The 144,179-nt window shown below is 41.5% G+C and overlaps 1 protein-coding gene across 1 annotated transcript; it reads left to right on the forward strand.

Moving 5' to 3' along the window:
• Positions 1 to 4,426: 4,426 nt before the first annotated feature.
• Positions 4,427 to 105,370, forward strand: fat4 (FAT atypical cadherin 4). The gene is made up of 17 exons (XM_085374726.1): positions 4,427 to 9,940; positions 55,160 to 55,291; positions 60,754 to 61,015; positions 61,639 to 61,989; positions 64,406 to 65,328; positions 67,406 to 67,580; positions 80,626 to 80,806; positions 82,608 to 82,858; positions 83,083 to 87,432; positions 89,013 to 89,117; positions 89,538 to 89,845; positions 94,134 to 94,219; positions 95,826 to 96,005; positions 96,463 to 96,587; positions 98,585 to 98,802; positions 100,420 to 100,681; positions 103,461 to 105,370. The coding sequence occupies exons 1-17, from the start codon at positions 4,838 to 4,840 to the stop codon at positions 105,368 to 105,370; spliced, it is 14,922 nt and encodes a 4,973-aa protein (XP_085230852.1). The 5' UTR covers positions 4,427 to 4,837.
• Positions 105,371 to 144,179: the final 38,809 nt, after the last annotated feature.

The following is a 144,179-nucleotide window of genomic DNA, read 5'->3' on the forward strand; positions in this document are numbered from 1 at the left end:
AACCAGTTTTGTTATTTATGGTTTACTTTACTCAAGCATAATTAACATTTCACATATCATTGACTAAAAATTCCAATATTGGAAGAGGGATAGATTTATCTCATATAAGGTAATATATACTCATTGCCTTTAATATTCCAGTTGGCCCATTGTAAGCATTGGAAAAACCCTAGGTGGCGTACCCCAGATGTTGGATTCAAACCCAGGACTTTCTTGCTTTAAACTGGACGGATGGATCAATGGATGGATAGATGAAAAATGGTCAGATTTATTAAAACTAGGCACATGTATGTGTTGGTTTTGGATAAAAAAAGTATGTAATTAATTTCTGCTGCCCTTTTTTTCCCCCTTACGGCGCCACCACATCAGATTAATCTGCATATTAGAGCCCAATGCTCTTCCTGACACAACTGTCCCCATTTATGATGACTTGAGACTGACACTTGAGAAGACTAGCTCACTTGTTTTGGTTAAAATATTAATACATACTGCAGTTTAACCATGTCTGACAAATTCATGCAAATGGATCTTTCATTTGACCAAAGCAGCTGACAGCCACAAGGCAAAAACCTTAAGATAAATAACATAAGCAGATGAGTGTGCTGGCATAAAGAAAATTCGGAGAATATCTTCAAAAGAACCCAGTCATATCTTCTTTTTAATCTTAATATGATATGATGGCAGGATACAAAGTTAAGCAGCCAGCTTTAGAGAATGTTGAACAGGCCGCTACAGAAGTCACCTCAGCTTTCACTTTGCTACTGTATTTGCATGTGGTTCACTTTAACGTCAAAATTAGGCCTCGGATCAGTGACGGCGCATAAGAAACCCATCAGTCAGTATAAGGGAATTAGCTCAAACATAACAACAACTTGATATTTCTATCAAAAGCATCCTGCAAGCTCCTGGCTTAGCTGGTGTAATCAGGTTAGCTAAACATCTCCCGTGAGGAAGTAATCTACTTTGATGCTGCCCGTCTGCTACCGAAACATTAAATTTCTGTCAGGCTATACAGTCTGAGCAGCAACCGCCAGTCCAGCCCACTCTGTAATTCAATTACATATGTTGACTCATGTCCTACTTAGCGTCCAGGCAGTCAACGGCCTGATTACGGAAGCCACAAATTGTCAAATACCAAACCTGAATAAACATTTATGTCTCTCAAAACCAGGAGGGTTGTAATTATGCTCTGTAACGTTATTTCAGAGGACATATGAAGTGTGGTGCAAGAGTTCAGCAACAAACTTCATTTCTCAGATCATCTGCATGGAAATTTGAACAGCTGCTGCAGTTCCAATTCTCAGTGAACTCATGGACCCTGAACTCTTCCCAGAAGCTATAAACATTTAGGAAATAGAACAACATCAATCCCTGCAAACACAGTGTTTGTTTGTAGGATTGGTTACAAAAATTATTTTGTATTTTTTTTAAAGTATCTGGAATAAGCTGGATTTTTTTTTCAATTTCAACTGAGATTTTCTACCATCTATGTCATGCAGTTACTGAATGTACAGTGTGAACACCGATAGATATCCGAAGTGACCATAAAACTTTTATATACAGCACAGCACATGTGATGTATGCAAGTTAGCCACAATATTAGAACCGCTAACTGAAGTATAGGAAATCATTTAATTACAGTTTATCAGCGCAATCCCACCAAAGCTGGAGCGACCAAATCCCAACAAACTAAATATAGAGCAGAGTATCTTTTTGTGGAAGAATATGGGAAATTCCTTATGATGACAGGTAAACACACACAAACTATTTAGACAGATCAATCATGCTTTATTCCATCAGAATATTTTTTTTTCTTAATTGTTCCCTAAATAACTGCAATTAGTATTAGTGGAGGTTAGACTTTTTTTGATTGTCTTAAGCAATAGTCTTTGTACACGTGTGTGCTCCCTTTTTCTATAACAGTAATTGTTAAACTGCTAACTGTTACTACTAATGTTAAAGGATTCACTCGGCTTCAACATCACTCTGGGTTCTTGGCTAGCTGTCGGTGCAGATGCTTACAAAGAATTGAAGTTGCGTTAGCAGCATAATGCAATTGTTTCTATCCAGGATGCAGTTTGCACTTCACAATCGGGCTCTCATCTTTTTGTGCAATAAAAATAAAGTAACACTAGCGTCTATGTCCCCGCTGTAGACTGTTACACTATTTCCTCCTCTGGCACAGGGACTGGACAAGCTGATTGCAGAGCAAAGGCAAGCAGACTAACTATTCCAAGAGAACTTAATCAGTTCCCGATTCCCATCCGTAGGCCCCACCCCACAACCCACGGCAAAGTCCCCACTTACACAGGTGCTGTTTCCATGCTTGTGAGCCATTTTGGTAGCAACTAGTGTACCTGTTCACAGTAATGGTTGCTTTTAATGTTGAGATTGCTCAGTGTATATACATTGGTGGCAATCTTCTTCTCTTAAACTATGCATACGGGCCACATAAATTGACTGATTTTTATATAGTGCTTTTCTACTTTAACTGAGCACTCAAAAGGCTTTAAATTACATGTCTCATTCATCCAGTCATACAAACACTAAGTGCTTTCTAACATCGGAGAACAACTAGGGGTTCAGGATCTTCCCCAGGGATGCTTTACAATGCAGACTGGAGCAGCCAGGAATCAAACCACCAGCCTTCCAATTAATAGATGATCTGCTCTGGACTCCTGAGCTACAGCCAGTCCCAGTACAGGGAGACATACATGCGAGTTTGGTCTGAAGGGAAATAGACCATAAAAATAAGAAATAAAAATAAGAAATGCAATTTCAATATTTTGCCTCACTGTTTCTCCATTCAGTCTGTCAACTCTGCTCCCTCTAACCAGGAAAACACAAGGGTTTGTCTCCTTGGTGTAACCATGTTACTTTTGTGCGCTGACATTAATGGTTTGGAAAACCACTCTCATGACACAATTCATTCTTAAAAACTTCAAAAATTGTGCTCTCCTTCTCTGCAGTTTTCACACTTTGAAAAGCAAACCACTGAGCCAGACAGGATGGCTCACTGGCGCCTTTGGCGAGCTGGTTCTGACCCGTGGGCCGTATGTTTGACACCCACCAGACTGATGGAGCAATTATGGCGTGACTGAATGTAATGTAACATAAACTTACACAGCAAAAACTCTATTTGTGCAGTTTTTATACAAACAGCAACAGCCTGCCTCCTGAATGACCACATTTCCAGTCATGTATCTGCCAGTAATTACAAAATAAGTATTAATGTTCTGGTTCATGAATGTAAAATAATATGCTGTTCATGTTGTCATTAATTTACTTATTTATAACCCTTAATTTATCCAAATGCTGTTTAACCATTCTATAATTATTACCAGTCTATAATATCTGAATTATATTTCTCTAAACAGAGTCATTGAAGATGGAAAATTTTGCTTTAATATTCTTATTTTTGGAGCATTTTTGATGTATTGGTTTCCACAGTGAATTAATTCAAGTGTTGCAACCCTCTTTCTGAAATATTAAAATCAATTTGTGTACTTATTTTATATATTTTTCAGGAGTGGCTTTGTCCCGTATTCACTATAGTGTTACAGTTTGTTCGGAAGTACCATAATCTGGCCACTAGATGGAGCGACTCACCTATGACTTGGACGCTCGCTGTACCTTACATTATATGCAAATATCTTACTTGATCGTATGATTCAGTGAAGAAAAAAACTTACTAATAAAGCTCTAATAAACTCTTAATTATAACATCTTTCGAAAGAACGTGGCCTTAATATATATAATATAAATAAGAATTCTTTTTTGTATGTTAATAGTTCTTCTGCAGTTCAAACGCAATATGTTATTTAATAATGATTCATCTGAATTGTCATTTTAATTCAAGCAGCTACTTCCAAAGCAGCTTGTGAAATTTCGACATTTCTTTAAGTTCGTGCAGACTTTATTGTGTTTTGTTCACCATCTTTATATTTGAAATCGTTTATACATTCTGAAAATGTGGTCTGGCATGTCAAAGAGGACTTTACAGCGCCCTGAATGGTTTTAAAATGATTATTTTGAAGAATTTCACCTCGTTTTATGCAAAGAATTTGTTAAACTATGCCTTTACTGTATACATTTATATTCTATATAAATAGTTTCTGTGGTGATCACTGTCTCCTTTTTTCTGCAGAAAAGATAATATGTCTCATATTATTTGACAATTAAGATCTCTTGGGGCATCCTTACCTGTCGTGTTTGACTGACGTCCTCTTCCACAAGCGGGGATAGCGAGCTGTACTCCACAATAGAGGAGGAAAGGCTGTGGGCGGGCAGGCAGGAGCACCGCTATCCAATGGGACTGGGGATGGGAGGGAGTTTGGCGAACTCCGGCTTTGTTCTAACTTACTGGGACTCCAGCACAATATGACTGAAGCGTCTGCACCGTTATTCTACGGGACGGTGCGTAGGCTCGCTCGCCTGCATACACTTAACACCGCTGACTTGCGCTCCAACTTTGGATAAACTTTTTTTTACGCATCTCCAAGGAGTCGGGAACTTTTATTTTCTTTTGTCTTTCATCGGATTGTCTGATTTCTTCTTGAAAATGCTATTTAAAGAGTTGAAATGAGACTTTCCTGAGCTGCAGGAATCATTCTCTCCGTTTAGAGGATCTTTTTGCAATTAAACGGCGCGGTGCGCAGGATAAAATAACACTTCTGGAGCACTTTGGTACACTGACTAAGCGTGGAAAGAGTTTCTCGTTGAGTTTTGTCTGCACATTTTCTGGAATACAATGATTTAGTGACTCGTCCAAACTCAGTAAAGTTGATGCATCATAGGCATGAACTCTGTCTGAGAAAGGTGGACTGGCTAACTGACCATGGCGCTCACAGGTATGGGCTCAGGCCGGCTTCATTTGATTCTACTGATGTTATGGACTCTGTCGCGGTACTCAGCATCCAGCCAAGTCCGTCAAGAGTTTCAAGTCCTAGAGGAACAGCCCATTGGCACCTATGTGGGCACGATAGGGACCAAGCCCAGCTTCACGTACCGCTTCAGCGAAAATCACAAACTTTTTGCAATTAACGCCACCACGGGAGTCATTTCCACTTCATCTGTGATTGACAGAGAGGTTTTGCAAAGTGATGTCATCAACGTTGTGGTGCTGTCCAGCCATCCCACCTACCCTACTGAGGTCAGGATAGTAGTTTTGGATATTAACGATAACTCCCCGGTGTTTCCAGACGCGTCAATTGTCGTGTCTTTTAAGGAGGACGCCAGCAGCGGCAGGCAAGTGATCCTGGACACTGCTACAGATTCCGACATAGGAAGTAACGGAGTCGATCACACCACGTACAGAATAGTGAAAGGCGACGAGCAGAGGAAATTCCGCTTGGATATTACAGTCAATCCTAGTGGAGAGGGGGCATTCTTGCACCTTGTTTCAACCGGAGGCTTGGACAGGGAAGTTACTCCCTTCTACCAGCTCCTGATTGAAGTCGAGGACAAAGGAGAGCCGAAAAAGTTTGGCTACATGCAAGTAAACGTCACTATTCAAGACATAAATGACAACCCCCCGATTTTTGAGCAGGACCAGTATCAAACCAGTGTTTTTGAGGATGCAGCTGTAGGTTCAAGCATCCTGCAGATTACAGCATCAGATCAGGATGAGGGAGCAAATGCCGAGATCAGGTACTTTTTAGATGATGGGACACCTTTCCAAATTGACCCCAAAGCAGGTACTATTATAATAAAAGAAGGTTTGGATTATGAGAGTAAAAAAGAATATTCTCTGACTATTCATGCTGTAGATAATGGGGTGCCCTCTCTGTCAGGCAGAACAGAAGCCACTATCAAACTTTTAGATGTGAATGATAATGACCCTGTCGTGAAATTCCGTTATTTTCCCACTACTTCTAAATTTGCCTCTGTAGATGAAAACGCACAGATTGGCACAGTTGTGGCTTTGCTTACCGTTTCAGATGCAGACTCCTCTACAGCTAATGGTAACATATCTGTTTCAATCTTAGGAGGCAACGAGCAGAGGCACTTTGAAGTGCACAAATCTCCTGTGCCCAATTTAAGTCTGATCAAAGTGGCCAGTGTGTTAGACAGAGAGAGAATTTCCTCATACAACTTGACTGTGTCTGTGTCAGACAACGGTAAACCGATGGCTAGGTCTTCTTTTGCTAGTCTGGTTATTTTTGTGAATGATATCAATGATCACCCACCCATATTTCAGGAGACGGTGTACAGAGTAGATATCAGTGAAGATATACCAAAAGGCAGCTACATTAAAGGGGTTTCTGCAACAGATGGTGACTCTGGGCAGAATGCCAACCTGCGCTACTCCCTTGTGTCTGGAAATGCTTTGGGCTGGTTCTCCATCAGTGAAAACAGTGGTCTGGTAACCAGTGCTGCTTTGCTGGATAGAGAAATAGCATCTGAAATTGTGCTCAATATTAGTGCCAAAGACCAGGGGCTGCAGCCCAAAATGTCTTACACTAAACTGATAGTCAACATCACAGATGTGAATGACCAAGTGCCTACATTTACACAGAGCACCTATCATGTTTCACTGGTGGAGCACGCTCCGGCCGGCACAGAACTGGTGGTGCTGTCTGCCTCAGATGACGACCTTGGGGCCAATGGAACTATCCGGTTTTCATTTGATGCAGAGACGCCAGCCAGCGTCCAGGAGCTGTTTCGCCTGGATGTCGTGTCAGGGCGATTAAGCACAGGCGTGGAGCTTGACAGGGAGGATCAGGCCTCCTACTTACTCCACATCCAGGCAGCAGATGCAGGCAGCCCCCCTTTGCACTCTGTAGGAAAAGTCAATATCACCCTTTGGGATATCAATGACAATAGGCCAGTTTTCTATCCTGTACAGTATTTTGCAAATGTGAAAGAGAACGAGCCCTCTGGTTCTTATGTAACCACGGTTTCAGCCACAGACCCCGATTTGGGTAGGAACGGCACAGTCAAATATATAATTACAGCTGGAGACTCTTCCAAATTCCGCATTAATAGCAATACAGGCAAAATTACCACACTGGTGCCCCTGGATAGAGAGGAGAAAACTGCTTACCAGTTGCAGGTGACAGCAGCAGATGGTAGTGGCCTGCGCTCACACACACCGGCCATTGTGACTGTAACTGTAATAGACACACAGGATAATCCACCAGTGTTCAGCCAGAAAGTGTACAGCTTTGTCATGTTTGAAAATGTAGGTGTTGGGACAGTTATAGGGACAGTGTCAGCAACCACAGTTGATTTAAATACAAACATTTCATATCTGATCACCTCAGGAGACCAGAGAGGGCTTTTTGCTGTCAACAGTGCAGGTCAGATCACAGCATCAAGCCAGATAGACAGAGAGGAGCAGGGCTTTTATCAACTCAAAGTTGTAGCCAGAGCTGGGGAGATCACAGGAGAGGCCTTTGTTAACATAACTGTAAAGGACTTAAATGATAATGCTCCTCATTTTATTCACGCTGTGGAGCATGTGAGCGCAGTGGAAAACTGGAGCACAGGTCATGTAATATTCCAGGCCAAAGCTTCAGATCCTGATGAAGGTGCAAATGGCATGGTGGTCTACAGCCTCAAACAAAACCCCAAAGGACTGTTTCATATTCATGAGAAGCATGGCCTCATCACGCTGACCGGGCCGCTGGAGATCACGACAAGTTCCTATGAGATTGAAGTCATTGCATCAGACACGGGAGTCCCTCAGCACACCTCCAGCCTCATCCTCATCGTCAGCGTATACGACGTCAACGACAACTCACCTGTATTTGACCAGCTCTCATACGAGGTCATCATCCTGGAATCTGAGCCTGTCAACAGCCGTTTTTTTAAAGTGGAGGCCACTGACAAAGACTCCGGTCTCAATGGCGAGATTATGTATGACATCGCTGGTGGGAACACAGGTGATGTGTTTGGCATTTTTCCAGACGGGCAGTTGTACATCAAAGCGGAGCTGGACAGAGAAATCCAGGACAGATATAACTTGGTGGTTACAGCCAAAGACAGGGCTGTGGAGCCGCTGAGTGCCACTGTAAATGTAACAGTGATTCTAGATGACGTAAATGATAATCGTCCTCTCTTTAACAGCACCAATTATGTGTTTCATTTTGAGGAAGAACAGAAGAGAGGGTCGCTTGTTGGGCAGGTTTTTGCTGAGGATAAGGACTTTGGCCCAAACAGTGAGGTCAGATACACATTTGAGACTCCACAGCCCAACTTTGAGCTGAATGCCATCACAGGGGAGTTGACGAGCACTTTGCAGTTGGACCGGGAGTCACTCATGAGACAAAGAGGCGCCGCTGTGTTCAGTTTTGTGGTTGTCTCGTCAGACCAGGGTCTCCCCAAACCCCTTAGAGACCAGGCCAAAGTGCAAGTTTACATACAAGACATCAACGACAACCCGCCCAAGTTCACCAAAGACATATTCCAGGCCTCCATCTCTGAATCAGCTCAAAACATGACACAGCTGCTACGGGTCTCTGCCTCAGATGTGGATGAGAACAAAAATGGACTGGTCCGCTATCACATCGCTGAAGGCAACGAGGAAGGCCAGTTCACAATCGATAGTAGCTCTGGACAGGTGACTTTGGTTGGAAAACTTGACTATGAATCCACATCTTCATATTCACTAAAAATCATAGCTGTTGATGCTGGGGCTGTGCCCTTATCCTCCTCTTGTATGCTTAGCATTAGCATCTTGGATGAAAATGATAACTCTCCCATCTTCCCTAAATCCTCACTGTCGGTTGACGTCCTGGAGAACATGAGGCTAGGGGAACTGGTGGCCTCTGTGACCGGCACCGATGCAGATTCGGGTCAGAATGCAGACATAACGTACAGCATCACAGCCACAAACAACCATGGCACTTTCAGCATCAGCCCTAACACTGGCAGCATTTTTTTGGTTAAAAAGCTGGATTTTGAAACGCAGTCATTTTACAAACTCAACATCACTGCAAAGGACAATGGCAGAACTCCCCGCTCCTCATCCATTCCTGTGGTTATTCGTGTCAGGGACTTTAATGACAACCCTCCCATATTTACCGCTGGAGACATTTTCAAATCCATCCCTGAAAATCTTCCTATCTCTGCCTCAGTTATGACCATTACAGCTCAGGACACAGATGCAGACATAAACGGCCAGCTGCAGTACTCGATTATTCAGCAGATTCCACGGGGAAACCACTTCAGCATTGACCCAAGCACTGGGCTTATATACACCAGCAAGGAAATTGACAGAGAGTTCTCAAATCTCTTTGAGTTGACAATCAAAGCCACTGACCAAGCAGTTCCAGTTGAATTTCGTCGCTATGCCCTGAAAAATGTAACAATATGGGTCACGGACATTAATGATAATGTTCCCACTTTTGTGTCCCAGAATGCACTTGTGGCTGAGCCTAACATAGTCATCGGCTCCATCTTGACCACAGTGGTGGCCTTTGACCCGGACGATGGTGCGAATGGGGAGGTGGAGTATGAGCTTGTGGAAGGTGACTCGGACACTTTCATCATGGACAGGTACAGTGGGGATATTCGCCTGGCGTCCCAGCTGGTTCCATCCCGACTCATGTACACCCTCACAGTGTCAGCCACGGACCACGGCACTGACCGCAAGACCTCCAGAACTGAGCTGACCATCATCCTTCAAGGAGTGGATGGACCTGTTTTCTCCCAGCCCAAATACATCACCATCCTCAAAGAGGGCCAGCCACCGGGCACCAACGTCATCTCCCTGGATGCCTCGAGTCCTAGAGGCTCTGCAACCAAAGTGGAGTATTTCATTGTGGCGGTGCGCAGCGGCGGAAAAGCTGTGGGTCGCCTTTTCACCATCGGCCGACACACAGGAGTGATACAGACAGCTGCAGAGCTGGATCGAGAACAGGGGTCTGACCTCTACCTGGTGGATGTGTACGCCATTGAGGCAGACGCCAGCCAGCCGAGAACACAGCGTGCTGAGGTAAGGACACTGCTGACTTTTCTATTCTCTGCAGGTACTGGAAAGCCACCTTATATTTTGCACTATTGGTCTACTTGATCTGTTTGGCAGGAAAAGGGCATGAACTCACCCACTGGCACTTGTTAGAGACATTTGGATTAAATAAATGTAATAAGCAAAGTTGGAGGGTGGGTGACTGTCCAAGTCACACATAAAACAGAGCCACCAATTGCATTTGGGTGTGCATTCATTTTCTTTTTTTTTTACACACACACTTTGCATTATATTAAATCATAATTTTGTTGGACACGACTAAGAAAACCTTGTTCTTTGGCGTGATAATTTTATTGTTCTCGTTTCCAAAGCATTCTAGCATAACAATTCATCTTGAGTGTGGCTCCTCTAATATTTGAGTCTCGGAAAGGAAATGAGCATTGCATGTCTTCTGCGGAAGCTCCTCTAGCGCTTTCCTGAACTGAAATATTCTTATCAGCAGGTTATGAACTGCACAAATCAAAGAAAGACCACTTTTTAATTTCCCTACAGTTGACATAATTCATTCAAGGCTGCTCAATTTCAAGACCCACAATGGTTTCTTTTGTGTGTGAAGCAGAAATGAAAAGGAGAGCCATTCATACGGTGTTCCAGTACAGGTATGCATCATCAGCGCTGGTATTACTTTGAGCCTTAGGGCCTAAGGCTGTTTTGGCACTGGGGTGGTCTTTGGGTGCCTTTATACCACCAGGAACTGCTCCATAGGCAATAAGTGACCATTAAAATTAGTTGACCTCTTAAGACTTTGTAAAAGGATCAGGACAGAGAGAATGAAATTTAAGCTGTCCATTGAGTTTCTTCGCATTATGCGATGCACTGTTTTTAGGTTTTCTCTGAAGGAGATGGAGTTAATTCTCTCAAGTGTCATGTGGAAACCCTAAGGCCAGTTTGGTTGACTAATACCTAGCCGCTAGTCAAATTAAAAGCAAATGTGATTCTATATATGTTTTTGAAATTTTAGCCAGGGCTTAAAATACCATGTTGTTACAGACTCGATGACACACATACCTCATATATTTAAAGAAAAAATGTGTTTCGTGTTAGTGCATTTCTGAGGATGCCTGATGCAAAATGATTTAGGAGTTTAGGATTAGCAGTTCAAGCTTGATGCCTTTTCAACCAAGACGCATATTGAAACTGAAATCCAATACAGCAATCTGTTATTTGGAGACAAACTCACATATTATTGAAATCAAGGATTACTTGGCAAAATCGTGTTAGCAGAGTTAACTTAAAAGTTTGCCCAGGCCAAATGGGAATATCAAATGTTCTCTCACTTTGCCTGCAGCAAAGATGGCAAACTACTTTCCTGCAGACTCTGCTGTCGGGCTAATGAGAGAATATAGTGCTTCACTGCTTCATTCCCAAACGTTAAACTCTAGATTGGTTTCATGCTAAGTTTGAACTTTCTCACCCCTTGGAGAGATGACTTTACCATACCACCTGGCCGAGTAGTCAATCTCTCCCGTTTGAGAAGCGTGAGATCTAATAACGTAGTGGAATTCAAATGACCGTCCACATTTGGATACACGGGCTGGTTTTTGTGCTGCAAGGCAATAAGCAGTCGGTTTTATGACCACATTTTTTTAACAGCACAGATGAACAGGTTCTGTTCAGACTGTTTGGGTCTCCTCTGTCAATGGGACCTCAATGCACAGTGTGGTACAACAATGTAAACCTTCTGACTTAGACTAATGTTTTTCCAGTGCAGTGTTTATACACCAGATACCCGGTAGCAACTTGGGGAGTATTTCCATCCAAGAGGTTATGACCCTTTCACATTCTCCATTTCCCATTTTCCCCATTGATTGGATGCATGAGAGAAAGCTGGCATTTTCTCCTGCACTGTGCACCACGTGTGATGTTTTGGAAACACTTAAACACAGAGAATCTAGTTGGACATGCTTTATCAGTGGCTGCAATCTCAAACAGCTCGGGATGTTTGTCAGTAATTGTTGGTTGGTGCCTTCTGGCAAACATCTGGGTCATATGTAATATCCAGTGAGGTCTTCATTTAACCAAACAGCGATTCTACTTAAAGTTTGTTAATCGTATTTTTGCTGTTGTCATTTTGCATTTGGAAATGTTTTTCCTATGACTTCATTACCCAGAGATCTGAGTTTCTTTCTCCTGTTTCCTACTTTGGGTAAATATGCTGGGGAAAACATGTCTTGGCGGCAGCTTTATCTATTGTTGATGAATTCATTGAGTGTTTAGAAGGATGTTTTTCATTTGAGTCAAAGTTTTGATTCATCACATCCTGGAATGTACGTGTTTACAGGCGAAGAAATATGTTGGTTCCACTTTGGGCCATCGGCAACATGACAGGAGGTGTTTATAAGCTAGACGAAACACCTGCAATTAGGGTTTATATGTTAACCGCCAAAAGTAAAATGGCCATTACATGCAAATGTCACCTGCCATGTGACAGTGGGGCTGCAGCAGACTATTGTTTATTATTGTTCTTTAGAATGGCAAAAGCATCCATCAAAATGACCCAGAAACCGTGTCTTGTATATTAAAATCATATTTCGGCATTACTCAGAGTCATAGCCTTTGATCAGTAAACGCTAAGTGACTGAACAGTTTGCTGGTTCTTAGAGGAGAAATGAAACTGTAGTTGCAAAAGCAACTCTGTCTATCTCCACTGTCTGTATTGTACTTTCTGGGTAAAATATGTCTTTGTACCCTTTAAATGAACTTAAGCATCCTAGACATGTCACACAGCTTCCATTTGTGTTGGCAGTTTTTGCAGACTTTTCATTGCCACCTTTCAAAATCTATTTTTTCTTCTTTTTCAAGTTGCATATTTGGTTGGAGCATTCCTTTGCATAAAGGAGTGAATGCTGTTGTAGAAACCAGAGGTCTTACTGGTCTCTGTTTCTTATCCTCTCTGCACACTCTCCCTTCATCAGCCTCCTCCTCACATTCAGATGCATCAGCCCCTATACAATGTAGTGCTACAACTGTTTTCTTAACTCACTGTGAATCAAAATGAAGTGCTGTTTTTTGGACAGACCCTCAAGTGCCACGTCAGGCCTTGCCCCCTCCTCCTAAAGGCATTGTTCCCCCCTTAAAAGTAAACACAGTCGCAGTGTTGAACAGGCCTTCCTTTGTTTTACTTTCGCGGATAAAGTGTTGCGCTGCCCCGGCCGCGATTTGAGAGGCTTTTATTATTTTTTTGTCTGTGCCAGCGTCTTTCTTTGGCAGATTTAGGCATGTGTATGGATGCCCCTGTCAGCCAGCTTTCCTCCCCTGTCTGCACCACTGAGCGACGCACAGTCAATCTGTTTGGGCTCATGAAACTGAGGAAAGAAAAGAGTGTTTTGGGAGGGTTGTGGACATGTCAGACGGTATTATTGGGAGTTGTGGGAATAAAGGAAGAGGTGGGGTGACGGGAAGCGTTATTAGGAGGGTGTTCGAAGTGCCAGACACAGGGACCCTTGCAAGGACATGGGAAGTGAGAGGCACAGTTGTGGTCCAGGATCATGTTCCAAGCAGGTTCAAGAAAGAGGGATCAGTCTGCTAGCAGGTTTTGGACATCATAGTCGGGGAATGCAGTCAGATACTAGGCTCAAATTAGTGTTGGTCTATTGTTATGGATAGTTTGAACTCCATTACTGTAGATTCATCATCCCCTCCTCGTTAAAGCTGTATATCTTCATGTCTTTACATCTCATTTGTATCTGCGTGCCTGTTTTGTGTCTCTGAGAAACTGCTTGTAGTCTCACTGTCAGATTCATAAATCTCAATGGTAGCAAAATGTCAAAGTCCTTTCGCTTTCTCCATATTTCATGATGCTGAAGCTCCTCTAATGTGAATTCTGAGGGAAATGTGATCAGAGGCATCGTTGGGGTTGTAGAGAAGACAAAAAAAGCCTCCCTGAAATACAAAACCTGTAAAGCCATCCAGGTCAGCGAGGCAGGAGAACAAGGTCACGTACATGATGATGTGATATGCATGCTGGTTCTTCTTTGTGCATTCGTGTCGTTTTGTGAGTGTAATAAAGGATGAAATATTGATGACTACAGTTTCCACAGAAAAGAGGGAATATTATTACCGATAACTCCAGCTGTGCATTTAAATTTCCTGCATCAAAAAAATAGGAAAAAATGCTTTCATTAGATTTGAGTCATATGCAAGTTTAGTATGAAAATTTCATGTTTCTCAGAAGGCACATTTTACAAGAACTGGATGAAAAATGATGCAGAACAAACTGCATCCTTGTGTATTGTAATTCATGCTTTAATTGCGATATTTTGCTTGTGCACATGTGCTTGAGAGAGGGTGGTAATACACTATTCTAGCCATTACCCGGGTTGTAATTCACCCCGTAATCTGGCTGGACAAGCGATTTAAAATGGTGACCGAAGAGGTGACGCATCTGCTCAGCTCTCCTGGTAGGTGGTCTCTTCGGGTTTTGGGTGAACCTGTGAGTGAACTGGTGTTGGGGAGTGCCGGTTGTCTCAGAGCGTCTATTCGTTTTAACGAGACGCAATCGCTATAAAAGCTGAATAAACATTCACTCATGCGTAGACGCCTGCAAGCAAATGCTGCCAGAAACACACACACACACACACACACACACACACACACACACACACACACACACACACAATCTCACACAGACTCATGAGCAGAAATATGAAATGGTAGCAACAGTCAAAATAATTGTTTAATTTTAATTAGTATGATTATGTTACTGTCAAATAAGATCATTGAGAGCTCTTTTCTGCGGATTCAAAGTCAAACTTATGTCGGCCTTTTATTGTATTGAACTGTCTGTTTGCGTTTGCCTTTTATTTTGTGCTTTGCTGAAATTTTGCTTGTTTTACGTTCTTACAGATGCTTGTATTAGTGATGAAGATCAAAAATACTGTGCTATACATTTTTTTCTGAAGAGCTCTTGTACGCTAGAGTAGTTGCTACAGCAGGCCTCCTCAACATATGACTTTTTTCTCATAACACACACTTATGAAACTCGGGCCTGAAAGGTCAAGACCTGGATCATATTGTTCTGCTGTGCCATGTTCTATAAAGTTAAGCCAACCATCGCATTAGTAATGAAACGGCTAAAGTAACCCTTTTTTTGGCACAGAAACTGGTAAATCCCACAACTCACTTTCAGTTTTTCACCTGTTAAAATGAATAAGGAGTCAGATTCTTTAATCATGGTATAATCATAAATGAATCTCCATGTGTTGTGTAGCAGTTAGGCTTGAAACTTTCCTTTATGTTATAGTTGAATAGTTAGAGTTAGAGCTGGATCAGGTAACTCTGAACCATCCATTAGAAAGGCGGCTGTGGGTTCAGGCTCCTGGGGGACGTCCCATGATGCACTGAGCATTTATTCTCCACTTTGTCTTTTCACTCACGTTGTGTATGTATGCCACTACTGCAGCGGTCCCCAACCCCCGGGCCTCGGACCGGTACCGGTCTGTGAGTTGTTTGGTACCGGCCGCGAGAGTTGAGGCTCAGGTGTGAAATGTGTGGTTTTCAGGGTTTTTATCGGTTTTCAGCGTTATTTTGTTATCGTTTTTATCGCTAACTCGGTTTTCCTGGGTCTCTTCACGTGTGTTATGAATAACTCTTCTTTTTTTCAGTTTCACTAGTTTTATTTTGTTGTATTTTTCCGCGACACCTTAAAGGCCAGTCCGTAAAAATATTGTCGGGCATAAACCGGTCCGTGGCGCAAAAAAGGTTGGGGACCGCTGCACTACTGCATGTCATTACCTTTTTTTAAAAAATTAATAGTTGTGTTTTGTCCTTGTCTCTCTACGCTTGTATTTTTTTCACTTTGTCCTTCCCCTCACCTTCCAACCATTAAGAGGAGATGGCTGCCACTCCCTGAACAGGGTTGTGATCTCTTCCTGTTAAAAGGGAGTTTTTCGTCCCTACCATGCCAAGTGCTTTCACATAGGGGAATGTTTGATTGTCTCTAATATTTTAAGGTTTTCCTTGGAATATAAAGTGCTTTTCCTAGCTCATAAAAGTTCTTAAATGTTAAATATTGTGCAAAAACAGATAATTAAAATAAAGTTCAATCAAGAAGTCAGGAACAGAGTCATATTATGTATCTGACCTGCAGTTCAACTCAGTCTTTTGGTATTTGGGAATTTGCAATGGTGCTTTGGACACATGTCGAATCCAGTAAAATAAACTGACATCCAAGTAAACGACATCACTGTTAAGATTTCACTGGCATTGTCTGAACTTTCTAACACTCATTGTATTGTCTTCTGCGGGAAACTGAATTGTGCTGGTGTGGTAACCCTGCCCTGTTCTACTCTAAACAGGTTAAAACAAAAATTATTTACATATTCTATTTAAAAGTAAAAATGGCTAACCGCTAAATTATGTTCGTGAAAGGAATGTACGTGTGTATTAAAAGAAAAATCTTTAACTCTGCAGTTGACTGTCCGCAACTTAAAAAAACAAAACAAAATAAGTTTTTCCCCCTGCTCTGCCTCATGAAAAGTCAATGCAGGACCTTCGGTTAGAATAATAAATGAATGCGGCCAGAGCTGTGCATGCTCTGCAGAGTTTTGCATCATTGCGTTTATTTTCACTTCAGAGATTCATTTCTCTTGTTGTGTGACTTTGATTGTCATGCCTCATTTGGGAGGGGGTCATTCCTCTGTCTTAAGCACACATGCTCGGACCAAATGTGCGACTGAAATAGTATTAATCTCCGCTGGGAATGCCTTTCTCCTTTGGTCTGCAGGATCTGGCGTGATCAAAAGGGAGACCTTTATTGTTTGGTACTGTAGCAGGTGGGATTTCTTCAAGTGCAATCAGAAAGGTCGATGTGAAGCTGTGATCTAAAGTTTCCAACCTTTCCAGTCACTCAACCGCAAAAAAGTTAGATTGGGAGTAGCTGAAGTGGGAATGATCAGGTAGAGCTATGATTTGGTTTGTACATTTTGCCTGAGCAAGTGCTACATAAGGATATAAATCTTTGAGAGTATGACTACATCCCTGTGATTTCTTCATCACTCCTCTCTGCTCTGCTCTGACTGTGAAGGGACCATAAAATATACCCAAGTCTCTCCAGCTGAAAAAAAAATGTTCCACTACTTTCACTTGTAAAACGAATGGAGTTTGAGAGAGAGAGAGAGAGAGAGAGGCAGAGTGGTGGGTTGATTTTGGCACATATTCTCAGTGGTAATAATGGATCCCAGCTACAGAATGATTTGTTCTTCCACGTGACTTACCGAGCTCTCTAGCATCAACAAACACTCCACATGCAGAAATACACACAGCAAATTTCCATTGTTTTCAGAGCTCAGACTTGACTGTGGTGCCTGGTTGACCTGTTCGTCTGCTTTGTGTCCCAGAAAAAACAAAAAAGAGCTACTTGCTGCTCTTTTTGCTCATCTCACTTCCCTCTCCCTCACGTCCATCAGTGGCACCCCTTGAGTGACATTTGGTGCTTTTGGCTCACTCACAGATCCTCACATCTTCAGGGACATCAAACAAAAAGGACACAGAGAAGACTTCTGCTGTGCATGCAGAGTTCTCACGTGCACAGCAGAAATGCATAGCCCTCATCTCCCCTGCTTGCGGTAAGATGAGTGACCCGCAGGCAGGAAGGGGTATCTCCCACAGCCTGGGCAGATAATTTAGGATCTAGAGATGGAGGGAGGTGAAAGGAGGAGGGGTAAGGGGAGTTAAGGTTGGAGCTGGGAGAAAGGGAGGGAGGAGTGGAGTAGGACTTTAGTGTCAGGAGAAGGAGACAAGCAAAAGATAGACTGGCACCAGAGAGCAAGAGCTTGTGTTATTGTTATCTCCCATCTTATTTTACGAGTTTTCCATCAAGAGAGTCACTGTAGCTCATGCTCTGCGTGCGCCACACTTTTAACTTTATTAAGAGGTTAACCATACCGTGATTTAGAGTCTAAGCAGAACTTATTTTTTTATGTTTTGTAGCTGTGTTGTTGTGATAATATTACTTTTCAAGCTTGCAAAATCTTTGCAAGCTTTGTCTTGCTCAGTCTGCTGTGCAGGTCTTAACTCAAAAAATAAGCCAAGCTGCGGTTGATTTGCAGCTGTTTTCAATTTTAGAATTGAAATATTTCAGCTCTCAAAATGTCCCTGCATGACTTTTCCGGCACTCAATTTCTGTGCAAGTTGTTAGATTTTTAGAATCATGCAATGGAGTGTTAGTCGTAATTCTGTTCGTGCTCTTCATTTGACAGCTTTTTGGACGTTTCTTGGACTTTGAAAATCCGCTGACCAATCTAATGTGATCTAATGGGTTTTCCCCCCATATTATAGCTGATTTTAATGTTTTGTTTCTTTTTGTTTTCTAATCCTTTCTTTTTCTCCTCTTAGAATTGTGTACTGTGAATATTATGGAGTGCTACTGAGGTCATTACAGACTCACGCTGTGCAGCCAGACATTGTTTAAAACCACATCATAAATCAATATATCAGCCTTAATTTGATAGAAATGTGTACAATGTATTTTTTTTTAATAGCTTCAGCTGAGGAACCGAAAGAACAGCCTATGGCTGAGTGTTTAAAGGGTTGGTTCACCTAAAAAACAGAAATGTTATCGTTATTTGATGAACAAGTTAAAATAAGCCTAGAGAGAGATTAAAAAGATATTTATGTTTAAGGTTCTACTTAACTGACAGGTGCCTCTTATCGGGTGTTTCTGGGCAGATTGATTGCTTCTGAACCACCTTACAAACAATCAGAAAACTCAAGCTGCTTAAATTCCCCATATACATCCTCCTCCACTGGGTTGTTTTGCTCAAACGCTGTGGTTGTTTGAGCACGTAGTCGAGTGCAACGACCCGGGAAAATTGCTCGTGGTCACCAGGACAATAACTGGAGAGTATGAGCTTCACTTTGTAGGATTATTATCTCATTGAAGGAGATTCTTGGATCCGAGTTGTCTCCGTGCTGGCGCTGGTGCGCTGTATTTCCAAAGCAATAATCTTAAAGCATCTTTGATGGTGAAATCTCACAGAGTATGCTGGGTGCACGCTTCGCCTTCAAACGTTTCCGTCTTGCACGGCATACTGTGTGGCTCTGCATGGCAGCTAGCAAATGCTGGCCCTCGATAGCAAACAAAACAGTGTTTACACAAATTTCGAACAACTGATCTGCTGTCAGAAACAGAGCAGCAAGAACTCCTGGCTTGAAATAGCTAACCATTTTGGTGAGCGCGGCCCTGCTCTCCCCTCCTTGGTTGGTCAGTTTAATTGAAACCAGCTGGTGAGGGTTCTGGGTAGCGATGCGCGGGGGTCGACTCAGCGTGACTCAGGCTTTTACCTGAGCTGCCCCCCTTTTGCTTTGTTGTCAGACAAAAGTTATGTTTTAAGTTTGTGATATCTCATGCAGCAGACTAAAGGAAAGTCTGACTGTTTTCAGCTCCTAAACGAGAGGGAAAAAGCTGTGGTTCTGGTTTCGATTACATTCGTTGACATTGTGCTATTTTCGCTTTTTTTTTTTTTTTTTTTTTTTGCCCACTCTGTGATTTTCCTATGCAAATGGATGAAGTGGCCTAATTTCAGCAGGTTCTTTTGTGTCGAGGTGTAATTTAACAAACTGCTGCTCTCAAAGTTGACTTTATGGTCTTTCCTTTCAAACACTGTTGTTGACTTTGTATACATTTCTTAGTTATATGTGTGTTAAAGTGCAGATACGTGCCTGATTGCTCACATGCACGCGTCCGTATGCATGCCTTTAACCTACTGTTCTTGCATACTTTTTACCAAATTTTTCTGAAGTTATCCTGCTCGCTGTCTCTGGCACTGACATGTAGTTCACTGAGATGGGAAAAAAAAACTAAACAGCCCACTGAACAATGAATCATCCGAAACATCGTCTAAACTTGGCTGGCCGGCTGTTGACAGACAGATCATAATGAAGTTTCCCTCCCACGACACTAAGATCTAACGGTATTACATAGAGGGTGATCAGATATTACATTATGTTTCTATCTGCTCCGGGGGTCTTCTGCTATTGAGGGCTTCACTTACAGTGAGGCGTGCAGACTGAGCGCAGATGCCTGTGGGTGTATGAGAGCAAAATAGCAACAACTCAACACTTACAATTCAAGCAAATCGAAATCTGCTCACGTTCTTCTTAAATAGCCAAAAAGATCTATTATTCTTCTCATTGAGTCTTTTTTTTTTTTTTTAAATATTTGAGTCTCTTTGTAATCATTGTAAATGCCATACTGAGGTAATCAAAACAAATATTTATTCTAGGAAAATGTGAAGCAACTGAAGTGAGCTGAAAACAGTGCCAGCTTGCTCTCTGCGTTGTCAGTTTCGTTTCACTAGATGAAGGACTTTAAAAAGAACTGCACCTTTTTTGCACGTTAGCATTTTGGCGCACGTTTTCATGCATCTAACTGATGAATTATCAAATTATCAAGGCTATGAATAAGCTTGGACTTGACTCCTGGAGTGTTTGTTTAATGATCAGTCATACTAGAGTACCAGCGTCTCACCTGGAAATACCATCAACGACCTGCCCAGCACCCTGCTTCACACCCAGTGTCAGCTGACATTGGCTCCGGGGCCCTGGTTGGATAAGCTGTTAAGAAAACAGATTGATGGAATTAATGTAAAAGTATAATTGAATCAAGGAAACTGACATTTCTGAGAGCATCAATATATCCAGTGTGTGCCTGACGGCTTACTTAATGAACTCTGAAATCACATAACTGAGCTGTTCAAAGGTGCAGTGCTTTTTTAGAGATATCTACTATTAAAGACACTTACATTAGTTTGCATTTTATTGAAATATGTCTCTTGTCAGATATTAAAGTTTATTGAAATGCAATATACAAGTGATGTCTGCATTCTTCAGGCGCGCCAGCTAGCTCAGTGCTAATCCGTCCTCCTGCAGATTTACACATGATCCTGCACAGGTTTCGTGCCATTCGATGCAGCTATTTGATAAAGACTCAGTGATCCGATGAAATGCGACACTCTCAGGATCCTTCCCAGTCACTCTTGTGACCTTTGACCCCACTTGGCAGAACTGGAACGGAAGCACAGCAACATCTCTTGGCAGCTAAACAGCCAGCTATGTGTCTGTCACAGTGTCTGTGTGAGTGGATATACTCTTATAGAAAGTGCGATTGTGTTTCATCAGGCCGAAAAAACACTTGTGCGTATGTGTGTGAGAGCATGTTAACATGTGACAGAGTCCTGCAGCGTGGTAGACTGGCAGCCTGAGCGTGAACTCTGCATGCTTTCTTTATGTCTCTGACGTCTGACAAGGCTGAGGCGCTGTTGGTAATGATGTGGTTATTACTTCCCATCATGCCTCACTGCAGGCCGGGCCGTAAAACAGTGCGGTATATTCACTGTGTCCCTCACCGACTGCCTACTGTGGCCAGCACTTTGTGGCTGTTTTATGAAGCGTTTTCCACTTAGGGATACACTCATGGGACCTCGTTCACCAAACTGCTCTTCAATGTGATATCATCATGTTGTGTAAAAGATACAATTATAATTTTATTTGCTTTTGTCATGTCTTTGAGACAGTATTTTAAAATTTGATAGCTGGGAGATATTCTACATTAATAATAAAAAAGATACATTTCACATATGAAAAGTTTGAATATTTTGTTGATGTGTTGTCTAAAGTCAAATGGCAATGCAGTCTTCAAAGGCTATTTGCTAACAAATATATAATATAAATGGTTGCTTATAATAGGGAACAGACACCCGACAAAGAACTGTCAACTGATTTTGCATTTTTCCTCACTTATGTCCCTCAGTTTTATAAATCCATAATCAATAATGAGAAAGAGAAGTATCACAGGAAAAGTCTAATTTTCAGGGCTTCCGTTACCTTTTTTCCACCTGCGTAGTGCCCAATCTTGAAACTTTTCCACAGGTTTTGACAAAAAACAAAAGACTGGTGCCAGTGCCAGAAAACTAGCACTCGGCATGCCACCACGGCAATTACTGGGCCCAAAGTTGTAACCACTTACATTAGTGGCTCTGGGAGGGGCTACTGCAAGAATTTAAACAGTAATTCATAGATGTAGACTCCAGATATCCATCTTCTGTGACTTTATTCCCACAAAAACTACTCCAATTTCTCCCATATAACACTACATAACATTAGGTGCTTAAATCGGACAAAATGTGGGCTTGTCTAAGGTAGAGCTGGCACCACCACTGGTGGAAATTAGGCGTATTGTTAAATTGACTTACATGTGGTCATATCAAGGGATACACTATGGAGGACAGCTTCAAGAGCTGAGTGCAACTAGAGCAACTTATTCACTGAAGCTAGGATTATCTTGTTATTCTTATGACAACATATTCATGCCTTAAGAAATGTTCAAAGAAGATTGTAATGACACATTTTTTTATATTTAATGGCTTTATAGTTTTTACAGTGTTTTCTTTGTCTCGCTTGAATTCAGGGTATTCTCTTTTGGGAATTATACTCTCGCCGTGGAATGCAATCAGTAAAAGGGGCTGGGCATCAGATTTCAAATTGTCTTTGAAACTCAAGATTTATTCACAGGCTGCATACATAACCCCCGCTGCTGAGTTGCACGAGCTCTCTACTTAGGCTGTGAGGAAACCGTGGTTGCCCCGGGCCTGGAGAAATGCCAGCTGTGGTCATATGGAACCAGTTTGAATCTCTAACTGTCAAATTCTCTGCGTTTCCCCCAGCATATAACTTCATATAGAGGATGCATGGACATGGTGCTGTTTGGCATTAACAAAACAACGACGTCAGTTTCTCACGAGAGTTAAGATTGTATCCAGCTTACCTTAATGATGTATGGGGTGCATTTGAGAGTGATAACATGATCATTTTAATTTTTTTAAACCTTAAACTCACTGCACATTGCTCGGGATAATCTTCGGAATGAAATAAATTTTAGAGTTCACAGTGGTGAAATCCGTTAAATTTGCACAATCTTGAGTTCAGTATCCTAAATTTATGCTAAAAAAAAAGGCAAAAGAAGGACCAGCATCCCTTCTGCGCCATTTAAAATCTTCTTCAAAAAAGTATTTGTGTCTCCCTCATTAATCTTCCTCGTCTCGCAAAATTAAATTCATATCATTATGACACAAATTAGCCCCCTACAATGATTACCCTATTGTTGTGTTGTTTACATTGTTATTTTTCCGCTGCTCTGCATACATCAGTTCGCTCCGGTTTTAATTAATTCTTGCACAGAAATGAACATGGGAGCAGTCCCGGGGTGATTCATTTAGGATGTATATGATTAGGACCGACCTCGAAGATCAGAGGTTCTTTTTATTCTGTGGCATTGATGCTAATTCATTTACCAAAACCCCCACAAGTCTCCTCCTTCTCGCAATCCTTTCCTGTCGTGTTGAGGTTTTATTCTTTCCGATCATAAGAGTCCCAATTCCACTGCGCTGTTTGTGTTGGATGGAAATGAGGTCTGTCCATTTCTTTAGGGATGGGTAGATCAATGGATGGGGGTGGAGGGTAGAGAAGCTAGTGTGCAAGCTGTCTCTCCAGGTCTCCATTGAGATGAGATTACATCGTTGGTTGGTGGCTGCAAAATGCAGCACTCTGCTGGCAGACACCAAGCAGGACTCACAGGAGTCTTTTCAAATCTCACCATTGTTAGCGAGGGATTATTCTTTGGGTTGTTATCCCATTATGCTGTAATGGTAGCAATTTTCTGCTTAGGAATTTGGCTTTTTCTAGGGGGAAATACATGCCAGAATGTTTTTAAATCAAACATTTATCATGTGCAATTTGTAAAACCTGTTAAATTGTATTTCCACAAAGAGTGACATTTTAGACAACTCTGAGTTCTCTGCTGGATTTATTGGGGAAATATTTGTTTACACTGATATCCTGATATCTTGCATTTCAGCATTTTCTTTTAGTTTAGCTGAAACCTTATATTGTCTTACAGAAATACTGTAAAACGGGACAACGGTCAGGTTGTTTTTAAAGTTCCTCTCTGCACAATGCTGAAGTCAAATTCTTGAAATATTTTGGGTATTAATTTTTTTCCTGACGTTAGGGAATTGTCCTTTCTTTAATATGGGATGGGACATCAACAAGGCTTTTCAAAGTAATGCTCTTAACAGGTCATTAAGCTTTTTTTGAGTTTTTCTGTAAGTTTGCCCAAACACTAAAACCTTGTGTCTTTCACGTCTGATTAGTGACACTTTAATAAAGTCGTTTAAAGTTCAGCGGACTGAATTTTCCACCTTTTCTAGTGTTTCTATGGTCACAGGGAAACGACCTGCATTCAGGCCTGTACGCAATCTTTTAAATGCAAATCCTTTAAAAGTAACTGTGTAATTCTGTCTATGGGGACTCTCCCAACTTGGCTGTGAGAGAAAGTGTTCTTTTTATATAAGGCAACCACGGCTGTTTTTCTTTCTGTCTTCTTGATCTGACAGCAATTGACTAAGCCAGTCCTTAAGGCATGACAAAAGCTTGGCAAAATCTTTACATTTCTTTTCCTCCTCTCTCCCCCCTCTCTCCCTCGCTCTCTCTTTTCTAACTTTTCGTGGATGGGCCAAGGTAGACAAAGCCTGTCTTCTCTTCCACTTGATTGGGTCAGAAGGCTGAGGTTAAATGTTTGGTTCAAAATTGTCTTAGCATTCCCAGCGTCATGTTTTTTCTTTCCTCTTTTTTAATGGCGCTCGAGGAAGCTCGGAATACTATGTCGAATCGGCCACAATCAAATCATTTACGGTGAGCTCACAACGAAGGAATTAATGCATTTTATATGAGGATGCCGAGTCTGAGGTGAAGTCCCCTCAGCAACATGTGAGAAAACGCTCTCTGTTTTACTTATTGAAATTATAGCTGTCACCCATTTCACAAGGAGGAGAGCTAAGGGGAAGCAGGTCATTGACTTGATTTTCATGGGAAGGCTGATTCGGCCATTCAGGGTCTGATAGGTCCAGTATTGACAGCCCTTTGCGCGAGGGGAGGGGAGCATGCCGCCTTCATTGTACCCACGGTTTGCTGAGGAAAAACAAGAGAACGCCTGGGAGACAAAGACCTCAATGGGAACAGTAGCCCCTGTGTCCCCTTGCTTCTGACTGCTGCTGCTGGGAGGCTTGTGTCTTCCATTCTGGCCTCAAGTGCTACTCCCACCCTCTCTCAAACACCCCGCCACCCACTTCTCCCGCTCTTTTTTTCATCCTGTCAAGTGGCTGCAGAGGTGTTGCCGTTTTATCCTCTGACCCTTGACACCCTCCCTCTGAGTCGTATCGTCTCTGGGTGCAGAGGTTGTTTGTCATCTTCATTGGACGAAGAGTACTCTTCAGATCTATTTGTTGCCGACCGTGCTAGGAGCATTACTAGGGTTCTCAAGTGGGGCTTTTGCTGTAACTGGTCACAGGTGTAGGCCCAAAAAAACGAGACCATATCTCACCCTTATTACTTCAAATGTTGTACTGCACTTTCTCAGATCCTCAGTACTGCACCAAGTTTGTGGTGCACCAGAGGAATGATTGTCGATATAGCAAAGAACACAAATACATGCAGAGGTTTTGTGTCACTCCTTCTTGCTTCTTACCTTTCATTAACCTATTTCTTTTCTCAATAATGTATGCAGTCAGTGGGTGTTGGCAGCAGTTGTCCAGCTGCTGTCATTTGTATTCACTTCAAATCCTGCTCTCAAGCCCTTGCTCTTGTATTAACAAGTTTGTGTCAACCAGAGAGCCTTGGCCAGCCATCAGAGTGTAGTACATTGGTCTAGGTTTAAGGTTATCGGGTCAGTCTTATCGAGCCCTCTCTTTGAAGTAATCCCTGGCTCTGCTTCCCTTCTGATAAATACTGTATGTGGGCTTTGTCTGGGCAGGCGTCCAGCATGTGTGAAGGATGGAATATTTGCTGGTAGTGCTTACTTAGAAGTGTTCCAAAGCCCCAGCTAATATATTACCAAGGTTTGCCAGATATAATTTTAAACCTGACTTGGAGCTTAAGAACGCAGTTGTTGGGTGAAAACACATTTGAGCTCCTCTGAGTTGTTTCTACAGATGCAGAACTCAAGCTAATCAAAACAGTTTTTATTTTCCTTCAGTCTGATATGATCCTAGGTTTCGTCATTGTCACTCATGCTTACTTATCTCATGCTTTTTCACAGCTAAATCTGTAATCTCTCACACCAATTAAAAGAACACACTCAACAGAAGGTGTTATGCGATTACAGAAAAAGATGTGGGTCAGAAGCTAGCTTTTACCAGGGTTTCATGAGCAGGGAAATGAAATACGATTGCACTTTAACCCTTCCCGACTTGGCATCCAACCTTTAGAGCACTTTCTGACCTCTAACCTTTGGGCTAACCCAGGAAATTGTCCCGACTCCCTTTGACAGCGAGTAAGTACCATCTTTCCGACGTTTGAATTTCGAGAACACACACATCTTGGCTCCCTTCAGATTTTTCCTTTCTTTTGGTTACCGCAGTGGATCGGCATGGTAGACTTTGTAGGGGGACTCTATCTTCCACACATCCCACACACCCTCCTGCTCCCTTTCCCCCTCAATCTAATACTGGCTTCTTTTGAAGTGAGGATTTTCTGGAGAAGTGCTTCAAAGCCCCTCCCCGCCACCCCACACCCAAATCTGTCTATTGAAGTATGAGGGCCCCAGCTTTCATATGGGGATATGGTCCTTCGATTTTGGGTCGTGAGCTCTTTATCGTAATTTACTGTATCAGGGAGTGCTTCTCTCCTGGTATGTGGAGATTGAAAGGAATGGTCATGTGCTGAACTGATTAAGAAGTTAGCAGTGACCCGAGGTTAAACCCTTTGAGTGGAAGGGGGGCTGGGGGTGAGAATACAAAAGACGAGTTGGAGTGGGCATAGTGGGTGGAAAGAGGTGGTAAAAGATGGAAAAATTATCCCAGTTCCAACTATACCACTCAAGAAGTGAAACTTTGCAGGAACTAAGGTCAAGGATTCTTTTCACTCGCTACTCCCAGTGCCTACACCCTTAAAGAATTTGAGATAATGCCATTAAAACTAACCTTTCTATTGTCACAGTGACTTGTTTTGGTAAGGACACATTTTCCTTATCATGTTCCATTAACTTGACATTACCTCACTCTTGTCTCTCCCCTCTCTGTAGCCTCACTCCTTTTCACGATTCAAGGCACCACCAGACTGTTTTTGTAGCTGGCTTGTCTCTTTGGAGGACCGGAGTAAACTGAATGGTGACAGCTTTGCCTGCCAGGCGAGTTGTGTGGCGCAGTGTCTGTATTGAGTCTAGGCTTGAGTTTTTTTTCTTCTCCCTCTGCCTCTCCCCTTTCTGTGTTTGATGAGAATCAGACAGATTTAGCCGAGGTTTGAGCAAGCACAGAGGCCGGCCGGCTCTCCGCGCACCACTGCTGCCATGCTAATAGTGGCACAGCCTGGGACCGCAGAGATTATCTGTTACCAGGCAGAGATGTCACAAACCCAGGGGGTATTTGTTGCCTTCAAAGAGACGCCTGGTCAATCTTTCCCCTCGTTAGTTATCACACTGATTCAAATGAAAACAAAAAAGGGCAAAAACAGGGGAAAGAAGTTGTGAACTGTGACACATCTCATCAGCCAGCATTTCTAGTCTTTCTTTTTCCATCCCATTATACAGTCTATTGACTATCCTAGAAGTTTTTATTGCAGGATTTCCGCTTTTCACTTTGACAAATAATTGAGGGCTGATGTCCTTCCTGGCAACGGATTTAAATTAAAATGCTCTGACCCGTTTTGATGGTTAACTTAACCCAGCTGAGCAAAGCTCGCTCCAGCAATCAGATGTAACGGCATATTGCGTTTAATTTGGAAAAAGTGTGTTAAGGAATCTTTTCTTTGAGCCTAAGTTGCCTTAAAGGGAGGGCGGATCGGAAACTTTCTATGCCAAATCGGTGGTCAAAGTCACAGTTTCTCTGCTTCAGCAGCGTGACAGTAGCCTTATCGAACTTTAACAGCTCTCCCACAGAAGTGAAGATGTCTCAATGCTGTCTTTGTAGCAAACTCTGTCAGTCAGTGCTCAGTGAAGACCGTGCAAAATTGAGCTAAGTGGAATTAATGAGCGAATTTTACCCTGGAGACCTGAGCTGCCATTGTCTTTGTTTGTTAAAATGAACGTTTTCACTGCAGTCCTCTCACCCTTGCATTGGACTTGCCAGGATTGCTTGGGTCCAACAGGTAATTCCCAGACATTTCCCCTTGTTTGGCTAAGGGAAAAAAAGGAGCATCCACCCGTACTACCCATCCATGTATGTAAAAGTCATTAGCCATCGGGAGAGGAAAAAAATAGAGAAGAATTGAGGTTGATGTGTGCAAGAGTGTCCTTAATGCTCATTACTTCATTCAGAAAAGATTTGTCACATCTTGGGAAATGTTTTAAAAATGGAGACATTAAGAAAAAAGGAGAGAAGTGGCTTGTCAAGTTAGGGTACATTTTCTACATTTGTCTCAATGCATTTAGCTTTCAGTAATGGAACAAAGTTTACTCAAATATTAGATGTCAGTTGCCAGGATTTCCATTTAACTCTGCATATGTCTGAAAAAGAAGCAGTACTTTTAATTCTGCTAAAACGTGAACTTCCTTAAATGAAGCCGTCTTGAAGTTTGGTTTACATAAAGCTTTGACAGTTTGGCATAATGGAAAGTTCAGTATGTCTCATTGGGTTCATGTCCATGATACTCATATCTCATATCTCTATTCTTTTTTTTTCAGCATGCACTATACATACTCATTTTTGATGATGCAACATGTGTGTGTGGCAGTTTCAAAGCAAACTAATTGAGCTATCGGGACAACAAAAGTGACAAAGAAGGACAAAAAAGCCTGATTTCCAAAGATTTGTTCTGGCCAGATCTTCCTGTAGTAGTAAATCACATCCTCGTTTTCTTCTGGGTTGCATTATGGTGTGTAATTTAATGAATTCTTACAGTATCTGATAATTTCTGTGTCTATAAGGAGATAGCCATGTCATGCATCACTACTACAAAGCATTTTCTCTACAAGAAGAAATTAAAAATCCAAAGATATCTGCTTTATTTTCACCTAACATAAAGAAAAGCAATAAACTGTAACAATTTCAAAGCTGTAAGTAAAAGACATTCTGAATTTTTGCAGTAAAATTGGTGATTAATTGGTAATAATTGAATTTCTATGAATGTGTAAGTATTTGTGAATGTGTATTGGCGAGGGGCTTTGTGGGTCTTAGTGGGGATCCTCTCGGGCCCCATGGGAAAATGATAAAAGCCTTGTGGGCACTGAATCACCGGCCTTTGAGGATTTCCACAGGCCTGAAAGGCAACTGTGATAATTCAGGGACAATCCTATCCCGGTGGTCTTCCCACTGGCATCCCTTAATAACTATATTAGCAATTAAGAGAGGACGCTGAGCCGCACTCGGAGCCTATAGATTGTCCCGTTTTCCCTCATCTCGGTCAGCTGTGGCAAGGCTTAATGGGCTGTGAGAAGACATCATCCATGTACTCTTTAACCCTCATCCATTATGGTCTCACCATAATAGATAACAGACTTAAGATAATGTCACTTGACGATATAACACTATATGCGGTGTTTATTTTCAGTTGCCGTCCCTCGACGGTTGCTCAACATTATAAATGAGCAGATTGTAGAGCAGCTGAGGGTGACTTAAATTTAGAGTTTGAGGTTACAGATATGGGAATTTCTCCCCTGATTTCAACACCTTCAAGGAGGGTGAGTGATGTGGGGCCCAGGCAGGATCTCATGACGGATTCTGGGTAGCATTCTTCTAGACAGGCATTAATGTAATGTAATGTAATTTTACCTAATTCACCAAGAGGATAACCCAGCTTTCATTCCATAATCATAGTAAACCTCACATGTGCACATTTCTCGGGGATGATTTGCAAACCTCCCCTCACAGCCCAGTGATCTGTCAGCTTACCTCTTTATGAATCTCCCCTGAGGGTTCATAGCATGTTTGCATAGAGCTGTTGTTGGATGAAGCCCACATGTAAGATACATAACTGGGCGCTATCATATTCAGTGCATACTTAAAATTTGAGCAAGCCTTAAAATGTTACAAATGTTTCCTAATAAATCTGTATTATATGTCTTATGTGAGAGACCAGTGATTTATGCCCCACTATTACCTTACTGGTTTGTGTCATTTAGCTAATTTTTTAGTCTTTGGTTTAGTTTCCAAAATTGTGCTTGTCACTACCGTTTATTTTTGGGTCGATGTACATCTGTAGGTAATATTTTGGTACTTCATTATGTTACCCACCCACCACAGAAATGAGGCTTTAAATATTGTTACATACTTTGTTTTTTTTTAAATTTAGGTTCATTTTGATGGTAGTGTCTTTTCTTGCAGGTTTTGTTAATCTAAGGGAAACTACAAGACAAGCTCAAGCATTTTTCTGTCCAAACTACTGACTCAACTTCATAATTGTGGCAAACTATAAATAATCCATAAACTGCAGTACTTACCAGTATATACATTGCCTCATACAGAATTGTTGTACTGTATTTGAAAAAGAGTTATCTTGTAAAACAACAAAGGAAAAACTCAAAAAATACAAACATAATTTTATCTAACGAGAAGTTATTCTACATTTTGCATGCTCTGAGATTTACTGATCGGGTCCAGACCCTAAGGCTTGGAAACAGTTTTGAGTTGATTATTTACGGCATTTTATCGTATTAAATTTCTTTCCTTCCTTTATCTTTCAGTCCATCTAGATAAAATATGTGTGTTTTATATTCCTAAATCAATACTATGACTTTAATTTTAATTGCAAAATGGCCAACAATAATAAGTAAGCACATTTCTCAGCTGATGGATCCGTGTGAGTCACAACCATTTCTGTGTGAAGAACTAAAGAGCTTGTGTGTAGAGCTCAGGTTGTATCATAGCGCCTGGAAGAGAATAGATGCTGTGAATTATTTGCTGACAAAAAAAGCTAAATTTGCCATCAAAGTTTAAATAAGTTTCTGTGTAAGCAATTCTTTTTTGGTTTTTATTAATTCTTTTTTCTGGCATTTGCTACCTCGATTTGCCTCCTCTTACCGCACAGCGTTTCTGAAACCCTGTGGTCAGCGAACGTTAAGAAGTTATGGATAAGCATACTGATTCTGCTGATGAGCAACACTACCCCCCCAGCCCCCCCCATCCTTCCTCTATTCTGTCCTAATAGGAAACAGGGGAGATTCATCCTCCAATCTGCTGTCCACCCTCGGAGGCCCATGATTGGGGATGTGTATGGTGGGGAGAAACCAGGGATGACAAATAAAGGCTGAACTCTTGAATGGCAAGGTTCTGCTTCCCGTGGCTCTGTTTGCAGCGTGGACCCCGGAGGCCATAGCCCCTCCACCCGGGGGGTTGTCAGTTACTGATGGCACTGTTGTTGGTTCCAGTGTGAAGGGGGCCGAAGAAGCCCCACCACAATCCCACTTGTTAAATAGCATGAATTAATGAAGTGGCAGAGCTGGGAACTTCCTACCCCTGAGCGACTTGGGGAAAAAAAGAGGGCCACTTCCTTAGCATTTCTATGGGCCCCCAACTTCTTTTCATCCTGTCGGCTTTTTTCCTCCCCAAAACCCTCACCCCCACCCCACCCTTCTACACCCTCAAAAAGTTTTTTTTTTTTGAAGTCCTTTAATCCTCGGGATTTATTCCGGGTTGGTAACAGCAACTGATAAGCAGCTTCAATAAGCAAAAAATAAAATGGCTTTTGCAGAGTCGTATATGTAAATGCAAATGTGAACAGTGGTCATGGCTAACGGCACGGAAAGTCGAGATGAAAGAAAGTTGCAAATGTGAATGTTTGTGTTTCTGCTTCTTCTTTTTTTTTAACTCCCTGACTGAAACGCATCCTGCAACTATTTTTTCTTGTAGCTCATTTTACAGTTCATGTTCCAACTTTGTCTCAAACTTTGTCTCTTCTCACACCAACTGCGCTTCTTTAAATATCCTTTCATAAGACTGCAAAGAATAGAAATTGCCTCAGCAGCAGGACACCATTCCCATGGAGCACCGGTCTCTATTTTTATTGCCAGCCTGCCTTCTTAATATATGTAATTTATGAAAGTTTCTCAGACTTAGTTTCTGGTTTATTAGCCTTGTGTTACTTGTGATGTCAGTTTCTACACACCTGATTTACAGACAGGCAAAGACAGAGTAACACTTTTATAGAACTGTAAACTGCTCTGGTGATGCTGATGAATAGCAGTACTACAGTGCCTTTAGTGTTGTGCATGACCACAGGGGCAAAATCCCCTACAATTACAGATTCAGAACAATATTTATCAACTCTTAAGTAGAAAACTCCAAAGAAAAATCCCACCTTTTTAGATATGCGTCAGGCTGTTCTAGATGAGACTGCTATTCTTAATGGTCCGTGAGGCTCATACTTGTTGATTTAATGCACACTTGAACTGTAAAGGTTCACACAGAGCAAGTGTAGGATTGCTTTGAGAGGCGACACACATGGATCCAAACACGCGGACATCTCTTGTTCTTTCATTTTGAGAGTCAATTTTATGGAGATAGATTGGCCTTTAGGCCACGGCTGCACTGAGACCTGGCTCGTCTCAACGTTCTCTCCGGCAGTCCCCAGTGAATCACTCGGACTCAGGCCGAGGCTGCTTTGCAGATAACACAGATCACTTTGAGGTAAAGGTTGGTTGGCCGCCAGTTCCCTAATGGGAGCATGTTTATACTTTGAGTTTTTATCTGCTGTTAAGAGTGCTCTGCCATACAAAGGCTGGAATTCCTCTCATAAATGCTTGGTACCGCAGCGCAAATCATGTGAATAAAAAAATGAAAGGGCTCATTCGTCAAGGTGGGTGGAAAGGTAGATGGATGCCTATTGTTCACATAATGAAGGGGCTTCGATGTGCGATGATATCTCCTCCTCTGCCCAGACATTTACGGAGGGTCCACAGCCTCAGAGCCTTGGTTTGTTTCCTTTTTTAGGGGCAAAATACTTTAAAAACTGTGATCCTGAGCTTTGATAGGGAGTTTTCCACAATACCTTTCTTCCAAGTGAGCACCACTTTGGGACGGCAGCTGCTGCAGGCAGAGTAACTGATGTAGACATGTCTGGCTGCACCAATTTCGAAGGCGGCCATTTAGTGTTGTTATTATTGAGTGATTATAGTTGGCTGTTTTGGTAATACACAATTATTGTTAATTCATTGAATGTTATTTCAAGCGTATTCAGTCTATTTTCAGCTTCATGTAGAAGAAACAACTTCCATGGTTGGCAAATAAACATTAACACTCTTGTGCACAAAGCCAAATGACTCTTGTGTGAACAAAATGCAGTTCGGCCAAAATTAGAATCTAAGTCACTTCACTTACTAAATGAAATAAGCACAAGAGAAATTTGTTCTGGCAACACTGGTGCATGAACACATAGCCATGAATATAATTCCCTGGACTGGACTCCACTACTTATTTATAAGTCCAAAGTTTTAGGATATGAAGGAGCTTTAGTACTAGTGCTAGTTAGCTTTACCGGCTAGTTTAGGTAGCTTTTAAATGTAGCCATTAAAATTCAGAATAGACTTAAAAAAAGAGCTGGCAGTGTATTCAGTGGATTGTTTTATACACAGAAGAAATAGTTTTTAGTTGTACTTGGTAGATATGTAGTGCTAAAATATCAGATTTAAGTGAGCCTAGTAGTAGTTAGCCTATATTTATTAGCATAAATATATTAGCATCTCTTTTTGAAAGTTTCTCTTGCTGTAGCAGTCATGTGTCAAGCTAACATTAGCGTGTTAGTTAAGCTTCTTTAACTATGTAAGGTGACAAGTACTGGGTGTGACTAATTTATCTCAAAAACTTTCTCTACAACCAATTTAAATGTAACATTTGAGTTAATTAAGTAGTTTTGAAGCACTAATGCACCAGGCTTCCTAAATTCTATTCCTATAAAACAAAACGCAGGCAGTGTTCTGTTCAAATAAACCTTGCCAGGCACGACACCAAATGTGCTCAATTCCCTGACCGGCTTGTTAGCTATGATATCACGACAGCACCCCAGGTTGAAATAATGAGCAGGTCATAGACTTTTTACCATAGACAAAACACTGAGAAGTGACCAGCTTCGCTCTGGGCTCAAAGGTCTCCCCGTCTGGTCCGCGCAATGTGCCCATTATCTCCGTGCTGTAGTTCCCTGTGAAGGAACCCCCTGCAGTCGCTGTCTGACTCTCATCCCCCACCGCCACAAAGACGCGAGGATCTGCAGGTAGCGATGCTGAACTGGCTCCTGTTTTTTCAATTAGGGCCTCTGTGTGCACCCCTTTGAGAAGTTTATGAAATTAACCAATTAGGACCTGCAGGGTAGTGAGATAGAGACAAGAAAAGAGAAAGAAAGAACCTTCTCTTTTGCTCCCTCTCTCTTTTCTCACACACACTGCCCACTCTCCCAAAGCCCAGCATGGATTAATCACTCTGTCTGGGCGAATGAATGGCCGTTCACATCGCCGAGGCCTGTTATTTACAATTAAGTAGTTAGACAATAAAAATTACGCCACAGAGTCTGCTCAGTCCTCAATGGCTTGCTGTGAAGTACTTTGTCATTTTATTTTTTTACCCTTTCTCATAGTTTTCTCAACTGTTCACACCCCCTTTATCATCTCTGATTGGTTCTGTTTTTCTGCTACTTTCTTTTTTACTCTTTCCTCTCTCCATCTACATTTTGCTATTTTTAATTCTTTTTCTTTGTTCTCTCCTATTTTTCTGAGAAGAAGCAGAACCAGATAATGAGGCGAGGAAGGGTCCCGGCCCATTAGTTTCCGATGGAGGATAGCATCAGATTTGTATGCCTCTCATGTTTTTATGGAGTCGAATCACTTGAGTCAAATCGCTCAGAAGTAAACATATTGATATGCTGACTCATGTAACCGTAGACACGTCAGAACATATCTGCACCGCAAATACTCGGCATGTGTTTACTTCTCTGTACCCCTGTGTATATATTACCAGCAATTGTGCAGTGCTGGCTGCATATTTTTAAACAAAGTTTCAAGTAATTTCTTTCACTGAGAAATAAATACAGATAAATTGCTACTTCTGAGTGTAAAGGAAACAAGAAAGAAAAGCAAGGATGTTGGGAGCTTCAGATGAGTGGAAACAAATTCAAAGCGCTGCACTTATCCACAAATTCTTCAGAATGGGTTCAATACCGCAGAAAATGTGAATTTTTTTGGATATTTTAATGTCTATTATACGACGGATTTTGTTAGTGTTTGAATTTCTGAAAGGCAAAAAAGAGATTAATGAGAGATTTTATTGTTCATCCTGGCTGCTGTGCCATCATTACTTCTATTGTATGCATGTGTTTTTGGTAGATCTGCATCCATTTGCAGCACTGCTCTTCACTAAAATTTTCTGAATTCCATACAAGCAAATGACCATATAAAAGTCATTAATAATGCATATGCAAGTTGACATTCATTGAAAAATGTGAAGCAAAAACAATAAGCTGACTCAGAAACAGCGAGTCACGGCACATTCAATTCTACCCGTGCATTCACATACATACGACCATATGTCTACTCACACGGAGTTATGCAGACAACAGTGGCGGTCAGAAGACAAACGGCGACTTGTGTCCAGCATTACGGTCACTCATATCCCCCCAGAGAGTCAGCGTTTACTACAAAACAAATAACAGGAAGCGGCGCTGGCAGTGCTCCGAGAATTCCAACAATCCCCACCCTTGTGTTTCGTTCCTTCCCTTCTGCTGCTGACTTAACTTTATGACCTCCTTCAGCCTCGTGTCACCTCGGTCAAATCTGGCCCAGAGTGGTTTGACACTAGGCAGTGGCACTGGGTATTGTTTCAGTCACATTGTGACTCAGAGGCTGTTTGTTTGTCCAGTCACAGTATAATTTAGAAGCAATGACCAAAAATGGAAAAGAAGTGGACGGAGTGTGTTTACGTGTACATACATTGTTCTTCATAGAAATGGCGCTTAAAAAAAAAACAAAGCAAAACAAAAAAGAGAAACTATCTGAACTCTGGCTTGTTGCAAGCTTTGTGTGTTTCGGGCTCAGCTGCTCTTCGTCAGGGTATCGTTTTCCTCTACTATGCTGTATTTATTCTAACTGCAGAAGTAGAGTTTAACTTGGATATGCTCACTTCCATCTTAGATCTTGCTCACTTGAGGCAACTTTTTTCCCCCATGTAGTGTTCCTCCAAGTAATTTGTAAAAGTAGTCCACTAAAAGCTTTTCTGCCTTTGAAGCTCATGTTCTGAAATGGATAAAGACGCCATTTGAAAACTGTCACATTTCCTCTGATTAAATTACTCCTGAGATCACAGTAAATGGATGAGTTAGTGGTTACTCTGTCTACTATAAACAGCCCTGTGATTGATAACTGAGCCAGCTGTTGTCCCAAAACTTTCAAATAATATTTTCTTAGAAAGTAAGTGCAGCATTTAAGCTGTTATTCTGCGCTGTTAATCTTCACACGTATAGTATGTCGTATATGAGCATATAGCTTCCAGTGGCGAATACAGTGGGCTAGGTTGTAAATCCCACATACTTGTAGTCAAGCTGATTAAGAGACATAGGAGCCACAGTTGGTTACATTTTGAATTAAATCTGGCTCAGCCCTGTTTATCTTCTAAATCTGGATGCTGGAGAACCTTTAATTACTGTCAGTAGTGGTTTAATTATTCCATTTGTTCTCATGTCTTATGTCATGGGCAGCATATATACATTTGTGTCACTCTTGTGGAACACATGAAAAATGATCTTGATGTAGTACCCATAAATTTGACATCCCCCCTTACTCACCAAATAGAGCCTGATCATCCTCAGAAAAGCTAATCATTATTTACTCCGTATTTATCCTGCTTTGTATTTCATTTGAACAAAAAACAGGCCTTTTCTGCCAGAGTTTTTAATCATAATGTAAGAGTATGGGTTTGAGAGTCTTGATGTTTCATCCTTAAGCATGAACCAACTTTGGACAATGTCATCAAGATAGAAATAAACAGCCTGGCCGAGTGAAGGCGGGGAGGTTTGGAAAACTGATTACAGGCCTTCGATTTCTAACCCACATTTGCCCAAAGAATCAACATATTTACTGTATAGCATTTCAGGAATAGATGAGAAGAGAGAGCAAACACACACACACACACACACACACACACACACACACACACACACACAATAAAAATAAAACGAAAGAGTGTTTAACAGAAAATAGCATCACTCGATAGGATTGCCAGCTACAGAGCATTTGCCAATAACAACATTGAGGGGAGTCTGTTGCAAAAAGGAGTGCACTCCTTTTGGGATAGATTACATTTACAACCTCTGTTGTAAGAAAGAAGAAAGGAAAAATATAACCACTGTCAGTCTTTTGGAAGCTATGGCAGCATGTTGCAAACACTCTGCTTTTATCTGCTCCTGAAAGCAGCGATACCACATTTAGAGTGTTTGGGGGTACGTTTTACCCTCTGTGCATTCGCTTTACTTTTGCCTTGGTTTGACTTATTGGGGATATATGACGTCTGTAATCGCTGTTTGTTTTCATGCGTGTGTGTGCGTGCCTGCTGGTGTGTGAGTGTAGGTGAGATAATGCGGCATACATCAGCTGGGGCTTAGATTAAGTTTAGAGCATGTTGAATGATTCACTTCTGGGTTATCTTAATTCTTTAAGATAATGTGGACAGTTCTCAGACTCCCACACTCTCGCTGCTCCACTGTCCCCGCTGCCTTGGATCCTACCTGTAATGCAAATTAATGGGAGCAATGGGAATTTGCCATTTATGCAGATAATTGGGCTCAGAAAGCAGCAACATTTGGACAGCAACTTGATCCGTTCAATCAATTAAATTTTCCAGATTGAGCCAGAAAGCTCACATATTACGCAGCACTCACCAGGCAAGAATTACGTTCACATTTGGGTTTGATTCCCATGCATATGCTACATTGGCCTCAAATGGCTCCTAGTCAGGGCTCCAGCCAATGATCTATTCTCCAAAGACAAATGGCAAAACTGTATACCACTTATTTTCTTAACCCTAGCCAAAGTATAATGAACATCTGCAAAAATTACACATCTTAATAAGATTTTCCAAACAGTTCTCCATGGTTTGTTTGACGTCACTTCACCTCGTTTTCATCCCGTTTTTACCTCGAAATTCACAGTTCCTTTAAGAAGCAGGCGTTCCCACTCTCAGTGACAGACACCATTCATTAGTCGCCCATATTTGTCCATGCTGTTCAGCCTTCTCTAAACAAAGGAATTGAAGCAAACACCCAGGAGTGTCTAATGGTCTCTCCAGCTGTTGATACACTAATTGCGGAGGCCTCAGCTCTCAGCGTATCTATCTTAGAGGCTGTGATGGATCTTTGAGAACAGTTGCAGATCAAATTGGTCGGCAATGAGACGACGCATGCAGGGTTAGCATATATCGCTCCCCATTTTTGATAAATCATTTCCTTTCAAAAACACAGCTGCCTAGTCAAATTTGGGCCCGTTTTTTCCCCTTTTGCGCTGACGCCCCAAGAATAATGAAGAGGTTTTTATAAATGTTACTGTCCAGCACACCTGAAATTGCTCACAAGCGCTGTATGGGATGGATTATCCATGTGTGACTCTGCAAGACCGTTTGACCATTCTCAACCATAACTCATCAAGAAGTTGACATGCCCTGAAACCCTAAAATTATTTTGTAATAGAGATGTGAAAATGTGCAGAAATGTGTCAGAAAATGACTTGTTTTGTTGTTGTTTTTTTAATTATTGAACACTACACTTACAAAAGATGAGAAAATACAGGATAGCAAGTATAAGTATGTTGAAAAATCATACATTTGGGGATCTTTGACTCTTTGTTTCTTTGTCCTCGTACTTGAATTCCCACATACTTGGTCCCCTCTGGTATGCAGTAATAGCCACAGAGTGTAAAGCACAGCACTTGATGCCATTCGTCATTGTTTGAGAGGTTAATCCCAAGCACCTCACAGTGCCACGAGACCTTTATAAACTTGGCAGTGTGCATGATATACTCTAATCTCACAGTTATGTCTGACCACAGTTACAGAGTGATACAGTGAGGCTGGAACCCATGCTTATTCATCAACACTGGCAGGCATCAGGCATTCCACACTGAAATATTGTGTAGTGGGCAAAATAGGAACCAAAGCAGAAAATAATCCAGAAGGGTGGAGCAAGAAGATGTAATGATATTCCATGACTGTGGTCCCAGCCTCGACAACCAGCCTCTGCAATACTGGATGGCAAGAAGCAACCTTTTAAAAGCAACCATGCTACATCACTGGTGGTAGAGTAAGTCGCAAGTTTGTCAACCAGCAGAAAGTGGTTTGTGGCTTCTTTGTAAGCTTTCTCACCACGTTGTTTTCATTCGCTGTTTTGTTTCTTTTTCATTGTACTTTTTCGCTGCTTGGCTTGGTTTAGGCACCCAAAAGTTCTTCATTAGATTAAGGCAATACAATCCATTGGTTGTGTTTGGAAAAAGATTCTGATCTGGGTTAAATCATGACACCTTACACCATAAACATGTTGAAAAATGATGCTCGCAAGTGCTTTTGAGTCTAATGCAAAGGGGTCCTTTATATTCGGAGCGAGACCCATCTCACTATCTCCAAAAACTTAGTGCTTCGTGTCACTGACACCAAAGGACATCTTGTGTGCATCTGTTTAGTCCCAAATGCCCTGGGGTTAGGAACAGGCTGGCTTTACACATGAGTGGGTATCCTACTGAGTGTATAGAATAGTCCAGCTATATTATAGCTTTCACTCTTCTATACTTTCACACATTCAGAATTCAGTGAGGGGTGGATGAATCTCCTGCTGTTTCATTGATGTGAAAAAAAGACAAAAACATTCAATATATTCTGTAGGTGGTGCTGTTGCTGGAGTAACAGAAAACTATTTAGGATTTTGCCTGTCAACAGTACACTCACGAAGAGATGTTGTGGCTCTTACATTTATCTGTTGAGTGAAGATGGGATGGATGTGAAATGCAGATAAAACTGGGAGAAGTGTGTCTGTAAAAGAAACGTACTGAGTGAGAAAGTCTGTTTGTCTACGGTCAGCAGATAAGTAGAGGGTGAATTAGACACAGTTTTGCTATGAAACCGATAGGCGTGCACTTCGCATCTGCTAATGCTATCAAATAACCCTTCGTCTGCTCGCTGCTCACACCTAACAATTCTCTCGTTAAATTTCCATTCCTGGATCAGTCCAAACAGACATTTCTCACAGTGATCTTTGTCCGGTTTGGAGCCTTAGTTTAGCAGAAAACAAACAAACCAGTAAGTTGTTGGTGTGAGATTATGTCAAAATCTTCTCACGGTGCGACAAAACCCTGAGTCCATTTGGTGTTTGTTTCACGTGAGCATGTTTGGCTTTCAAGTAATGAGCCCGATCTTTAAAGGTACTCAGCAGGCTGGGGAGTGCCTTTGACAATTCCATTCCCCGCCTGGCTGACCTTAATCTGGATTAGTTGATTTTCTTTCCTTGGATTAACAGCTTGTGGTTCAATTAAACATCACGCAGCCCAATGAGTTTGAATCATGGCTTTACACAGTGCTGCAGGGAGCTTTAAGCGTAACTGAAAAAGCTCCAAGCTCAGTGTTTCCTCCGTGGGAATCCAGACCTCCACTGTCCGGCCAAACCATCTGGCTTGGAGAGGTTTTTTTGGTCTACCAAGTCTAAGGGATGCAGTGCTATGTAAAGGCATTCCTAGACAACGTGGAGACATACAGAGCAGCAGTAGCTAAAGAGTTAGAAGGACTAGTTAGAAAGGGAGTTAATGAGAACATACCTTAGAAGTATTATTGCTTGAGTTGAACCATTATGGACAAAGACTTCTTTTTTTTTAGCAAGCTTTAGGTTCAACCAAACCATGTTAGCCTACAGAACACTGTGTAGAGTTTGCATGTTCTTCCTGTGGTTGTGTAGGTTTTCTAACTTCCTCCCACAGCTAGGACATTTATGGTAAGGCTTGAATAAGAAACACTTGCTCAATGTCAAGCCTTTAAGTGTCCTTGAGAAATCAACTCATTCAAGCTACATCAACTTCAATAAAACTTCCTAGGTACCAACAGTAGATGGCTGTGTTAGCACTGAGCAGCTGAATGTGTGTAGATTTATGAGCGTGAAGCAGACTGTACTTCAACGTCTGCACAGCAAAGCCTCCCTGGGTAGAAAGATGAGAATTCAATGGTCCACTGATGAACCAAGCTTGGTGTCAGATGGAAATTATATCACGCTAATAGAAAATAAACCTCTTGCTGTGTGACAGTCTGGTGTGCTGAATTTCACACAGTGAAGCCATACAGTAGTGTTTATTGTCTTAGAAGTATTCTTAGAAGTATTGTTCTCAACTTTTGAGCTATTGTTCTGTCAGGTAGGAATAAACAGTTGGGGTTCAGAGCTGGATTTACTTGAAACCTTAGCTGCGTGTCAGAGGAACCTCAAATGCAAGAGGAGCTCTCGTGTGCTGTGAAAAAATAGAAAGTGGAATCAAGAATAGAGTGATGTGCATGTGAGCATAGTGGATGGTTTGGAGATACACAGTAAGACTTAGTTTGACTGATAGTGGACGTGGTTAATATATCTTCTGGCATTTTCACAATAGCTTACAACAGCTGAGATTTTCTGCCTTACTTTGGATGTCAGATCCTATTTATGGTTTAGTTTACAATTAAATTATTTTTCAAATGCCAAAATAATCAGCTTAAGAATTATTTGCACATCTGTAACAGGACATGTACTAAAAAATTAACTTTTATTAGGGAAACTTGGCTTAAAGTCTACGCTGTTTAGGAAAAGACTCCTCCAATAAATTAAGCATATATAGTTTAGAGGTGCTGATTTACCCTTAATGTCTTTATAAATGCTGTTGTTTGCATACACCCACTCTTGTATACAAATGGATGTTTCTGTTATTGAGCCTACCCTAATTAGATGGACAAAATAATCAAGATTAGCCAATTTAAAGGTCGCATGAGAAGGTATTACTTCCTCAATTTGGTCTTTTTCCTGTTCAAACAGGATGCGCAGGCAGTATATAGCACAATGAAGGATCAATCTTGAGTCCAAAACAGTCTAAAATGGGAGGTTATGATGTTTTAGCGTATGTCTAGAAGTGGAGGATGAGATCACCGCTATAGAGTAAGTGGTTACTTTTATTCGAGGCGCCGAAAGGTCATAGCAGTGTTATTGCAGAACGGTTTGTACTCTAATAATGTCTGCAACTTTTTTTGAGGAAGAACATCCCCCATATCCGGATATTTAGTGCATCGCCTCAGCTTATTGGTATAACACTACGCTGTAGAACAAACCCTGCAGGACAGCTGAGAGACAGACTGAAATAAAGTGTGTATATGTGTGTGTGTGTGAAGAAGAGGCTAAGAGGAGGGGAGCGTAAAGGGAAAAAAGGCGCAGAGAGGGGAAACAAGAGGCCCGATTGACTTTAGGGCCTCACTTGTCTTTTTCTGCCTTCTCAATTGCTGCCCTCATTCTCTTTTTCCACTTTCTAAGCCCCCCCTTTTCTCTCAGTCCCGTCAAGCCAAGTGGCTGATTTCATCCATGCATGCCATGCCACGGCTATGGAGGGGGTTGGATGGGTGGAGGTGGAGGTGGTGACTGCAACTGTCGGTGACTAGATCATATGTGACACGGTAAGCCTTTTTACCCCGCCTCGGCCCTTCTTAAATCCTCTTCTCTGCACTGAGTGACAACAACCAGACGTTCTCCGGCTTAGACGTTAGGAGCTCTTTTCCCTTCTGCGTTTCATGACGTGCAACTGTCAGTCCGGCATTTCGACTTTTTGACATGCACCGCCTGTTGCATGGTAGTGATACTGGCGCAGTTTCCAATCACACGCTTTTCCCAAATCCGCAATGAAGTCATGAAAGGGGTACTGACAGTTTGTGGGTAAACTCTGGCTTCGTTATGGGCTCATCTGTGACATCCCGTTCGAGTTTCCCAAACAAAAAAAAACCCATATCTGATGTATAACATTGTACATGCCCAGGATCAAATCTTGCCCACTGTGTATTTGTGTTTTCCAAAGCCACTCAGTCTAAACATATCTCATAAAGATTATGGTTCCGAGGGCAATCCGCCTTTCCCTTTGTTTAAAATGTTGTATAAATGTTGAATTAATATGCCACTTCTCAGGCTCTGTTTGTGTGCTTGCCTGGGTGAGGAGTGAGTTCTGGACACGCTGTATATGTTATGTTTCATCTCCACATTGCTTGCCACAGATATTGATAATGACATTTGAATTTTGTTGTTGCTGTCTTTGCTAGACTAAACAATTTCCCCACTAGTAAACATCAACGTTTTTTTTCTTGTTCACCGTTGTATGAAGTCCTTTGTTTGAATGCTTGCTGATTGCTGGTTTCACTTCCCAAGTAAAAAGAAGAGAAGAACAGCATTGCTCTTTTGTTGTCTGAGTATTTATTTCTGTAAAATTCCCAAATACCCACAAGTCCTGTTGTCTGGGCAGTCTGTCTCTTTTTTGAGGTAAAAGTCTGGAGGATTTATTTAAAGCAGCAAGTGATAGAAATGAACAACAGAAGTCATGCGCTCTCCCTATCCTTTTTGTCTTTCCCCCGATCGACAAAATGCTTGTCAGAGCCGCAAGAAAGGTCAACTAACAAATGACACCCTTGTACTAAACTGAGCTTTTGACCCCAGAGTAACCAAGAGCTCCCACAATGCAACTTCTCAGAGGAATTAATAATAACCTCCTGACCTCGTGCTCTGACCCTCTAAACCCTAGAGAAAACCTAAAGGTGTTATGGATAATAGTAGAGACAGCTAAAACTGACGAGGAGATTGAGAAAAAGAGTCCCAGAGTATGAGGTGCTTCCTCTCACATGGGGCGTGTATGGGGCCTTTATGAGTTGACAATTAATAGCCTCTGTAGGCGTCCTGAAAGCAGAATTGAGACGAATTGTCTCTTGGCTATTCAGCTGCGTTCAAGCGTGCCGCCAGACAAAGAAAAAGAAAGAAAAAGAAAAGAAGAAAGCAATGGCTGTGAAGGCAGATTACCCATAAGGCTGTTTTTGAGACATTTCCTTTTTGTTTTCCAGACATAGGCCCTATGGGAAGACCCCATGCACTCAGACGCACACACCACCCAGAAAAGTGACCATTTCGAAAGCCAGGCATCTGCTAAAAAGGCGCCACTTTAACATAGTGATCTTTCAGCGGCTCTTCTTATTGCGAGCCGTAGCTTCAGAACTGGTGAGAGAAAACAGATCATATCGAGGCTGACGTTTGTTTGTTCGTGCCTGACGTCTAAAGGCAGAAATTATATTCACTCGTTTCGGTAGCCGCAGAGCGACATGCTATACGTCAGTTGCTTTAACTTTACAGACGGCGAAGGCAGTGATGTTAAGGCCGGGCTGTAAATCAAGAGGAGAGTGCCTCAAATTATGTTGAACTTTAAAGGAATGAGAAGCAAGGCTCTCGCTGCATGGAGAAAGTTTTGGAGCTCATTGGTTAAAAAAGCCCCAAAAACCCAGAGGATGAAACTGGGAATTGCCACAAACAGTGGGAGATAATGAAATATGCAGGCAACATGGGAAGGCCGTTAAAGGCTTTCTTTTTTTTTGTTTTTTAATCCACTAATGATGTCTTAGAGCTCTAGAATTCGTCTTTGGCCACAGGATTTCTTCCCATGCTGCTTTGTCGTGGGGGCTGAAGCGCATACAAATGGCTTGTTAATTAAGATGGATGGTATTTCTAAAAGGCCCATCTTCATCATAATAATAGGGAGTTAAACATGTGAGGCCTTGTAAGACCTCTATAATGTGGAAGCGGAGGTATGTGTCCGGAATAAAGGGGGGAAGGGTGGCCATCACGCATGTATGAATGAGCATGTCACGGCCTCCTGTGTGATCGGTGCAGAGTCTGCATTTTCATCCGTGATTGTATCTGTGAGTGAGAAGAAGAAAAGAGAGGCAGAGCTGTCTCCAGGCCCTCCAGCCCGTTTCCATGAATGACTTCAGCAGGGGAAACTGTCCCTCATTGTCAAGTTATTTGGCAGAAGACTTTTTTTACACCACCTCATGTTAAATTCATCAACATTTCTCCGTCAATTTTTTTCCTTTTACCCCTCAGAATGTCTTCAGATCAGGTTTTCTTGCCAAGCTGTTTCCTGCTGAGGCCTAAATGACCGAGGCAGATGTATAATACACCAAAATTACATTTCATGGCAGTGAAGCAGGAATAGGAATAAGGTATTTATAGGATCAGGAATAACACGGTCAAATATGTGACGTGGAGCTGTGATTTTAAGAGCTTTATTAGTGTGGTCACTGGGCAACTGGTGGTCACTATTTTTTTAATGTTATTACATGATCTGGTCAGTAGAATCAGAATAGAGGGCAAAGGGGCCACTGTTATGGCTTTTAGCAGTCGATTATACAGTGAGGCTGAGGCTTAAGTGGGATGAGTTACTGTGTGATATTTTTGTGTTGAAATTGTGCCTTTTTTTACAATAATCGACAGGACATGATACATTTAGCTTAATTTGGTATACAGATGACTTTTCCAGGAATTTGCGTACTTTAGCTTTAAGACCGAGAGCAGGTGGAAACACTGATATAATCAACGTATATACATTAAGAAAGGTGTTTGTTTTTTTTTAGGTCGTTTCCCGTTTTTTGGTGTTTTTTGATAGAATGCAGATGTTATGCAGCTAACAGAAGTCCTAGGTGGATGGATAAACTTGCTTGTAGTTACAATACGTAACTCCCCATAAAACCACAAATTGCCGTTTTTACATTTCAGTTTGTGTTTCCATTTTATGGTCAGCTCAGCTAACCGCTGCCCGGTTCAGGCTCCATGCATAACACACAGACGTGAGAGCGGTGTGTATCTTATCCAATGCTCGGTAAGAAGGAAAATCAGATTTCCCGGAGCGTTATACACTGAAAATTCCCCATATTTATCTTCAACGTACTAAATGGCGTTACATTTAAGCATCACACAAGAATAGAAACATCTAAGACCATCAAAATGTGAAACCTAAACGTCCGCCCATTGTTCCAAATTATCACTTAAGCTACCATGTTATTTTTCATTTAATCAGCAGGACCTTGGGTGGCAGTCAGGCTTCCTCCTGGAGCACAGGTCAGCCACAAGTTGACTACTAGAGCTCCCCCACATTCACACACACACACAAATATATCCACTCTACCTACCCCCACTCTGCTGCTCCTCTGCACTAATGTTTTCAGGGCTTTTTCACATAAACAGGGGCTGCAGGGGGTGCCTGCAGCTTTTCACACAACAATCCAAGTCCTGTTTTGGATTAAAGCCGGTTTCTACACCACCGCTCACATAGACACGCACAAAACCATATGTGTACTTATATTCCTGACCCTTCCACTCATGCACTTTTTTGTGTTTCGTTCAGTTGATTTCTTTTTATCTTTTGTAACTTTACTTGCAAAGCAGTTATTAAATATAGACCCTCTAAGTCAGTGGAGGGATACATGCTCTGTTACTAACAAACAGGTAGATGAAACGTCTGGGAGGGAAATTTCCTTTCATCTTCTTCCAACACGTCACCATGATGGAAGTCAGATCTAATGGACAGATAATCTGATCAGTCCTAAACATCATTAGCATAGGCTAATTGTTTAATTATCCTCAGAAGTAGCAGACTGCATTGGGGATGAAGGGGGAGAGTGTCATCGCAGATTTGATTTATTAATAATTAGGTCAAATCCAAACAGAGATCCTTCGTTAATGTGTTTTTTCATTCCCTCAGCTCCTGTAAATCTTATGCATTTATCAGTGGGTGACAGTAACAATGAAACTGATGCCATAATGGTCTTTAAAGCCTCGCACAGACCTTCCAGAAGTCTTGGAAACCAACGCTGGCTTTAGAGAAAGATGCCTGATATCTACTGTATGTCACTCAGATTGAGCATTTATCTGTAAAAATCCCACTACTGCGAGGTCTGTGATTACGTGCATTACTTGGAACAATTTTCCAACGGCTCCAGACATATTGAAGCAAATTTGCATTATTAGAGAAAAATATTACTTGGTCCTTTTTTTGAGCACCGCATTGAAATAATAGTTTGTTCATCTAAAGTAAAAAATGTACAAGAGCCTTTACTGAAGAACCTTCCCATTAGGTGTGTTAAGTAGTTTATGTAGTAGTTTGTAGGCCCTGTTTTTGATGTTCTAAGTGATCCATTTGGCACACACTCTGTCTTCATTACTGTTAAAGAATTTAATCTGTGGCAAAGCATTTGACTTTACTGCAGCTACAGTACGGGATGAAACATGAAGCTTTGTTTTTCCATTATTTTAAATCAGTTTATGGATTACAAGCTCATCCACAGGCTGGGAAATATTCTCAAATCTCTTACCCTTTGCAAAAATGTGCTGTCATTAGGAGCATTTTTAAACAAAGCAGTATGTTAACCCTTAAGAAGTAAACAGTAGGACTAGATGCATTATTTTGCTCTGAAACATAGTGCAAAGTATCCAGAAATGATACTGAGGCTGATGAAAAAGTCACTGGTCACAAGTCGTTTTCTATTAAGCTTTAGGCACGTTGAGCCATTTCTACAATAATTAATGGCTTTTTTTTTTTTACAGAAATCAGTCCCAGAAATGGTTAAAAATCTGAACATAGTTGTGTTTTTGATCTATTTTAGGGGTAACAAAGTGCTGTGTTTCTCATTTGCTCTGCTTTCCATGGTCTGCACGGCTTGAATGCCGTGATTGGAAGTAATTGTAGCGAGAGCGAGTGAGAGTGATAAGGCCATAGACTCACGCAGAGTCAGTGGCACCAACACCGAGACAGGCGGCCATTATGGTCTCCTTCCATTTTTAAGAACTCCTTCAAAAAGACAGACAACTGATAAAAACAAAATACATTTCTTCTCTTATATCTTCAAAGCATACTTCTCACAAATAGGCTAATTATTTTGTTTTTTAACTTTCATCTCACCAGAAGGAGAAAATGCTTGTTTTGATGTTCTTCTAACCTTTTAATCCATGGATACAGAACGCGATGCAGTTAATAGGCTATGGTAATTTCAGCGATGGCTTTGAATTGTACTCCAGCTTCAAGGAGAGCGAAATCTTGTCTCTACTCTGATCTTGCGCAAGGTCTAATTAAACTTTCCATCTAACTCTCCCAGGTAGGAATAATGGAGAAAGAGTTATGGCTGTTTATAGTGAAGAAGAACCCCTGTATGCGCTGCTCGCAGCCGGATACAAGACCATTAAAAATAGCAATCCATCACAATTTTTTTTCACTCTGCTGTGTGCAAAGATGGCCCAGAGCCTGGGTGAAACAATACGCTGGCCCACATGACCTGGAAGGTTATTTGTTCTGTTGGATTATACAGTATATTCCGCTCGAAACACTTGGAGGGAACCTCATTTGGCAAGAGTTCGCAGGGGGCTTGAAGAGGCCTGCTGTAGACAAACAATCTTTTAACAGTTGGTGAAGTGGTCCACCGAGAGCAGAGTGATCCCTTTTATTAAAACCACTTGTCCAACATCGTCTCTCCCCTTGTTGGTTGCTTATGGCCGAGGTGCTCTCTGATCATTTGCAGACTCTCCTGGGTTTTTTTGTGTTGTTTTGTCTCTCATTTTATTCCTTAGTGTTGTTCTTTTTTCTTTTTTTCATGGGACTGCAGAAAATTTTAGGGGGGACTTGAGGGGGATATGATCGTATCCTGACTTTTCCCTTACACTGTGCGTTGAGGTTTGGCTGACATCCAGCTTTGTCTGCTTTTTCCCGGGCACGTTCCCATCTCCAGCAAATTCCTGTCTCCAGGGCGCGCATGCACTTTGCCGAGCCTGATGACTGCGGTTGGAAGATGAATTACTCTGCAGGCCTTTGTTTGACAGATGGAGCCAGTTGCGATTGTACACGTGTTAAAGAAGCCGTACAGAAGAGCTCCATTTGACCTTGTCTTAATTATTTAGTTGTGTTTCCTTTTGTTGTTAGAAGACTGAACCACTTTTACCAATATCCTTGACCCACAGAACTCGTGACTTCTTTAGCTCCATAAATCTGGAGCCAAGAGTCTACGATGTTCGGTCTAAACAGCTGAAATAACCACAAGAAGAGCTAGAGGAGGAAGTGAAGATGAAGTGAAATAATGCTGGTCTTTGTCTGTGTGTCTCTAGAGCTGCGGGAAATGTATCATGTTGAATGTGGCCTTCTATCATTCAGGTCCTCTTTACAGTTTCTCTTTATACATAGCAGGGAATTCATCAGATGCACATGGATCATGCCATACGGTTTTCAGATTAAGTAAGGCAAACACAGACACGGGCCTGGGCTTTTTCTAGACGGTCGGTAATCCATTTCAGTTCAGAGATGACAGATTCCTTCATACAATACAGTGCCCCTTATATAGTGCAGGAAGTGTGGAGACTCCATGATTTTCCAGTATGTTGCGAGTTAGTTCGAAGTTCCTGGAAGTTTGATGCTTTGTCGAATCAGTTGTGGGAATTGTTTCAGATGTCCTTACTGACCTGCCTGGGTGTGGTTCCTCAAAGGTTTCCCAGTTAGTGGTTGGAAGGGATGTAACCTCTCAGAATATGAGAAGGCTCACTGATGACTCTTCTGCTCCTTTTTGGAAACGCAGCACTTGAAGTATTTTTCAGCTTCTGTTGAAATACTCAGCTAACCGCCACGAGCTGTACCAACCTTCAACTCTTTATAGTCCTTGCATTATACCAGCTGAAGTGTTAGATAAACAGAACCTTAGACGTCCATCACGTCGCTCTAAAGAGATAAACATCGATGGAATTCATTTTGGTTATTTATTTCTTACACGTCATCATAATCAAAGGCTTTTAGTGTCAACTCTTTTATGGCTTTGCAAAAATCTCTTTGTCCAATTTAACAGTTTCGACTCGGCCAAAAAAGCCTGAATAACTTTAACAGCGTATGATTCTGGCTCAGACTCTGTGATGAAGTGGAGTATTTTGGATTGCTTTGTGATCCCAGTTTTTAACACATTAGGCCCAAGTTGATCTTCGTGCACATCAGTGAAAAGCGGATGATGCAAAGTGGAATCGTTCAATCTCAGAGGCCGAGTATAATGAGCACGGGAAGTCGGTGCTTCCCCCAACCCTTGACCCCAAGTCGTCAACAGCATCTAATGAGACATTTAATCATTTTGAAATGATTATTTCCAGCAGGAGGCGCACCCAGCTCCAGCAATTTTTTCTACTTTTTTTAACGATCAGATGATCTCAACATTTACAGGCCAACTGTTGCATCAGTTGCACTCAGAGGTCACATTTTTTTCAGTGAGGTTGGAAGAAACGTTTGTGCTAATGATGTGAAGTTCACCCTTTTCACTCAGAGGTTCGTGGCGTTCAGTGGAGCAAGCATGCACTGCATTACTCATTTTTAATGCACACCATTGCTCACTTAATTATCAGACTCTCTACTAGTTATTAAAAACAACTGAGTCGCTAACTGACAAAATGTGTGTGCAGTGTACATGGGACCGGACTCAAATAATACATCTTTTGCTTCCACATTAAATCTCCCCCCTGCCTGTGTCTGACTGTCTGCAGTGGACCTGGCAAGAGAGCAAGTATGAGATTTTTTTAAGTGGGAAACATATGAAAACCTGTGCAACTTCCACTTTTTAGATGTGGTGAAAATGGCATTCAAGGACGCAGGTGATAGATATATTTTTTTTTCCAGCTGTAACCACAACTGGTTCCTTCTCATTGTGGAAAATAAAATGTGGTGGAATCGAAGACGTGTTCTGGTATATGCTGTTACGCTTGAACTGAATTCCTTTACTTTGATATTGCTTTTAATCTACGAGCAAGTATTTCTAAAGATGGATAAATGTGGAGTGTTGGTACCTGGAGGCAGCCTCTCGTGTTGAGAAACTGAAGCAATATGGAACTGCAGCCAGAAGCTGCAGTTCCTTGTATTTCCACTTTATGTCACACTCCAAAAGTCAATCGACCCCCACTATGTTAAAATTCCCAAATGTACAGCAGAAATAAGCATGTCTACAACCTTATGCCAAAAGCAGTTTGGGTTTCTATGGCTGTTTTATCTCTTTATAGTAACTGTATAGGGGTTGAAGTTTTTTCTTATAAATGACTGATTAGAATTTATTAAGACCCAAAGTTAGGGCCTTTTTAGCTGCTGGGTGTTTGTTAGGCTTCACCTATTAGGCAGCTATATGGTAAGATTCACTTACAAGCCATCCAAGTTGTTGATTTTATGCATTTTTGATATATTGCTTTGCAATAGTTTTTAGTTTTAGTGTAAAGTGGTCATGAGCAATAGTTTTCTAGACTTTCTGAAAGAAAACACTTGCAGTGGAAAACTACCAGTCATGGATTTGCCTCGCCACAGTGCGGACCTCAACATTATTGAAGCAGTGTGCTATCATGTTGACAGAGAACAGGACAAAAAACACCCAAAAAAGGCTTTGAATATCCTACTTAAGGACTACTTAAAGAAATTACAAGAAAGTTTAGGCTGTGTTGAAGAATAAAGGTGGTCACTCCAAATATTGACTTTAAAGCTCATCAGAATTGTACAAACTCTGTTTCCATGTATGTACCCACATGCTTCAATAAATCTCTGCACCTTTTTCCCATTTTCGTAGCAAAATGTAAAGAAATGAGGTGTGGCTCAAGATTTTTGCACAATACTGTGCAGATTTTATTTGTGATGATTTTTAAAGTTTCAGTTCATCATCTTTAATCGTCCCCAGTGTTCTGTATTGGTAGAAAGAGTAATGTTATATTGTAACAGGGACATTTGTACTAGAAATACACATTGCTTTTGAAATACTGAAATATATCATTTTAAAGCTCTAAGAAAAGCAAATTTGACAGTTCGTTCACTCGATCTGTGTTGGACTCGCAATCAAAACAGAGGTCGGTGAGAAAAACGTCTCTTGTGGTTTAAGGTGAACTTACTCTTTAAATTTCAACTTTATGCGCAAGAAAAGAGATTTGATTACATAACATGAGCTCAGACATCTAAATTTTTCCACCTGTCATTTCTGCATGCATCATACAAGCTCTGGGAATTTTAGATGAATTTATCACTCCTGAGCTCTGGTCTCAGGCTCTCGGACAAATACTTTCCATCACTTACGGTCTTATAATCGACAGCACTCAGGAACCGCTTGACACCTGAATCATTCATACCTCTCCATAAATAATAAAACTCTGGCGGCCAGTTAGCAGCACCTGCAACTTGAAACAGTAGTTCGTGAAACACAATCTTTGCCTTGTAAACTAATGTGTTTCACCTGCCTGGGCCACGGCGTCTGGGTTAACCGCCTGCTCGCCATGAGCAGCAGACAGGTAGAGGGAACAAAACCTCTCTTCCTGCCTCTCTCAGCCTCCCTCTCCTGACCTCGCTTCCTCTTCCTCCGATGAATTTTTCACCAGAGCGCTTTGATATGTTGCTGTCCCGTGTGAGCCCGGGTAATGCAAACTGGAAGCATAAGGCGTAATTATTTCTCAAAACTGCACTTCTACCCTAATTAGTTCACTCCTCAGAAGTGGGCCTTGCATTATTTACACATCAAGGGGACACACAGGGTTGGAGATAAATATTCATTGTTTGTTGACTTTGCCCCGGTCCCTCGGCTCGGGCGCAAGTTGAGTCGAGAGCCGCTGTCATTGTGGTTGTTTATGAGACTTCTGTATTGCCGGTGCCCGGGACATAATCTGTCTTGTTCTTCTGTAATTATCTCCACTCATGCAGACAGACAGACACCAACTCAGAGTGGGTTTAATAAGTGGACAGCATCCTGACATCCAGGCAGTGTTAAGCGACTGGATTCATTCTAATTGTGACCTTGCTCAGACTTGCCCTCGCGGTGTCACATTAGTGAACAGCAGAAGAGTATTTTATTCAGTCAGGCTGTGAAACTATTTCAGCCATATCCCCCATCAGGCTTTTTGTTCTGGGTCAACTTTAATTAAACTTTTCCCAAAAGGCGTCAGTGGCAGCTGTTATGAAGCGCTTCCTGTTTCTGTTGGTTGCAAAGCAGATTTGTGGGACATGTGAAGGCCGCTTTTCCTGTAAATAGCCCAGTATGAATAGACCGCTGTGTTTAAGCCCCCCACCTCTGTGGTCATACGGCCTTGAGGCCTGTTGTCTGCTCTATAAATGCCCACTGGGAAACTCTTGTTACCTCAAAAAAAAAAAAAAATGCGGCACCCACTGTAGACTTTTAACAACTGTTCTTTTCCCATTTCTTTATATCATCTCAGTAATGCCTCGCTGCGTGCGCGTGTGTGTTACAGTGATGCCTGGCACAAGAATTACCATAATCACTGTCAACATTAATGGAGATCCTATCACTGGAGAATTTAAACACGGCTTTTCCATATTTATAGAAGCAATAAACAGAGAATGCGCAGCAAAATGTCTGTTATGATTCAAAAGCGAGCCATGTTTACTGGCTTTGAAATGCATATTTGGGTTAGTAGATGAGGTGGAAGGGATAGCAGTTTAAGTTGTGGGATGCGAGTGGAAATGTAATATCACCACGCTAGACGCAGAACATCTGAAGCCATAAATGTGTCACTCTCACTGTCTCCAGGGTTTCCACTTTCCCCCTCAGACGGACAAACGGGGTCATGTGACTGCTCATACTGTGCTCCTATACCATAGATGGCCTGCATTTGTATAGCGCTTTTCTAGTCCATAGAAAAGCGCTATACAAATGCAGCGCTTTACACTACATTCAGTCATTCACACACACATTCACACACTGGTGATAGCAAGCTACATTGTAGCCACAGCTGCCCTGGGGCGCACTGACAGAGGCGAGGCTGCCGGACACAGGTGCCACCGGGCCCTCTGACCACCACCAGTAGGCAAACACGGGGTTAGTATCTTGCCCAAGGATATTTGGCATGCAGCCAGGATGCAGCCTGGGATCGAACCACCGACCTTCTGATTAGGGGCTGACCTGCTCTGCCACCTGAGCTACAGCCACCCATGGTTGAAAGCAAAGCAGTAAACTTATTTAGATGCACAAACCACTGAAAATCCATAATGTGCATGTCTGTTGCTTCTACCTTGTTGGATTTCATTCAGTTTTTTTTGTAAGAAGACCTGGCTCACGGTTAGCATTCTAAATTATCGATGGAGTACCGATTGCTTCTTTATCATCTGCGTTAAGCTTTATCAGTGCGCGTGCTGGCTAAGTTGAGCATAAAAGATCATCAATTCAAGAGTTCCTTTACTATGAACAAACAACTTGTCCAATCAAAAGCACAACAACAAACATTCTTGAAAGGGACGTCCACACATGGAGTATTAGCTGCAAGCCGGGATGGTGGCGGAGGGTTCTCCACGTGTGGTCACAGAACATTTGTGCTCCACATGGTCTTGAGTGAATGAGCAAAAGCCAACGGACGCTTTGATTCACTTGAAATCGTATAATTTCTATAAACAACTGATCTAATCATAGGTTTCACTCTTCCCACTGTCGCATCTGTATTAGATTTAATTTATTAGAACAAGTATTTCAGTGTGGGGGGGCAAAGTTTTTCCACATGGGGGGTCCGTGGTCTACTGTAATGTGTGTTTATTTTGGTTTGTAAGACTTGAAAGTGAAAATCCCTGCGCTGCAGTTAGTTTGCTCTACTGTTACATTTGCTGCGCGTCTCTGCGGAAAAGAGCCTCAAGTCAATTTGTAAATGATACAGTTTCCATGAGCTCCAGTGACAGTGGGGTATATGAGGTCTACCATAGACCCACAATGCACTTCTCTAGATATGTTGGTTTACAGAAGCTTATCGTGGGTTGGTGTCGCACCTAAAGCAGCACCAACTTTCAGAAATTCACTTTTTCTTTGAACTATATTTATCATCACATTTTTATAGAGCATTCACTCTCGAGCAGTTATATAGTTCTGTCAGTTTAAGATGTGACTTGTTCTGTTAGTAGATCGAAAAATACATGAACTTTGGATGGGAGAAAAATTCAGGCTTTCTTGTTTGCAAGCTTTCACGGCAAGACTCGCAGCTGATAATTTCACACTTTTTCCTCTCTATACCCCGTGTAGCCAGAAAATGATAAATTTCCCTGCTAGTGCAGCTTCTTCATCTTCTGAAACCCGAGATGACTCAGACGGGGTTTTTTTCTTTACAGCGATCTCAACAGCTGTTGCAGACAGACTGTAACAGGTTGGCAGTACTTTAATGGAAAGTGTGCTGTTTATTCTTCCTCCACAGGTGGAGATCACGCTGCAGGATGTCAACGACAACCCGCCCGTTTTCCCTAATGACATTCTTGACGTGACCATCGAGGAAAACGTTGGAGATGGCTTCAAGATAATGCAGCTAACAGCCACGGATGCGGACGAGGTAATGGCTCGGTGTCTTTGTGCTTTTCTTTGCCCGTTTTCCACTTCACCGCTTTCGGAATAGATATCCTGGAAGCGATTTGAATTAAAAACGTGCTCTAAATTTTTGTTCCTACAGTGTCAAAACCACTAAAAATTCAAATGTTTTTTTAACATCGTTGTCAGTTGACCATTTTCATACCAAAATTGCAAATATTCAAGGCAAAAAGAAATGGAAACAGTCTAGACTGCATGTCCCTGATTGATTATGATTGTGAGTTCATTATTATTCTGATAAGGGTAGTATTTATTTTTACAGCAGTTCTTAATTTTACAGTCGCTGTCATTGGCAATAAAAGTCATAACCTGGTATATGGAAAATCTCAGCAGTATATTACCTCAGGATTAAAAAAACATTATTGTCAATTTTCTGGGTTTTTGCTGTGATTTAAAGATGTTGCCTTTAGCTGTGGGAAATTGTAATTTTTACTATCATCTATAAATATTGCTAATTATTTGATTAAATTTCATTAAAAATAGGGAATTGCCTGTTGTAGAGTACAGCGTTAGTTGAGTTCAAGGTCAGATGTGCACGTGCTCGCGACTCCACACAGTGACACAAAGCAGCCAAGACAGTTTGGGAAAGCACCATCCTTGCCTGCCTCAACTCTTACGCACTACCACAAAAGCATAAATCACCGCTTTGTAGCAATTAATGTGCTTTCCCCTAAGACACACGCACATTTAGAGTCTGCTCATTTTCACCCTTAAATGTTGATGTTATCTGAGATGTCTTGAGTCCGCTGGTGTCGCAGAAACATCGATTGATTCTTCGTCCTGTCATCCTGATAGTCCCTCCGCGGTCCCCGTAGTTCACATTACATCAGCAGTATCACTCTGAATTAGTCAAAGGCTCCATCTTTGGCTGCTTTCGGCAGGATACGGACATTAAATCCTGCCGCGAGCAAAAAGCAGGCCCTGCCGGCATCTCAAAGGTCTGCGGTCCCTCGCCAAAGCCAAAGGACACAGTTGAAGTGAGTGGAAAGACTCGGCCCATAGAGGGGCGAGAGATTAGAACGCAGGAATATGGACTCAGATTTAATGTTAACTTATGAGGCCACACGTTTTTATTGCACAGCTGTTACCTCGCTCCCATCTCTTTGCTCTGAATGTGAGAAAAGTCATACAAAGTCCCACTTTATGCCATTTCTCTTTTGTCAGAATACTATATTGACTGTAAATCTCGGACCTGGAGGCAAGTCAGTCTTTTCAGTAGGGGGATTTAAGGACGTTATTTGATTATTTTCTTTTTTCAGTTCCAAACTATTCACAGTTTTGATCTTGAAAGGCTTAGCATATGGTATTGAAATCAAATTGTGCAGTTGTTCACTTTTTCCACATATCTGAAGTTAAGAGAAGCTTGACCTGTGGTGCTTAGGCTGAAATCGAAGGCTTTTCGGTAATTTGTAGAAAATTAAGAGTTCATTCTTACAAGCACGCATATGCATATGAGCCGTGCTTGAATTACCCACCTAAAGAACTTGAATTCAAGAGAAGTCACATTTCGCTTCCAAGCAGGGATTCAAATGAAAAAAAGAAGCACTTAAAGAGAATGTAGAGGAGCCTTTTTAGGAATTACAGATTCTAGTGATGTTTACTCCAAACTTCAGCGCTGCCATGAATAGGCTGCTAAATAGAAGCCTGTGCTTCATTCCAGCTCTCACTCAGAGCCAGATATGAGGCCAGCCAAGCTTTTGCCCACATCCTTACGCAGGAAACTTAAGTTGCGCTGACACTAAGCGTACGGAACGCATTGGAGCTCTTGTTGAGAAAGCCACATGTGTGAGCCAGCGCAGAGTAGCCAAGAGTGCAAGCTGTTGGCCAGCTGACGGGCTGAATTCAGACATCATAATGATCCCATCCAATTTAACAGCGCTACATGTGGGATTCATGTGTGAGGGTATTAAAATGCTGTTTCTACCCATCCGCTTTTCACTGTGCCCATTTCCACCCCAAAAAAGGAGGAGGGGATTGCAGTGGGGTTGAAAGGAAATCAATATAAAACGCTGCTCTTTTGTGTAATGCAAGTTAGGCCTCTCTGAGAATGTTTCTCACCTCATTTAAAAGAAATATGCAGCCATTTGTGCTTTTGGAGAGACTGTGAGCATTTTATTAGAATTCTGACCTTATGTGGAAAATATGTCACAGGTAAAAAAAAAAAAGAAAAAAACTTTATTAATGAAGAAAAATGCAACAATGGGGGTTTTAGGAGAGATCCCTGCAAGGAAGCACAGGCTCCAAGTGAACAGTAATGCATTCCAGAGGCCTAAAAACCCACAACAAGGAGATTTCTGGCTATTTTGCACACTTGTAGAATGGATTTACACACCAGCAGCACAGACTGTTGGGTCATCCTTACCTCTCTGTATCTGTAGCTGTTAGTGACAACACATTGCTTGTTTTCCAAGAGTCTATGTTATGATTGGCTTGCTGTCTTGGTGCTGTTGCATACAGGAAGCTTGCTATCCCCACCGGCGCTGTCTGCTTCGCACCTCTCGCTTCTCATAGGAACTGCGTGCTCCCAAAAGCCACTCATCTACTAAATGAGTTTCCTTCTGCCCCTGCCTGGTGCGCTTCGCTCCCTGGAATGCTGCTGTTTAATTGGCCAGCCTTCGTTTTTTTTTTTTTTCCTTTTCCTCCGAACAACCCTCCGTGTCTTTGGAGAGCCGTAAAGTAGTCAGACTCTTGAGTGGAGGTCAAGAGGGCGAACAGTGTCGATGTGAGTGTGTTTGAGTGCGTGTAAAGATTTTACGAAAAGAGAAAGACATGGGATTGTTCAGCAGAATCAAACAGTTTTAAAAGAGAATAAACCTATTTTTAAATGCATGTGTTTATAGTTTTTGTTGGTATGTGTGTGTGTCGGACTGAAGCCTAGATGGACCCCCATCTCGGCCTCTCCCACCTTCCTTGCTCTGCCTTTGAACCCTATCAGAAAATTAATTGGCAAACCATGGTGTTGGGTTCCGGACTGCGGCCCAGGTGGCTAATGAGGTTGCCAGATCTGGAGCCACTGATTGATGACAGCAGGGTCCTTCGATGAGCAGAACCTCACTCCGTCCTCCTCATCGCCCCCATTTTTTATTGGGCCTGGATCTCAGACCAAGTCTGGTAATGCAATGAGAGACGAGGTCAATAAGACGTCAATAAGAGTTTTTATCTATCATAAAAAACAGGCCATGGGAAAGAGATAAGAGCAAGTAAGAGAAGTTAGCCCTGTGATTATATTTACTCTGTGTGTTAAATGTCTGCTTTTAGGCACAAGGCCTAAAAGCAGACAGTTAAAAAATAAAAAGTTAGACAAGGGAAGAGAATATTTTATAGTTTCTTGTGTTTTTCTTCTGTCAGACATGGCCAAACAGTAAAATCTCCTCTACATTCACTTAAAGTTTTTAACCTTTCAGAGTTCACTGATTTAATGACAGGATCACTTTAAAGAATCCTACAGTAAAACATTACATTTGCATTTGACTATGTACTATATGTATAAATAGTTTGTTCAATCCCACATGCATTTTAACAGTGAGCCATTTAAACTGTGATTACCTTTCAAATGTCTTTCAACATCAAAAAGTAAATAACAAGTTCCAGAATTCTTAAATCAATTGAGGGATACAATCAATAAGATGTGGCTCTGTGGTGTAGAGGGGAACACACATATCAAATCCGGTTTGATTCCAGGAGGAGAGATGGACTCATGTATTCCTAGTGCCAGTCCCAAGCCCTGGATAAATGGGAGGGTTGCCTCAGGGAGTGCATCCAGCATAAAATCTGTGCCAAATTAAGCATGCAGATCCATTCCCTGTGGTTTCCCCTTGAGAAATAAGGGAGCAGCTATTTTCTTACACATGCAATTATATGCATTATAATACTGTAATTGAAACCAGTTAATGAAATAAACAGTTATAAATAAATATTGTTCATATTAACAAATGCAAGTTCACTATCTGTTCAATAGATTTGGAAACGTTAAAAACCAAAACAGTGATCTGATCGACTTGAAATTCTTTAGTTTTACAAAAATATTTGTCTGAAGACTGCTTTACTGCCAAAGAGAGGTTGAATCTGTAAAACATGGAGGAGCTTTATACCACAACGGCCAACTAACACATCATTCTCCAGCTGATTTTACCATGAAGCACCGCTGCGTACATACAGTTTATTTCAACACAGCTTATTCACTTAGGCAGTAAATGTGTCAATACGCATATAAAAACCAGCTTAATGCAGCACTTCTACCCTATAAGCCTTTCCATTGTTCCAAGGGGATCAAAAAGCATCACACAAACATCAGGCATAGCTGAAAGAGTCTCTTTTAGCTTAGCTCTTAACCAACTGTAACCGGAGCCCTCGCTTCATCTCGCTGAGCAGCAGTAGCTTTTTGATGTTGCTTTTGCTTTTTTGGCAGAAGACACAGAGTGAGACAGTTGTCTGATCTCCTATTGTCCCCAGCACAAATGTAAACGTCAAGCTCTGTCGTCAGCCTCATTCACAGGTCATAGTGCATTCAGTCCCCGTCTCTGATTCCAAAGCCTCTCGCTATAGTGATCGCATGTGTTATGGCGCTTGTACTTGTCCGATGTAATAGATGATCTATTAGTTGCATTTATAGACGAACACTATACCCCCCAAAAGTTCAAAGAGGAAGCGCAAGTCTCTCGTGAATATCACCACTCAGCTCTTGTGTTTCTTCGTATTTTTTTCTGACTCGTTTGACCTTTAATCGTAAAAAAGGCCATTTAGGTTTATCAGCTTTCCAAAAATCTATTATTCCGTGTCATTTATGCTTATAAAGGGGTCCTCTGTGTTGTTCAGCAATGTTGCCTTCGTCCGAGAAAACCTGTTCCTTCTCTACACTGCTAGACATTTTCTCTTAACATAAAATCTTAGTGGTAAAGCAACAACATTAAGGTCCTGATAAGATGGGTGGATTTCTCATTAGCATGCTCAAAGCTTGTTTGTTTGTGAAGGTCAGTGAGATGTAATCCCTTCAATTCAGTGTTTTCCCACTTGTGCTTTATTTGGTGTCACTATCTTGATCTGTGATCTTCTTCATGGCCTTTTTGAAATCACAAGACTCCACTTTATGGACTGTCTCTGTGGAAAAAGGCCATGTTAGGGGTTTCATTCATGCTAGACAAGCAGATATTTTGTCCTAGAGACATGGCATGCTAACATGTAATAAACAATCTAATTTCCTAGTAGATAGATTTGCTTTGATGCCTGATGGTCTTCCTCCTGTATCTGAAGAACTTAAATTTCAATCATGGTTCAGCACAACAAATCAAACTGTTTTTATAAATCCTCACTTGCAAGTAATGAGTTTGGGTTTACTAGGAACCCAACAAGGAAAAATCATATTGGAGTGAAATAGATGACTCTATCCCAACTTGTTGTTTGGTGTTATCGCATTCTTTTTAACCTCAGGGTCCCAATGCTCTTGTGACGTACACGATCATCAGTGGGGCAGATGACAGCTTCCGTATTGACCCTGAATCCGGAGATCTCATCGCCACCAAGAAACTAGACCGGGAGAGACGTTCAAAATATTCCCTCCTGGTGCGTGCAGACGATGGAAAGCAGTCATCTGACATGACGCTGAACATCACCGTCAAGGACGTGAACGACCACACGCCAAAGTTCTCCCGTGCAACGTACTCATTTGATATCCCTGAAGACATGGTGGCCGGTAAGATGTCTTTAAAGATTCAAGATTGCAAAGGCAGACAAGCAATGTTTGATCTCATTCAAAAGCCCTTCAGACTAGACTTCTCTGTTAAGCTCATCAGTTACAAATTATTGGGGGTAAATTCTTTGTAGTATTTTTTTTTCCTGTGCATCTTCCTTCAGGGGGAAATCATGAGTTTAATGGGTCAAAGTGACAGTAACTGATATTTGATTTATATGGAAATCTATCAGCAACAAGCAGGATTTACTACAGTACTGACAGTTCTCTGGCCTCGCGTCCTCACTCCTTTCTCCACTTAACTCTCAAGAAAAAGACGCATAACTTTGGTAATCAAAGATTAATGAGGGTGTCATTTAGAAATGTTTCATGTAAAGCTCTAATAAAACACTTAATGATTAGCTGTGTGCTCAGCCTCAGCTGTAAGCTGAAAACATCAGCGACTGCTTTTAGTCCAAAGCAGAACAGGCCAAGACATTAAAAAATCATCAGTTATTTTAGCAACTGGCGCAGCAATAACTGAGTCACTGGTATTAATAAACCTCTCTCTAACCCCCTGCAGTTAGTTTTTTTCGAAAGGGCCATAAAGAACTTCTCGCCTCTGTGTTACAACTCGTGTCTCACAGGCTCCATCGTGGCAGCAATCCTGGCCAGCGACTCTGACTCAGGGGTGAATGGAGAGGTCACCTACTCGCTGGAGGAAGACGACGAGGACGAGACGTTTCTCCTGAACCCCGTGACGGGATTTTTCAACGTGACACGTCTGCTAGACTACGAGACTCAGCAGTACTATATTCTGACAGCGAAGGCTCAGGATGGTGGGGGGCAGGCCAGCACAGTCAGAGTGTACTTCAATGTGTTGGATGTAAATGACAACGCGCCTGTTTTTAACACTACCGCGTACAGCACGTCTGTCTCTGAGATTTTGCCGCCTGGATCCAGTATCATCACCGTGGGAGCCACTGATGCTGATGATGGTATGTATATATAAGAATTTACATAGGATATGGTAATGTGCTAACACCTGACTAGTACTTTTGAGCTCATCCAACCACAGGACCAGCATATCAGTCTGAGCAGGTTCACATGAGCACAAATGTGAATGAGTCTGGAGATGTTATGATGAGCACTGCAGTATGTTGCCAGCGTGACTGGTTTGGTAGTGGGTCAGTGAAGGTGCCCTTCAGACCTCCACATGCTAGCCAACAGTACCCTGACTTTTGTTAGGTAGTAGGACAAAGTCCCAGTGTCAGACATTATACTGGTGCAGTGGGTTCCTCCTGGTGCAGGATAATATCTGGTGGCCAGAGTATCTAGGCAATGGTGAAGGATGATGAAGGCATTGATCCCAGTGACTGGCCCTCACGTTCCCCAGACCTGAATCCAACAAGCACCTGAGGACACATTACTGAGCAACATTATGACAGAACTTGGATGAACCTGCGATTTCAATATTTAACCTTGACTTTGGCTGTGATTTTGAGTCTAGGTCTCAAAGGGTTGATGATTTTTTTCTCCCCTGATTGTTGGTATGTCGTTCAATATTTGGAAAAAAATGATAAGATTTACATCAGTAAAGATTCTTTCGTTTGTCAAATCAAGGTGTGATTTAAGTATTAATTTTACATATACTTGTATATATAGTGGAGTGTATATATAAACACATACGCTGCTCACGTCATTGTGTGTAACCATATTAAATATGACAAAAGGGCAGGGATACCTCAGTAGGTAGAGTGGTGGTCCCCTTCTAAAATAAGCAATGTGGAATTTTCCCATGCTTTGATATATAGTGTTTATAATTATTTTTTTTTTTTTTCATTTCTTGTAAGCTTAGTTTCGTATTAAACATCACTTATCAGACAAAATGAGAAATACTAGTGCAGCTGTGGCACTGATTTCACTCTATGCAACAGTTCAGATGACTTAAAACTGATATGCCACTAAATGTTTTGCTACATTTGGAACTATTTGGCACTTGTTGAAGATAAATATGTCTGAAGATGAGCCTTTTTTAACTGTACTTGAAAACACAGTCGTCAAGTTAAGTCCTGGAAGTATTCCGGTGATGTCAGTGTACTCATAAACGCTACTCAGTGGGCATGTTTAAAGCAGTAATGTACTCTCATCGTATAAATCAAGTGTGAGCTAGCCTTAGTAGATTAATTTAACAGAGGCCTGTCACTTTGTTATGACAGCTGGTTACACAGAAGCTCTCAAGCCTACATTTTATTTTTCGTTTTTATTTTGAGTCGCACATAATTGATTTGATGAAATACAACATCTTCACCATGTGATTAAGCGGCTGGAGTTATTTCTGCGTTTCAGGTGGTGGGTTTCATGTCTGTGAAGAAGCGTGTGGTATTTGAACGGCCACCGCTACTCTCCTCTGCTGTAATTATCGCTTCACCCGGGCCTAATGTGGTTATTGTGACCTACATTCCTGGGAAATATGCTGCCTAGTTCTCAACCAAAGTCTGGCTTCTTTCTCCACTGTCCACATAATCTGACCACGTCGTCCTCTCAGATATATAGCTGCCGCTCTGCACTGTCAAAACAAAACACCGCCATTGTTAGCGCTTCCTAAGCCCTGACCCCTGACCCCCAGACTTTGGCTCTAGACAGCGTAGCCAAAACTCAGATAGAAGTAGCACTCAAGCTTTTGATAAGAGATTACTTGTAAACTGTAAATGCACACAAGAGTGTGGGAAGGTGGCGGCATTTTCCGCATGAATACCCTGTTGAGTTGAATTACAGATGCTCAATTTAAGCTTGTTTTAACCCCCACTTCCAGGGCGGTTGTACAGATTAGGCCAGATTTCAAGGTTGGATAGTTTAGTGCATCCATCCATTCATTCACAGACATTGTAGTTATGTCGCTTAAAATAAATATTTCAGTTCAGAGGGATTTTCCAAAACTATCAGTTGAGGAAGTGGTTACAGTGGTATTTCTTTCTGATAGCAATCTGTCATTTTACATGAATAGATTGTCTACTCGGATGATAAGAGTAGCACAGAGCTGTTGCACATGCACAATTTGTGGAAATGGAAGTTGATAATGTATATAAGTGCCTAATTCAAAAACATGGAGAATATCTAACAGTTATATCTAGAACAATGGATGTCAGTCAGAGTTATCAGTATTTGACCTCCACCATGCTGTCCTTTCTGTTCAAGGCCACATCAAATAATTTCATTTAAACTCAATTTAAAAAATCAGAGTGTAAAATGAGGTCTTTTAATTTGAAAGAAGTAACTGCATGGAAGATGATATTTAGGTATTTTCAGTTATCATATTGGTTTGGTGCAGAAAATCTAACAGATTAATCTAACTTTCACCTTCCTGATATTGTTTTTATCTTCTAAAGACCTGCATCTTGCCATGTTTTTCAGGCCAGAATGCACAGCTCCTCTACAAAATCGCATCTGGGGATCCCCAGGGCCACTTTGTCATCACCAAAGATGGGGTCCTCCAAACTAAGAAGTCTTTGGACAGGGAAACCCAGTCTTTCTATAACCTGGTAGTCACAGTAAATGACCTAGCCCCACCTCCCATTACCCGCTTCACCAGCACTGCCCAAGTGTCGATCATTCTTCTGGATGTCAATGACTGCCCACCGACCTTCACTTCTCAGAAGATGACTTACATCCAGGAGAACACTCCAGTGGACACAGTCGTGTTCACGACCCAAGCCACAGATGCTGACAGTGGGCCCAACAGCTACGTGGAGTACTCCCTCAGAGGCCCGTTCGGTAACAAGTTCAGCATTGGTACAATAGACGGAGATGTCCGGTTGATTGGGGAACTTGATAGAGAGGAGCTTTCCAACTACACGCTCACAGTCGTAGCTACAGATAAGGGCGAACCGCCTCTCTCTTCGACAATGGATGTGACTATGGTGGTTTTGGACGTCAACGACAATACCCCGAGCTTCTCGCAGAATATCTATGACATCGAGATCGAGGAGAACATCTTGACGGGGACCGATGTCATCCAGGTGTTTGCTAGCGATGCTGACGAAGGCACCAATGGGCAGATCCGTTTCTCTATCTCTGGGGGAAACACCAACTCTGATTTCCGGATCGATTCTGTCACGGGGGTGATCTCAGTGGCCAAACAGCTGGACCGAGAGGCGCGTTCATCCTATTCATTGGTGGTCCAAGCTGCAGACCGTAGCAGCAGCCCCAGGGTGGACCGAGCAACAGTCAACATTGTTTTACTGGATGTTAATGACTGCTCACCTGTTTTTGAGCTCTCTCCTTACACTGTCAATGTTCAAGAGAACCTTGAGAACCTACCGAAAAACATTCTGCAGGTTAGTTTTTGGGCTTTATTTATTTTCATATGCCAAGACATTAAGTGAAATTCACAGAAAGGTCTTCCAGGGTGAAAAAAGGTTCTAACAAGCTTAATGCCTCAACCAAATTCGTAGTAGTTAAACTAACTTAATAAGTGCAGGTGTGTGAGTGCTATTAGGGCACTAAACCACTAAGTTTGGTGATCTTATTTTGCTAAATGCTGCAGCAAATACTTGGGTGAAATGATAAAGAAATGATATACAACTATCATTTGTTCTGCTCAATTAGGGCTTTATAGGATTTCAGCGAAATATGAAACTCAGCTAAATTGCATGACGAGACGATTAACATTCTAACCACCCTGATGACTAAATGAGCCATACATAAAAAATGGACTGGAAACGCAGATTTCCGGTGACAGAGTAAATTGCACTTTCACTCGTGTACCCAGTGAGGAAATGAGGATACAGTTATGGGCCCAGGCGCAGTGGGTTTACCCACAAAATGTAGCTATACCTAACTGATACATGCACAGGAAAGCCCACAATGCATCTGGGCACACCAGTGAGTAGTTGCAGCAAAGTACGATTGGCAAATAGTTTTATACTTTAGAAACCATTAAATAGATGTCTGTCTGCAATTCCCACAGCAGCCCACAGTGTGTGACTCTGGTTTTCTTCTTGGTGGATTCCCTTTGAAAGTCTGATTCGACAAAGTGAATAAGTAATGATCTTCCTTCCCTCAGCAATTACCTTCATGGTGCTGCTGAACACCGTGAAGGTAATTAAGCCTCAACTGTGAGATTCAGTGAGGTCCGTGGTTATGCTGGGTTACTTGCAGACAGGGTTAAATTGATGCAGCTTTGTAAATCAAGCTCCCTGGGATTAGAAAAAAAGGAAAATTGAAGTTTGTTAACAGCTTATTTTTGATTTTAAGAATATAAGATCTTTTAAACCATGTAAAACGGTCTATTTGCTCAACACACTGAAATGTCAAGATTATTTATACAGACCAAGAAACTTTTATCTGTGCGTACACACAAAACCTGTACCTGAACCTAATTTTACAGAACTTACAGAAATAGATAACTTTTACCATTATCCTGTACAAGACATATAGGTTGAGAGGAATTATTCATCACTAACCTCATTCAGTTAATTTAGCTGCATATAAATCTCAGTCAACATGTTTTATTGCTTTTCGTTCATAAGAAGAAGGTGTTGTATCTTCTTTTAAAAGGGACACTGTTTTACTTTAAGTATTTATATTTTACAGTTGTATTTTTCTTTCATTTGCATTCTGATAATGTGCCCAAAGCCTGGAATAAGAAGTTATTTAATAGATTTAATTATGTGGTTAAAATGAACTCGTCTCATAAAGCTGCAAAATTGAAAAGTTAACACATAATAAAACACATACTAAACACATAATGAAAAATTAACAATAATTACAATCTTTTCTTACATAAAAGAAGAAATATCAAATTAAAATAAAAATGTTACAAAATAAAAAAGTGTGTTTACTGAAGTAAAAGAGTATTATTAGTAAAGTTTAGTTCAAAATACTGACTAATGAGGCTCTCTGTGTGTTGTATCATTACTAATAGAGTAAGTTTAATGATCCAAATGCAATTACAGACTTATTTTAAATTCATTGACTGCCATATACTGACTAATCTGTTAGCATATGGCTCATCTTTTTCCCCTTCTGCACCTCACGTTTACATATCTTATATAAATCCTACATTTAAGATGTTTCAGCCTGCCCACAGACCACTGTCTCTGCAAGCTACTTCACAACCCACCCTATCAATTTCATGTCTGTTTTGTCTCAGTTCTTACTTAGTTCAATTTTATCTAATGTTCTCATGATAGTAGTAACAGCAAATCAAATCTAAAAAACAAATGTAGTAAAAAGCATCATGCGATTTCTCACCGTAATTGGAATTATGGCTGGAATTTGTATAAAAAACGAACACAAACTTAAATTACTTTAGAATGATCCATTTTGTACTTTTCACCTTTTGCTTTTTGTATTTTTTTTTTACATTTTTTCTGTTTGTTGTAAATAAACATATTTTTTCATGATTTCCAGGTTATTGCTAGAGACGATGACCAAGGTGCAAATGGTCAGCTAAGCTACATGCTCAGCGGCGGGAACGATGAAGGCGCGTTCACCCTGTCCTCCAGCGGTCAGCTGAGCCTGACCGAGACGCTTGACCGGGAAGTGCAAGAGAAATACATCCTTCTGATCACAGCCACCGACTCAGGTATGACTGCATTAAAGGTTTCGAGCCGCGAAGGCAGCCGATAGCATCTTGAAATGTTTGGCGCTTTTTAAGCAAAAGATTATTTTATGCAGGCTCAGCCGCCTTATGTTTCAGTATTCCAGAATCAATTGTTTACATCTGAACTCATTCCACGTGTAACGTGTTCAAGTTATCATCCATGATCTGGTTTATCTAGTGAGCTCTAAGTATTGCATATGTCCCTATATGGACATTGTTGAATTTAAGCAAAGCACAGGCAATATTTTGTAATCAGCCTGCAAAACACAGCTGAAAAAGAATATTGTCATGAAGTAACAGCAATGTCAACAAACAGCATTTTGATTTCATAGTCTGCTCCGAGGTCTTTTTGTGTGGCACAATAACCCAAACAATCTGGAGTTTTTAGCTTGCAAACTAGTGGGTGTTTTTTTTTTTTTTTTTTTTTGACCTAATCCACAGAAGTCTTTTCAGCGGGTTCAATTGAATAGCATCCTCTGTTTATTTGGATACTGCGGTAGAGCTTGTTATAGCCAGATAAAAGGTTAACTTGTTATTGCATAGAGGCCAGTTAATGTGCAGTTAAAGCAGTACATGCATATCCCCGTTGCAGCCAAATCACATGGTATCCCAGTTAAATATATGTTTCCCTGAGCTCCTCTGGTGCGGCCGTCATGGTCTCAGGGTGGTTCCGTTTCATTCCTGGATTGACCATGTGACCGTTCATAATGCTGTGTATTTTTGACTTTATGCAGAGACTTTGGTGAGAATTGGCTCGGTGTTGCCTGGAGTATCTTGTTTTGAAAAACACTTAAGCAGTATATTCATTACCTCATCATTTAATCATTGGAATATTAGAATATTTATTATAAAATTGTCTATAAATCAAGTAAAATCAAGTCCCTGCTCAAACATCTTTTTTTTTTTTTTTTTTTGTTTTGTCAAAGTAAGCTGTTGTGAGATCTGTGCCACATGGAAAAAGTTGCTTAACAAAGTGAACATGCTAATTAAGATTTGATCTCATTTGTACCCTTCACGCTGCGTCCATATTTAAAACCCTGACAACAATTCCAAAATATTTTGACAGGACATCTCAGTACAATGCCAAGGCAGAAAGAGGGATTTGGGGTAGAATATCTAAATATCAAAAACACCATAATCATAGTACAGTCCAAATTACCCAGCAGCATTTTCTCACATTTTTGAGGCCTCAGTCAGTGGAGGGAAATGTTTCTCCCAGGCGCTATCTGTCAGGAAATGTTTGAAGGTGGATGGGGCAGACATGTCTCCAAGTCTGCCGTCTAACGTGACCCATTTGCAACCGCACGCATTCATCTTTACATGTTAAAGCCCGCTTTTGTCTGTCGTAACATAAAGAACATAGAGAAAAATAAATCCAGAGGATTTCTTATGCAAAGTCGTCCTATTCTTTCAGAAAACGTCTCGATTGTCTGCTTGCTGAAAAACTGGTGTCATGGTTGTTATGTAAAATCCAAGGGAAAATCTCCCTGCAGCCATTGTGCCCTAAAAACTTGATTATGACTAAGAGAAACTGCTACATCCCAAACTTCTTCTTTCTTTCTAACTCAGCTTTTTTCTTTATACATTCTATAAATAGATCCTAGTCTTTTTCTACACTGATTTCTAGAGCTGTGTCCCTGTGCATTTTTGATTTAGTGGTCCCTTGTCATGTGAACTCATTAAGAGAACTCCTGTATTCTCCCTCTGTTGTGCTAACGGCGAAATCTGTCATGAAATGGTTGGAAACAAAGGCGCCCACTGGGTGCTTCTCATAATGTGTTCTGGCTCGTGAGAAGAACACAATTTGGTAAACTTCTGCAATTATTTGAAAGTCTGTGCTCAGCCCCCACAACTTGTGGCATCCATACAAGCTGCGTAAAGCTGTTTTACAAGGCATCATGTAGAGAGGAAATCTGACACAGAATATTTCTTCTCCTTTTTTTAAGTCTCCCTTCCTTGTTTATGGGAATTTGTTTTGTTTCTGCATTTTTGAGTTTACTAGTTGTGCAGATACATGAAGATATTTGGGGTTTGGAGTACGCAGACCCGGACTGTTGTTTTTACTCAGCCAACATCTGGGATCAGCTGCAGGCAAGTCAGATTTTCAAGCCACTGCTTAGTAATGTACAAGTTTTGCCTGCTCGGAAGAATGCACAACAGTGAGATCTCCCACAGAGTCGCAAATGCTTTTGCAAAACAATGTTGCTGTTATGGCTTTAAGTAGGCATCTGTGGTTGTGGAGAACATATTTTCATGCACACGGCAGTTTGTCGGGTTTGAGGTGATCTGATCAGCTTTAAAGTTAACCCTAATGCTTTTGATTAATATAATCTATTTTCTTATATTGTTTTTCCTGAATCCATGAATTTTTGAGACAGTAATATAGCCAAAAGCTTCTTTTTTCATACAGGAGTTTCTTGCTGTCTGCCTTGCTTTGTTAATCTCTTGGATCTTTTTAAAAGTAGGTATTCCCACTTGAACTTCCTCTTTTTCAATGTTTTTGGAAACCCTTTCAACTAATAAAAGTTATAAAAACTGACCTAATTTGATTTAGATTAGCGATTAACTGATTTGTTGCGTGCTTATGCTTGTGTCTGCAGATTAGTAGACACGCAATGATTATTTGTTCATACATATGTTTTTTTGTGCATTTGTGTGTTGCCTTCGAGTTTGTGCAAGTCTGCGTGTGGTGGTGAGAGCATCCTCGGGGCGCATTGACATGCAGAGCGTTTGACCACATTTATTAAAGAGAAGGCACAGTAAATCCCTTGGCCCATGCCTATTATGGCGGATACGAGCGCATAGAAATCCCATGTCTTTCACATCCCTCCAGCACATCGCTCCATAGTGCCGCGCTGTTTGTATATGGTCTTTTGGCTGGTGGGTGAGGGGAGAGTTTTGGGGGGCTAAACGACCGCTTAGCAGATAAAGAATTTTAATGACCATGCCTATTTAAAAGCAGAATCCTTTATGCTCTTAAATGGCTCCCATGAATCTGGCGTGTAAACCCTTCCGTATTCTTGAGTTTTCTTTCCCCTGGACTTGTTTGGTTGAATAATGATCTGTCAATCTCCAGCCTGTCGTCAGGTTTTGAGCAAAAAACAACAGAGAAAATTTAATGCCAGCATATATCCATCAGTCTTTGTCATATTAGGCAAACATGGACGGAGCAAACAAAGTCCTGCGCGTACGCTGATAACGTGGCGTTAAAACGTGGCCGAGACATCGCTAGATCACTGTCCAACACTTGCCATAAAAAATCTTTAATAGGGTCCATTTCTGATGGTTTCACCCAGTCTGCAGTCTAGTGGCAACAAAGGACTTGGCCAAATAAAATATCAGGTTCCTCAAATGAACTTTAACAGAGCAGTAACATTCTGGATCAGCTCTTAAAAAACTCTGCAGTAACAATGTGGTCTTGCAGAGTTTTTTCCTATCGCCTGTTTTCTCTTTTCCACTCTCTGGTACACACTAACATTTGCAGGATCTGAATGTTTGTGTAAATAGCTTTGGTAAGTTGTGGAGGAGGGAGAAGGCGTGTATTAAAAAGGTGGTGTGGGCTGAATGATTGGTGCTTCGGCCTGGCTACCACATCACTTTCTCACAAAAATAAACCCATCAGAACTATATGTGGCCATTGCTAACGCACTTTTTTTTTGCTTACTGAAAATCTGTGTAATATGTATGTGAATATAAGTGCATGCTTTCGCTCTTAAACACTTTTCCAAAGTCATATTTCAGCTTTATGTGGCCCATGTATGAACATTATAGAGTTGTGTTATGAGCAAGTTATTCTGGCAGTATAAGTTTTCCACCTCTCACACTATGTTATGATCTGCTGGTATTGCTGTGTCACCATAAAATGGAAAGCAGTCACTGAATGGTGCACAGACCCAGTGCTAGATTGGGATTTCCAAATATTCTTCAACACAGCAAATAAAAGCACCACAGTAATAAAAACACAAAAGGCAAATCACTTCATTAAATTTCACCACGGGCCCTAAACTATGAAAAAAAGCTCCGCTCTGTGTCTGTCGATAGGGTTTTGTTTTTTTTTTTGCATGCTTGCAAACCGCCAACCCGTATCTGTAACATATGTGGAAGAAATTATGCAAAAGCATTCAGACGCAGCACTCCATAAATAACCAGGGAGCTGTATAAGATTCTAGGTTTAATTTGATGGATGCCACTGACATTGCCATATTATTAGGAATATTCTAGCTCCCTTTATGCTGGGTAGCAGCTTTGAGTGTTCTGCTGAGATATCCCTTTCACTCTGTTGCTTGTTAACTGTGAGAAAACCTCTGTTTACTCTGTTATGTTTGGCAAACTGTGCAGTGGGACAGCTTGCACCCTGCTCTCGGCTCCACGAGGTCTTTCATGGGTGCCGGACAGGGTTGCATTAAAAGAAGCTTTGTCGCAAAGCAACAGGTTCTCAGAGGCAGAAAAATGTCAATTTTGGCTTGTTGGCAGCCAATTCTCACCCCCCCTGAGTAATGATGTGTTTTATTTACGCTGTCCCTTAAGAGCACAATCTAGCCGCAGTCCATAAACCGTAATTAACCGTTTAGCCTTAAGCTTCAGGCTACAGATGGGCTGTCTCATAAATTTACACATTCATTCGTCTTCCCAAAGTCAACCTGTCCTCAACTTCCCACTTTAATGAACCTGGCTGTTTGGACATCCCAGCTTTGTCCTTCCTCATTTCTTTTTTCGATAAAACATCAGGCAGTCGTATATTAAAGGAAGAGATTATCTCTTGTGCCAGCACAGACACTCAATGTCATGCGGCGGCTGTGTGAAGGCAAGAGAGGACCCAAATGCACGGCTCTAGACACACGGGGATGAACTCAAAGGCCGGTCTTTATTAACAGGAACATAAGAAGTCATATAAAACTATACTGGGAGCAACTAAAAGCTGAGGCGCTGGGAAGACACGGAAAATGCACACAACCTAGAGGGACGACGCAACACAGAACAAAGGGACACTCTGACATAAATACACAGAAGGTAACGAGGGAAGTGGGAACACACGGGGAACACAGCTGAAGACAATTACTCATGGCCGAGCAGGGAGGACACGAAACTGACGATACTGACACCAAGATGTGGACCTTAAACACAACACAGTACACAGAGATGAGCACGGAGAGAGAGAGGCAGAGAGAGAGGCAGAGAAGAAGGATGAATACGAGGGGATGAGGAGAACACAGAACACGGTACCAGAGCAAACACCACAATAAAAACATGGACACAGGGGGAATCCAAATACCAAACCAAACAATCCAATGGACATAAGAAACAAAATACAAAACTACAGAAAAACTAAGAACACTGGGTCAAAATGACCCAGGACCATGACACTCAAACCTTCTTCTTAGCACGGCTTAAGCTGAGCAACTCGGGGTGACTCGCAGCTTTTCCCAGGAGGTGAGCGCTGCTGTCTCCTTCAAAACCCCCCGTGAGGCTCTCACAGCGCCGTGCACCCTCATAGCAGCTGCAGCGGTCAGAAAACACGTAGCTTAATCATCATTAACACGTGTATTTGTACCCCCTCTAGTTCAGAAAGTATGGCCACAGCACCTTCTTAAAGGTTAATGTGATTTGTCCAGCGGTAATGTACACTAATAAGGTGCTTAGACCCTGCCATATGTTTTTGCTAGACAATGCTTTCTGACTTGAGAGGCTTATGGGGAAACCTCTCTGTGGATCTCTTCGATGGAGGAGGCTACAACAGATGGTCAGTTGGTCTACTTTAGTCAGAAAGCTTGTTATTTTGCACACTCCTTCCTTGGGGTTATTCTAGGCTTTTCCAGTTTCCCCCAGTTGTGATTCGAACTGAAAGAAAGCTCTTAGATGTGATCTCAGATGCAGCAGTGAAATATTAGTGGGAAGGTTTAAGTGTCAGTCCCATTGCCAGTTTAACAAACACTTTAAGTTCTTTTAGGGTTATTGTGAAATATCAAACAGAGGACTCTGTTTTAGTTGTCACTGATCCAGCTGTGTCATTCCTAGATCTGAAGGGGATGCGCTGCGTTTAATTAAATGGTAATGGTGCATCGAGATTCAATTAAAGCAAGGAGGAATCGGCTCGAGCACTTTGAGCGCCCCTTTGTGTGCACTGACGCCTGTGTCTTTTTCCTTTATCCTGTAGTGCAGCGGTCCCCAACCCCCGGGCCTCGGACCGGTCCGTGAGTCGTTTGGTACCGGGCCGCGAGAGTTGAGGCTCAGGTGTGAAATGTATGGTTTTCAGGGTTTTTATCGGTTTTCAGCGTTATTTTGTTATCGTTTTTATCGTTTACTCGGTTTTCCTGGGTCTTTTCACGTGTGTTATGAATAAATCTTCTTTTTTTCGGTACCGGTACTAGTTTTATTTTGTTGTATTTATCCGCGACACCTTAAAGGCCGGTCCGTGAAAATATTGTCGGGCATAAACCGGTCCGTGGCGCAAAAAAGGTTGGGGACCGCTGCTATAGTGTAATGGCTGCTCACGGATAAAAACCTTTTATCTGAACACCATCGGTCTGATGTCTTGCATTGGAGAAAACCCTTGAACAGAAGGCAGAGTTATCACATCAGAACTTAGTGGCTCTGGTACAAAAACACCTCATGGAAACATGGTGCCAGAGAGTTCACTATTTTCTTTACTGATTGAGGCAGCACACTCCTCTCGGCTCAAACCTCGATTCCTTCTGTGCAACAATAAATAATACTAGTGGCAGTAGCTTTGAAAGCAATTTTCTTTGACATTTGAATGAGATTTTAATGAGACAGTGCGTAATAATGCGAGGTTTTACTCACCAGAAGTGTAGTGTCGGGGGGGGGGGGGGGGGGGGGGCAGGTTTGCTTTCCTAAATGACTTGAGATTAACCCCTGAAATAGGATTACGCTCATGGCACAAACATCGGCAAGAGGTAAGGTAGTGTGTAGCCCAGCTAGAAAAAAAGAGCAGTGGAAAGTAGTTTTTTTTTTCATGTATAATGTAAAGAATTTAGTCATTTCTTTTTTCTTTTATGTTTAAAGGAAGATGTGGACCAATAAGATTATCTGTTGTCATTTAACTTGGCCAATCAGCAATGAGCTCCCAGTGACCCTTGCTGTTGACCTTGATCACATGATTTCCTGTGTTGCCATTTCGTTCCTGTTCATATAATGCCATGTGCCAGAGAAACTAATGTTCCCGAAGTCGAATCGCTAGGAGTTAAAAGCAAGTCTGCTGCAGTTGTTTTTGGTTGTTCAGAGTTTCACCCTGTCAACGGTGAGTACGAAAAGTGGGGAAAACCTAATTTGTTAAGGATAAAAAGGGCAGACTTAACGGGACGGCGAGTCCGCTAGCCGCTAAGCTAACTGCTAGCGCTCACGCTAGCAGGATTTGACTGTGTTCTGTGTGTGAAATGGCTAGTGACTGCAATCATATTACGTTTAAGAAAAAAAACAAAAGAAATGGTGCTAATCAGTTTTATGTTTAACAAGTTAATCCAATTGTACGCCGATTCTCAGATTTTCAGTTGTGTTCTTTGAGTTGGTTATAATGCACAAGTCTGGTGAGCTACTGTGAGTTGCTGACTGCAGCTACAGTGTTAACTATAGAAGCTGTGTTTTTTTTTGAGAACATTGTCAGCCGTCAGGTTGATAAAATTATAGCTCATCTAAGAGGATATGATGCTGCAGTGATATAATTTTGTTGTACAACAGAGCTAGCTGAATTAAGATATAGAGTTACACTAATACTTATTGTTCATTTTTGAATGTTTTAAGTAAGTGTGGCTGTTTCACAACGGTGAATGTGACTATATGGACCTGTGACCTGTTTATAGGTCAGGTTTTTTTGTTATCTGGTAAAAGGATGACTCGACAGACGGACCCAGTCTGAAGCAAGCCCCATCGAGGAGCAGTGATTCCACAGTTCCAGTTAACTGGATGGCGAGCCAACCCGAAATTGAAAAGGATTTGCCAAGGTTTTATTGAAGCCAAAGTTTCGTTCCCATTGAAGCTTCAGATACCTGCAGGACTACGAACTTTCTTCCTTCATCGGAGTGTGGTAGGACAAACATTAAACAAACTGAACGGGCCCCAACGATCCATCAGTTATCAGACATTATCCACTCATATAATTGACTCAGAGAAAGCTGTATGCGCGCACTTTTATTTAGTTTGTTATTTTGGGGGAAATATTTTGTATTTTATTTTATTGTTTTTTCATTACATTGTTGCAGCTGCTGTGTGTCAAATATAACAAATTTGTGAACAGTATATTGTGGTGTGGTCTCTTCTTATTGGTGTTTATACCTTGGGCTCCTGCCGATCCTAGATCTTCTGATACTGGCTAGTGGGAGTTCGGTCATTCTTAATAATAATTCACAAGTTGGGTTACAAGTGCCTTGATTACCTTATCTGTCTTATGGCTCTTAAGGCATACTGGTGCTATGAATGCAAACAAAACTGATCACGCTTTCCTAATATCAACTTGAATATGCTAAATATGCTGGTACATATGTTGTTGAATATTGTCTTGGATAGTTTTTGTTTCATGGAGGCTAATAGCATTAGATTACCTTTACAATGTCTTTAATGTCTGTGGTTAATGCAGCCCTATAAAAGTTAAAAATTTACCTTAAGAACTACTGCTCACATAAAAGAAAGGGTCTGGGGACAGGACTTGCCAATGGAAAAAATATTTGTCTAACCGCAGTGCATGGCTGCCACTGGTAGGCAGCTGACTTCCCGCTGCAAGTTTCCACCAGTTCTCTTTCCATGGTAAAATGATGTCATTTGTCGTCCAGCGGTGGGCCAAATTGTGCTCTGCCAGATCCAGGCAAATTTCCTCGCCATATCCCTGCCGTGCACGAGGTGACACCCGCCTTGTCTGCAGTAATCTAAATCATTGACCCTGACACTCTTCCCTGTGCTTTGCCAGATTCCAGCGAAGACTGTTTGGAGGAGATGCTGGCATTTCTCAGCACTCTTGGAGAGCATTCCTCTCCTGTTGAGTCACTCCCTCCACAGAAAGAAGAACTGGACGGAGATTATTTTGTACGTTTAAAAAAAAATGCTCTGGGATTGATTTCTTACTATTACAGGTACAGGATGCAGAGGAAATTTAAGAATCGGAAACAGATGATGACTTACTCGACTGCAGCGCTGACCCTGTTATTTAGTCTGCCGTCATATGAATCTCAACAATGTCTCACACCAGCCATAACTATTTGAAACAACTGTCATCTACATACATTTGCATACCTGCCAAGATATAGTGTTCCTTTACTAAATCTGTCATCCCACGCAATGTAACAAGATAGATCTGAACTATTTACACATCGAACAGGATGCTTGGAGGGGGTAACAGCTGCCAGGGGGTTATGTGATATCAGTTAGCCCCATGAGGCCAAGAAGGCACGTTCAGAAACTGCACGGAGTTGCATGATGCTGTGAGAAGTGATACACCAAGAAAGATGTGAAAAATCCTCAATTTGAGCCCATGCCTATCATCTGCTGGGTCAACGCAGGTTCAGCTTTGGACAGAGGAGCGTTAGAGGGGGTGGGGTGTCTCTGTTCTGTGCTTGCTAAGGATTAGCTGGTGTAACAGTGCCCTGGGCCCCAGAGTCCCTGATGTGTTGGGTGACAGAGTCTTTGAAGGTCCCAACAGAGAAGGCTGACCGTTCACAGGCAGTAAACAGGTTGTGACATCACATCCTGTGCAAAAATGAAATGCCTAAAAGGAGGGCGGTGTGCTCAACATACACATAGATGCACACAGTCGGTGCTAGCTTTTTAGCTTGGCTGGCTTCCTCTCTTAGTGAGGGGAACAATGCTATTGAAATGCGACTGCTGCGCTCGGTCGGTATCAGTTAAGTTCAGAAAAATACTGCGGTGCGCTTGATATTCAAAAACAAATCATTCCTGCATTGGTAGACAAAGCCACTTAGCTCTCAGAGCCTCTTATCAGCCATCAGCAGCTCCAGCCTGTACAGAACATCTTTGATCATAATAATAATAATGGATACTTTATTGATCCCCATGGGGAAATTACTTGTTTTTCTCTGCATTTGACCCATTCACTCAGTGAAGCAGTGGGCAGCCCACTAAGCAGGCGCCCGGGGAGCAGTGTGTAGGGACGGTACCTTGCTCAGGGGTACCTCAGGGTAGCCGTTAAGTGGATTCGAACCGCCGACCTTCCGATCATGGGGCGACCACTTTACCTACTGAGCTATCCCTGCCCTGATCAACAGCAGTCTTAGCGAGTTGCTGACTGTCAAACACACTTTACTTACCACCTGCGGCTCCTTGCTGGTTAATTTAAAGTGATACAGACGCCTTGCTGACTTGGATCGCTCCTCAATTAAGAGGATCACCTGAGGAGGAGCGAAAGCTGCTCTAATCTATTGCTATAACAACCTCCTGAATGATGATTCATGTCAAATGAAACTTGCTGAGACAAACGATACCTCGGGTCCAAGTATAGGCGGATTAGAAAGCTACAGTAAAGCATGATGTTAATTAAATAATCTTGCTGACACATGTTGTGGTTATTACATAATAAGTCTGCGATGAAGCTATATAGAGGGGATTGGTTTACATTTTATGCTCAGATTATGTTTCCGCCACTGTTAATTCTTTGTATTTGGCACCAAATTTGTGGTCAGATGTCCCGTGTAACTAGCTGCAGAGAATGTTGTTTATAAGCGGATTTTTCATAATCACAAATATTTGTAAAGGTGGAAATACAAAATTCAACATTGCCTATGTATGGGTATAAACACGGGAATCAGTATAGCTAGAGCAGCAGAGGGCTCTTCAGTGATTCGCTTTGGTAATGAGTCACTAAAGATTAGTGTTGTATGGTTTCTGGGTCTCTTTTGGGATGAAATGTGTTTACTGTCACCTCTTTTTGTGTCATTTATTTTGCTTCTGGAATTCAGCTCTGTTTATTCTGAATGCCAATGTTAGCCACTTCTGTTCTGACCAGAAAACCTGGGTGCATTACAAGCCTGAGGCCAAATGTCTGTTTATTATCATAAAGCCAGGCAGTGAAGTGATGTTACGGTAAACTATCACAAATCTCGTTTTTTGAGGAATCCCCAGCCCTCCTGAAAGAAGTGGCTGCGGTATCCAAGCCCCACAGTAATGTTCAAATTTGTTGATGTTCACAGGGAAAGATCTCTTTTGTGCTCTCTGCCCGCAAGGACCCAGAACTCAGTGTCAGCAATTCCCAGCTGTAGAGCCTGTGGAGGATTTTCTTTGTGCTCAAACACACAAACACACACACTCTTAAGTAGTTTGAGCATAGTTTGCAGGGAGCGCCGATTTGCATGTAATACACAGGTCTCTAAATTATATTGCTTTTAATACTGATAAGGTAGTAGCAATTGATATTCAGTTTTATTTATATAGCGTGAAATCACAACAACAATTGCCTCAAGGCTCTTCATATTGTAAACTAAAAAACCCACAATAATACAGAGAAAACAGAGAAACCCCAACAATCAGATGACACCCTGTGAGCAATCGCTTTGGTGACAGTGGGAAGGGAAAAACTCCCTTTTAACAGGAATAAACCTCTGACACAACCTTTTAGTGGCGTATAAATATGACTGAAAAACATCATTGTGTCAACAGCACTCTCGGGAGACTGCAGCAGCAAAGATGTTTCATCTGACTTCCAAATGAGAAGAACTGGTGCAAAATATAACAGCATGTTGGCCTGATTTCCTCATATTTATAACTAATCCATGCTGGCTGCGCAATAAAGCCATAGAATCCCTCTAGCTTTCTTTCTGACCCTCCACCCCTCGGCACCCACTTTTCTCTGATTCTTTATTTAAGAGCATTAAGAGAGAATCTTGGTGGCCACCATCCAAATGTTTTTTATTATCTCTTATTAATCCAGGCCTCCACGGTACACAAGTTCAAGCATCTGATGTTTTGAGCAGCTGAGTACACAGGGACATGAGACACAAGATCGGGATCGTGTATGTTTTTATTTGGTTGTATTATAGTTGACATATTCACACAGATTCCTGAAGAGAGCTACAGGAGGGAACAACTACATGTAAGAGGTGGGAAAAATAGCTCCTACGGCTTTCACATCTCAGCTTTTTTCAGTCCTCAGGTGCTCTCTGTCCTTGTATTATTCATACTGTAAACCATATGGAAATCATTAAGAACTCAAAATAGCATCAAGCTTTTAAGGATGTCTCCAGATCCCATATTGTGACTTTCAGTAACAAGCCTGAAAACTCGCGCTTATGTTTGGAATATAGATTAGCCAGTTCGCTGTGCCTTTTAGGGATGTATTATAAAGGGCAGCTCAAGCAAGGCAGATGCCTGAATGTCTTTTTTCTGTTCAGGTTTTTCTGCATTGCGGCTCGTTTTCATCTGCTATTGATTTAAATCCATCCCCCCGGGTCGCAGCAAACCGTGTTTCGTCACCTGCTCTGGGGAAAAAAAACGGTCGGATTTTTGCTGAAAATAGCACTTCTTCTCGCTCTAATATCTCGCACAGTGCCGCGCACCTTAAAATAGATACCTCTCTGTGGAGATTAAATCGGTGAGCGTCCAAGACCCCAGGAAGGACGCCTGAAAGATTTGGTTTCAGAGACATTGAGCCCCTTTGATGTGTTTTTCGCTGATGTGCGTTGATGTGACAGTACAACCCGTGGAAAGTGCATACCCACGACTAAAGACATTTTCTTGAATTAAATGCAGCAGGAACAGTGTGGTCGAGCCTTTGCAGGAATGTGAATTGCTTCAGTGTGGATCTTGCTGCAAATGACAAGTCGTGTACAATAAATCATGTGTCCAAAGTCAGAAGGGGACTTAATGGCACTCACGTGTCCCCACAAAAACAGAGTTTGTAATTCTGTCACTTGGAATAATCTCCATATTCGGTTTGCTGAAAGGTTAATGAGTTGTTTCTGTCCCAACAAGTGAGTCAGTTTCTCCTTCACTTCTCTTTAAGGTGATCACTCAAGGAGAAGTAAACTGCTACTGTCAGTCATGTTTCTTTTTTTCTTTCTTCCATCTCCAGGCACTCCATCACTGAGTGGGACAGGGACGGTAACAGTTATGGTGGATGACGTTAACGATAATGTCCCCGTTTTCACTTCTTCTATCTTTCACACCACCATCATGGAGGATGCCCCAACTGGGACAGATGTGCTTTTGGTCAACAGCTCTGATGCAGACGTGGGAGTTAATGGTGTTATAAGGTATTCTTTTTCATTTTCAGTTGTTTATTCCAACCAGACTCCAACTTATTGCAGTCAGTGGGACCCCTGGTATGCTGTAGATATTCTGATCATTCAAAGTGGGAAATGGCTCTTTTGAACAGGATTCATAAAATGAAACCACTCAAACATATTCAGATAGTTGAAGTTTGAAATTCCCTGAACTGACTTGGAAAATCCGAGTTTTCCCAAAGATCTTTTTCTAAAGAACATGAAATATCAAATAGAGTAAAATAAAAACATTAGTGTCCACACGTCACTGAAGCCACTTCTTATAAGATGTCACTCTATATGGTCCCAGGAACTACTGAGTTCCACAGTCAGGCCAGCTTCAGTTTGATTTCATGCTCTGATTTTACACCCTGGTGTGAAAATACCCTTTTGGGGCCATACAGTAAAACTCTTTAACTCACTTCCAGCTCTGTAAAATTCCAGACCAATGTTGCAATGGATGATAGAAATTTAGTCACGGAGTGTAGCATCATAGTCAAAACCCAAAGTCATTGTTTTGGGGTGCGATTTTCAAGCTTTTTCACACTCACAAGCCCCTCCAGGGGGAAGCTTGTAAGAGTTTCTGGCCAGTCTCTCTCAGGCCGGACACTGACTCAAGTCCAGCCCCCTCTCTTTCTTCGGCAGCCCCACTGGGTACACATTTGCTCCAGTTTCCCAAAACATAGTAATGAGGATGTTAATTGTCTATGACAGAACGAGATGTACCCATCAGGGGTTCGGGGCCCAGAACTGGTTACAAATAGTTATTAGTTTTGATTTTCACAGCCCGTTAAATGTAAGTCCCGAGCTTGGACTTGTCTCTGGACTATGTTCTGACCACAAGCATCTGTGGACAGTTTACATTGTTTTCAATGTCCAAATAAGCTTTGCACCAGCACTGCATTCACACATTGTTCTGCAATTTGTCATCCCATCTCTGGAGGGGGATGCTTTTTCAAGAAACCTTTTCAAAATATGCACTGGTGTGTACATGTATGTGTCAGCTTACATTTATGTCTGGGTCCTGCTGGAGACTCGGGAGATACAGGGTGAAACCTGATATTTGTTTGAAAGCAAAAGATTTTAGCCCCCTGAGTGTTGACTTGATATTATGTCGTTAGCTTCATAGCATAAGTGCCTAAGTCATTTGACTAAGTCAATGACTTAGGCACTTATGCTATGAAGCTAACGATGTATGTTTTGTTTGCTTTCTATACCATGTATTTTTATAAGTATTAAAATTCTTGTCATTTTTGGATTACACAATAACAAATATAACAATGAGGAAGATAAATCAAATGCATGATTCTGGAGAATGCAGCCTAGACCCCACAGAGCATGAAAGCAAATGGACACTTTAGTTAAATATGTCACTGATTTGATGTGACCGCAGTGTAGTGTGGGGACCATCTCTGACCATATTCCCCCCTCACTGTGCTAATGTGAACCTTGAAACAGTGCCCTCTATAGGCAACTTTGTCGCACTGAACAAGGTGCTTCAGTCAGTGCAGAGTAGCAGACTACATAACTACAGTCTATATATATGCAAGTATTTGATGTCAGAATCAGAATACTTTAATAATGCCCAGGAAATTATGTGTGGATGAATTCAAAATTGCTGTTTCAATAAAGAATAATAAAAGATATCCAATAACACCAAATGAATAATATTGATTTGTATTAAAGATGACTGCAAAAATTCCTGATACAGCATCATTATCATCATCAAATTGCTATGCAGTCTTTGTTTTTGTTTTTCACTAAAACATGTCCTTCTGTGTTTATCCTACAGCTACAGCCTGACCGGAGGACGCGGTCAGTTCTCCATCAACCCAGCTACAGGACAGATTATCACCAGCTCCCTGCTGGACCGAGAAGACAGGGCCAATTACCAGCTGCTGGTAGTGGCAACAGATGGAGGCCAGCCCGAGGGCTTGTCCAGCTCTGCTACTGTGTCCGTGACAGTGGCCGACATTAATGACAACCCCCCACGTTTTCACCACCACCCCTATGTCACCCACATCCCCGCATCTACTGCAGCAGGTGAGCACATGCATTAAAAGGTGCTAAATAAAAGTTGTGGTGTGCACCTTTTCGCTCTGTCATTGTACTGTGTTATTAGGCATAGCTTAATATTTTAACTATGTCAGAAAATGCTAAAATTAACTAAAATGCTAAAATAAACTCTATTTTTTAATGTCTACATAAGTAATTAGTCTGCTAAATCACTGTGCCAAAGACTCATTCATTCACATTTATGTCTTCAGGGTCCTTGGTCTTTGCCGTTACTGTCACTGATGAGGACTCTGGTTCAAACGCCCAGCTACACTACTCACTGATGGGCCGCAATGCTGAGAAATTCAAGATCGACCCAGTCAGAGGTGCCATCACTGCCAATGAGAGGCTAACTGGAAATTCAGAAGTTACACTTACAGTTCGAGTAAAAGACGGCGGAGCTAATCCCAAAACAGATACGACTACCGTGACTGTTCGCTTTGTTACTGGAGGAAACTTCCCTGTCATTAAGTTGAGGGAACGTGCGTTCACATTCCCTGAAAGCCAGCCAAGCAACCACATTGTTACAACTGTGACCGGGTCTTCTATGAGAGGCGGGCCGCTGTCATATTACATTGCCAGTGGGAACCTGGATAATGCTTTTCATATCGACCAGCTGTCAGGCAAGTTGTCTATCAGACATCCACTGGATTATGAAAACATACAGAAGTATGTCCTCTGGATTGAGGCCAGAGATCAGGGCTTCCCACCTTACTCCTCTTATGAGAAATTGGAAATAGCTGTGCTGGATGTGAATGACAATCACCCAGTATTTGATAAGGATCCCTTCCATGCTGAGATACTGGAGAATCTTCCACCCAAGGGGGTGCTTATGGTCTCTGCCGTTGATCTGGACAGTGGGCCAAATGGACAGCTGGAATATGCCATCATTGAGGGCAACAAAGAGAACAGTTTCAGCATCAATCGAGCCACCGGTGAAATACGAACCACCAGGCCACTGGACCGGGAGAAGGTGGCTCTGTACACTTTGAAAGTCAAAGCCACTGACCGCGGTTTGCCACCCAAAAACACAATAGTCAAAGTACTAATCAACGTACTGGATGTGAATGACAATGCCCCCAGGTTTTCCAAGATCTTCAGTGCTACAGTGGCTGAAAATGCCCCTGTGGGTTACACTGTCACCAGAGTCACCACCACTGACGAGGATGCCGGTTCAAATGCCATTAGCCGATATTCAATTACAGATACCAGCCTTCCATTCAATATTAATCCAAACACAGGAGACATAACAATTAGCAGGCCACTCAATAGAGAAGACACTAATCACTACATTGTCAAAGTGTCTGCCCATGACAGCGGCTGGACAGTAAGCACAGATGTCACCGTATTCATAACTGATATTAATGATAATGCCCCCAGATTTAGTCGACCGTCTTACTATCTGGACTATCCTGAGCTCACAGAGGTGGGCTCTCTGGTCACACGGGTGTCCGCCACTGATCCCGACGAGGATTTCAATGGCAAAATTTTCTATTTCATCCGATCCCAGTCAGAGTATTTTAGAATTAATGCCAGCACTGGAGAGATATTTGTAAAGCAGCAGTTAAAATATCAGAACTCAACAGGTGCTAGCAGTATAAATATAAACCGCCACAGCTTCATTGTGACAGCCTCGGACCGAGCACTCAAGCCTTTGATGAGTGAGACAACAGTTATTGTGAACATTGTAGACAGCAATGATAATCCCCCTGAGTTTAATTCCCCCAGCTACTTTACACCTGTCACTAAAAGTGTAAAAGTTGGCACCCGACTGCTCAGGGTTGTAGCTCAGGACAAGAAAGATTTTGGCCTTAATTCCGAGGTAGAGTACCTAATGACAGGTGGAAATAGCTCTAGTAAATTCAAACTAGATAAAACAAGTGGATGGATTACTGTTGCCTCTTCGCTTACATCAGATATGAATAAAATTTTCCAGATTAAAATCACTGCAAGCGACAAAGGAAATCCTCCGTTGTCTGCACAGACGACAGTGAGTATAGCAGTTACGGAGGAAAACCACCACACACCCGAGTTCTCGCAAAGCCAAATCTCAGCTACTGTACCTGAAAGCCTTGCTGTGGGAACAGCAATAAGGACCCTGTCTGCAAGAGACAAAGACAAAGAGATGAATGGCCTTATCACGTACAATATTACTTCAGGCAACGACAAGGGTCTGTTTGCACTTAACAGTAGAACTGGAGTGTTATCCTTAGCTCACCCTCTGGACTTTGAAGAAAAGCAACAGCACGAGCTTAGGGTTTCAGCCACTGACGGTGGTTGGATTGCAAAAACAAGCTACGTCTCAGTCACAGTACACGTGACTGATGTGAACGACAACCCTCCTGTGTTTGATCCTGATGAGTACTTCCCCATTGTGCAGGAGAACGTTCCCAGTGGCACCACCGTGATCAAACTGAATGGTACAGACCTTGATTCGGGAGCTAACGCGGTCATGGCTTATGTGATTCAATCGTCAGACAGTGACCTCTTTGTTATTGACCCGAACACGGGTATCATCACCACCCAGGGCTTCTTGGATTATGAGGCTAAGCAGGTCTACCATTTAACAGTCAAGGCCTTCAATGTCCCAGACGAAGAGCGCTGCAGCTTCGCCAACGTCAACATTCAGCTAAAGGGAGCCAACGAATACGTGCCGCGCTTTGTCTCCAAACAGTACTACTTTGAAATCTCAGAAGCTGCTCCAAAAGGAACAGTGGTAGGGGAAGTATTTGCCAGTGATCGAGACCAAGGAGAAGATGGAGTAGTTTACTACCTCATTTTTGGTAGGAGCAGAAAGAAGGGCTTTGGCATCAACAAGAGGACGGGCCAGATTTATGTCACAGGTACTCTGGATCGTGAGAAAGAGGAGAAGGTTTCACTGAAGGTGTTAGCCAAGAACGCAGGAAGCATCCATGGGGCAGATATTGATGAGGTGTTTGTGAATATCACTATTCTTGATGCAAACGATCCGCCTGTTTTTACTAATGAACTTTATGATGTCCAGGTCAGTGAAGGTCTCTCACCCGGTGGTCTGGTGACTTTTGTGAGTGCTGAAGACTCAGACTCTGTCCCAAGCTGGAGCAGATTTTCCTACTCCATAGCTCCTGAGTCTGATAAAAATATTTTTACAATCAACGCAAAAACTGGCCAAGTGTCTGTGGCTGCAGAGCTAGACAGAGAGACAATTCCTGTGTATAATCTGACGATTCTCGCTGTGGATACTGGCACACCTCCCGCAACCGGAAGCACCACGGTGATTGTGAATCTTGAAGATATCAATGATAACGGCCCGACTTTAACTAAAACCTACGCTGAGGTCATGGAGAACCAGAGAGCTGGCACTGCAGTCACAACATTGACAGCCTCTGACCCAGATCTACCACCCAACCAAGGCCCCTTTCTATATAGCCTCCTCAATTCTGGCTCTGCCAAAAGCTACTTCAGTCTTAGTCCAGCTGGAGTCTTAACCACAAGTCGGGAGATTGACAGAGAGCAGATTAGTGATTTCTACCTCTCTGTTGTGATCAAGGATTCTGGCGTGCCGCAAATGTCCTCCACGGGAACAGTTCACGTGAAAATAAATGATCAGAATGACAACCCTTCAGAGCCCAGGTCCATGGAAATCTTGGTCCACTACTTTGGAAACATGTTTCCTGGTGGTTCTTTGGGAGACGTTAGACCCCAAGACCCGGATATTCAGGACAGGTTCCACTGTTCCCTTATACCTCCATCTTCAGGTCTGTTTAGTATCCCAACTGGAACGTGCAACCTCAACTCTAAAGCTCGCTCAACAGATGGAACGTTTGACCTAACCATCCGCAGCAGCGACGGTGTCCACGGTTCAGTTAGTAACACAGCCAAAGTCCTCTTCGTGGGCTTCAACAATGCTACGGTGGATAACAGCATACTCATCCGACTCCACTCTGACGGAGTCAAAAGCTTCCTCACCAACCACTACCTCAGCTTCCTACGCATTGCCAACTCTCAGCTAGCAGGACTAGGCACAGGGGTGCTGATTTATGGAGCATTTGAGCTCAACAATCAGACTTTCGTGATGGCAGCTGTGAAACGTGGCCACGGACAATATGTCAACCCGAGCGGCGTGGCCACATTCTTCCAGAGTATCAAAGACATTTTATATAGACAGAGCGGGGTGCAAATAGATGCGGTGGACCATGATCCTTGCACACGCAACCCGTGCCAGAATGGAGGCAGCTGCAAGAGGCGTCTCAGTGTCGGGCCTGATATTAAGACAGAAGAAAGCGTCCCAGTGATCCTTGTTTCCAACCACCCCCTGCAGCCCTACGCCTGCAGCTGCAGGCCAGGATACACAGGAGCTCTGTGTGAGACGGACATCGATGAGTGCCAGCCATCGCCCTGCCACAATGGCGGCACCTGCCATAATCTGGTGGGGGATTTCTCCTGCACCTGTCCAGAAGGTTTCACCGGCAAGGCCTGTGAGAGGGATGTCAATGAATGCCTTTCCAATCCCTGCAAGAACGGGGCGCTGTGCCAGAATTTCCCAGGCGGTTTCAACTGTCTCTGTAAATCCGGCTTTGCAGGTACTACACACGCAGGAGTCACATTTTATGTTTGACCTTAAAGCCACTCGTGTTAGGCTTGGAAAAAAGCACGCGGGGACACGCACACATGCGCGCATTAAAACTCCCACAATACTGGAGTCACACAGATGACTTTAGGTCCAATGAAAATATTTGCTTCTGAATGTTTCCAGGAGGTGTTGTAGCCATAGCATACAAGCATCACTGCCAAAAACAGTTTGATTTTTGGATTGCTGTTTGGGGGGCGGGGGGTATCAGCTGTGATGCATATCAGCCCGCCATGTTTGCTTTAATAAAGAGGATGATGCGAAGCTGACCGTAGTCAGGACTTGAGTCTAGGCTCCACACGCAGTTCACCACTATCGCATTTCATTGTGTGTGTTCATGTGCATGCAACTCTGGCCACACACAGATACATTTCTGATCCAACTGTATACACAGGAATTTCTTAATCAAGGATTTCTCATTTGGCAGGGTTTTGAGCTGCATGACAAATGAGCAGCTTTATAACAGATCCAATCAGGCCTTTTAATTTGGAAATGTAATGAATATGCTTCATTATTACCCTTGATAAAAGGGAGTGGATTTTAAGTGGAATTACATTCAAGGTCATTTGGACCTGTATGTTGTTCAGCCTCTGACTGTAGCATCTGAAAGGCATTTTCAAAGCGGGCTGTAGCAGGCAATTTGCCTCAAGTCAAGTCATTACTGTCCTTTTTTATTATGATGATAAAAAATGAACACAATTCTTTAGGTTTCATCAAGATAAATGACCCTCCTGCAGAAAGGCACCTATTGACTTACAGTAGTTTGCATGCCCTCCTGGTGAACTCTCAACTTCCTGTTTCCACAACTGGTGTTTGGCAGCAGAATCTGTCTCCATTAAGCAACTTGTCTCAAGATTTACAGCATAAATGCATTTTCAAAAGTTCATTGTCAATCTTTTTCTATTTAACCACTCATGAACCGTTTGTTCTCTCGGAGCCAGTGTATTATTTGTATTATCAACGTCGCATTCCTTATCGTGATGTTTAAACTTCATTTATATGTTTGTTTGTATGTATGGTGGCCATTTGTGTACATTCCAACTATTTGCCTTTCTGCCCTGCAAAAAAAAATCCCACACAAACAAAACAAAACCAAAACCAAAAAAAAACAGCCTCGTCCAAACATAATTTGCAATGAGTTTGAAAATCTGATTATTCCTAGTGAGAGGAATCTGCCAGTTGAATGAGATCATTTCGTTTTTTTCCTATAAAAGTTTCAAGATGTTGTTTTTGGTCAAATGATATCATCTTGGGCAAGCAATGCTATTTCCAAAATAGCTTTGTGAAACTGCACTGAAACAGGTGAACTTACAGTTTTCACTTTTATCGTATTGTTGTTTGAGCTTGAATGAGATTTAAAGGTGTAGTACGTAGTTAAATGGATCTTTTTTTTGCAGTGCATTTCTCAGCTGTGAGGCGATGAAAGGCGTGCATGACTTGGCCTGTGGGGAAAGTGAACTGTGTTCCCTTTGGGGTTTTCCTGTGTTGTCTGCCACCCCATCCATTTTAATTTGTGTTGTTCTGTGAACCCAGGCAAAACGTGTGATTCCATCATCAATCACTGTGAGTGTAACCCATGTTTTAATGGCGGGTCCTGTCAGAATCGAGTGGATGGATATTACTGTCATTGTCCATTTGGTAAGTAATAGTAGGAAACTTTCAGGGTATTACAGAGTCCCGCTAAATTGAAAAGCAAGATGGACAAATTCAGATGTGCACTCTCCCAGCAGCTATTTCATTCTTAACCTTTGATTTCTTAAACAAATGTGGAAACTGTCATTTCATTTTTTGTCTCCATTTTTCATGTGTTGTATTGCTGTCCTCAGTAGTAGTCTCCAGTTGATGCAAGAAAAAAAAAGTTTTCAACTTTTTGAAGAGTCTTTTGCAAGACTGTGATCGCACAGCTACGATATCTGCTTTGTTACTTCTATATACAAAGCAGATAATGCTGCTTGATAAAGATTCTGTTTTATCTGTAGATATTTTTATCACAGCAGCACTGTGAATCATTCATTGGCTTCCTCCATGATTCCACTTTCGATCTGTTTTTTTCCTCAGGGGTTTTTGGCAAGCACTGCGAGTTGAACAGCTATGGCTTTGAGGAGCTCTCCTACATGGAGTTTCCGTCTCTGGATCCCAACAATAACTACATATATATCAAGTTTGCTACCCTGAAGAGCAACGCGCTGCTTTTATACAACCACGATAACCAGACCGGAGACAAGGCGGAGTTCCTGGCTTTGGAGATCTTCGAGGGACAGATGCGCTTCTCTTTTAACTTGGGAAGTGGAACTTATAAATTGATGACCATGATAAAAGTTTCGGATGGGCAGTTCCACACAGTCATTGCCAGGAGAGCTGGGATGGTAAGAATTCCTGTTTTTTTACGATAGAAAATATCTCATACTCTAAATGTTTCTCATCATTCGCTCTTGCTTTAAGTGGCATATTCGTTTTTATGGGTCTAGCAGCAAAAACATTTAGGAAAATCAGAAAATGCTGCATAGTTGCAAAGGGACTGCACATTCAATAGCATTTATGTCCTGAGCTTTTATAGCTGAAGCTGACTCCAAATTTGGCCTTATATTCTTTTTTGCACCATCAGATGATAATTAAACTTCCCCAAACCACGGGTAGCTCAGCTTATGGTTTTCATGGTTTGTAATTATATTTTATTGCTAGTTGTGATTTACAATACCAGGATCCAAAATGGCCATGAAGGTTGAAATCCTGTCTCCTGTGCTCTGAATGAGAGGCTTCTCCCTGCCAGCAATGCAGTGGCAAGGCAGGAGGAGGAAAAAAAATCCAGCTAGGCCCTGTCAAGCCTTCTATAATGTAGCTCTCCTGCTGGACTTCAAATCTGTCATTTCCCACTGTGCACTGGGAGTTTCATAGGAAGCTGGTAAAATCGTTAAATTGTCAGTTTTGAGATGGTGCAGAGTGACGGGTGTAAAGGAATACAGCACACGTTGAAAGCTGTGATTCTGTCTGCAAATGGTACCCGGTGAATATTATGCGAAGGTGGTCGTGTTGGGGCTGTTGAAGAATGAGAGAGAAATGTGAGTGTGTCACGCCTGAAGTGCCAGCTCCCTTGAGCGGTGTAAAGTGAACCTGATCACCGTGTTTGCAAAAGGTGCTACGGGTCATTTCGGTGGCCAGGCTTGAGGTCTGTTCTGCGTTCCTGCACCTAAATTCTGAGCCAATCCCGAAAGCAGACGCAAACCACGGACACGGTCATGCACTGCTTCACCGTGAAGGCTCCAAGTAATCAGAGGGAGCAGAGAGTTCACAGATACACCAACCATCTCAGTTACTGTCATCTCTGCAGGAATTAGTTTTAATTGTCAAATACCATAAATGTTAGGCAAATTGTCTCAGTCCAACGAGTTACAGTGTACGAAGACGTCAGTTTTAAACCACAGTAATGGAAAATGTTAATAGTTAAAGGCTCAGTGGAGAGTTTAAGGAAGGATGTAACTGTTTCCAGCTTTAAAGCATCCAAAGCATCGGTGTCAAAATTCAAACAGCCATATTGCCTTGTTCCAAGTGAGTTTATCTTAATGTCGCGTCCTTTAATATATAATCTACAGTACCATTAACTGTATTTAGCAAAAGCATTTGAATGCAACATCAAAGTGCATTTCATAAAGTTTGACATGTTTCTCTTTGCTTCTGTATTCGTGGTTAACACTGCAGCTATTGGTCCAAGTGCCATAAACAAAGAAAAAGAAAAAGTCATTTCTAATGTAAAATGTGAAATTTCTCAACTGTTACTCATTAGCTCCCAAACAGAACCATATCCGTGTCAGATTTAGCTTATTTTTTTAACCTAATAAAGGCCAACTGGATTAGAGCTGTTTTTGAGAACTACTTCTTTAGGCGTCGCCACAGTGGGTGATTTGCCTCCATCTCACCCTATCCCTGGCATATCTTTGTGTCACAACAGCCTTGTGCACGTCCTCCTTCTCTACATCCATTAAACGTCTCTGGTCTTTCTGCCTTCCTCCTGCCTGGCAGCTCCAACTACAACATACTTGTCCTCGTGTTGCCGTGCCGGACCATCTGCTCTGCAGTCTGAAAAGCTGATCAATTTCATTTTGCAGAGTTTGTAGTAATCTTTGAGGGCATGAAAAAAAGAGGAGTAGTGGTTGAAACTATAAACAGAAATCTCCATGGAGATTTGAGAATACAAAAAAGGAAAAACCTTGGATGAGTCATTCTTGTCAAAGATGCAGTGTTTCTGTACTCTTAGATCACATTTTGGTGGTGAGTAGAAGAATAATAAGCATTATTTGGATTAAATTATACATTAATACCAATTACAGTGATATCGTGTGAGAACAAACTCAAATCTTCTGACAATGATGTTTCAAATTCAGTTTGACAGTTTAGGACTGCCGCTGATTAACACCAGCAGCAAATCATTAAGTTTTGGATTAGGTGAGTTATTTGTCCTAGAAACAAGCACAAAACAAATGTTACTCAGCTCATGTACCACAACAGAGAGTAAGGTTGTGGTCCCACCCCCCCCCCACCCCCCACCCCCCACCCCATTGTATTAGTCATGGGGAAAACAATGATCTCCTGTGGTGCTTTCTTCAAATTTCCTCCAGTGCTAGCCAAGCTGAAAAATACACTCCTCATTTTTTGGGGGATGCATTTGCTCTTCATTTCTAAGGTTTCTTTTGAGAAATTATTCCTCCTGCACAGCTCGTGACAGTTGACAGTGAATGCAGAAGCATGACTGCAGTGCCTTTGATCACAGGAAAAACATTAATAAAATGTTTATGTGGTTCTGATGTTCTTTATGGCGCCTCGGAGTCACAAATGCGTTCTGTTGTTCTTCGACTCGTTCTTGTCTCTGTAGTTTTTTCTCATTTGATTATGTGTGTTCGTGTGTCTGACTCGGGTGTGACACGAGTGTACTAAATGAACTCTGTGTGTGTGTGTGCCCGGTGGGTTGTGGATGATTTGTGTCAGAGATGCAAGCCAGTGTGGTCCGTATTTACTTAAGCTCCACGAGAGGTGGAGCGTGATTGCCCTGGTTTTTCAACACGTTCACACACTTTTCCGGGCAGTTTCCTCACCAGCCCATTTTTATTATTTTTTTCTAGCAGGGTCGTTTCTTCTCTGAGCACAGAGGGAGAAAAGAGAATAATCCACATCTGGCCAAAAGCTTTTGTCCCATTAACGGGAAACGGGAAACGCTTGCTGTAATGTATGGCATTTCTGTGCCCCTCTCCCATTGAACACTCATGAAATAAAGAAAAATAATGTGACTGCATGGCTTGTGGTGAACAAAGCTCACATTAACCACTGAACAAGACTTAGGAACACAAATGTTCAGGAACATATACTGTAACTCATCTGAATGAAGTAACCCTCAGCTTATGGTGCCAGAACTCATGAGTAAAAGATATGCCAACGGTGCTTGAGAAAATATTTATTTATATTCACACATTCTGATGGGTTTTAGGGTTTAGAAATTTGCCTTTAAATACTTCAGGCAGGGAATCGGGAAGGAAATACAATTGGTTTGAGGATTTTGTTCTCTTGTGACAATAAACTTTGAACAATAAGCATATAGCACCCATCAGGTTGCTCTGTCCCTCTGTCGTTCACTGTCACAATATGGGGTTTAATTAAACAGCTGTTGCCATCTTTAGAAGAAAGAAAAAGCTTAACATTTTTGGAAATACTTATTCACCATCTGGTATAACAGAGAGAAAATTAATACCGCTTTCATATATAAGTTGGATATGATTTTACCAGCACACAGCTTAGCTTAGCACAAAATGGAAAATCTTTTGAGTACTGAACTTCAAAGATGATGCTAGCTGGATATTATAACCCTCTGACAGAATAAGTCTGTACCAGGTTTTGTGCTAAGCTAAACAGCTTACGGCTATAGAGGTCGTGCTGACACGTGAAGCCAGTCATGGCGACAATTTAGGATCAAGTGACAGAAGCCTAAAGACTGGTCTGCAACCACCTGGCAACCACTGGTTATGAGGTGAATATGAGTATTCCTTGACCACTTGTCGGTGGTTGTTGGATGCTGAAGGCAAGAATTTAGCTCAATTTTCCACAGGTTGTAGACTTTTGTTTTGTTTTATTTTAATGAAGATATAGTCCAAAATATATTGAATTGCTCCATTAATAACATAAAATTAGTTTAGTTACTCAAATATTTTATTTAACCTGCAAAGAAAATGGTTTAGCACTGGTGCCCTATTTTGAGCATATTTTTAGCATGTGTCCCTTTTTTACATGGGACTGTCTTTAAACTGACCACTAACAAAAGGAGTATAGATACATTTGCTAAAAAACAATTTGAAATGCATCCTGTGTTTAAGCCCCAAATGAAAAGCGCGGGGGGGGTTTCCACATTCTGGAAAAACACTCTTAACAAAGAAAAAGTGACTGATAGACTGATATTGACTGAGTGTTTTATGGCCCACCCCCACCACAAATAACAGTGAGTGACACATGTTGTTGGTGTTTATGTCAACCACACTCTTCCAGAAACATTTTTTTACTTAAATGTAATTTCCTCCCTGAACAATAATTGTGTGAGTCAGTGTAGCTTCACAGCTGTTTCTCTTAAAGAGAATCACACGTGACAGCAGTATGTGTGCTCTTGTCATCATGCAGGCTGCATCCCTGACCGTGGACCTGTGTGGTGATGACCAGGAACCAGGCTACTGTGCTGTGAGCAACGTGGCAGTGCACACTGACTGGTAAGAAAGCAGCACACACACACAAAAACACATATATGCATGTATTGCCCAGTACGCTGAACAGCTGTTTCTATGATCCGTAGAAACTGTGAATGGGAAAGCGCTGTTGACAGTTTCACTTCTGAGGACTGGAAAACTTGATGAATAATTTTTCACAACTGTAAAAATAATGGAAAGTCATACATAACCAAAAGGTTTTGTATACCTGGTGTGAGCATACTTGTCTAATATTTTACAGCTGTTGCGTTGCGCTCTGCAGTGAATCAACACTTCATAATCAAGAGGTTTAATTAACCACATATTGTCCTTCTCGTCAATGGATGACGATCTGTGTTTTCCAACATTTTATGGCTTTAAAATGTTGCTGTATGTGCAGCAGCTTGCACAGATGTTCTGTATCCTTGAACTTTTCAACTTTTCTAGAGGTTACCTTAGAAGACTCATTACTCTGCCACCTCCTTAGTACAAATTCCATTTAATGTCCAAGTGTGTCCTTGAGGCTCTACTCAGGCACTCGTGTAAACCAAACTGTGTATTTCGAGGACTGAGAAGACATCTAACGCAACATCCAAGGTCTCGACTGTATTCCTCTGACATTCTCAATACACTTGTCAAAGTTTACATCTGAAAATGAGAAAACAGCTTACGTTTCAGCTGCCATTTCTCAGGATAAACTTAGCATGGTTTATTTCCCTTTGCTTAATTTAGACATTTTGTGAGTTAAAGGACCCACAAGATGATTCATAAGAACAAAGTGAACTTTGTTAGGAAGCTTCATAACAGTAAGCAGCAATTTATATTTTTGTCTTGCCTTAACTGTTTTTCTTTAAGCAGTACTTTAGAGATGAATTGCAGAGGTTCAACCTTTAGTTTCACAGTGATGCTTCCAGTTCTATTAAGTGCTAATCTCTAAAGTAGAGAGCAAAGAATGAAACTTTACTTTTGTTCAAACAAATATTTCTATATTTTTTTCTAAATTTTTATGGCTATTCTGGTTAAAGTGTTGACCTTTAATTCTTTTTATTATAGTGAAAATTCCTTAATGCTGTAGACAAAGCATTGTGACCTTTACTCCTGTGTTACTGTCTAAGTCTTCCGTTGTATGCAAATTGCTTAAAATGCCTTTCTCTTACATATTTCTACACAAATAACTCAAAGTCAGAATCAAGTCATCTGTTGCAAATATGTGATATATGATGTAAACCGTCATTAAATTACTGGATGACCAGTGCTGCTGCACAGAGCCAGGCCCTGTGGGGCGAAAACTTTAGACTGTGCATGTTTTCCTGTGTGTTTTTCGCTGTGTGTGTGTGTGCATATTTTATATGTGTGTATGCGTGAGAGACAGATTTGGCAGATGAGGAAAGGCCACAGAGATCAGCAAAGGTTTATTTTGCAAGGGTCTTGGGACCATATTGTTGTGAAACTCGCTGACCCACGTTGTTTTTCTGTGTAAGCTTGTGAAAATGTGCGTGTCTGTGTGTGTGCTTTGAATACTTGAATGCATTTTTTAGCGTTTGGGTTTCTGCTCATATGTTCCTTTCTGTCGTGATCCATTTTAAGTCTTTGTGCACTCCTGTTCATCTATCTGTGTGCGTGTTTGTAGGATCCTCGATGTGCAGCCCAACAGGCTCTCTGTGGGAGGCGTCAGATCAATAGAACCCATCCTTCATCGGCGCGGTCAGGTCGCCACCCACGACTTTGTCGGCTGCATCATGGAGTTTGCTGTCAACGGCCGCCCGCTGGAGCCCAGTCAGGCGCTGGCATCGCATGGCATCCTTGACAGGTCCGCATCCCAACCTCGCCCCCTTTACTCCCGCTCCCAGCCTCTCTCCATCTCCTTTTTCTTCTTCCCATCTGTCCGTCTTCTCTAACCTCCTTGACTCTCGCTGTGGGACATCTGTTCACACTTTCAAACCCTCTCGGGAGTTTTTAAAAAGATGTCTTCTTTTTTTTTTGAAGTACAAATGGAAGATTTTTGATGGGGGAAACCAACTGCAGAATTCCAGAGAATTTTTTTCCTCACTGTCTTCCTCGTGAATAGCGAAGCGAGGACAGATCTTTTAATATGCTAATTCTCTGAGGTTCTTTATGGGGTTTTTTGTATTGCCGCACGGGAAGAGAAATCACAGCTCATCTGCTCCTGTTTTTGGAGTTTCCTTTTTCCGCGGACCCCCCGTCTGTGTGGCTGACTTGTCAAATTCACTGTCTGATTGTCAGTTTGTGTGTTATTGTGTCCGTAGATGTCCGAGACTGGAAGGAGCCTGCACCACCAGCTCCTGCAGACATGGGGGCACCTGTGTGGACCACTGGTCTTGGCAACAATGCCAGTGTGTGGATGGCTTCACTGGCAAATTCTGTGAGAAATGTAAGTATATGTCTTTGAAGTCTCTCTTTTTGCTGAGTTTGCACTTACTTAGGAATATTCTGCCATGATTATTTATGAATTATCCCTCCTGAGTCATCATACTGCACCATGTAGCTTAATATAGACCACATCGGTGGGTTCTGAGCTTCATTTCAAAGCATTTGTGTACTTTATAGGCGATAAATTCGACTTGCATCAGAGACCTAAAAAAATGCAGAAAACCCTTTGAGACACATGAGAACTGACAGAAACTTATAGCTACTGTGTAAGGTGCAACATTGTGTTTTGCGGTGTTACCGGTAATTATTACCAGATTTTTTTCAAAGACTTTGATATTGTTACTGGAAACAAACAAGATCATTACTGCGAGCTTTTCCCTGTTTGCCATCAGGTTTGATTTTGTGGGAAATCTGCTGGTTTGCTTACTGGCACGAAAAAAAGGATGAGAGACATTTTCTTCTAGCACACATGGAGCAGAGCAGGCTTTCTTAGTGCCATATGTATTGTTTGCTGGAAAGAGAAAAGAAAAAAAAATAAACAACAACAAGAAATGCCGTGAATAAAATATGTCATGTAGACTCTAGGGCCCTGGTTAATTTAATTTAAAGAACAGATTGTGTAAAGATTTACATTTTTGAACCCTGTGAATGTGGGACAGAAACATTCATCCTCAGATAATAAGTGGCACGACAGACTTGTGCTACAGTCCTATTAGAGAAAACAGTGGTTGGAGTTTGCGGCACAACCAAAATTATTGTGATTTGGTGCATTGAACATGCAATTTTGCAACTTTGTGGAAATTTTTTGGAGATAATATGCCAATTAACTGTGATAAATTAGCAAGAAAAATCCCATCTACTTTCACAATAACTGCTTACATTCAGGGTCAAAATCTTACAAATAGCGATAGTTACTGCAGAACGGTGACTTTGCTACAAAATGACATAGGTGCTCAGCAACATTGCTCTTATTTGGGAATAGAACCAGAATACAACCAGCCGAGTTGAGTCCCCTGTTGCAAAGAGACCCATCGCAGAGAAGTTGCACCCATTAGCACAGACTGACTGAGACTGATTGCAACATGTTGGGAATCTGTCTGGATCAGTAAATTAGACGGCAGTTGTCTCAGATGGAATGTAGTTCAAGTCAGACTACAGTTGTCTAGACACAGGTTGCCTCCCACACCTGTCCAGCCGTGCTCGTGCAGAGGTTGAATGTGTTGCAGGCTCAATCTCTCGGCAGGAACTGGTCACTGCAACTACTTGCAGTCAGTCTCTGACAGTAAGAAAACTCACCAACACCAATTTTTCTGAGTCTCAGTGACTGTTGATAAATCTTATAATTTGTTAAAATTCTGTTTCATTTTCATCTGTGCTCTTATTTCTAAGCACATTTTAAATAGAAAACTTAAAAGTGACTTTTGAGCTTTTTTACCTTTTTCCAAAATATACAAATATCCTCATAAATACACTGCTTTCATGAAATAATCACATCAGTATTTTATTAACATTCATATGGCTATTTATCCTGGATAACATGCTAATCTTTTAATAGTGTATTAGCAAGAGGGCTCATATTCATTATAGTAATAATGAAATATGCCAAAAGGCTTGTTGCTTCTTGAAATGAAATGATGCAATTAGCAATGCCTCAGGTTTATAGTTAACATGCACACAAAATTCACGTGCCATCCCACTAAGTAATAATGAGATGGCTTGCAGTTTTCATTTCAGTTATTTTCCTACTTAATCTCTATTAGAAATCATTATCTTGCTCAGCGATACACGGGCTGTTCTGAAAACTGACTCGATGATGTTATGGGAAGATATCAGTAATCGCTGGTAAGAATGGAAGGACCGATTCGTGGTTATGGCAGTCGGATTAGGAAAATCATTTGCACCTGACCGTCCGCCAGGAGCAGAGTGGAAATGGAAGTTTAAAAGCCGCCTGCGAAACTCGTGTGAAGTCACAAGATATTTTCTGTCTTTCTCACACAGACATGACAGCCGACACCGCTCTGTCTCTGGATGGTACTGGCCGCCTGGACTACACCCTGAAGCAGGGCCCAAAACGTGACATCTTGCTGAGATGGTCTCTGCAGGGAACGACCTCTGACCCCATGGGTCCCAGCAACTTGAAGGTCAAGTTCAGGACACGCAGCAAGACCGGCACTCTGCTGCATGTGCAAGAGAGCAGTAACTACACTACTGTTAAGGTGAGGAAGGTTGCCTTGTGTGTGAGTTTAATGAGTTGGCAATGAAGAGTAAATTTCACAATAAAAGCTTTCCAAATCATGCTTGTGAACAGTAAATAAGTAGCTATGCTTAGAAAGGGAGGCTATTCACTAAAATTTAAAGCCCTGGATCAACTCAGGTCTAGTAAAATGAAGCTTCTGTCTTTGATGTTTCATAGATTATCTATGAAGTTACTATGTAGATGATATTTTAAGCATCTACATACCAGCTTCTTTTGGTATGTCAGAGCTGTAGACCAGGCAGTATCTTGCATCACTAACAGTATTTACGCCACAGCTCCTGATACACTGTTAAGACACCTTGAACATTTGTATCCTAAACATGTCTAGGTAATATATATTTCTGTGTGTGCTACGTTCCACTTTCATTCTAGGAAATCTACCCCGTCTTTCTCACCCACTTTCTTTTACTCCAGTCTGTCTTTTCTCTCTTCTCGTCCTGTTCAGTACACCCTCCTCCCTTTGCCTGACCGTGGGCAGCTGCCCAAGGAGGCCTGAGCGTTCATTCATCCTCTTCAGTTTCCATGTAGACACCCTGCAGTCTCAGCAGCATCAACCCGTTCCCACTTCAGCATCGGGCTTTGTCTCTTATGATTTTGTTTTCCGCCACTGAACAGCTTCTGGTGCTCATCAAATCACCACTGCGGCTTCCTAAATAGTCCAGAAAAGTATTATAAGTGCTTTGAAACCTAAAAACAAAAGAGCAGTAGGGGAATACATACTGTGGGTGTACATATGTTGAGAGAGAACTATATAAACTGAGAAATGAAAAACAAGATGTTTAATAGATAAACTCCTTGATTGGTTTTCCAGCTTGAGAGCTCTTAGTATTCTTTGGCTGGGGAGACTTCCACTTTTCCCTTTTTACATCAATTCTTCCGGAAGCGACTTATCACTGCTGATTTTGGGGGAGGTGGGTAGGATTACTTTTCCATCGAAGTCGGGAGAACACATGCGATTACCATACACAGTGTAAGCCACAAATTTGCTGTGCGTGCCAAAGCGAGCTTGATTAATTTCTTTTTAAAGCACAATCGTCGTCCCTCTTCAGTAAAGAGCCTTCTCTTGTGGCCGTTGGAATATATGCGCTTTCCCTCAATTTGTCGTGCTTGAGCTTCTGATCATCTTCTGGCTGAGTGACTGTAGCTACACACACAAGTTGTGAGAACATGATTGACTGCAGTGTGTCCCAGTGGGAGAAAGATTTATAGTATGAGCATCCAGCTGCATTTTTGTTTTCGATCTCCGACCATAGTCTGAAAGCACTGCTGTGGTAGTTTTGTGGGGACTGAGACAAGACTTCCTCTCATCGGTCATGATTGATACTGACACGATAACTTATTGCATTAATCTAAAAAACTGCAGTTTTAACCACTGTTTATCTCGACTTTCTTCAAAGACTATTTTTATTTTATGCTTGACATCAGAAATAATGGCAGTTTGCAGATTCACATGATTGTTAATGTCTTTTATATATTGTTTATATGCATGTTTTTACCAAAGCCAGCTAGATCCGGTTTACTCTGATCACTCTGAGCTGTGAGCGAATAACTAAAATCTAAAATTTGCTTCTCTTAGCTGAGGAACGGCAACATCCACTACATCTCAGACGCTGGCGTTGCGGGGAAGGTGGAGCGCACCGTGGTAGACGCAGTGGTTTCAGACGGCCAGTGGCACACACTACAGCTGGTCAAGAACGGCTCAGCCACTGTGCTCCAGGTGGACAACGGCCAACCCAGGGTCATCCAACATCCCACACAGGATTTTGGAGGTCTCAGCGTTTTAACCTTTTCGCTTGGTGGGATTGGGCCGGGGCCAGCTCAGCAGAAAACTGGAGCAGGTAAGCCTGGACAGTGTAGCTGTTACCTGTCATTTATTGGGGGGAAGAGTAAAAATGATGGACATGTGGACATATGGGCATTTGGGGTGTACATTTTCCTGCATATAATCTTTACCAGCTTTCAGTTTGGATTTGGGAGACAGACACTCTCTAAGATTAAGATTAATCTTAAAACATTTTCCTTTTGGTAAAGCTTATAGTTAAGGCTGGAACAGGCCTTCCTTAGTTCCTTAGTTATGCTGCAATAGACTTAGGATGCTGGGGGCTTCCCATGATGCACTGAGTATTTCTTCTTCACTTACTTACACCACTTTGCATTTAATCATTAGTTATTATTCATCTCTGTCCCTTTTCCACAGTATGCTTTTTGTCCTGTCTCCCTCCCCTCACCCACAACCAAGTCTCAGCAGATGGCCACCCACCCCTGAGCTTGCTTTTGTCTGAGGTTTTTTCCTCATAAAAGGGAGTTTTTCCTTCCCACTGTCGCCAAGGGGCTTTCTCTCTATTCTTGTAGGGTCTTTACCTTACAATATAAACTGCCTCAAAACAACTGTTGCTGTGATTTTCCACTATTTAATTCCAGAATTTAGTTGGAATTGGCAGGAAAACTGAAACTTTTGGAAAAAAGCTCCATGCAAAATAAAACCTTTTCTTCACAATGACATACCCTGTCTGCGACCAGACACCTAAAATAACTTCAGAATTCCAGGGTTTGAAAAGGACCAAGATGATTGCCAGAAGTTGATCGAGAGAAAGCATGTTGTTCCTTGTAACAGAAGGTTTTGGTTAACAGTAGTCACTCACACATAGTATTTTTTGCTCTCTACATGTTGGAACAATCAATATAGCTTAACTAGCCAAAGTTAGTGGACTAAGAAGTAGAGAGGCTATATGTAACATATATATTATCTATATAGAATAAATAGTTAAAGGTTAAAAATGGAAGACATACAATAAGTTTTCTTCCATATAAGTTTTATTTATCAATATACAGGGTTTGCTGCCTATAATCACTAGTTAAACAACACATACTGCTGCCACTGTCAGAAAACTACACTACACACTGTTGCTATGACTTGACGCTGCAGAACTGGTGGCAGAGTGGGACGGTGAAACACACCATCCGTTTGCCAGATTTTCTTGTAACTGGCTGCTAAGAGCTCACTTTAATGTACTGTGACTGTAGTGTTGCAGAGTTGAACCCCCAAATTACAGGACAAATTTGAATGGGAAAAGTTAGAGAGGGGAGTTTGCCCTTCCTTAATTCCACTACAGATCCTGACACAAGACTGTTGGTGTGTCTAAAGAAATCGCATTTAGTCAGAACAGCTCCTGTGCCTCCTCTTCCTCCTCCTCCTCCTTCTCATTAAAAAGGCTTTTTTTTAAAAAACTCATCACATTTAGTCAAGAAAATCAAATTTTAGATACATGACGGTCCAAGTGGAATACAATTAACAATAGTTTCACACACATGTTAATGATTTTGAAAAACTCATTCACTCTTTACCCAGCGTAAGTTACACATCTAGCAGTGTTTTTACATGTTATGGAAAGCTTTTCTGCAGACTAAAGGCGTGTGCATGGACATATAGCACAAGTATGCGACAGCACACGTGAGCTCATGAATCTTTATGAATTCAGTACTCATTTTTTTTTCTCCTGCATATGAATTAATAGTCTGCTCTTTCAATTGCTGACCATATTTGGTGGCGATCCAACAAGACTCTGAGTAACTGGCCTGAAATCTATTTCTATTTGACACTGCGAAGATTTAAAGTTATGAATTTACGGTAGTTAAATAAATGTTTCTTTATCAGAGTATCATTTATGGACAAAATAACTAATTATAATTTAATCTGACTTCGCCTTGGAGCGTCTGTCTGTGAAGCCTCATCGACTCTTTTCTTAGTTTAGATTTAAATCACAGATCAGATGTCCTCGAGCATGAGTTAAGAACAGTTTGGAAAAGGTGAAAGAGAGGGTTTCCAGGAGGAGGTAATGCAGCACAGTAAATTTCAGGGTTTCAGGGGAGGGAAAAACTAACCTAATACTATGGACTAATATGGTAAAAATGAGCAATTTGGATGATTTGTCAACCTCTTTTACACAAAGACTGGGGCATATTTCAAAACAAACATATCCTCAGCACGCAGATCTGTGGCAGACTGTTTGTGAACCCACCCCCTAACTCAGTGTGTATCTGAGCATTTGTGTAGCGCTGTGTACTCGCTTTCTGAGGGCTAATGAAAAGACACAAATGGGTTTAATCTGCACTGGGATAAATTCAATAAAAATGTAATTGCACCGGTGAGGCAGCACTGTTAGGCAACACACAAAGCAAGAGATTAAATTAGACACAGAGACGTTCATCCAACCCAGATGGATGTCTTGAAGCTATAATGCCTCTGACGATGGATTCTCTGTTAGAAAATATTTCATATTTCTTCTCTTAAATTGACCAGTGATTTATTCTGCCAGTTTTTAGAATATGATTTTTCTATTTTTTCATTGGAGGAGGTGCTTTCCATGATGAAAATCCTTTTATCCTAAGCTTGAACCAATTACCCATCTAAACAAAATTCCTTCAGCTCTTATTATAGTTGCCAGTTCCTGGTATTTATGAGGAAGCAATCCAGCTTCAGCAGACGTTTTGAAAAAAAACATTCGGTCTGGTGGCAGTCAGAAGCAATTCCCCTTCAGGCCACTGTAATGTCCCTGTTAGCTGCTGTTGGCTGTTTCTTGTTATCTGAGCCCTTTCTTTTCTTCTTTTTGTCCACAGGTTTTGACGGCTGCTTGGCCTACGTGAAGTACAACAGAGAGAACCTGCCATTTATGGGAGAGCACAGCCTCGTCACTTTAACCAAGACCAGTTCATCCGTCAAAATAGGCTGCAGAGGTCCCGACCTGTGTGAGAGCAATCCATGCTGGGATGGCCTCATGTGCGTCAACCAGTGGTACACATACCAGTGTGTCCCGCCTGGCGACTGTGCCTCTAATCCCTGCCAGAACCAAGGCAGCTGCGTGCCGGACCCCCACTCTGGTTTCACTTGTGTATGCTCCGAGCTCTACACAGGCAAGACTTGTGAGACCCTGGTGGCCTGTCTGGGAGTCGAGTGCCCTCAGGGTACCGTGTGCAACACGGCGAATAATGGTGGATTTGTCTGCAGCCCCAGTCCCACATCAGAGACAATGGTCCTTCCCATCTGGGCGGTGCCAGCTATTGTTGGCAGCTGTGCCACTGTCCTTGCCTTGGTGGTGCTCAGCCTGATCCTGTGCAACCATTGCAAGGACCGCAACAAGACCAAAGTGCCAAAGGAACCCAAGGAAAAGAAACCCAAGGAGAAGAAGAAGAAGAAAAAGAAGAAGGGTAGCGAGAATGTAGCATTCGACGACCCAGATAACATCCCACCATATGGAGATGACATGACTGTACGGAAGCAACCGGAAGGGAACCCCAAACCAGACATCATTGAGAGGGAAAACCCTTACCTGATCTATGATGAAACAGACATTCCTCACAACAACGAGACGGTCCCCAGTGCTCCCTGTGCCCCCTGCAATGCCCCAGAGGCAGATATTGAACATTATGATATAGACAATGCCAGCAGTATTGCTCCTTCGGATGCTGACATCATCCAACACTACAAGCAGTTTCGCAGTCACACGCCCAAGTTTTCCATCCAGAGACACAGCCCGCTGGGCTTCGCCAGGCAATCTCCCTTACCTCTCGGAGCAACAAGCTACACCTACCAGCCCCAGTACACCCAAGCACTGAGATCCACCCCCCTCAGCCATTCCCACTCAGCCTGTCCTACTCCAAACCCTCTCTCCAGACACTCTCCAGCCCCGTTCACAAAGCCCTCCTCCTTCTACCGAAACACTCCCACCAGAGAACTCAACCTGGCTCGTCGTGAGGGCAGCCCGCTGGATCTGCACAATGATATGTGCCAACCGCCACCCATGTTCAACTACGCCACCCGGTTGGGGAGGCGCAGCAAGAGTCCACAAACCATGGCCGGCCACGGCCACACCTCGAGGCCCGGCAGTCGGCTGAAGCAGCCGATCGAGCAGATCCCGTTGGAGACGGGGCCTCCTGTGGGGCTGTCCATCGAGGAAGTGGAGCGGCTTAACACTCCACGTCCACGCAACCCCAGCATCTGTAGCGCTGACCACGGGCGCTCCAGTTCAGAGGAGGACTGCCGCAGGCCGCTGTCAAGGGTTCGTAACCCCGCTGATGGCATTCCTGCCCCAGAGTCCTCTTCAGAAAGTGACTCACATGACTCCTTCACCTGCTCAGAGATGGAGTATGACCGGGAGAAGCCTGTGTCCTACAGCTCCCGGGTCCCCAAGCTCTCGCAAGTCAACGAGTCAGACGCTGACGACGAGGACTACGGCGGGAGGCTTAAACAGAGGCGTTACTCGAGTCGGAGGGCAGAAGGAGGGCCTGGCGTTGCCCAGATGCCCTCTACTGACCAGCACTACACCCTACCCCACAAACTGGGTCAGCAAGCCGGTGGCTTCAACTGGGACAATCTGTTGAACTGGGGCCCTGGCTTTGGGCATTATGTAGATGTGTTCAAGGACTTAGCCTTGCTTCCCGAGAATGCGGCAGCAAAAGACATTGAAATGAACAGTGGAGATGGCTCAGTGACCATTCTTAATGAAGGAGAAGCTGAGCAATATGTATGAGACTATTTATTACAATGTTGTACAATATGGTGTCGTTCTCCAATTTAAAAAAAAAAAAGAAGAAGAAGACTGTACATTTCCAGAGAACATTGGACTTCATGTTTTTTGCATAACTCAAAATAATAAGACGACTTTTAATGCAGTAAGGCAGAAAAATGGCACCTGTAAAAGAACAGATTTCATCATGAGCCACCTTGGAATGGTTTACCAGTCTTTTCTAGGTTCAGACTGTACATTCGTGCATTCATCTCTCTGAGGCCTCATTACAACATATCCACTGACACTGAAGAAAGAAGTCCATGTCTGAATTCAATTTGGTGACTGCAAAACTCCATTCACATTATCTTGATTAAACACTTCTGTTCTTTATTACCAATACTGCTTCTCCTTTCCTGAACCTTCTGTCACATTCGCAGCGGAGAGATAAGAGCGTAGATAATTTAAAAACTCACAGGAAGAGAATTCCATAGAGCAAGAGAAATCTCCCAGTTTCTGTCTTTTTAGGATCATTTTTCTAATTTACTTAAAAGGAAGCATGTGTGTTTGATCTAACTGCACCTGTAGGTGACGGGACACAGCCCTCAGTGTAAAAGTATGAACATTGCTTTGCTCGCACGGTATTGCAGACCCCACCGATGTTATGATCCCTCTGTCTGTCCGTCTGCCTGCCCTGGTGTGTTTTCTTAGAGAGGACTGGCTAAACGCTCCAAAAGTGAGATTTAATCAAGCCCCCTGCCTTACAGACATTTGAGGATTTCAGTACGGGACAGAACTATTCTGGTTTTTGGGCCCAAGTTCAGGAAGAGAGGAGATTTTTCAGGAGGGATGATGGTGAGGGTGTCGTTAGTCACAAAACCACATTGTCAGACAAGCCAAGTGTTTTCAGGCAACGATGATGATGATGATGATGTATGAATCCTGTAAACATGACCCCAACTAAAACACTATGAACTTGTGTACATTTTTTTTTAAATTCATGAGCAATCATGGAGTCATTTGTCTTGATGTTGGCGTCCCTGTTCATTATTTTGACATGTATGGTTTCTACATTTTTGTACTGTTTATTAACTTAAATTACTTAAGCTGTGTTTTTATGAATATTTTCATATGCTGAAATGTATGTTCTTACTTTCGGGGAAAGTAAGATTGAAGACTTATTTTTTACATTTGTTACAAATGTAACATCAGTATTTTCCACTTTTGATAAAACTATAACATGCTGTATGCTTTGTACCTGTAAAAAGCCAATAACAGAATAAAAAAAGTATTTATTTAAATGTGCTTTGTTTCTCTTTTTCCCCTCCTTTCATTTAGATGCATGTATGCGTTGGCAGTTTTTAAAAATAGCCACCTTCATGCTCAGATTACACCCCTTCCCAAATCATTCGGGTGGTAAGTTATGTATTTTTGCCTCAGTCTGTGCAGTTTTTCATTTGTGCAGAGTCTCAACTAAACATTTGAAAAGGCAATTCAGGACCTGAACGAAACTGAGCCACCTCACTCGCAGCCAAACAAAACATCAAGCGGACTCCACGACGCAGGGCCCTATATTGCTTTCAACAATTATTTACATCTGTCTTATTGAGCAGAAAGGCTTTTTTTTTTTTGTCATAGCTCAGTGATTCGGCATGCAACATGCTTATCTGCTCCATCATCGAGGGGAGAGAGGCCACGAGAGAAAAGGCAGGGAGCCATGAACCCCGTGAAGAGTGACAGCCTGAATCTGGGTAATATACCGCGAGGGGCTCGGTCTTGCAGAGAAATCTGTTGACCAAAGCCTCTTTGAAAAGGCTCTACCACTACAATGCTGAGATAATAAAACAATGATAATGAGGAGTTGGTTAGGTAGTGGGACGAGTGAGTGGGAGATGAATTCAAATAAACCTCACAGTGTCTTCTCTGGTGTGACGGTGGGGGCTCTGAGACATCGGGCAGAGGCAACTTCAGGAGCAAAGTCCCCCCACCATCCTCTCTATAGGTAAGCAGAAGAAGCTTGTATACCTAAAGGGAACATTGTTCTACAGTGCACAAGGACGTAAAACACTCATGAAAACTGACATGGATCTGTCTTCCTGATTTTCTTGGGGGTTGGTTTTGTGACGTGATGTGTGCGCGTGTCTTTTTGGGAGGGGTGTCCTGCTGTTTTTGGATGTTTTCCAGATGGCTCCTTGACTTTGGTGAACAGCAGAGGCTTATGATGTGTTTAAGGATTAATTGTGGCATATGTCTTAAGTGCAAAAACTGCATGTTACATTATAGGACGTGGCCCTTAAGAAAATACAGCATCTGTTACTCCTGTCAGCTCACCTGCCTGTTATTTCAGTAAGCATTAAGCTATTTGTGTTAGTAATGACACAATTATAGAATACGCTACCATGATTGCAACTCTCATTTTGGAAAGACATGCAGCAAAGAAATCACGTGTGTGCAAGTCAGCCATAATGCATTTTGCAGAGCTTCACATGAACTCGAACGAAGGTGTGAAGGAGGCGTTGTTGGATTTCCCAGGGAGCTCCCCTCCTTTTTTTTTTCTCACACATGTCATCAAAACATGATTCCCATTAAAATGATTTCCATGTTGACTCAAGAGTTTCACTTATGTTTATAAAAGGACATGGCACTGAGCTCTGAGTAACTTTCTTAGAGCAGCGTCTCACCCCCACAACAAAATCCTCCCGAAGCTTGTTTATAAAGATTGATTAGTTTGAGCTTCAGTCTCCTGATGCAGCAACAGTGCCTCCAAAGGTTTGAATTAAAGGGCTCATGATAATTAAAAGCACATTCACTGCGGGATCAAAAAACACATGTCACTCCTTTTCTCATTAGTCGATGCTAATGGACCATGAGTGTGGATGTGTGCTGGACAGACGCTGAGGGTGAACAACCCAACATCAAAACAACTTTAAAAAAAACCCAATGAAGCTATATCTCAGAGTCCTTGGACCCTGTCAAACTTCCAAAATATTGCACAAGTTAATGTGTTTAGTGGTCACAAATCTGGTCAAAATGCAACATTTTCACTCCTTACTTTTCTATGTTTCCTAAAATTTAAAAACTTCTAGGTTAAAATGCAAAAACAAATTTCATTTATCTATGTTTAACGTAACTGTGTCAGTTCTTTTATTTATTAGTTTTTAGAAAAAATGCAAATACTCAATAGTAGCACATTCATACAGAAATGTTACAAACACCACTGATGGGACAGATTTTTCTGACTGACTGGTCACGTTGCACCACAGGCGTGTGTGGCTGTGCTGAGCAGGACGATGATTTGTGCATTGTTTATTTACAGTTTAAGTATCAGACATGGTTCAATACATTTGATTTTGACGTACTTTTGAAATATATGCAGAGACAGGGAAGTTAAGATAGCAAACATCAGAAATGTTTGGAAAAGCCGGATGTTCTCGATTTTGTCATTGCACAGCTGGGATTCTCAGGCCGTGTCTTTCGATGGCTTTTCTCATGCTGCATCACATTTGGTGCTTTCATGATGGTGGTGATGACTGCCGTCCAACAAATCCATCTCCTTTAAATGTTCAGTTCATGTTGAGATGTGATGACTGCAGACCCTGTCACATGATTTCATACTCATCAATCACTTCTCTGAGCCTTCCTGAGCCAAATTGTGAAATGAAACCTCTCCAATTAGGACAAAAACATATTAATCAGAGGACTTGCAGTGATTTACACAGATTTTTCAGACACAAAAGGACAAAATCTCACTAAAGACACTGTATCGCTTTCCTGAAAGGTTCAAAGTTTTTAATTAAGGGAAATTTCTACTGCTGAACTTTTGCAAGCATTTTTACTTAAAGAAACACCTAAATAGCCTCACTGTTGTCAAAATCACCCCCCTGAGTCACAAAGCACATTGTAAAGGTAGTGTTGCAGGCTGAGTAAAGCTCTGACTGATAATTAACTGGATCTGTTACATTAATATTGACAATATCGCCATTTAAAATAATCTAAAAGGTGGTTGTTATTATGTGCATTGATGGTTCTATTGAGCGGTTTTGCTGGGCATGAATATATATATAAGAAATGAATGACAATTAGTGGTTAGATTATTCACATCCTCCTCTGTTCAGTATCCTCAGTACCCATCGGACAACTCACTACATCTCCCCTTGTTAGTCAGGTCTTTGTTCTGCAGCAGGATGGACAAATCACCAGTCCGTCTTCTGAAGGCTTACACGTGAAACAACACTGATGCTCCTCAAGTTATGCCCCAATCTTTGGGGCTCTCTCGTTTGTCATTTCACATCTGCATCAAAGCTGCGAGGCTCGCCTTCGATAAGTGTTCTTTAATGCTGTGTGTACTGCAGCCAGCTGATGCCTTTCAACACACATGAAAGCTTCTGCGAGGAGTCTGAGTTGTTGGGAAATGAAAGGGAAAGATAGATGTTTGTGTGTGGTTGTGTGAGGAAGATGATGACTGTCCCATCTTTGGAAAAGCTCCTTTCTTCCTCGGTAAAACCCTGCGGTTTTACTCCAGCACCGAGGGCCCTGGATTAAACTCGGCTCTGGTTGCCACCAGCTTGAGAACATTTATAGAAGTGTGTGATGGATGCTAAACAGACGATATTGTCACCAGGAGACCCCTGGCTCGAGTGTCACTGCACTGTCAGGGAGCCACTCTGTCAGGCTCTGCAGAAGCAGCACATCTGCTTGTGATCCCAAGTGTGATATTCTGCTGCTTCAGCAATTTTTGACTTTTGTTTTGTTTTGTATTTCAGGAAGATGCTGCTGAGTTAAGTGCCGGTTAACTCACTGCATGTTTGGCAACCATCAGAGTCATACATATAACTCTGTATACACTGTTTGAGTACACACTGTACTCCCACCAGTTTCTGTGCTCTTAAAAAGCATATGTTGGTATATTTTACACCAACTTTGGTTGGAATAAAACACAACTATTTAGAACATTATTGCACAAGACCGAATCAGCCTTAAGTATGAGTACAAATGTTTTCAAACATCATAAAACTGATTAATTTTGTTAAACAGTAACAGTTAATTTTTCCCCTCTATTATGAATTGTTTGCTCATTTGCTATACAAATGTTGAAAATGATGGTAGGAAAAAGTGCGGAAAAATGAAAACCTTCAAATAATGGAAAGTACTTTCATCGCAACTGAGAAAACTCTGATAACGAGGATCATGTGATGGGGTTGTAAGCTCCAGAATAAGCAATCAGCGGACTTTGAGTTTAGATGAGCTGCTTGAGATGTGCTACAGTTACGAAAACACACGAATCAAATAAAAATCTGAATCTGTAATTAATCATGGCAGTAATTGGAGGTCCAGCACTGAAATGAGTCACAAGGTTGCAACTTGGTCCTCACTAATTTTGGCTTAAAAGCAACATTTGATGCTTGAACTAAAATTCAGCAATGGCGGAAATCAGTTATTTTCTTAACACATGAAGCAAATGTGCGTTAAAACCCTTAGATTTAGTTAGGACTCTGATATTTAGTTAAATAATGTCAAACTAACTGCAACTAAACTATAGCAACTCTTACCTGAGTTTAAATGTAATGGTCTTATTCACCCTTTTACTCTGATCTACACTACAAGCTTCATTCACAACATTTTTTCCTATGCTTTTCTATGTAACATTTACAAATGTTCATAATCTGATTAATGCATCAACAGCATCTTGGGACCCATCAGATTGATCTTTTTCTCATTTATTTGTTATACTTCCTGTTACAGTGCAGAACTTTCACTCAAGGGCACAAGAGAATAATGCTCACCTGGTCACCTGTGGTCCCCATGTGCCCTATAAATATTACCCACAACTCACTTCTGCTTCCCATAAGCCGTTGTTTCCTCCCCTCACCCCCAACTGGTCACAACAGTTGGTTGCCCCAACGGTTGTGAAAAGGGAGTTTTTCTTTCCCACTGTCACCATGTGCTTGCCCACAGGGGGTCGTCTGATTGCTGCAGTTTTCTCTGTTTTCTTGTTGGGTCTTTATCTTACAATATAAAGTGACTTGAGGTGTCTATTGTTTGGCACTATATAAATACAATTTACTATAATTATGTCATTTTAAATTTATGTAAATATGAAATTAATTAAATGGACTGCACACACTGCCAGAATGTAGTCATTAAACTCCAACCTCCACCTCTGCCTCACTGTTTGTTCCATTTCCACAAATACAGTGGCTTGCAAAAGTATTCCGCCCCCTTGAACTTTTCCACATTTTGTCACATTACAGCCACAAACATGAATCAATTTTATTGGAATTCCACGTGAAAGACCAACACAAAGTGGTGGACACGTGAGAAGTGGAACGAAAATCAGACATGATTCCAAACATTTTTTACAAATAAATAACTGCAAAGTGGGGTGTGCGTAATTATTCAGCCCCCTGAGTCAATACTTTGTAGAACCACCTTTTGCTGCAATTACAGCTGCCAGTCTTTTAGGGTCTGTCTCTACCAGCTTTGCACATCTAGAGACTGAAATCCTTTCCCATTCTTCTTTGCAAAACAGCTCCAGCTCAGTCAGATTAGATGGACAGCGTTTGTGAACAGCAGTTTTCAGATCTTGCCACAGATTCTCGATTGGATTTAGATCTGGACTTTGACTGGGCCATTCTAACACATGGATATGTTTTGTTTTAAACCGTTCCATTGTTGCCCTGGCTTTATGTTTAGGGTCGTTGTCCTGCTGGAAGGTGAACCTCTGCCCCAGTCTCAAGTCTTTTGCAGACTCCAAGAGGTTTTCTTCCAAGATTGCCCTGTATTTGGCTCCATCCATCTTCCCATCAACTCTGACCAGCTTCCCTGTCCCTGCTGAAGAGAAGCACCCCCAGAGCCTGATGCTGCCACCACCATATTTGACAGTGGGGATGGTGTGTTCAGAGTGATGTGCAGTGTTAGTTTTCCACCACACATAGCGTTTTGCATTTTGGCCAAAAAGTTCCATTTTGGTCTCATCTGACCAGAGCACCTTCTTCCACATGTTTGCTGTTTGCTGGCTTATGGCAAACTGTAAACGGGGCTTCTTATGGTTTTCTGTTAACAATGGCTTTCTTCTTGCCACTCTTCCATAAAGGCCAACTTTGTGCAGTGCACGACTAATAGTTGTCCTATGGACAGATTCCCCCACCTGAGCTGTAGATCTCTGCAGCTCGTCCAGAGTCACCGTGGGCCTCTTGGCTGCATTTCTGATCAGCGCTCTCCTTGTTCGGCCTGTGAGTTTAGGTGGACGGCCTTGTCTTGGTAGGTTTACAGTTGTGCCATACTCCTTCCATTTCTGAATGATCGCTTGAGCAGTGCTATGTGGGACGTTCAAGGCTTGGAAAATCTTTTTGTAGCCTAAGCCTGCTTTAAATGTCTCAATAACTTTATCCCTGACCTGTCTGGTGTGTTCTTTGGACTTCATGGTGTTGTTGCTCCCAATATTCTCTTAGACAACCTCTGAGGCCGTCACAGAGCAGCTGTATTTGTACTGACATTAGATTACACACAGGTGCACTCATCAGGCAATGTCTATGGACAACTGACTGCACTTAGACCAAAGGGGGCTGAATAATTACGCACACCCCACTTTGCAGTTATTTATTTGTAAAAAAATGTTTGGAATCATGTCTGATTTTCGTTCCACTTCTCACGTGTACACCACTTTGTGTTGGTCTTTCACGTGGAATTCCAATAACATTGATTCATGTTTGTGGCTGTAATGTGACAAAATGTGTTCAAGGGGGCCAAATACTTTTGCAAGCCACTGTATGTTGTTTATTCTCATCTCAATGATCTCAGGCACTCTCCTTTTCTCATTTGACTTATACTACAGCACAAAGTTGATATTTCTTCTATCTTATTCTGTATAAATGTTACCTCCATTAACCCTGGCATACTTGATCTGAAAAACTTTAAAGCAGCACACTAAAAGATAAAGCTTTACTTTGTCATTGATGAAGGCTTTGAAGCAAAGTAACAGTTTGCATCATCTTTATAGTTTTCATACTGTCATCTTTACCATTTCTGTTTATCTACTGTTTACAGAGTGAAGCTTGAGAATGCCCACATATTCTAAAACAAATTTCATAAATGCATTACAGTCAGGCTCTGGTTTTTAGAATTTATCATCATTTGGGGTTATTTATTTTGTTGTGCGGCTTTTCTCTGTTCTTCTGCAAAGCAGTGTGGGATTTTTGTTTTGAAAAACAAAGGTTGCTATCATACTCATGAAACAGTCAGGTTTTCGTTTCTTGACTCATACAGCAAAGGCGAGCAGCGATGACACATGGCAGTACGTATGACCAGGTCCGCGAGGGTGGATTTTCTCATATAGTCTTCTTCAGAGTTTTTAAACTCTGCGGCTGCAGCGCTTTAATCACACTCAATTTGTTTGGACCACAGCTCCGGCTCCATGGGAGGGGTCTGCCACGAATTAATCATGCTTACACACAAAAACACTGCATACATGATGGTCAACAAGCAAATCTTACAAGCACGGCCAAAACTCAAGGATCGGTATATAACACGACACGCACAGAGGTCTCCATGTGGCCAAGTATGCCTGGTGTGGGTGGACCGGCTATCTAAATGTTTACTTCTCTTTTAGCCACTGATAACAGCCACTTTGAATACCTCAGCTGCACTTTAATGGCAGAATAAAAGGGAAAAAGGCTTTATTTTTATATAATGTCGAAGAGTTCATTTCAAAGCTTCAGGGCCAGCAATTATATCTAAAGCTTTAATGGTTACAGTGCAGTTATCTCAATCATGATTAGCCTTAGATTGAGGAAGTGGATTATTTAATTACACTTCAGCAACTACTAGGAAATGAAACTGAGTGCTTCAGTTTCAAGTTTATTGACACCAAATAAAATTAGTGCCATAAGATCCTCCGTTATTGAGTGTGCTTCTCTTTGTTCTGCAGCTTACCTCAGAGCTGTGTGTGTGTGTGTGTGTGTGTGTGTGTGTGTGTGTGTGTGTGTGTGTGTGTGTGTGTGTGTGTGTGTGTGTGTGTGTGCGCTGCAGATTCGGTCAGGACAGTAGTATTTCTTTTATTGTGCTGAGTAAAGGAGAAGCTTGCTGAGAACAGAAAACAATGCTACTTCTGCTGCCAGGATCTTAATTCAGCAAAACAAACATCCGTGATGAACTGAGGGAGGTTGTTGCTGCTTGGTCCAAACCACAATCACAAACCATCAGCAGAAGAGTGGAGGAAAAAAATGTTTATTTTCTGTAGCAGGGTAGTACAGGGATACCTCTCCTCAGATTTACATTACACAAAAACCATTCTACTGCCATGTCGCACACGTCGTAAATAAGACTGTGTAGTTGTCATGCAGACTTTTCTGCCTTGGAGAAATTGAGAAGGACATTGTTAATATATTTATATGTGAATGCTGCTTTCTGGATGATGAACACAGGGATTTATGACTACTGAGTCTCGCGCTATGCTTTGTATGTTTGTGTTATATGCTTTTATGCTTCTGGCTACAAGGAAAAATTTCCCCACAGGGACAATAAAGATGAATTGAAATCGAGAGGATCAGAGCGCAGAAAGGAGCAGCAGCTTTGAGCTTTCAGTTTCTTGCTGAGGGTACCCAGCGGAGTTTTCACGGTAAACAAACAACGTTCAGGGTTTCACACCAAAACACGTTGCGCCCATCCTTCACGAAGAACAAACGTGCTGAATGCACTGACGAAACCTTTAAAAAGGAGGTTTTATGTTATTAAATCCTGAAAATTCTAAGCTGATTTGCAGCAACTGTGTTTTCTTTTTCTGCTCAACTGCGAAGCTACACTCTCTACGTTAAAAACTAGTCTTACAACTTTACTTTCTGGTACAGCTTATAGTTACTGCTCAGTCAGATGACCCCAAGCTCTCCCTTAGTAATGCTTCAATAAGCTTGAGCTGCTGTGGCCGTGCAATGTTGAGTGTTTGTCCTTCACACATCTCTTTTTACTCTCTGTGTATTTTATGCCACTACTGCATTTATTTAAGAAGTTATTAAACTCTGGCTCTTCTCCCATAGTTTGCCTTTTGTCCCGTCTTCTTCTGCTCTCATCTTCAACCGTTCCAGGCGGATGTTCGCCTCTCCCTGAGCCTGATTCTGCCGGAGATTTATTTCCTGTTAAAAGAGAGTTTTTCCTTCCCACTGTCGCCAAGTGCTTGCTCATAAGAGTTCATCTAGTCTACTTTATATTTACGCTTTATACTATTGTCTCATTTCTGGCAATGTGGTTGGCAATATATCTATATGCAGGTAAAACCTGTGGAAAGTAAATTTATTGCCATAATAAGAGCCGATTCCAAGAGCAGATTAAATGGCCTTCATGCTAAAAGTCAAAAAGCTTGAGGTTGTGGTTTTGGGAGTAGTGTGTAAATACATTTCTTAGGACAGAATTAAACTTGAATTGAAGAGTTCCAGTATTTTCTGTAACCTTTGTAACTTTTTTATTGAGTGGATTATGTTATTAAACTGAACAAGTTTGGTAAGTGCTTCAGTTGTTTTATTTCTCTAAGAGCTTGTGAATTCTGTGCGACTTTCTATGGTTTTGTTGTTATTGAAATGAAGCCTTTTATGAGTTTGTGGAGCTGGAATTTAGCATTTTCTCCTTGTAAATATGTTCTCATTCAATTGCTTGTGGGTTTGGTTCCTGGTTTTTTGATTGGGTTTGGAGACCAAGTGACCACAGAGAAAAATTGGACAGTTCTAAAACACTTATTATGTACTGTCGATATGTTTCTCCTCAGGCATTCCATGATTTTTCTTTTTCCCAAATGGAGCTGCATGGGGCCTGTGGGAAGTCAGAATCGATGCAGCACTGAAAATTGTCCTTTCAAAAAATATCTCCTCCTTTTAAACATAGTTTTTTCTCTTTGTTGTGGCCAAGTCCTGCCCATAAGAAGTCAGATAATGTTTAGGTCTCTCTCTAATGGCAACCTTATACACACACCAGACACTTTATTAGATACATCTTGCTTGCACCAGTTTGGGGCTCTCTTTACCTTCAGAGCTGCTTTAATTCCTAATTCCTGTCCGTGCAGATTTCATCTGTTTCCTGATGTTTCTGTTGCTGTTGCCCCTCTGCTCCAGCCTTCAGCATGTTAAACTTCTTTGCTGTGGCAAGTGTTTAGTCGAATTGCTGACTTCCTATTAGCTCAAACCAGTCTGCTCATTCTCCTCTGACCTCCAGCATCAACAAGACATTTTCACCCAAAGAACTGCTGCTCACTCGACCTCTGAAACCAGCCATGTTTTTTTAAGCAGTGTTTTTTTTTTTAAGTCATCGTATATTGTTCAATGACAAATAAAAGAACCTTGAACCTCGAGAACAACAATCAATCCCCATTCAGAGTTACTTAAATCACCTTTCTTCCCCATTCTGATGCTCAGTCTGAACTTCAACTTGACTATGTCTACGTGCCTAAAAGCATCAAATCCATTGAAAAATTGTCATGTAATTTAGCCAGGGCATAACTGTGATTATCCTATAATAAGTCCACTATTTTCTAGTGAATCCCTTGCTTTTGATGCAGTGCATCACTCAGGTCCCTGGTAAATGTTAATTAGCCAGCAATAACATTGCAGACATCATAAAAATGAGTCAAGCTGGTGTTAGCTTTAGGCTAAAGCCTTATCTTTCTAGTTTTTTACTATCATAAAAGCATTAAGGATCAATCTTGACTTTGATTTAATAATAACAGTAAGTTAGAATAAAACTTCATCAAATGAGTACAAAGTCAGCTTGAACCCAAAGTAAAAATTTCTCAAATATGCCACCCATTGATTTTAATTGTTTAAACTGAGATTGTCTCTCCCCCTAAACCAGACACAGTTTCGCATCGTGGTTATTTCTCAGGCTGGGCTCAGCGACCCACACTAATGTGAAGCTGAAGTCTTCTCTCAGCGACAGCACATTATGAACCACAGAAACAGCTGCTCTGCACTGTATGCAATTACCACATTTTCTCTGCAGCCTGCTGTTGTGATGTTTATGAAAGCCGAGTGTTTCTGCGTGCACGCTGCTGCGAGAGTGTGAATGTGTGTGAAGCACGTACGTAAACTCTCTCTCGCACACACAGGTGCATGAATACACATGCAGTAAACAGCTCTCATGCTGTTTACACAGAGACGGCTGTAACTGCTCTTTTTGACCTTCCTCTTACTTCATCTGCACTCATTTCCAGCCTGTAGCACAGGATGATTATTAGTTATGAGGTCTGGAAGTGAAACAAAAAATCCTAAATGTCCCAATCCACAGCACCAGTAGAGATAATCTATTTCATAAATTTGAAACTGACTATGTTGGGAGGATCGGGAGTTGACAGAATGACGTTATTAGGATAGAACTACAGATTGAATTTATCTGACCTGCTAATTTGGAATTCCTCGCAGAAAATGGAACAACATGTGAACAAGCGGCTCATTAAAGCAATTAGCACAATATGGGCCTTTTAACGGCACATCAGTTAGTGCAATCTAAAACAGATCCCCATTTCTGCCAACACCTGATGGAATTTTGGAGTTGAATAGTTTGCAATAGCCCCCACTTTGCCTGTCTTTCACGCTCCTGACAGACTGGCATCTATATGCAGAGCGAAACAAAAGTCACGTACAAACAAATGCCACTTTTTAGGTATGGAGGAATGTGCTCACACTTGGCAGCTGATAGGAGCCCATAAATTTCCACAGAAAAGAAAAAAATGCTCATTGCCTCATTGTCCCTCCTTTGCTCATTGGCTACTTTAGTGGCCTGCTTCCCTTTGGATTTTCCCATGCCCTGCTATCTTTTCTCAAGTCTTAATCTTTTCATTCTGTCAGGCCCACTCTCGGCAGCCTCCGCGCCATTTCCAAAGGTCTGGGCTTCATGCTAATTGTCTCTCAATGGCACGGTTACCTCCCACCTACATAATGCACCTTGTTTCCTCCACTCGGTCCGGGCTGCACCATTTTTGCTCATTCAAATTCAGGAGGGAGAGGGACTGTAAAAGCACTGCCTCAGGCTACGGCGGAGCAACGCAAAGAAAATACACACACACACACACTCACACACAAAAAATTGATTTGCTTCCCTGTTTTTAGAGGGAAACTTCTGTGGGTGGGCTAACCGGCAGGACATTTTGAAGGATGAGTTGCATGTGATTGCTGTTGTGTTAGACAAAACGTAATTTCTCAACTACAAGTTCTCCGTTCCAACATTTATCACACAGTTCATCATGTTCCTGCGGCGGTGCTACCGAAGCATGCAGGTTATTTTTGAATTAGCTTCACTTTCAATTCAAGTGCTTGTAACGCATCTGCCAGCAATTTGATCTATAGTCCTCGGATGCAGCGGAAAGGCACAGAGAGGTAAAGGTTACGAAAATCATAGTTACAACATGAATGCTGATCCCCTCTCTTGGGTTAAACGGGAGTACTGTCGTGAAAGGCACACATAAATTGTGCTAATTGTGTCCACGTAGACCTAAATTGGCTGTTTTTCTTTCAATGGAGAGATCTCGGCCACTCAGGACTAAGACGACAGCCATGCACCATTAACATCTATTGAAGTGCGCCCGCTTTGATCTTCTCTCTCAGAAGGAGAGCAATGGGGGAACACAGGGGGAGAAAAATTAAGGAGAAAAAACATCATCAACAATTCAAATGCACCCAATTATTGGACCATAAATAAAAGCCTAATTAGCATAAATTGCTTCCACATTGTTGCTATTTTTACATCATTTCTTCTTCCAAATTTCAGGCTTGTGTATTGTGTGCGCAGGCTTCTGCGTTAGTGCTTGAGTTATGATGGAGATGCTTAATTTCATAGTGAAATTGCTGCGCTAATTAAAACTGGTGGATAAATATTTGCTCGCTGCACAGCACCCACATGTGTTTTTATTTGGAAGCACAAAAAAGCGAGCTGACCCCGACTGTCACCGCAGCAACATTTGATTAGTATCGCAAAACTGTCAATGCAGCATCTGCGACGCATCGAACCGATGACTTCAGTTTGCATCTGATGTCACGATCATCAACGTCAGCAGTTATGTAGCCATCAAAGGTGGCGGGTGGGTTGCGTGTAGTTGTCAGATAAGTTCAGGCTCAGTTGATTTTGAGTTTTCTAAAATTAGGAGCAGAGCGAGGGAAAGTACTGAAACACAGCAGCCAGAATTAGATTCACACGTTGCCCTGAAAGGTTTTTGTTTCCCAGCGTGATGGTGCTCATAAAGGGCGGCCTGTCTGCTCTGTCTGGTTTGGGTTATGAAGTCACTTTTCAATACAGAAACAAGATGGTGAGGATCAGGTTGGATAAAAGTTCTTTCCCAGCGTCTCCTCAAACATTGTTTTTGGTCAAATAGGCCAGGATCTCCAGAAATGGAAACAGTATCTCACCATTCCTCTCCCCTTTTAACCCTTAAGGGACACTTAGTTGGAATCAATCTCTCTGTGAATTTAAGGCACGGCCTGCTGGGAATTAAACCTGCCTTTTACTGGTCACAAATAGGTCTTTTTGACCAGTACAAAATGATTATAATGAGGTTTAAAGATGGCGTTCCCATGCAATGTAAAAACTAGCTCTCCTTTGCAGCCTCGGGGTTAAAAACCTCAACACCCAGTGATACTCCACTGTCTTCTCCCACACAGTTTCAACACGTCTGGCCAGCGGCTCGGCCTGCCATTTGACTTCAAGACATCTTTTGTTCTCTTGTGGTTTCTAGTTCAGTTTTTATTACATACTCCAATTCATCTAATTCCAATTTATAATTTCCATTCTCAGGCGTAGAAGGTTACAATAATAAGCCTCAGCTTCCATCAAGTTCGAATGTTTTCCTTGGTCACCGTTGATGTCATTGAGCCATTAAAATGCCAAAAAGTGACTTAATTGTAATTTCCATCCAAGTCGTGGAAGGAAAGCGCACTGATTTCCAATAAGTGTCCCTTGTTTTTGGGGTGGTGCAGGTTGTGTGGTCAGAAAATAAAAGTAAGGGTCTTTTTTTGTTATCCAGTTTGGCTTTGTTAAGAAGTGGTGTCTTGAGGTCATTTCAGGCCCAAGTGGACACAAAATAGGGAAGTTCTTTTTTTTCTTCAGTTTGTCTGACTTTAACTGAAACTCATATACTATACATAGGTCTATAAACCATTTCTTCCATCTGTTTTGCAGCTGGGATAAAATGAAAAAAAAAAATCAACCAGTATTATACATTAAAGTATTTTGTTTTATTTTTATACTCAGAAAACACATAAGCACAGATCCCTGAGCTTCCCATTAACTCTGTGGAGCATTTTAGTGTCTTTGAGTTTATTATTTTGGTTTAACAGGTGACTGGTTTCCGCAAAAAAGACCCAATAAACTCACCAAACTACACCTGCTCAGCAATAAAAGCTTTAAATTTTGATAAATGCCTTTCTATTCAATTTGAGCACTCAAAGCACTTTCTAATACAAGCCACCTTTATTATCAGTATCAGGCAAGAAATACATGGACTTTTTCTTTGTGTTGTGCCACCTTTGAAAACTGACATAATAAATGGCACGATTAAATTTTTTGGCAAGATTGATTGAGACTGAAATCTGACAAATACCAAAAACATTGGACAAAATGGATAGCCTATAAGACCCATTCAACCCCATAGGGCATGGACCCCTCTTCGTTGGGATGTTTGTTTGTTTTTTCATTCAAACTGCTTCTGGTTTTTGACCCTTTGAGGCGAATGGCTGGGCCCTGAGAGAATGGGGCCCTGCTATTTCCCACTCTGGGTTCAAATATGTTAAGACTGTGGATGGAACTGGACCTATCGGGGAGAGGACCAGACATCGGGCCCTGTCTGGCTCTCTTTGTGTGGATGTAAGGGGCGGTGTGGATGGTGTTTTTGGGACGGGATCGATAGGACGGTACTTTGGGCATACCCCGGCTGATAGAGTCCCCCCTCTCTTTACATATGTGTATAATTAGTTTTTTCTTCACCCCACAGATTAGGTGTGTTTCATCCTGTTTAGTTTGTTTCTTTTGTGTTCCTTTCGCTTATTTTTGTTTGTATGTACTATAAATTTGGAAAAAGTACAAAATAAAAAGTTGTTTTTTTTTTAAAAAAAGAAAAAAGATGGCAAAAAAGTTGTACTTGTCTGCCTCCCTTTTCATTGTGAGTGGGAGTTTGTGTGTAGGTCAAATGTGTGTGTGTGCCTAAGCACCAGACCACCTCTCCGTGTTGATCAATCAAAGAAAACCAAACACTGCTCTCCCTTCGCATCAGATGCCGTGAAATCAGGCATGAAGAGGAGAAGCTTCTCTGCTCCAACAGATGCTGAGGTTCCGCCTGCTTTTCAAAGCTCCTATCGTGGCTGACCCGCCACTGAACCTCACGGCTCTGTCTCATAGTCACTGCCAATGTAAGCAGATGCCTCTTCGGAGTTTGAGCTCGGTCTCTTATTTATGCATGGGATGATAATGCTACCCTACATGTGATACTTCAAGAGAGGGAAGAGTCAATAACTAATGGAATTCGTGCTTGACCAGCACTCCTCTTCCCTCTCGACGTACCACCCAGGTTTTCTGCTGATATGCTCACCTCTGCTGAGCATCGTCTTCGAGCCCACACAGTTTGCCACAGCAGCTTTAGCTCAATTACTGCTGGTCCTGCTGGATTGAGCCCTTTATATCCCCAGCTGGGAAAGCTCACTCGTCTAAACTCTGAGAGCTTTTGGAAATATCTATAAAATGACATCCAGAATAAAACCCTCCCTCTGCCTACGTACATGGCTCCATAATACAGGGTTTTAGAATTTGAAAGAAGCCATCAGCCTCCGTTAAGTGCTGCAGGTAGATACTTTGCAGGCAAAAAAGTTCAGAAAAATCTAAAGTTTGACTTCAGAGTGACATTAAAGTTAAAGGACACGTGTATGGTTTGAGGCTTTACCGCCTCATTTTGATATGACAAAATGCCCTCTATTCTATACATCTTATATATGGTAGGATCTCTTGAAATAAGAGGCATAGCGCAATATTCAGGTGATATTATCTCATTTAATTACCTGTGACTTTAGATCCTTATGTTTTTGTGGTTTCTGTTTTATTATAGAATCTGCAGTACGGCTCCAAAACCCAGAATCCATATTCATCTTTGTGATCTGTAAAGTGATTCAAAGAGTAAACGCTACATGATTTTGACTGAAACTGAGTGGATTTTAACTCTGATAAGTCAGTGGATATTAGTATATACAGTACATGTTCCTATCGAACACCATTTGTTTATTTAGTTGGCTGTCAAACAAAAAAATAATAGTAGAGCAATATTGTACTGTTGTCTTCTGGTTGCATGTGCATTTCTTATCCTACATAACGTCCTAAACGTGCAGTGCTTTGGTCTAAAACTGCCAAAAGGATTTTTAGTGTTAAACTGGCTTTGCTCCTTGTGGTTCTGATTCTTTTGTTTGCAGATATTGTTATTGATTGACTTCTGCATAGAAAATTATTGATGCCTCCAAATAAATACAACCCCATGAGTTTGAGTACTGTAACAGTACTGCAACACTGAAATGGCAGTAACTACCGTGTGACAAACTACAGGGAATTTTCAGCAGTAATTCAGTGTTCTTTGTGAATACTGTAAACACTGATGTCTTTGAATTAAAATAAATAAAAGTGTAAAGAATTGTACATATTTGTAGTGAAATGTAGTATTTTGTTCTTTTGCTGAAAGACTAGTGTAATTTCAGTAAAAGTGTGTTTAGGCTCACCCGTGGCTGAAAACTGTGCTAAAGTTGACTGCTTACAGTAAAGAATTGGAATGTTTGTCTAGCGTTCATGTTAAAATGTTGTTTGACATTGTGTCAGCAACAAACTGATGTCACTGATTGCAGTGGGCACAAATGAAATGAAATTTAATCCTGGAAAATCTAGTTAATTTACTGTAATTTAACAGACTTACAGTGTACATACTCCAGTTTGTTATATTTACTTTCTTTTTTTTTTAACAATAAGATAAATACATAATATGAGTAACTATCTCAAGCAAGAGGTAATTTTCCATATCCTGAACTTTTAGCTGCTAAAAAAAAAGCTTCTGAGCTGCAGCAAAAGGAAAAGGTTTAAGTTAGCTACTAGTTTGGATTTCTGATGATCCCAGCAGAGGCAGGCATGCTGCAAAATGGCAACAAATCAAAAAACACAATGACTTTTGGAGTTGGTTGCACACTGGCATGAATACTTAATGCACTGTGCATGTGTGCAGAGCCAGAGGTAATTTCCATTTTCAATTCCAACAATAGTTACATCTAAAAAAGCAACAAACAGCACCTTCTTTCTTTTACAGCAGCTGAACGTATATGTTCAGTGACTGATTTTAAATTACGCACACAAATACGCAGCTGTAGTAACGGAGAAATTATCTCCCACTATATAAAATATATGTCAAATAGGCTCTTGAGCCCACTGTGAGCAAAGCATAAAAGGCAAAATGTGAGAGTTCAATAGGTCAGCTAAGAGGAGGCTTTGCCTGAATATTTCCAGGCGATTAAATTTGGTGGTGAGCGTCTTGTGAAGACCCTCCAAACTCTGCACCTGGTTCGTATTCCATTCTTACAGTCTGCTTTCTTTGGACCCTGCATCTTCCTCTTATTTGATTTCAGCTCTTTGAGATATAAAATACATGCTGATACTTAAAAACTGTCTTTGGGGATGAGGAGGTGAGGTGAAGAGACAGGCCTTTTGAGAAAAAAACATTTATTGAGATTTGGCAGCATGCTGCAGACTGAGACAGAAAGCTATACAGTCTATAGAGCAATAATTATAGGATCTATTAATGCTTCTTTTTTTTTGTACCCACCATTTGAACAAGTAAATCTGGGATTGTGTCCAGGCATTTTTACGAGACAGTTCAAAGTACTTATGGCACCAAATTTTCTTCACATGCTTCCTGTTGCTGCTGAACAGTGTCAGCAAACACATCATCTGATCAGATGGATGCTGTAAATGTAGAAGCCTACACAGACCTCAGTTCACATCTGTGCAGCAGTAAGGATGCTCTACATTTAAGTTTTTATTACTTAGTGAACGGAGGAGGCTCCAAGGTTAACAGATAGCAGTAAATTCCTGCGCTTCATGCCATTATCTTGAGTAAGGGCACGTATAATGGATCATGAAGGGTTTACTGGTACTCCAAAGTCCTTCCTGGCTACAAGTATGGAAAGCTACTTCTGCTGGCAAAAACAAAATAATTCATCAGAGACATGTAAATAGTCAAGTAATCAAAGCTGGAGACAGCAGATGCCGGTGTCAGCATTACTGGTTTAAGTTGTGCAGAACAAGAAACTGACTGAGCTGTTTTGTAGCCATAATTTGCATTGATCCAATGTATGACACTGTGATGTCACACACTGTGTTTTTGATAACCATTTCTAACACTGTGACACCGCCATGTTTGGTTATAGAGCTATGAGGAATTGCACGACTGTTTGGGTAGTGACCAGAGATGGGCAGTAACGCGTTACTTGTAACGCGTTACTGTAATCTGATTACTTTTTTCAAGTAACGAGTAAAGTAAGGGATTACTATTGCAAAATCGGTAATTAGATTACCGTTACTTTCCCGTAGGAACGCTGCGTTACTGCGTTACTAAAACCGTGATTTTTTTGCGAGAATGTCTCATGACAGTGACGTAAGCAAGTGCGACGTTGGTGACAGCAGCTGTGTGCAGATCAACAATGGATAATATATCGAGTGCGGGAGAGAGTATGAGCGTGCAGCGTTTAAAGTGTGGAAGTACTGACCTTACTTTGAGTTTGATTCCATAAAAAGTGACAAAAACATTAGCGTCCATCGTGCGTGGGAAGAAAACTTCTTTTTACAGCGAAAAAAACCCCTAAACTTCCGAGCAAGCACCGAGTAGCTACGACGTGATGGGAAACTCACAGAGACACTCGCGCGGATTCTTCAACTGACCGCAGCACACCTGCACCAGGGTAACCCTCCGCCTACCCTGCTCCTGCTTTACAGGTGAAAATAGAGCAAAAGGACCGCTGAGTCTTTGACTTTATTTATTTTCTGCTGTGTTTTACTTGCATCTGTTTGAAAGAGTGAGTGAAAACACAAAAAATATTTTATTTTATGTGCTGGAATGTGTAGAAAATAGGTTTAAATGTTAAACTAATTTATTCAAGTCAGAGAATGTTGCATATAATTAAATGTTTTGCTTGATGCATAAAGTTAAAAGATTAAAACTGATAAAACAAGTTTTAAAAAGAGACTTTTCCATTTGATTACATTTTGTATGATGGATTATGTAGAAAAAGTAGAATTGGGCTGAAAGATCTATCACTTTATCACCTCTTCAGGTTGTAAATCGTGTTTTTAAAAAGTAACTAAGTAACTAAGTAATTAATTACTTTTGAAAATAAGTAATCAGTAAAGTAACGGGATTACTTTTTTGGGGGAGTAATCAGTAATTAGTTACTGATTACTTTTTTCAAGTAACTTGACCAACACTGGTAGTGACTGCATTATATCTATTTTACTCTAAACACTAAGATACAATATCAGCATCACTGCATGTAGAAGACTTATATATCCAGAGATTGTCGAAATAAAGTCAAGAGGAAAAAGCTGACTGAGGCAATGAATTAAGTAAGAAGTTGGAACTTCTTTGTGGAACCAGGGAAGTTGCCCCCTGCTGGTCAGCATTAATAAATACAGGTTTCAGATCTGTCTATCTTTCATATTAAGTTAAAGGTTTTGATGAATGTGCTTTATACAGCCAGAAGTCAGACTCTATTCATTTCAAACTTGGATCCCCCCCCCGCTCTCATTAGCCATGCTTGTGCCCATGTCAGAAGCACAGGTGACACATATTGTCTTAAAGATGGTTCACCTCCCTCAGAGGTCCTAGTAAACAATGGGTTGTCAGCCACGCTGGAACTGCTTCAGCTATAATGAATACAGTCATTCTTTTTTTATTTAGTCAGCCCTTAGTTTTCCATCCCTTCCAATGCAGACTACTTAAACTGTCAGTGACCTGACTTCTGGTTTGGCCTTACACCAGTATGCTAACCTGCGGCCTCAGCTATGTAATCAGCTAACCCATAGTTTGGTGTTTACTTCTGGACATTTTGAGGAGGAATAATCTGTTTATACTGATGGTGGACTCACCTGCTACCCCTTAGGGGAAAAAAAACAGCCTTTCTGGTGGACTTGTTAGTAGGTTTGAGCTGCATATGCTTCCCTAATCTGCTGAGAGGCTACTGGTACACTTCATTAAGGTAAGCTGCCTGGTCTGTGCTGTTGTTGAAGTTGCTGTTCGGTGACAGGCTGTAGACTGATGCTACTAAAACTTAATTAAGGTCAGATGGATGCCCCCTGCTGTTGCCATTGCTTGTTTGCGGAGCTGCCAGATTTAACTGGTAAAAGCAGATACTGGCAGTGCCTGTTTGCTATGTACCACAAGTAATACACTGACAACTGTCAGTGTATTATTTTTCTGCTGAATAAAACTTTAAAAATATGGCAAATCTACCACGGGATCTGCAGTTCCATATGATTTCTTAGACAGTAAATGTAATTGGAAGGTGTAAGTCACAATAAATTTAAACTGATGTGCTTCATGCGTGTTTTTTCGGGTGAGAGTTCTGGCTTTGGCTGCCTCTCAGTGTGTGGCTGGAAACCAAATGGTACAAAAAGTACCCAAACTCAAAGATAACAATCCACCCAAATTAATTTTCACCAACCCATTTATAGGAAAACATTTCCCAGGTGGGCAGAAATCCAGTCTGGCAGTCCTGATTATGTGTTACTTCATACTGATTTAATGGAGCTGATTTTATTTCCCTTGCTGCTTGCAGCCTGTATTGGGATGCTTACAAGATACACATTTAGTAAAATGCGTAAGCCCACATTTAAGTGTTGTCTTTTAGAGTTATATGATATTGCAATTGCACTTTGGTGATATTGCTGATTGCTCTTCATGAGTCTGGTCCAAATGTGATGGATGCTTTGCTGTAGATTTAAACTTTAACACGGATGTCTTGCATCATAAAACCTTTCCCAGTGATGCCGGCCTTTTAACACAAGCTAACACAAACAGCAGGTCCATTCAGCTCTGTGGCAGAAATATTGGCTGTAGTTTTGTGTCACTTTGCATGACTGCTGTGTGGTAGTTAAAACTTTTACGTTCAATCTGCTGCCCATCATCACCATCATTCAGCATACTGTACATAAGTAAACAATTGCATGGGTTTTTTGCTATAAATGGCTGATATAATCAAAAAAGTCATTACTTTTTACTTTTAGATAGCAGTTTACTTTATGATGGCTGAAGGGGTTTTGTTTTTGGAAATAACCACATAGTAACTGCAGCTGTCTAGCTCTATATTTTACCATGGTTTGGTGTTTAAACTTTAATTATTACCAAGACAGTCTCTTCTCTGCTGAGTTTGATGAATGCTTGCATACATATTTACAGCAAATGTAGTTGAGGAGCAGTAACGGACTTTAAACATGCTTTTTGGCATTTGGGTCTCTGCATACGTTTGCATTTGAGGTGGATTCTGGCTGGATTCAAAAGAGTAAAATATGTGCAGAGAAAAACAAAAAAGCCATATTTGTCATACTTCACATTCCTGCATTTTGTGGCTTCATGATAGTAAAGATGTTTTCCTGACTTATCCATTCCTCAGATTGTATCTGTGCAGACCAGAAGGAATGTAACACTGTAGGTTCATAGGCATTTGAAGCCTTTTAAAAATATATATATATATTACTATGTTGTATAGCTTTTTTGCCTTGTGTAGACAGCTATTTTACTGAGATGTTCTTCACCTATCACAGTACATATGTGGGATTTTGGCACCATCATCTTCAGAATAAAGCATGCTTTCAAACTCTTTCCTTTAAAATAACTCATATCGTAAGATAATTAAGTGCTAACTATTTATTTTGCTCCACTTTCCCACCGTTTAGATTAGACTTTAATTGTCAACTGCCACCCACAACAAACTATCTGCTCTGTTATCTCAGCCGCTCTTACTCATCACTCCGCAGGCACTATCAGCTGTCTGCGAAAGTAATTAGATCATCTCCAAAAACACGGTATCAAGCAGAGAGGCTCAGCCTTCCACTCAGAGACGAGAGAGATGTTAAAAGACGTGTGCAGTTAGAGGTCGACCACAACTGTGATCCACAGAGATGCGGTCCAGTAATTGAGGATACTTTGGCTGACACTCAGTCCCTGAGATGATTTACAGCGTTCTGATGGTTTTCCCAACTCCAGGGCCTTGGCGTCACAGACAAAAGGAGTCTGTGCTGCCAGTCGTTCAGATGGATGAGACGTGAATGAAGCTGAAAAGGAGTGAAAGCCTGGAGTCTAAATCTGTAATCCGCGCTGTGTGCAGCTCATTGATGAGGTGCAGCAATGAAATGCTTCCTCTGTAGTGTCTCTGACAGCATAGGCTGTTTGTGATATCCAGAGCCAGGAGTTTTTCCCAAATGAAAAACTTTCCAATACCAATTATAGTCTCAAGTGACTTTAAAGAGCCCAGAACCTTTTCTGGTCGAGGACCTCTGGCCACTGGCTTGATTTTATTTTCTTTTTTGAGTAGTTCAACATCAGTTTTTATCGACCTGAGAAAGCACTTTGTTTGCTGTGTCTAAGCAGGAGCCCTGTACACTTATCTGAGCAGTGGTAGGAGGCAGTGCACCAACAGAGCTCTGTGCGTTTGTGTGTGTGAGAGAGAGACGGAGAGTGGTTAGTGTTGGTCTGTACGTGTGTGATTTTTCTTGTGAGTTTTGGGCTGGATAAGAGAGGCAGGACATTAGAGAGCAGCCAAGAGGGCCTGGGTTTTCCTGGCACACAATAGCAGGAAGTGCTGCCACGCTATAAATGGAAGTTAAAATAGTGGCAAAACTCAGTCAGCAAGGCCTTTCTGCCACCAGCCAATAGGATTTATGGGCTCATACTACTTTTTTTCCCCCCCCAACTTCCACGCTGTGATAATGGAATAGAAAGGAGAACCAGGAAAGTTGTAGACTCAGGCCAGAGTGAGTTGTTATTCAACAAATAACTTTTGAAAGTTGACACTGGTGGATATGGTTTTGAATTGGACCTGCTAATGCTTAATTGGAGCCAAATTTCAGAATAAGCCTGACCACTTACTCCCATAAACTTTCTAAAGACGTTCTGGAGATTCATTGTTTCCTCCTGAAATGTGTTTTCTGGATGATGGAAAAGTTTTTTTTGGTTTTGTTTTATTTATTTATTTTTTAAGTCAAATTATTTATTTTTTAAGGCAGATTAACAACTTCCTGGCTTCATTTGTAGCTTTACAAAGCTGGCAAAAAATTTAAAAAAAAATCCAATAAACTTAAATCTTATCTCTAGCTGCAGTGTAATTCTGAGTAATTTGGCACAAATCACAGTTGAGGTTATTAAAAAGATCACATCCCCCGCCAAGTTCCTTTTAAATTACTAAATCTGAAAAGATTTATAAGCTCATCTCTCTTTGGCAGCTCAGCACAGTGCACCTCCTTGAAGAAATTAGTTTTGAGCAGATACTAGCAATCACTAAAGGTTCCTGTCGTGTTACAGCATGGAAATATTTAAAGGGGTGGTCAAAATTAGGCTGGTGACCAGTTCAGGGTGTTAACTGCCTCTCATCCAGTGTCAGCTGAGACTACAATGGTAAATGGCCTGTATTTGTATAGCGCTTTACTAGTCCCTAAGGACCCCAAAGCGCTTTACACATTCAGTCATCCACACATTCACACACTGGTGATGGCAAGCTACATTGTAGCCACAGCCACCCTGGGGCGCACTGACAGAGGCGAGGCTGCCGGACACTGGCGCCACCGAGCCCTCTGACCACCACCAGTAGGCAACGGGTGAAGTATTTTGCCCAAGGACACAACGACCGAGACTGTCGGAGCTGGGGCTCGAACCAGCAACCTTCCGATTACAAGACGAACTGCCAACTCTTGAGCCACGATCGCCCCCGAAGTGGTTTAAAACAATTCTCACTAAGTTTAGGCACACAACTAAACTGTATTTTAAGAAATGTAGCATAGTTCCTTGAGCCCTGGTTTAGTACCATTTTGGCCCATGATAGGATTCAAATGGATAAATACAGTGAGATGAGAAACTGTTTTTGCATATTTATCACACTTACATGATTATCAAAACTGTTTTAATATTAGACAAAGATAACCCAAGTAAATACAAAAGACCATTTTTAAATGAATTTCTGTATTAATGGGGAAAAATGTATTCAAACTACCTACCTGATCCTGAGTGAAAAAATAATTGCCCCCTAAAACTAATAACTGGTTGTGGCACTCTTGGCAGCAAGAACTGCAATCAAGTGTTTGCAAAACCTGGCAACGACTGTTTTACATCACTGTGGAGGAATTTTGGCTCACTCTTCTTTGTAGAATTGTTTTAATTCATCCACATTGGTGGGTTTTCTAGCGTGAACGACCTGTTTAAGGTCATGCCAAAGCATTTCATTCGATTTCGGTCGGGGCTTTGAGTAGGCCACAAACCCCCCCAAAAAATAACTACATTCATTTTTTTGTTTTTTGTTTTTTAAGCCATTCAGAGCCATTTTTCCACAGTCTCCTTCCTATTGTTGAATCATAACTGTGAATTTAGTTGTACATTTCTTTAGATGCTCTTCTGGGTTCTTTCGTGACATCCTGGATGAGTCGTCAATGCCTCTCCTGGGAAAGTTCACTATTGTTCCAAGTTTTTTTCATTTCTGGATAATTGTTCTCACCGTGGTTTGCTGGCGTCCCAAAGCCTGAGAAATGGCTTTGTAACCCCTTCCAGGCTGATATATGTCACTGACTTTATTTCTCAACTGTTTCTTTAGATCATATCATGATGTGTTGGTTTCTGAGATCTTTTAGCCTACTTGACTTTAAAGCTTAGGGTAAGGTTTAGGGTAATTATCTTAGTGGTCTCCAGAAGATAAGGCGCTAGAAAATATATTTTGTTACCTTTGGACAGATATAGGCTATAATTTTCTCCTTTCTTTCAGTCTTTCTGTTGAGATAAGGTTACTGTATTCTCGGGACACTTTATTGAATATATAGACATGAGGTGGGGATTTTACAGAATGTCCAAAAACTGTGGTCACTACTATTTCCAGAGGATATTGGCAGACGGGTTGCTGTTTTACCCAGTTTTTATAACTCATAGCAAATACTCCTGAAATATAAATTAGCCTAATGCTGAACTATGAGGAATCTGCTTGGGCCCTAGGACCAGTTACTCTACAGCAGAGAACTCAGTGGACCTAAAATGTTGGATACAAGAATGTGGGCTTAGACACTAAAAGGATTAAGTATGCAGCACTATTTTATAGAGATCTGCAGATTAACTCAGTCCCAACAAAACATAAAAGGTCTCTGAGGGAAAAGTGGGTCACTGCAGTTGCAAAGAAGATACTATAAGTAAGAAAACTAGTCACAAGGTGAAGTTAAATTTAAAAGATGGCACAGACCGGATGACAAAATGACAAAAACAAGAAGCCACTGGCTGCCTGGCCTCACTGTAATGTTTGTAGACATTCAGTTTACTTCTTCTTAGGCATGCTGATAAAGAAAGTTTAAAATTCATCACTTCTGGAAAAGACATTACATCCCTCCCTGTCTTGTGCTGTGTGGCTCTTTCCCAGGAGTCCATGAAAAACTTCACAACCTCCCCTAAATGTCAAGGGTAAGCTTAGTGAGAAGAGCAGGCAGGAGGCAAGAGGGCAGTCAGCTAGGGAGCGCATAGCTGAACATTTTCTATCCCAAGTATCTCAGCAAAAATGTGTAGTCATCAGTTTGAGGAAACAGAGACTTCCCTTATTGATGTGCTATGAAATATAAGAACCTTATGTGATATAACATTACATGTGAGTCAGATATGCTCTGTGCAGAATATATGGAACACCTTGTCCATTTAACATTTATTTTTAGCTGCAGATTTTCTGTAAGTCAAAAAGTGTGTGGGCAGAGATCCTTCTTTGGACAGCAATCTTTAGAAGTAAATCATGTGGATTAAACTCCTACCCTCCGTGAAGCCGACAGCAGGGATAATGGATCATTTACAGCGCACTCTCTGGCTTCAAACTTGGACCTTGTTTTTGACACCGAACACAGTATTTCCTTCACATTCCTCTCCAATGCTCCCCTTCAGTCTTTATGTCAATGATAAATCATTTTTATTTCCTCAATTTCATACATTTCATACAATTTCACATTTCCATAATGTTCAATTGTGCATTTGTGATAACAAATTATCCTAGCTTTCCATAAGAGTTTCACACATGCACTGTACAAAAGCTGCTTTTCCATTCCACTGCTTTAGGAGCATATTTTGTCGAACTGTTGTATGACAACCATGCAATTGTGCATTAGGGCTACATGCTAAAGTCAGTTCTTCTCACGTTACAGGAAGACACTAACTCTTGAGAGAATCTGTATGCTAACAGTTCTGCCAGCTGATGAGAATTAAGATGTGGGCATGACAGATAAGGTTAAGAAGCAAGGAGAAGGCTGCGTACTTCTTTTTCTGGCATTCTTTATATTCAGGGGCGATCGTGGCTCAAGAGTTGGGTGTTCGTCTTGTAATCAGAAGGTTGCCGGTTCGAGCCCCGGCTCGGACAGTCTCGGTCGTTGTGTCCTTGGGCAAGACACTTCACCTACCGCCTACTGGCGATGGCCAGAGGGGCAGATGGCGCGATATGGCAGCCTTGCTTCTGTCAGTCTGCCCCAGGGCAGCTGTGGTTACAACTGTAGCTTGCCTTCACCAGTGTATGAATGTGAGAGTGAATGAATAGTGGTATTGTAAAGCACTTTATAGCGCCCGAAAAGCGCTATATAAATGCAATCCATCGTTATTATTATTATCAGATGAATATTTCAAGCCGCTGTATGTTGCTGGAATGTGAACTTCTTCTTTCACTGGCTAAAGTTTTTAACTTTGCTCTTTGGATATAAAAAGTGTATTCAAATCATGTCAGAAGATTTCAAGAAATACAAACTTTTTCAGATGGTTATCTTTTGGCAGAAACTCAAAGCATGCATTTACCAAAGAGCAGCAATCTGCTGTCTAAGCTGAAACCTCTCGACAGTTTCTGTCTGTGGTAAATCTCACCAGTAGCTGAGCTGAGCCAAGGGTGGGTGTGGGTTTGTGGGTCAGCCTGCCAAGCAGCGGCTCAGCTGGCATGTCAGCCCGCTCTGAGATAATGTCAGCACATCTGAATGGTAATAGTAACCAAGGACCTAACACAGCAGAAATTCTGATAACATTAAAATGTCAGTAGCTTTTTGTAAAAATTCATGCACCATGAAATCGATCAGGACACGTCAGCGGAGCAGGACAGAAGGAAATGCCACGAAAGATCATCTTCGGAATCAGAGTTTCTATTAATCTCTGGCACTTTTTTACACCAGTAACATTGTTATGTATTTATTTGAGGCCGCATTCCCAAACTAACATAGACAATTCATAGAACAACAACCAAAAGTCCAGCATTCACTGTCCTCTTGTCTGTCCACTGTCTTTGTAACAGGCTAAATGTACCATTTTATTCACAAACCACCTGCTCATTTTATCCTAATTTATCCTTCTGTGACAAACCTGCTTGATATCTACAACAAAGCCTAGAGCAATACCTTTGCCGAGATATATACTAGTCTGTGGTGTTTTTCCATTGCCCCACAGTTTCACCACCAAAAAACAAGTTTGTCTGTTTCCTTTGAGTCCATTTAAAAGGTTTCAGCAGTAGTAGAATCCAGAAATGCATAGGAGGAAACAGCCAATCAGTTGTGGCAGGCTGTTCCAAGTCAGGTTACAGTATAACGTTTCAGAAGGCTTTGACTGAAAACCCAAGGTACGACTTGTGGTGTAAATCTAATGCAGAAGTCAGCCTTGCTGGAGCTTTCTATCAAGTAGTTTGTGGCTGCTGTTGCTTTAAACATGACAATACCGGTGATAGTGAAAAATAATGGTGAAGTTAGAGGTGGCAATAAAAATAGAGCAGGAAGATTCATTTATAACTGAATTCAGACAGGACAAGAAACTGTTGATTAAAAATTTCTTTTCCAGAGTATCCAAGGCAAAATTTCCCTAACATGTTTTTTCAATGGTGGGACATACCGGAGCTCCCAGAGAAACCATGCATACTCCCAGGTTTGAACTTAAACCCTCTTGCAACAGTGTAAACCACTGAGACATCTGCCTTCTGCTAAAGATGCTGAAAGCTCAGGGAGATGTCAGAATGGGGAAATTAATTTTTTTCTCTCTTTTATTTATTTATTTTTTTTTACTACCGAGAATAAACTGAGAAATATTTTATAGAAACGTTTTGACATGTGCAGCCTTAAACAAGTAAGTACTGGTTTTAAACTTGAGAATAATCTCCGCATGTATTTTCCCATGAAAATGTGGAGAGACAGAGCCATAACCGGGGTTTAGAAGACTAGGTTGTTTTTTTGTTTTTATGTATCATATTTCAAGTGCACTACCTGTGCTCCAGTGACAAGAAAAAAAAACTATAGGTGCTATAGTTTTGATACAGTTAAGTTTATTTTCTATATCTCCCTTTTTATAAGGAGCAACTGTGTATTCAGAATTATGAAAGAGCAGAGTGTTGTGTGTATAAAGCAAAATAAATACAGAGCTATTCCTTTGCTTCCAGTAAAATGGGACTGTGGGAAAGAGTTCTTCTGATTCACTTCTTGTGCCTAAACCAACCATCATAAACCTCATAATCATTCCTCGTGAACTATGTGTCAGCCTAACCCCTTAATCACAACCCAATCAGAGGCACCGTGGGGCAAGCCATAACTTCATAGAATTCCCAAAGAGTCTTTTCAAAGTAAAAGCCATCTAGAGAATCCCACATTTATGTATGCTGATTTATACAGTCTTATTTTGGAGGAGGGAAAAAAACAAGACCTATGTGAGCTCATAGCTGGTTACGGTCATGTATATACAGGCCTGTGAACATTTAAATTTCCTATTCTGCACAAAGACCCTGACAAATGAAATTACACATAGTGAGACATAACAGAATGGGCTTTACATAAACAAATGAAGCTTTGGTGTAAGTCCTGTTTAAATTAGCCTTAAACCTACTGTTTTTGATTATAAAAACTTAATGTTCCAAAGCCATAAGGATGGTACTAATTTAACAGGTCAAATTAGTTAAATGAGAAACGACGCTTAACATTACGTACAGCAAAGACTGGACTGAATCTGCAGATGCGATAAAATCGCAGGTGTAGTCTCCGAGTTCACTTTCCTGAGATTCGCTCGCATCTGGGATCCACACATCTTGCCACTATTCAAACAAGCTGATTGGATATCTACACAAAGCATGACACCGTGATTGGTAATGTTGCTAATGCACTGCGAGGAATCTTGGACAGGTTGTGGAATGATAATCATTATGCCTGCTGTGACTCACTCAGGATAAACATTAGCTTAGCTGGTAGATATTTCTGGCCATGTGCACCTGTTTGCATGTCACAAGCTAATTCATAACTCTTTGAGCGCCGCTTTATGTAAGGAACACATTTCAGTCTTAAACATGTCCATATGGACAAATATTCTTGATGGGAAGAGTTTGGTGGATTATTTTTTTACTCTCCGTGCTAAATTATCTCCATACCACTGAGGCTGCGAGAGGCTGTGGATCTAACACGAGCCATAAATTTGCACAACAGCTTGCACGAAGGATGGACATTCAAGTAAGGACTTAATAACTTAATTACTGCAACACCACATGCTGCTCAGATACATCTCTAGTGTTTCACAGCCAGGCCTTGTAAATCTTGTGTTTAATCAGCTTGTAAGGTGCTCAGGACATCAAAAGCTACTGCAGTTATTCTACCATGTGTGAACACCCGACTCCACACCGTACATTACTGGCCTTGTGCTCGTATAAATGACGACTGAGCTCATGCTGTTTTGTAACTCTTTGTGTACAGGCATTAATCTGAATTTCCTGTCATTGAATTGCCAATAAGACGGCATATTAGCACCTAAAAAAGCAGCTGAAATTAACCAACATTACCATTTGTTTCAAATGGGTTCAAACAAATATCACAACCCCTCTAAGGTGGATATGGTTACTCTAACATATTCATGCTTACACAATGCATTCCCAAAAAAGGCAGTGTCCTAAACAGACCAATACAACTTTTTAGAGGCTACTTTTTGCTCTTAAAAAGTTAAAAATAAAGAAAACAAATGTCTATGCAAATGTTACTTTAAGTACCACCACAACAATCAGGTCTTTTTTTTCATAAGGTTCACTGTTTAGACCATCCATCCATCCATCCATCGCTTATCTGGGGCCTTTTCCTCCCAAGCCACCTCCTTCATCACTTCTGATGAGACGCTAAGGTGTTACCAAGCCAACTGACACGTATAATCTCACCATTGTGCCATATAGGTCTTTCCTGGGTTCTCCTCTCAGTACTACATGCCTGAAACTCCTCACCTAGGAGGTGTCCAACACAAAACACCTCAGCTGGCTCTTTATGACATGAAGGAGGAGCAGATTTCCCAAATGACCAAGCTGCTCACCCCATCTCTAATGGAGAGCCCAAAAAGCCTTTGAAACAAGTTCATTTTTGCTGCCTGTCTCCACAATCTCATTCTTTCAGTCATTATCCAGAGTTTGTGGGAATAAGTGGGGCGATCGTGGCTCAAAACTTGGCAGTTTGCCTTGTAATCAGAAGGTTGCCGGTTCAAATCCCGGTTCGGACAGTCTCGTCGTTGTGTCCTTGGGCAAGGCACTTCACCGACTTCCTACTGGTGTTGGCCAGAGGGGCCGATGGCGCGATATGGCAGCCTCACTTCTGTCAGTCTGCCCCAGGGCAGCTGTGGCTACAACTGTAGCTGCCTCCACCAGTGTGTGAATGTGAGAGTGAATGAATAGTGGAATTCTAAAGTGCTTTGAGGGTCTCGGAAAGTGCTATATAAATGCAATCCATTATTATTAAGTGGGGTGGGACTGTAGTTTGACAAGGAAATCTACAATCTCATTCCTATTTTACAACAGACCAGTACAGCATTCACATCAGCAATCTCCCGCTTCTTCCCTCAATCACTCTTGAACAAGTCGTTGAGATACAGTGGGGCAAAACAGTATTTAGTCAGCCACCGATTGTGCAAGTTCCCCCACTTAAAATGATGACAGAGGTCAGTAATTTGCACCAGAGGTACACTTCAACTGTGAGAGACAGAATGTGAAAAAAAATCCATGAATTCACATGGTAGGATTTGTAAAGAATTTATTCGTAAATCAGGGTGGAAAATAAGTATTTGGTCAATAACAAAAATACAACTCAATACTTTGTAACATAACCTTTGTTGGCAATAACAGAGGTCAAACGTTTACTATAGGTCTTTACCAGGTTTGCACACACAGTAGCTGGTATTTTGGCCCATTCCTCCATGCAGATCTTCTCGAGAGCAGTGATGTTTTGGGGCTGTCGCCGAGCAACACGGACTTTCAACTCCCGCCACAGATTTTCTATGGGGTTGAGGTCTGGAGACTGGCTAGGCCACTCCAGGACTTTCAAATGCTTCTTACAGAGCCACTCCTTTGTTGCCCGGGCGGTGTGTTTTGGATCATTGTCATGTTGGAAGACCCAGCCTCGTCTCATCTTCAAAGTTCTCACTGATGGAAGGAGGTTTTGGCTCAAAATCTCACGATACATGGCCCCATTCATTCTGTCCTTAACACGGATCAGTCGTCCTGTCCCCTTGGCAGAAAAACAGCCCCATAGCATGATGTTTCCACCCCCATGCTTCACAGTAGGTATGGTGTTCTTGGGATGCAACTCAGTATTCGTCTTCCTCCAAACATGACGAGTTGAGTTTATACCAAAAAGTTCTACTTTGGTTTCATCTGACCACATGACATTCTCCCAATCCTCTGCTGTATCATCCATGTGCTCTCTGGCAAACTTCAGACGGGCCTGGACATGCACTGGCTTCAGCAGCGGAACACGTCTGGCACTGCGGGATTTGATTCCCTGCCGTTGTAGTGTGTTACTGATGGTGACCTTTGTTACTTTGGTCCCAGCTCTCTGCAGGTCATTCACCAGGTCCCCCCGTGTGGTTCTGGGATCTTTGCTCACCGTTCTCATGATCATTTTGACCCCACGGGATGAGATCTTGCGTGGAGCCCCAGATCGAGGGAGATTATCAGTGGTCTTGTATGTCTTCCATTTTCTGATGATTGCTCCCACAGTTGATTTTTTCACACCAAGCTGCTTGCCTATTGTAGATTCACTCTTCCCAGTCTGGTGCAGGTCTACAATACTTTTCCTAGTGTCCTTCGAAAGCTCTTTGGTCTTGGCCATGGCGGAGTTTGGAGTCTGACTGTTTGAGGCTGTGGACAGGTGTCTTTTATACAGATGATGAGTTCAAACAGGTGCCATTCATACAGGTAACGAGTGGGGGACAGAAAAGCTTCTTACAGAAGACGTTACAGGTCTGTGAGAGCCAGAGATTTTCCTTGTTTGAGGTGACCAAATACTTATTTTCCACCCTAATTTATGAATAAATTCTTTACAAATCCTACCATGTGAATTCATGGATTTTTTTTCACATTCTGTCTCTCACAGTTGAAGTGTACCTCTGGTGCAAATTACTGACCTCTGTCATCATTTTAGGTGGGGGAACTTGCACAATCGGTGGCTGACTAAATACTTTTTTGCCCCACTGTATTTGCATCTCCTCCACTTGGGGAAGCAACTCTTTCCAATCTAAAGTGGGCATGCCAGTCTTTTTCAACTGAGAAGTATAGTCTTGTACATGTACTCCCAGCACAAGCTGGAGGTGATCAACGAAGCCAAAAGAACCACATCATCCAAAAAGCAGAGAAGAATCTTTTAATCGCTTAACGCTATGCCCTCCACACCTTTCCTCTGCCCAGAAATGATGTCTGAAAAAATTACAGAACCCAGAAATCCCTGACAATGATGGAGTCCAATCCTGGGTCTGAGTTATTACTGGCAATGCAAACCAAGCTCTCACTGTGGCTGTACAGTGTCAGAATAACCCATAACAACAGATCATACCCTGTACTCCAGAAATCCCACCCCCCACCCCCCACATCAGCGACACATCAGATGCTCTCTCAGTCCACAAAACACATGTAGACTATTGGGCAAACTCCCACACACCCTCCATTATCCTCAAGAGGATAAAGAGCTGGTCCAGTTCAGCGACCAGGACAAAAACCGCATTGTTCTCTTGGATGGGAGTATAATATATTAGACTATAAAACACTCTGCACAGTCTCTGAGGAGTATATGCTGACCTCTGGGTTGAAACATCTCAGGAAAGACATCAGGAAACTTAAAAACAAGCATTCAAAAGACCAAACACTGAAACTGAAACTTTCTGAATTTTAAATTTAGGGGGATTCAATATTTGGCATCACTGTAGTAGTTTTATTATGATTGTTCTAATCTGTTGTTTTGAAATGGAATTTTTTTTTTTACAAAAAACATATTTATCTGATTTATGATGACATTTTGCAAAGTTGAAAAAATGACTGGTTTGATCTTTAAGGACATTTTCTTCTAACCTGGGATGATGCATGTAATATTTTTCATTATTTAGATTTAGAATTTGAAGTAAAGTGTAAATGAATAGTAAATATATACTGTGATACAGTTTTTTAAGGCTTTTCTTTCATTTCTAAATGACACTGTTCAGTAACAAATGAATCATCTCACACGCTATGCAAACACCTTACTGCGTCATAACATGTGGCTACTTGTTTATTATAGAGAATGCACACCAGCGTTTATTTTCACAGATGACTGAGTTTGTCATGGTGATGCTTTTCACTCCTTTCAGTCGCTGCAAAGTGATTAAAGGCGACACAAAGGACCATCCTCCCACAATAACTTTGAACTTGCCTCAAAACAAGTTTGAAATGCCGGTTCTCACGAACGACAGCCCCAGAGGTGAAGTTTGTGAATCAAGCTATAGATTGCGAATGTGAGCCTCCCCCCACCCCGGAAGAAAGCGCTAATTAGCTCAGATGTCCGGGCAAATACACACCCCGTTGCACCCCGGGAGATGAGGAAACAAGTTGTTGTTTTACATCCACTGCTCATGCTGCATGAACAAGTTTTACCTCAGTTAAATTAATTAAAGTAATCTGTTCATAAAAAGACATATTACCTCATACGCTGCAACAACAGCTGAACAGTTTATAATTATGAGCTCATAACGTTATTTGTGGCAAATAAGGGAATCCCTTGGCTCTCCCAGCAGAGATGAAGCCATGCGGAAGCTTCTGTTCCTGGACTGGATCCGACACAGCGGGGACCACTCCGAAGTTGATTCTGATTGCACTGATCAAAAGAAGCACCGTGTCCCGATATTCCACCGGAGGCAAAGAAAATGAGACTTCAAAGACCTCCATACTAATCCCATTTGGATTATTTCATTAAGGACTCAACAATATTGGGTGCAAAACGAGACGAGGGTTGTCACATCGCTTGGTGACCTGGGGAAGGATACAGGTGTCTGTCCGGCATCTGTTTGAAATCACCCCCGCATCACTTCAGACTGCACAATACAAGGTCAACGCACAATCTCTCTTTTTATTTATTTCTCTTTTTTTGCATGGATGCATACATAAAATGCTGCTCCACAGTTATAGATTTTGGCAACTGCTCACTCTTCCCATTTGTTTTGGTTCATTGCACAGGTTGCTCTTTGTTCATTTAATTGTCATTCCTGGGGAACATTCCCCAGCTTGGTTTAGATTGGTTCATGATGCTGGAAAACAAGTAAGATATGATCGTAACCAGGCTGCAGCCACATTTTATGTTAGATGTGGAAGTGATCTCAAGCTAGGCTATAATTGGATCAAACCCCTTTGACCCAAAGGTGGTATCACTTTGCTTGATATACAGTCTATGTGTTTGTGTGTGGAAAAATGTGTAGAGTGTAGTTGTATGTTTATTAATCATGATGAAAGCATCCCTGATGTCAGCTCTCAGACAGTATCATGCACACACACTATTGTAATGGTTTTAACCTTTGAATTGCCTTTCTGAATCCTGTTTAATGTTTCCTTTTTCCAATAAAACATTGTTTTGTCTTAGAGTCTAAGAAATACACAACTTATTTTTTAACCTTTCCCATTCAAATGCTAAGAAAAGGACAAGTAAGAACATACCTATTCATATGTGCACAACCTAGTTATGTCATTTTATGACTTTTACACAATGCAAAAAATGGTCAGATTTTGTGATCTTTTACAGCTTTTCTCAAACGTTTGTTTCCACAAACATCTTCAGCTTGATTTGTTAGTGTAACCGGCAGTGTTGGGGTGCCAGGGTGCTCCTGTCAGGTTTTTATAGAGTTCATCTTCATTCTGTTTTAATTCGTTTATATGTTGAACATTAATCATTTGTTATAGGAGGGGTTTAGCCTATTTAAGGAGCCAGTTAAGGCCAGTAACAGGCCTCAGTTATTACTTAAAGTGTTCAGTGTGTGATTTGTTTGTGTAGTGATAGAAAGATGCCTTTCAAGCTGTGTTATTCCATTTCAGAAGGTGATTAACCTTTCCATTTGTTGTTATTGTTGGCAGTGTTTAATCATTGTATTTAGAGGGTTGAGTGAACTATGTTATGGTAAGTATTCCACTCCACCTCTGTTTTCAGTCCCATTGCAATAGGTGTAAGTCAAGCGCCAGTCTGCCTTTATTAACATTTGTGAATTTGAACATTCTACTGTAACAGGATTCCAGTGCTGCAGCAATTTGGTTGTGAAATTTCTTCACCTCCAAGATCATCACAGATTGCATAACATTAAAGTCTGGTCCTTTACTGCTGAGGCAGATAGTGGATAAAAGTCACCAACACCGTGACTCTGACTCAGTCGTAAAACCTTCTTTGGTATTAGCGTCAGGACAAAATCTGTGTTCTAGGAGCTTCATGGCATGGCCCAGTGTTTTTGCTCATATAATGTAAATTGTATGTTAAGCTGAAAACCAAACCATTTTCTTTGATGTATTGTCTGTTTGGCGGAAATATCTTTGCAGTTCGTAAGAGTGGGCAGTGTAACTGGTAGATTCTTTGGGTGCAAGTCCCCAGTTGGTATTGTCAGAAGATTTATGACAATATGCTTCCTGGTTAAATATTGTCCTAACTTAGTTTACTTGGACTGAGGACTGTTGATACCCCAAGTCCAGATGAGGACAAATGGCTTCTGTGATACAGACTGTGTTTTATTTTGGTAATGGGTCATCTGCAGTGGTGAATAAATTTGGTTTTCTCAGTTCTCCTTTTAAACCTCTGCCTTTTTTTTGCCATGGCAACCTTTAAAAAACACACACAAACGTTGTACTAATTTGTGCTAGTACTGAGTTTAGCAATTTCCATCAAGAGAATTGTTTAGAAATGTGCACTATTGATAAAATCAAGAATTCTGTATGTAAATATGTAAATTGCTGTGGGCTTGGTAGTTTGGTATGTTTTTAAAATTTATCACAGATACGGGTGATGAGATGAATGTAGAGATTGTGGAGATTAAATTGTGGTTGTGGAGTAAAGTGTTTTGCTAAGTTATTCAAAGACAGCTACTTGTTGATGAGGGATTTTATTAAAGAACCTTAGTTCTCCATATGTTTGTCTGCCAGCAAGTATTCCCTACCAGTGTCAGTTTTATCAGGAAGAGACCTATGTTTGAGTCTTTATTTTGGAATAAAAACACATTCCAGTGTCGGTGTGAATGCTTCTGGGCACCAAGTGGAAACGAGAGAAACGCTTAACGGAGTCTGCTGTTAACTTATCGTGGGTTTGGATAAAAACAGCTGTGTATGAGATTAAATAAATGCAGTGGTCTAAATTTTCAGGAGGTTTGCTGTGCCTCAGTTGCTAAAGGTCAGCAGTGAAACTGAGTTCAGGTTAACTATATTAAACTGTAGCCAAGAGCCTGGGTGGCTGTGAAAGCAAAGGAATAATGCCTGCAATATTCAGTTGAAATAATTCAGAATATGCATGTGTAAATATACCAGTATGTAGCAACAAAAGTACTTTTGAGCTGTGGCACTATTTGGTTGATGACCACAAAGTGCTCTTCTCCTCTATGTCTGTTTTAACAACCTTTATGACTGTCACTCATGGCTATGTTGTAGCGTTTAGGTTCTCCCGTCAAACTAAAACAAGTTCAAGAGCACCGTTTTAACATGTAGTGACAGGAGACCCGCTTCTTTTCAAAGATTCGGCACTTTGGGATTCATAAGAGCCAGCTCTCATAAGGCCGCCAACTTTTAGCCTAATTTAGCAAATATGACAGTTTTGTGTTGGTGAGTTTTTTCTTTTCTTATTTTGTGGTTTTATAAAAACCTTATTTTTATGCATTTACCACTAGTAGGGTGAACATGAATGGAGTAAAACCCCTGGTTTGACATTTTTTTCCTCCACTATGGCTACCATTTTAGCTAGCTTTTCATCCTTCTTACTGTTTGGCTGGCATCATTTTTCCTTTGAGTATCAGAAGGTCGTGGTTGACCTGCAGTTATCAGCAGGACAGGTGATGCTGCAGCACTTGACCCAAAACTGGACTCTGTTCCAGATTAAGCGGGTAAGTGGTTGGCATCTACAAGGATGTCTTTGAAGATCTGTTGTTGACCCTGGTCTGGCAGATATTTTCATTTTCCATTCTGCACTCAGCTTTGCAGGCTCTAATGTCATTGATATCATGCAGCTAGTTGCTCATACTGCTTCAGTTTTCTCTCATTTCTTCACTTTTTCCGGACAAGGTTGCGTCCTAACCGAACGTTAACAGTGAGTGTTTCTGAGCGTCTGCCCCTCCCTCCTTGTTTAG

The sequence above is a fragment of the Diplotaxodon limnothrissa genome, linkage group LG2 (genome assembly GCF_057381915.1).
Source record: "Diplotaxodon limnothrissa isolate DT_005_m linkage group LG2, D_limnothrissa_male_GT1.1, whole genome shotgun sequence".
In the NCBI taxonomy this organism is placed as follows: Eukaryota; Metazoa; Chordata; class Actinopteri; order Cichliformes; family Cichlidae; genus Diplotaxodon; species Diplotaxodon limnothrissa.

What these genes read in the sequence shown, in the direction of transcription:
- fat4 (XM_085374726.1), top strand. Translation starts at nt 4,838, where the DNA reads ATGGCGCTCACAGGTATGGGCTCAGGCCGGCTTCATTTGATTCTACTG. An exon ending in AGCCACTGATGCTGATGATG is followed by an intron (nt 61,990 to 64,405) that starts GTATGTATATAT and finishes CATGTTTTTCAG; the next exon opens with GCCAGAATGCACAGCTCCTC. An exon ending in TACCGAAAAACATTCTGCAG is followed by an intron (nt 65,329 to 67,405) that starts GTTAGTTTTTGG and finishes CATGATTTCCAG; the next exon opens with GTTATTGCTAGAGACGATGA.